The sequence below is a fragment of the Oryx dammah genome, unplaced genomic scaffold (genome assembly GCF_014754425.2).
Source record: "Oryx dammah isolate SB20612 unplaced genomic scaffold, SCBI_Odam_1.1 HiC_scaffold_4, whole genome shotgun sequence".
Lineage (NCBI taxonomy): Eukaryota > Metazoa > Chordata > Mammalia > Artiodactyla > Bovidae > Oryx > Oryx dammah.
Genome location: NW_024070188.1, coordinates 29,619,564 through 29,763,742, shown reverse-complemented (window position 1 = coordinate 29,763,742; position 144,179 = coordinate 29,619,564). Strand labels below are relative to the sequence as shown.

Here is a 144,179-nt window from a genome sequence, read left to right as displayed (position 1 = left end):
TTGTAGACCCAGATTTCTTGGTTTCTCCAAACTGCCATTTCTTCAATTCAAAGCTCTGCCTTCCACAGGGCCAGATTTTTGTTTAAACTATACAAGCAGGGATCTTTGGAAATGAAAAGCAAAACTGCTCTTTGTAGTCAGGTTAAACAGGAAACAACCTCAATGACCAATTAAAAGAGATTAAGTTAATGTATCATGAAGACGCTTGCTCCTTAAAAGGAAAACTATAACAAACCTAGACAGAGTATTAAAAAACAGAGACATCATTTGTTCACAAAAGTCCCCATAGTCAAAGCTATGGTTTTTCCAGTAGTCATGTACAAATGTAAGAGTTAGACCATAAGGAAGACTGAATGCTGAAGAACTGATGCTTTTGAACTGTGGTGCAGAAGACTCTTGAGAGTCCCTTGAACAGCAAGGAGACCCAACCAGTCCATCCAAAAGGAAATCAACCCTGAATATCCACTGGAAGGACTGATGCTGAAGCTGAACCTTCAATACTCTGGCCACCTGGTGCGAAGAGCTGACTCATTTCCCTGATGCTGGGAAAGATTGACAGCAAAAGGAGAAGGGGGCAACAGAGGATAAGATGGTTGGATAGCATCACCTACTCAATGGACATGAATCTGAGCAAACTCTGGGAGATAGTGAAGGACAGAGGAGCCTGCATGCTATAGTCCATGGGGTCACAAAATGTTGGCCATGACTTAGTAATTGAACAACAGTCACATGTCCACACTATAGAATATACAACATAATCATCAAAAAGGATGCCACTGAAGGCCATGACATGAAAAAACACAAGTTACAAAAGAATATGCAGAATAGAATCTTATTTTGAAAAACAACAATTTGCAAATATTGAATACATCACTACGGTAATAGTGATGATCACTTGGTGATAGGATTATGAGTAATTTCTATCTTCTTAATCTTTCTTTTTTATATTTTCTATAAAGGAAGATTTACTTTTGTGGTAATAAAAAGTTAATGTGAATTTGTTGATTAGTGATAATTTTTCTTATCACATCTGCAAGCATATTTGCTTATAATTGTCATAAATCTTAAATCTCAACTCTTTTTCATTAATGAAAAAATAATTAACCCTTTGCCTGGTGGTTGTAGACTACCTTCCGCCACGGCCTCAGCCAGTGCTTTAAGCTTGAAGACTGCTCCTCAACTCATTCAGGTTATCCTCCTGTCCCCACTCAGCTTCATCATCACCTCGTTATCTTTGAGCCCGTGCTCAGCATCTTTGCATCGTGCTCAGCACAACTAACACAAAATCAGGGACAGACTCCCTATCCTTCCATACCTAAGAGCTTCCACAGTCCATGGGGTCCTTTTAGACCTGATAATATGTAGTCTTGTTTTAGTAAAGCCAAATTTTAAAGATAAAAGAGTTGAGGAGGGGGAAAGGTGATTAAATGAAGTTAAAATCACTCCCATTCAAGGAAAAAGTGACTCATTCCAATTCTCCTGGGCCTAAAACATAGTTCCTTTCAGATGGGGCCTCTGACTCTGTGGCTCTGGGCCTGTGGCCTTGGCTGATGTTCAGGGATTGACTTAGTGGAAATATTTGTCTCAGGACCTGGCAGTTTTGATGGTAACAAGTCTGGCGACCCTCATCCCAAGGGCAGTGTCTGGTAACAGAGTTGGTACAGTGACGGTGTGTGCTGACGGCCAGCAGCGCTGCGGGGGACAGCAGCCAGGGCTTTTTTCTTTGGTCACTAGTTTGTAGATTGTAAGCTGCCAGGGAAGGAGGCTTGCTCTCCACTAAATCCCCAACATGTGTCTGGTCTGTAGTAGGAAATCAACAAATAATTTAAGCTTAATGAATAAAAGAAATTAGAGGTTAAAAAAAGTGACCTAATTTTAATCAATATTAGTACAGTCCTTTACACCCAATTCCTTCCTTTCCCCCACCCCAAAAAGGATTGATTTTGGATATCTGCCATCAGAAAAAAAAAATCTTAATTTGTTAAAATTGAACGGATGACTTCCATTTCCTATCTCCCGCCTCCTCTATGCTCTGAAAATGCTGTCTGCTTGGGATAACTACTGCTTTGAACCATGTTTGTTTGAAACTGATGAATTTTTATTCAGAATTCACACAGGTTCTCTCCAACACTTTTGGCTATTTTCTAGTTTTCCTTTTACCTCCTAAAATATTTTCCCTAAGTTAAATATGAGAAACCAGTGTTGGAGTGCTGAGAAACTCCTAGAATTGGAGAAAGCAAGCCTCAGTGAAATCTGTATATATACTCCAAAAAGACAGAAAAAGAGACTTCAAATAAAATAGAGTGTATGCAGTATTCTCTTCTTTTTTTTTTACCTGAATAGCCAAAGCAACCTTGAGAAAGAAAAGCAGAGCTGGAAGAATCAGTCTCCTTGATTTCAGATTATACTCAAAGCTACAGTAATCAAAACCGTATGGTAATGGCATGAAAACAGAAACATAGATCAATGGAACAGGATAGACATTTCCAAAATAAACACACACATCTATGGTCAATTAATCTATAACAAGGGAAGCAAGACTATACAATGGAGAAAAGACAGTCTCTTCAATAAGTGGTACTGGGAAAACTGAATAGCTACATGTAAAAGAAGGAAATTAGAACATTCTCTAACACAATATACAAAAATAAATTCAAAAAGGTTTAAAGACCTAAACATAAGACTGGATACTATAAAACTCCTAGAGGAAAGTATAGGCAGAATACTCTTTGATATAAATCACAGCAATATCTTTTTGGATCCATCTCCTAGATAGAGTAATGGAGGTAAAAAATAAAAATAAACAAATGATCTAATTAAACTTAAAATCTTTTGCATAGCAAAGGAAACTATGTAAAAAATGAAAAGATAGCCTACAGAATGGGAGAAAATGTTTGCAAATGATGCATCTGACAAGGGATTAATTTCCAAAATATACAAACAGCTCATACAGCTCAATATCCATAAATAAATAAATAACCCAATCAAAAACTAGAAAAAAGATGAAAATAGACATTTCTCCAAAGAATACATACAGATGGCCAGAGGCATATGAAAAGGTGCTCAACATCGCTAATAATTAGATTAATCCAAATCCAAACTACAATGAGGTGTCACCTCCCTCCAGTCACAATGGCTATCATCAAAAAGTCTTCAAATAACAAATGCTGGAGAGGGTGTGAAGAAAAAGGAACCCTCCTACACTATTGGTGGGAATGTTAATTGGTACAGCCACTATGAAAACAATATGAAAGTTCTTTAAAAAACTAAAAGTAGAGTTACTAATACCATTTTATCCTGCAATCCCGCTCCTGGGCATATATCCAGGGAAAATCCTAATTGGAAAAGACACACACACTCCAATATTCATTGCAGCAATATTTACAATAGCCAAGACATGCAAGCAACCTAACTGTCCATCGACAGATGAATGGATAAAGAAGATGTGGTGTACACACACACACAATGGAATATTACTCAGCCAAATAGGAAGAAATAATGGCATTTGCAGGAATATGGATGGACCTAGAGATTATCATACTAAGTGAAGTACGCCAGACAGGGAAAGACTAATATCCTATGATATGACTAATATGCAGAATCTTAAAAAAAAAAAAAGATACAAATGAACTCACAAAACATAAATAGACCCACAGACATAGAAAACAAATTTATGGTTACCAAAGAGAAAAAGGCAGGAGGAAGGATAAATCAGGAGTTTGAGATTAACACGTGCACATTACTATATATAAAATAGATAAATCACCCAAGCTAGGCTTCAGCAATACTGGAAGTTCAGTGAACCGTGAACTTCCAGATGTTCAAGCTGGTTTTAGAAAAGGCAGAGGAACCAGAGATCAAATTGCCAACATCTGTTGGATCATCAAAGAAGCAAGAGAGTTCCAGAAAAACACCTATTTCTGCTTTATTGACTATGCCAAAGCCTTTGACTGTGTGGATCATAATAAACTGTGGAAAATTCTGAAAGAGATGGGAATACCAGACCACCTGACCTGCCTCTTGAGAAACCTGTATGCAGGTCAGGAAGCAACAGTTAGAACTGGACATGGAACAACAGACTGATTTCAAATAGGAAAAGGAGTACGTCAAGGCTGTATATCGTCACCCTGCTTATTTAACTTATATGCAGAATACATCATGAGAAACACTGGGCTGAAGGAAGGACAAGCTGGAATCAAGACTGCCAGGAGAAATATCACTAACCTCAGATATGCAGATGACACCACCCTTATGACAGAAAGAGAAGAACTAGAGAGCCTCTTGATGAAAGTGAAAGAGGAGAATGAAAAAGTTGGCTTAAAGCTCAACACTCAGAAAACTAAGATCTTGACATCTGGTCCCATCACTTCATGGCAAATAGATGAGGAAACAGTAGCAGACTTTATTTTTTGGGGCTCCAAAATCACTGCAGATGGTGCTTGCAGCCATGAAATTAAAAGATGCTTGCTCCTTGGAAGGAAAGTTATGACCAACTTAGATAGCATATTAAAAAGCAGAGACATTACTTTGCCAACAAAGGTCCATCTAGTCCAGGCTATGGTTTTTCCAGTGGTCATGTATGGATGTGAGAGTTGGACTATAAAGAAAGATGAGCACTGAAGAATTGATGCTTTTGAACTGTGGTGTTGGAGAAGACTCTTGAGAGTTCCTTGGACTGCAAGGAGATCCAACCAGTCCATCCTAAAGGAGATTAGTTCTGGGTGTTCATTGGAAGGACTGATGTTGAAGCTGAAACTCCAATACTTTGGCCACGTGATGTACAGAGCTGCCTCATTTGAAAAGACCCTGATGCTGGGAAAGATTGAGGGCAGGAGGAGAAGGGGACGGCAGAGGATGATGAGATGGTTGGATGGCATCACCGACTCGATGGACATGAGTTTGGGTGGACTCCAGGAGTAGGTGATGGACAGGGAGGCCTGGCATGCTGCGGTTCATGGAGTCGCAAAGAGTCAGATACGACTGAGCGACTGGACTGAACTGAACTGAACTGAAACCACAAGGACCTATATATAACAAGGACCTATTATATAACACAGGGAACTGTACTCAATATTTTATAATAAACTATAAGGAAAAAGAATCTGTAAAAGAATTTATACACACACACACACATAACTCAATCACTGTGCTATATATGTGAAACTAGCATAACATTGTAAATCAACTATACTTCAATTAAAAAAAAACAGGAATGTATTCAATTTAGCTGATAACAGTTACTGCTTCTACACTCAATTTCTATACGAAGGGGTGTGTGTGTGTGTAAAGTAGGAAGGACATAGCAGGGGGCCCAGCTAAGAGAAACTACATTTTAAAAATGTTGATTAGAGAATAGCCTGTTGTGGGTTGCCTGCAGTTTCAGTTTCTGGAATAAAGTCATTGATCATCTGAAGTTCCATCTCCCTTTACTTTAGGGAAGATCTCCAAGATGGGACCTTTAGTCACCAAAGGGCAAGAATACAAACATTGTCCTTGAAACAGAACTTGAATGAGATGATGCAGCCTAAACTTTTTCACTGTCTTTAGATTTAAAAACAGCTGGTTGGTGAATAAGAAGCAACTAGTTGATGAATTCTCTATAAGGATAACCAGCTTTACCATGAGCCATGTCTTTGACAAGCCCACTTTTGTTAGAAGCTGAACCCAGAAAACTGAATCTGGGGCAAATAAGGAAGAGAGAAGTAAAGTTATATTAACAGAAAAGAAAGAAAAAAAAAAAACCACCTCAGATTGGCTTTAAAATAAAGAGCATTCATTCACAGGGAGTCCAGTGAGTTTTCACTGAAGGTGACCCAACTCAGTGATATAACCAAAAGTGAAAGCTCAGTCGTGTCCAACTCTTTGCGACCCCAAGGACTGTAAAGTCCACGGAATTCTGTAGGCCAGAATACTGGAGTGGGTAGCATTTCCCTTCTCCAGGTTTCTTCCCAATCCAGGAATGGAACCCAGGTCTCCCACATTGCAGGCAGATTCTTTACCAGCTGAGCCACAAGGGAAGCCCAATACAACCTAAGAGCTGGTGTGAATCATCCCATGCCTGGCTTTCAGCACACTCACAATACGGCTTCCACTTGTTTCCAGGCTACATATTTCCCCATTCACATTCAACACAAGAGAGAGAGCCTCTCAAGGTACCTCCCACAGAGGAGCTAAGAAGTTTCTTTCCTAGAGTTTCATGCCAGAATCCCTCTCATCTTGTTGGCTGGAACTGGTCCATGCCCATCCCTGAACCAATGACAGCCACTAGTATATGCTGATTGGCTTAAGTCCACCTTTGGAGAAGGTGGGGGATGGATTCTGCTTTCTCCTAGGCACAGTAGCTGCCTGGGGAGGGCAGCTGTACAACTGAATAATTGCAATGTTCTGCAATGTGTGCTAAAGGACCATAACTAGCAAGAAGCGACTGAGTAGTAGCAGGTAGGGAGGCGGAGAGGTAGGAGAAGAGAAGAGCAGGGGCAGGGGTGAAGAGACAGTAGGATGCTGTACGCCGTGCATGTGGCCCTCAGCCCTACAGCACTCTCAGACTCGATCTCCAAGAAAGACCACAGAAATTGTGACGTGCTTGATGTGGTTGAAGTTCTGGTAGAAACCGGTGATGAGGCTGAGTTTTGTATCCTCGGTTGATGCAGGTGAAACCAAGAGAGCACATGAGAAGCCAGGGGCCAATACCAAAGGGATTTAGCAACTATTAAGCCTGGAGAAGTAGTTAACTGTTAAGCCAAAGTGGTGGGACACCCTGGATGTGAAAATCCTGAATTTAAGGGACAGAAAGGCAATCAGCTGGCAAAAGCGTTAGATCCGTGTAGGTTAGGTGTATAACTAGCCGTATTGCATCCTTTAGTAAAGAGGAGGGATTTTCTGGAGGGGAAGTGTTGCCTGGAATTGCAACTCGCCAGATGAGATATTCAAGATTGAAAAGCTCACAATCTGAGGAAAGTGTTGAGAACTATTAGGATTACCTTAGCCTGGCTGTGCAGTTTGCCCCTCAGCTGTGTCTGTCTGTTGTGGAATGGGAGATAAAAGCCAGGACTTGGCTGCAGGTAATGGATGGGAGGATGGGATCTTCTCTAGAACCGCATGGGGGCTGAAGGCAAGCCTCGGGAAAACAGCCAGGTGAGAACTCAGGGATACTGTGGGGATGCAGGAGCTACTGGCTTTTCGCAGTGACAGGACATGGCAGCACCATCAGGGAATGGTCCTTTACTGACCTTCCAGTGACTGAAACCAGGAACAACCCTGAACTAGTACAAAACCCAGAGAGTCTGGGGGATTCTCGAGTGAGGGATGCCCATCTTCTCCCGGTTTGTGGGAGTTACATTCATATGAACACTAAAAGAGATGGGAATAGCAAAAACTAAAATGAAAATAAATTTTAACAAGAAACATGTAACTTTCATGTGATGCTCAGTGGCTTAGAGCAAGAATTCTGGCTTGACCACATCTGTACTCTTAGCAAGAAACTCAACCGCTCTGTGCTTTATTTAATTTCGCTCATCTTAAAAGGGGAGATAGAACTTCTGTTGTGAAGATTAAATGAGTTAGAACTGATATAAAGTCAAGATGTTAGAACAGTGCCTAGAAAGAAGGAGTGAATGAATAGCTATAGTACGGAAAAGGAATCCAAATGACACAAACACACTCGAGAAACAGGAGGAAAAGGAGATAAAAGCAACAAAATTGTAGAATCTGCAAAGCAGTTGGGCCAGTGGACAAGAGGAAACTGATCTGGTGGACTCCTAAAATCTGAACGTTTATTCTGAAGTTAGGGATCCCACGAAGCATGCACTTCACACCATGAAAGCCTCTGAAACTAGAGACTTTGGGAATCTCCAAAAGTGGAAGTGAGGGGGGACTAAGTGTTAGGGAAAGACGCCAGGACACCAAAAGAGCGTCTAACAGGCTTTTTAATGGCGAAGCGCTCCCGGGCGGGGTTCCCGGACCCAAACGAGGCAGGTCGAGGAAGTCCGCGCCCAGACCGTGTTGGGGGTGGTTTTTATAAGTTTGTTGCGACGGATGGTCAGGCTAGATGGACGGGGGTTCGGATAGGTCCCCAGGCCGAGGCGTCGCGGGCTGAAAGGTCCTTCTACTTGGCTGGGGTGGGGCAGCTTTAGATGGAAAAGTGTGTTGTCATTGGTCCCCGGGATCTGGGAGGCGCCTTCCGTTAGGGACTTCCCCGCCGGCAGGATGGAGAGGAAGGGCGGCCCATCATGGCCCCCGGGGTCCAGCCTTACACTAAGAACAAGAAGACCAGACCCGCTTCCCACTCCCGTGCTGCTGGTGATGGCCCCTCAACACAACCCAGCTGAGGGCGGAGATGCTGTACCCAAAACCAGATCCAGAAAAACATATCCTTAACAGTGGGACCCGCAGAGCCCACCCTACTCAGCCATCAGACTGTTTGCAGTGAGACTTAGACCCCCAGGCAGGACATCATAGGGAGAAAAGATCTACACACCTGGACAGGTAGGGTTCACGTGAAAGGCCCAGCAAGATCCCCGACCAGTGACAAGGCTGCCCATACACAGAAAGCTTCCAGTCACATTTTAAGGACCACTAGGGAACTCCCTCGGAGAAGGTAATGGCACCCCACTCCAGTACTCTTGCCTGGAAAATCCCACGGACTGAAGAGCCTGATGGGCTGCGGTCCATGGGGTCACTAAGAGTTGGACACGACTGAGCGTCTTCACTTTCACTTTTCACTTTCCTGCATTGGAGAAGGAAATGGCAACCCACTCCAGTGTTCTTGCCTGGAGAATCCCAGGGATGGCGGAGCCTCGTGGGCTGCCGTCTCTGGGGATGCACAGAGTTGGACACGACTGAAGCAACTTAGCAGCAGCAGCAGCAGCAGGGAACTCCCTGGCGGTCCACTGGTTCAGACTCCACACTTCCACTGCAGAGGGTATGGGTTTGATCTGTGGTCTGGGAACTAAGATCCCACATGCTATGTGGTGTGGCCAAAATAAATAAGAACTTCACTAAATTTGAGTCTCTAGCATAAAAGGCAGAGACCAAAACCAACAAATAAAAAGAAATGATATCTGGAGAAAACAGGCAAAATTCAAGGAGGGAAAAAAAATTTTTTTTAAACTACCATTAATGTCCTGGATGATATAATATAGCATGCTGCACCACTAACATAAGAATGGGTTGTTATTTTTTTAAAAAAGACATTAAAAGGATAAAAGAAGATCTTTGGAATTAAAAATATGAGAGTAGAAATGGAAAATAGAAAGATCAAAGGATATTGTCAAGATAAGAGAGAAAGAAACGAAGAAATTAGGGGCAGTGTAGGAGAAACATGGCAGGCTGATGCCCCTTGAGGGGTCCGCAGAAGTGAGATACATGCCCTTCCTGGCCTCACCCTCCTGCAAGTTTATTATAGCCAGGTTTTGGTTGTATTTAGATGTCTTTTGGGGGAAACAAGGGTTTTGGAGCTTTCTAGACCATTTTGCTGACATGAATAATCTTAAGTAAAGTTTGATTGCAGCAATTTTTTCCCCTGCTTTAAGATGTATATTAGAAGCAGAGAATAAATTTCCTAAGACAGATTTATACATTTTAAGAAACCACTCTGTTTTGGAAAAGTATGTCAATTGAAATATTGTTGCTCTCTCATTTGAAAATACTTTAGCAGGAGAAGTACTCTAAAGACACACAGATGGATCTGGAGCTGGCATAGGAATGAATTCTGTAGGTCAGAGGGCCCTGTCACCTTATTCTCAGTTTTATCCCTCACCTACCCAAAGGCCACATCATCAACATCTTAACTGATAAAACTGCACTTTAGGTACCACTTTGGGTAAAGTCCAATTTTCAGATGCTAAACTTCTAAGCATCATGAGAAACACTGGGCTGGATGAAGCACAAGCTAGAATCAAGATTACCAGGAGAAATATCAATAACCTCAGATACTCAGATGACACCACCCTTATGGCCAAAAGTGAAGAGGAACTAAAGAGCCTCTTGATGAAAGTGAAAGAGGAGAGTGAAAAAGTTGACTTAAAGCTCAACATACAGAGAACTAAGATCATGGCATCTGGTCCCATTACTTAATGGCAAATAGATAGAGAAACAGTGGAAACAGTGTCAGACTTTATTTTTGGGGGCTCCAAAATCACTGCAGATGGTGACTGCAGCCATGAAATTAAAAGACACTTACTCCTTAGCAGGGAAGTTATGACCAACCTAGACAGCATATTAAAAAGCAGAGACATTACTTTACCAACAAAGGTCCGTCTAGTCAAGGCATGGTTTTTCCAGTAGTCATGTATGGATGTGAGAGTTGGACTATAAATAAAGCTGAGCACTGAAGAATTGATGCTTTTGAACTGTGGTGCTGGAGAAGACTCTTGAGAGTCCCTTGGACTGCAAGGAGATCCAACTAGTCCATCCTAAAGGAGATCAGTCCTGGATGTTCTTTGGAAGGACTGATGTTGAAGCTGAACCTCCAATACTTTGGCCACGTGATGCACAGAGCTGACTCATTTGAAAAGACCCTGATGCTGGGAAATATTGAAGGTGGAAGGAGAAGGGGACGACAGAGAATGAGATGATTGGATAGCATTACTGACTAATGGACATAAGTTTGGGTGAACTCTGGGAGTTGATGATGGACAGGGAGGCCTGGCGTGCTGCGGTTCACGGGGTCACAAAGAGTCGGACATGACTGAGCGACTGAACTGAAGTGAACTGAACTGAAACGTCTAACTATATCACAAGACCTAGGGACTTCCCACCCAGGACTTCCCAACAACAGGGGGCACCCTCACTGGCTCTGGACCTCCCAAGCACCACCCTGGCCACAGCATACATCATCCATCTCTTTAGTCAGGGATGGGAGGAACTCCTTCCCCCCAGAAATGCTAATCAGGAATACACATCTCAGGGTTTACTCAAAAATCTGCCTGAAGTTAGCCATTTCTTTATATGTCTGCCTTGCTAAACCCTGGATGTTTGGGGAGTTGCTGGGATACAAACACCACAGTCTTCCCCACAATATCACATACTCTTTCATTTTCAGCGGGGATATGATCAGGGCCATGAATTTGTGGGGCACCACACTTCTCAGAGCCATCACTCCTACAGTGATATATGTCCAATCTCTCAAGTGTTCTTTGTCCCACCATACATCGCGATTTATATATTCAAATGCTGTTCTGGAGCTTATCCTGGGTTCTTGACTCCCAGTCTCGATTTCCCTCCCCACCCACCTTCTTCAGAGAGCCTGAGAATATCCATACATGTCTCACATGTCCAGTAGGTACTATCAGTGCTGGCAGATCATTTGGGGATAAATTTGTGATAGATACTTAGAAAACCAAGAAAAAAAAATTTTTTTAATAGAGAAAGAGAATTATTAAGTCAGAGAAAGACAAAGAAAATGTAACTGTAGTACATTACATGATTCAATTCAAATGATATATAGTTTTTCAAAACTATTAAGTATTGTTTTCACTAAATATTATGCCATAACTTTACTGGGAGGATGGAAAGAGGAAAAGGGGGGATGAGGTCTTCAAGCTAAACCTTCATCTTCAGATAAAAGAGATCAACAGACTGTATCTAAAATAAAAAAATAATCAAGAAAGGGCATTATATGCAGTTTAATTAGAAATTTAGGCAAATATCAGAAACAACAGCTGAAAATACTGTTGTCACTAGAGAGTAGGGACAGGAAACAATTATTCTTTAAGTAAATTTTACAGAACTGTTTGCCTTTTCAATTTCTTTCTCAATAGATACATATATATATATATAAGTTTAACTGTAAAAAACATTAAGTAAAAAATTTTAAGCATGCCCATTAAAATAGAAAAAAGATCACTGATCTTCTACCTCTGAGAGTGGAGGAACTTATAAATACTAGGAGCATGATTTTTTTCACCTAAGAAGAGTTGGCATTTTTAAAAAATATGTAATGAAATCCAACCATAAAATAAATTTTTTTAAGATTTTAAAGTAAATCTAATCAATCACACTGGGTGTTTTTACACATAATAAAAAATTTTTGTGTTATTACAGATTCTTTAGGAGAATACCAACCATTGCTCTCTAGCTGGACACTGGAATTTTTTTCTTGGAGAGATCCAGTGAGCAATGTAGTGCCTAGAACAGTGCCTGTCACATAGTGGGCACTCCATAAATGTTTGTTAAATGATGAATAAGTGAATAAGAGATACTAATTCATTAAACACTTGTGAACATCTAGTTTTCTAGATTCAGAGTTCAGTGACTCTAACCCTATCTCTGAGTGAGAAGAATAGAGTTCCTTGAAAGCAGAGACAGTGTTGGATCTATTTTGGGGTCCTGATCTGGAATAACTGATGTTACCCATTCTGTGTCTAGTACACCCCTATTTTTACAGGGATTTTATACTAAATAGGCACTTTTGAGCTGTCTGGTATATCAGGTGCTCAAAGATTCCTAATTTTGGAATGCCCTTCCCCTAACTTATGATAAGTGAAATGACCGGAAATGTTTACTCCTTCATCCACTCAACAGGATGCAATGAGTGCCTTCTGTGTGCCAGGCACCATTCTCGGCTCAGACCAACATCTCTAGCCTCTTGAGGCCCATAGATTATAGAGAAGTGTGTTAATTGCCAAATATTTGGGAATTTTCCAGATATCTTACTGTTACTGATTGCTAGCTTAATTCTAGTATACTTTACAAACATACTTTGTGAGATTCCCTTGATTTTTTTTAACCTGCCCACCTGCCCTCCATCCCATTGGCCCAGCAAAGGTGCCATGCACACTCTGTAGGCAGTACCACTGCTCCTGCCCATAAGCCAAAACTCCAGGAACCAAGAAGAGGTTTCCATTTTTAAAAGCCTGTTAAGGTTTTCTTTATGAGCCACTGTATGGTCTACCTTGGTGAATATTTTGTTGGAAATAAATGTGTTGGGAAAAAAATGTGTTTTCTGCTCTTTCTGAGTATTTTATAAACATCAATTAGGTCAATATTGATATTATTCAGATCTTCTTTGTCTACTGTTTTCTGTCTACTTTTTCTATCAGTCCTTGAAGTCTCCATCTATAATTGTTGAAGTCTCTTTCTCCATTTTTTTTTTCTTTCTCCTTTCAGTTACAGTAGTCTTCTCCTCATGTCTTTTTAAGTACTGCCTTAGATACAAACATATTTAGGATTGCTATGTCTTCTTAGAGGATTGATCCCTTTATCATTATGTAACATCACTATTTATCCCTGATAATATACCTTATATTAAAGTCTAATTTTTCAGCTATTAATATAATATAGCTATTCCAGCTTTCTTTAGTGTTTGCATATTTATTTTTCATCCTTTACTCACAATGTATCTATGTTTTTATATTTAAAATGAGACAATGTAAAGTGGTCTAATATAGCAATTGAAATACAAGAAGGAGAAGAGAGAGAATGAGGCAGAAGAAATACTGGAAGAACTCATGACTGAGAATTTTTCAAAATTCATAGCAGACACCAAACCACAAATCCAAAAAGCTCAGAAACATCAGGCAGAAAACAAAAACATCATACCTAGATATATCATTTTCAAACTGCTGAAAATACAAGATGAAGGAAATGTTGAAGACAGTCAGAGGGGGGAAAAAAGGTATATTACATTCCCTGGGGAAGGCTGCTGCTGCTGCTGCCGCTGCTAAGTCACTTCAGTCGTGTCTGACTCTGTGAGACCCCATAGATGGCAGCCCACGAGGCTTCCCCGTCCCTGGGATTCTCCAGGCAAGAACACTGGATTGGGTTGCCATTTCCTTCTCCAATGCATGAAAGTGAAAATGAAAGTGAAGTCGTGAAGTCATGTCTGACTCTTAGTGACCCCATGGACTGCAGCCTACCAAGCTCCTCCATCCATGGGATTTTCCAGGGAAGAGTACTGGAGTGGGGTGCCATTGCCTTCTCCGTGGGGAAGGCTAGAGACTCTCAAAGAGTAGTCAGAAACATCATTCCAGTACCTCTTTAGAAGATCATCAATCCAAAATTTTAAAAAGGAAAAAAAGAGAATTGACTTCACCAAACCTGGAGCATCTGTTTTTCAGCAATCTTAACAATTTTAATAACATGCTTTTGAGCATAAGACATTAGAGAAGTGCCTTATTCAAAATAATCCAGAAGAACAACTCCCTACACACCATACACTTCTTTTACCAGTTTCTTCATCCACCTGCCTGCTCTGCCCACCAACCCTGCAGGTGACTTCTGAGCTGTTTCCCCACAAGCCCTACAGAGGAGCACTGGAGAAGAGCAGGACCCCTGTAGGCACACTCAACTTCAGGGAAGGAGGCTCAACATATTGCCAGGTGGGAGTGACCCACCCAAATTTCTGGAAACAGGCTGGAAGGGGCCGGACGGGGATTGAGCACACCTGCTCTCGCGAGAACTAGAGAGCTCACTGGTGAAGAGGCTGGGAGGTACGGCAACAGGGCTGCTGGTGATGTTGATCAGTTTCAGCACCTGCGATCTGGTTTCCACACCCCTGGGAGAGGGCTTCCCTCATAGCTCAGTTGGTAAAGAATCCACCTGCAATACAGGAGACTCCAGTTTGATTCCTGGGTCGGGAAGATCCGCTGGAGAAGGGATAGGTGACCCACTCCAGTATTCTTGGGCTTCTCTTGTAGCTCAGCTGGTAAAGAATCTACCTGCAATGCGGGAAACCTGGCGTTGATCCCTGGGTTGGGAAGATCCTCTGGAGCAGGGCATGGCAACCCACTCTAGTATTCTGGCCTGGAGAATTCCATGGACTGTATAGACCATGGGGTCGCAAAGAGCCAGACACGACTGAGTGACTTTCAGTTTCACTTTCACCCCTGGGAGAGAGAAACCAAAGCAACAGAAAAAAAGAAAAACTGTAATAATGGCAAACTGAGTAGAAGACACAATCAAGAGCACAGTATCAGAATAAGACAAGTATATGTTTGCTAAAGAAAAGCTAGATGTAAGATGGTAGACCGGGGTCTCCTGCACTGCAGGTGGATAAGATGGTAGACAAGAAAATTAAAAGATAAAATGTATACCATGACACAGAACAATTAAGTGATGGGATACAGGTGTGAATGTGTGTCAGGAGGAGAAAAAAGAAATGAAGACAGGAAGAAAGCATATGTTGTTCATGGGAAGGTGAGTGGGCACCCTGGGGCAAAGCTAACTCACAAAAGCATGGGGGTACATGTTGAAGGAGGGGGCCAAAGAGGGAAAGCAAGGAAAAGGGCAGCAGTGCCCATGTGCACAAGTGATTCAATTAGTCTTCTACCCAAAATCTCTTTTCACCTAAAATACATGAAGGAAAATTATTAATGTGCTCACCATGGATCAAGAAACTGATGATTCAAATGATTTGTAGGCACTAATTAGCAGCCATAGCTTCCAACATCTTTAAAAGTGTATAAAAGGGTGTTAAGGGCTCTCTGCTGGATCAAGGCTTCCTCACTTTGCCAAATAACTTTATTTTTAAGAACAGAGTCCAATTCGTTTTCCGAACTACCTCCAAAGCCCCCAATGGCACTGGCCATCACAGAATGGGGACTTCCTCCCTGAAGCCATTCTCCATCCCATTTGTTCACGTGTCAAACTTTGCACCTTCAATACATTAATATTTTAGGGAAATTGAAAATTAATATCCCCAACATAGTGAGACAACGGATCTCACTTTGGCAAAAAGGACCATTCAAAATTAGGCCTGGAGGCAGGGGGTTGTCAAAAATCTTTCCAAATATGGCAGGACGTGATGGCCCTAACTACCAAGTTAGCATTGGTGGGGCCTGGAGACTCTCCCAGGGGGACCAGTAATGCTGGGAGACCGCATGTGCTATTAGCCTGATTTCACTCTGAACTTAGCAGCTACTGGACAGGTAATAGTTCTCTGGAAACTACAGAGTGATTGACTGGATTCTTTTTGTCTCCATAAATCACTGGAGGAACTGGGATTCTCTCACTTACCTGAAAGATTTCCTGTTACTAATTAGAATATTAAAATCTTACAGAACAATAAGTTGACCAAAGTCTGAGTTTGAAACTCTACAGTGACTATACTCAGAAAGAATTAGGCACAGCATTGTTTTGAGTCTTCAGATTTCAATTGTATGTGACAGAACACAGCACTGCATTAGAGTTCTATCATCCAAGTAAGAACACACAGTCCAGGGAGGCAAGGTTTTATGAGACCCAAATTATGATAAACATTTACTACACATTATTAAATTTTCACCTCAAATCCTCCAAATGCCTGCCCTTGTTTTTCTTTCCTGGACCAATTCCCAGTTCCCCAGTGAACTTGGGTGTCACGTATGAAGGACAAATCCATGGAGGATGCTCTGCTCAGGGTCCTGTTTTCACCTGCAGTGAGAGAAGACAAGTGGGCTTCTGCCCTGGGGAAGACAAGAACCCCCTCCCTGGGGCGAGCATCTCCACCACATAAAGGCTCATTTGTGGAGAGGAAAGCACCTCTCCTGTCAGGAGCTCAGCCGATTTCTCCGACCAGGTTTAAGCATCTGATGGGAACAGTGGGCTCTCCCAGGAAGCCAGCACTTCCTGGGTTTTGGGAGCTTCCTGACCATAGCTCCAACCTGGCAGCCAAAATGCTGGCTATGAAGGTCCAGATGGGATGTCCTTCCCCCAGAGTCATCTTTCAGGTACCAATGAATTGCACTTTCATTCATCAGGGTTTTCTTGGTGTTATGGGTTGAATTGGGGCCTCCTTGGTGGTTCAGATGGTAAAGAATCTGCCCACAGCAGGAGACCCAGGTTTGATCCCTGGGTTGGGAAGATCTCCTGAAGAAGGAAATGGCTACTCACTACAGTATTCTTGCCTAGAGAATTCCATGGACAGAGGAGCCTGATGGGCTACAGCCCATGTGGTCACAAAGAGTTGGACACGACTGAGTGACTAACACACACACACACACACAGGTTGAACCATGTCCCTCACAACAAAATATATTGAAATCCTAACCCCTACTTCCTCAGAACATGACCTTATTTGAGATAGGGTCTTTACAGAGGTATCAGGGTAAAGTGACATCATTAGTTCAGTTCAGTTCAGTCACTCAGTTCTGTCTGATTCTTTACAAGCCCATGGACTGCAGCACGTCAGGCCTCCCTGTCCATCACCAACTCCCGGAGTTTACTCAAACTCATGTCCATTGAGTCGATGATGTCATCCAACCATCTCATCCTCTGTCATCCCCTTCTCTTCCCACCTTCAATCTTTCCCAGCATCAGGATCTTTTCAAATGAGTTAGTTCTTCCCATCACGTGGCCAAAGTATTGGAGTTTCAGCATCAGTCCTTCCAGTGAATATTCAGGACTGATTTCCATTAGGATTGACTGATTGAATCTCCTTGCAGTCCAAGGGACTCTCAAGAGTCTTCTCCAACACCACAGTTCAAAAGCATCAATTCTTCGGTGCTCAGCTTTCTTTAAGTCCAACTCTCACATCCATACATGACTACTGGAAAAACCATAGCCTTGACTAGACAGACCTTTGTTGATAATGTCTCTGCTGTCTAGTTTGGTCATAGCTTTTCTGCCAAGGAGCAAGTGTCTTTTAATTTCATGGCTGCAATCACCACCTGCAGTGATTCTAGAGGCCAAAAAAATAAAGTCTTGTACTGTTTCCATTGTTTCCCCATCTATTTGCCATGAAGTGATGGGATCAGATGCCATGATCTTCGTTTTCTGAATGTTGAGTTTTAAGCCAACTTTTTCACTCTCCTCTTTCACTTTCATCAAGAGACTTTTTAGTTCTTCTTCACTTTCTGCCACAAGGGTGGTGTTATCTGCATATCTGAGGTTATTGATATTTCTCCCAGCAATCTTGATTCCAGCTTGTGCTTCATCCAATCCAGCATTTCTCATGATGTACTCTGCATATAAGTTAAATAAGCACGGTGACAATATACAGCCTTGACGTACTCCTTTCTCTCTTTGAAACCAGTCTCTTGTTCCATGTCCATTTCTAACTGTTGCTTCTTGACCTGCAAACAGATTTCTCAGAAGGCAGGTCAGGTGGTCTGGTATTCCCATCTCTTAAAAATTTTCCAGAGTTTGTTGATATCCACAGAGTCAAAGGCTTTGGCATAGTCAATAAAGCAGAAGTAGATGTTTTTCTGGAACTCTCTTGCTTTTTCAATGATCCAACGGATGTTGGCAATTTGATCTCTGGTTCCTCTGCCTTTTCTCAATCCAGCTTGAACATCTGGAAGTTAACAGTTCATGTACTATTGAAACCTGGCTTGGAGAATTTTGAGCATTACTTGGTTAGCATGTGAGATGAATGCAATTGTGCGGTAGTTTGAGCATTCTTTGACATTGCCTTTCTTTGGGATTGGAATGAAAACTGACCTTTTCCACTCCTATGGCCACTACTGAGTTTTCCAAATTTGCTGGCATATTGAGTGCAGCACTTTCATAGCATCGTCTTTTAGGATTTGAAATAGCTCAGCTGGAATTCCATCACCTCCACTAGCTTTGTCCGTAGTGATGCTTCCTAAGGCCCACTTGACTTCATATTCCAGGATGTCTGGCTCTAGGTGAGTGATCACACCATCGTGGTTATCTGGGTCATGAAGATCTTTTTTGTATAGTTCTTCTGTGTATTCTTGCCACCTCTTTTTAATATCTTCTGCTTCTGTTAGATCCATACCATTTCTGTCCTTTATTCTGTCCATCATTGCATGAAAAGTTCCTTTGGTTTCTCTAATTTTCTTGAAGAGATCTCTAGTTTTTTCCATTCTATTGTTTTCCTCTATTTTTTTGCATTGATCACTGAGGAAGGCTTTCTTATCTCTCCTTGCTATTTCTGGAACTCTGCATTCAAATGGGTATATCTTTCCTTTTTTCCTTTGCCTTTCACTTCTCTTCTTTTCATAGCTATTTGTAAGGTCTCCTCAGACCACCATTGCCTTTTTGCATTTCTTTTTCTTAGGGATGGTCTTAATCACTGCCTCCAGTACAATGTCATGAACCTCCGACCATAGTTCTTCAGGCACTCTGTCTATCAGGTCTAATCCCTTGAATCTATTTGTCACTTCTGCTGTATAATCGTAAGGGATTTGATTTAGGTCATACCTGAATGGTCAAGTGGTTTTCCCTACTTTCTTCCATTTAAGTCTGAATTTGGCAATAAGGAGTCCATGATCTGAGCCACAGTCAGCTCCCAGTCTTGTTTTTGCTTACTATATAGAGCTTCTCTTTATTTGGCTGCAAAGAATATAATCCATCTGATTTTGGTATTGACCATCTGGTGATGTCTATGTGCAGAGTCTTCTCCTGCGTTGTTGGAAAAGGGTGTTTGCTATGACCAATGCATTCTCTTGGCAAAACTCTATTAACCTCTGTCCTGCTTCATTCTGTACTCTCAAGGCCAAATTTGCCTGTTACTCCAGGTGTTTCTTGACTTCCTACTTTTGCATTCCAGTCCTGTGGCCTGGACATCTCTTTTGCTTGTTAGTTCTAGAAGATCTTTTAGTTCTTCATAGAACTGTTCAACTTCAGCTTCTTCAGCATTACTGGTTGGGGCATAGACTTGGATTACTGTGATATTGAATAGTTTGCCTTGGAAATGAACAGAGATCATTCTGTCGCTTTTGAGATTCCATCCAAGTATTGCATTTCAGACTCTTTTGTTAACTGTGATGGCTACTCCATTTCTTCTAAGGGATTCTTGCCCACAGTAGTAAATATAATGGTCATCTGAGTTAAATTCACCCATTCCAGTCCATTTTAGTTTGCTGATTCCTAGAATGTCGACATTCACTCTTGTCACGTCTTGTTTGACCACTTCCAATTTGCCTTGATTCATGGACCTAATATTCCAGGTTCCTATGCAATATTGCTCTTTACAGCATTGGACTTTACTTCCATCAACGGTCACATCCACAACTAGGTTTGTTTTTGCTTTGGCTCCATCTTTTCATTCTTTCTGGAGTTATTTTTCCACTGATCTCCAGTAGCATATTGGGCACCTACTGACCTGGGGATTTCATCTTTCAGTGTCCTATCTTTCTGCCTTTTCATACTGTTCATGGGGTTCTCAAGGCAAGAATACTGAAGTGGTTTGCCATTCCCTTCTCCCATGATGTCATTAGGGTGGGTTCTAATTCAATATGAACTGATATCCCTACAAAAAGAAGAACTTTGGACACAGACAGATGTGTATAGAGGGGAGACAGTGTAAAGAGACACCAGGGAAAAACACCATCTACAAGCCAAGGACAGACCCTGGAGTGATCCTTTCCTCACAGTTCTCAGAAGGAACCAACTTTGCTACAGCTTGATTTCAAAAATCTAGCCTTCAGAACAGAGACAATACATTTCTGTTGTTGAAGCCACCCAGTTTGTGGTAATTTGTTAGAGCAACCCTGGGAAACTAATACATTTGACTTCCTCAATAAAGGACAGAAATGGTATGGAACTAACAGAAGCAGAAGATATTAAGAAGAGGTGGCAAGAATACACAGAAGAACTGTACAAAAAAGGTCTTCATGACCCGGATAATCACAATGGTGTGATCACTCATCTAGAGACAGACATCCTGGAATGTGAAGTCAAGTGGGCCTTAGAAACTATCACTATGAACAAAGCTAGTGGAGGTGATGGCATTCCAGTTGGGCTGTTTCAAATCCTGAAAGATGATGCTATGAAAGTGCTGCACTCAATATGCCAGCAAATCTGGAAAACTCAGCAGTGGCCACAGGACTGGAAAAGGTCAGTTTTCATTCCAATCCCAAAGAAAGGCAATGCCAAAGAATGCTCAAACTACCACACAGTTGCACTCATCTCACATGCTAGTAGAGTAATGCTCAAAATTCTCCAAGCCAGGCTTCAGCAATAAGTGAACCGTGAACTTCCAGATGTTCAAGCTGGTTTTAGAAAAGGCAGAGGAACCAGAGTTCAAACTGCCAACATCCGCTGGATCATGGAAAAAGCAAGAGAGTTCCAGAAAACATCTATTTCTGCTTTACTGACTATGCCAATGCCTTTGACTGTGTGGATCATAATAAACTGTGGAAAATTCTGAAAGAGATGGGAATACCAGACCACCTGACCTGCCTCTTGAGAAACCTTTATGCAGGTCAGGAAGCAACAGTTAGAACTGGACATGGAACAACAGACTGGTTCCAAATAGGAAAAGGAGTTCATCAAGGCTGTATATTGTCACCCTGCTTATTTAACTTATATGCAGAGTACATCATGAGAAACACTGGACTGGAAGAAACAAAAGCTGGAATCAAGATTGCCGGGAGAAATATCAATAACCTCAGATATGCAGATGACACCACCCTTATGGCAGAAAGCGAAGAGGAACTAGAGAGCCTCTTGATGAAAGTGAAAGAGGAGAGTGAAAAAGTTGGCTTAAAGCTCAACATTCAGAAAATGAAGATCATGGCATCTGGTCCCATCACTTCATGGGAAATAGATGGGGAAACAGTGGAAACAGTGTCAGACTTTATCTCTGGGGGCTCCAAAATCACTGCAGATGGTGACTGCAGCCATGAAATTAAAAGATGCTTACTCCTTGGAAGAAAAGTTATGATCAACCTAGATAGCATATTCAAAGGCAGAGACATTACTTTGCCAACTAAGGTCTGTCTAGTCAAAGCTATGGTTTTTCCAGTGGTCATGTATGGATGTGAGAGTTGGACTGTGAAGAAGGCTGAGTGCTGAAGAATTGATGCGTTTGAACTGTAGTGTTGGAGAAGACTCTTGAGAGTCCCTTGGACTGCAAGGAGATCCAACCAGTCCATTCTGAAGGAGATCAGCCCTGGGATTTCTTTGGAAGGAATGATGCTAAAGCTGAAACTCCAGTACTTTGGCCACCTCATGCGAAGAGTTGACTCATTGGAAAAGACTCTGATGCTGGGAGGGATTGGGGGCAGGAGGAGAAGGGGATGACAGAGGATGAGATAGCTGGATGGCATCACCGACTCGATGGACGAGTCTGAGTGAACTCCAGGAGTTGGTGATGGACAGGGAGGCCTGGCATGCTGCGATTCATGGGGTCACAAAGAGTTGGACGTGACTGAGCGACTGAACTGAACTGAACCTCCCAGGCTAAGCAGGTCAGGACCAAGGAGAGCATATCTAGATCTGAGTCAATCCTATTTTGGATGGGATTTCATAGTGGAGTGAGGAAATAAGCTCAACAAGGGCCAAGCAGTGTTATTAGGAATTTTATAAGGGATCAGGTCCCTCATAGGGGATTGAGTCTTTTGACCCAAAATCGAAATGTAACAGACACACAGACTGTTGGTGTGTGTGTGTGTGTCCTATAGGATAGTGGTTGTAAAATGGTTATCCAGAAGTGAAGTCTCCAGGAGGCTTCCACTGGGCTTTGTACAGGGTGGTGTACAGGTGGCATCATGAATTCCATATATCTGCCCCACCCAACAGTCCTACTCAGCCTGGTCTCCAGTCAGAAAGTAAATCTCTCTGCCAAACTTACAAAGCACAAATTTGCCTGTTAAAATAAGTTTACTTTGGCTGCCTGATGCAAAGAGCTGACTCACTGGAAAAGATCTTGATGCTGGGAAAGATTGAGGGCAAGAGGGGAAGGGGACGACAGAGGATGAGATGGTTGGATAGCATCACTGACTCAATGGACATGAGTTTAAACAAACTCAGGGAGATAGTGAAGAACAGGGAAGCCTGGTGCACTGCAGTTCATGGGGTTCCAGAGTCAGACACCACTTACCAACTGAACAACAACAATATAAAAACATTAAGCTTCTCGAAAGGAAAGCTTCCATAGACATAAAGAGCAGCAGCTTTAGCTGAATTCCATGATCTAAGTGATTGGTTGTTTCTTTTTAAAATCTGTTAAGAAAGCTGATGGCTTGAGAGAAAAGTCACAGACAAAACTGTACTTGAGTTTACCGGAAACAAAACAGAGAGAAATTGTATTTAAAAAAAAAACTATCCAGGTTTTTACAAGTGGAATTTAAAATATATAGATAAGAAGACATTCAAAAGAACAGAAATGAGTGAGTGCTGGGAGCTTCACACATTCTTCCATTCATCTACACCTTTCCCTTCTTCTCTTTACATAAATTCATTGTTGGCTAGTTACCAGAAAAAATATAGGACATTCAGTCAAATTCAAATTTCAGAGAAACAAGAAACACACACACATACACACATATACATTTAGTACACCAACTGTATATTCCGGATACATGTATATTTATTAATAATGTTTATACATATTATGTATTTAGCATATTTTCTTAAACATAGTATAAAAATATATAGTTAAATACATTTCAGTATAAGTGTGTACCAACTACTGCATGAGCCACACATCCTAAAAAAATAATCTGTTGTCTATGAGAAATTCAAATTTACCTGGCATTCTTTTGCGTGCGTGCTAAGTCTGGCAACCCTGTTGCTGGACCCAGAGCCAGGCCCTTGACAGCTCGGAAGGAATGTATTTATCCGGGGGGTGCCTGTATTTTCTCCCTGCTCTAGCAAGAGACCCCCAAATTCACTGGGTCACTCCTCCGAGGCAAGAGGCAATGACCGTAGGAAGCTGTCGGCCCTCGGGGTAGGGGTCAGGGGCTGGGTCCTGGGGACAGCGGGGAGCGGGGCGGACTCTCTAGGGCAGGGCGCCAGCCCTAACCATCCGAGAGACCAACAATCAAAGGACAGGACTCCCTTTTGCCTCCAGAGGTCCGAGGAGGAGTGGGAAGGGGGTTCGTGGTCGGGACTCCGGGCCGCCCGGACCTCGGGAGTGCCGGGGACCTGCCCTGCGGCCGTGAGGCGTCGGCGGGGCTGCGGGAGCGCAGCGGCGTTCCCGCCACAGAGGTTCGGGCCGCAGGGTCCGGGCCGCAGGGTCCAGGAAGGGGTCCCGGATGTCCCGGCTCCTCCTCGGCCTCCTCGCGCCCCCTGGCGGCCGCAGCTGGACACGCGGCACGCACTGAGTCAGTTCCCGCCTGAATCTGAACACCTGCACTGAACACCTGCATTGAAGGGGGAGAGTCCTGGGGGAGGCAGTGCTTCACGGACAGGGCAGAAGAAAGTGACCCTTTCAACCGAAGGCACCTCTTTCAGGGTCTTCAGAGACAAGGGAATAACTGAGCTCCTGGTCAAAAGTTGCCCAGGAACAACCTCACTATTTCTGAGAGCACTTTTGCCCATGACTTCTGCAGGTATTAGCTTAATGCTCTGCTAGCCCCACCACTTAGAATAACTTGCATTAAATGGGATGAAGAGTCCATCTTTTCAAACACAAGACTTGCCAAAGTGTAAGAAAAATGTAAGTGGATATCTTGCTTACTCAGAATTAATAATATCCTCAGGCTCTTGCTGCAAACTCAAAAAGATCAAGGTCTCAGGCCTTGTTTTACCTGATTCACACAATGAGTCCATCCTCTCCACTTCCCACAATGCTGTGTGCACGTTCTCTAGGTGGACAGGAAAGTCAGGAGGCAGACGTTCTAGTGAAAATTGAAAGCAAGGAGTCCTAGCAGCCGACTGACTGTCTCCCTCCTTCTCCACCCCAAGCAAGTTAATTGACAAATACTGTCAAAGTCTTCACAGTGAGTGGTAATTTTATGTGTCAGTTTGCCTGGGCCAAAGGACTCTCATTATTTCAAACACAGGTCTGGATGTTGCTGTAAAGGTAGTTTTAAAATGAGATTACCAGTTTGATCAATAGACTCTGAGTAAGGTAGATTATCCTCCATAATGTGAGTGGGTCTCATCCAATCTGTTGAAGAGATCAAAAGGGAAAAGATTGACTTCCCCCCAGGAAGTGGGATTTCTGCCTCCAAGCTGCCTTTGGACTCAAGACTGCATCAACCCTTCCCTGGTCTCCAAGGCTGCCAGCAGCCACCCTAGAGATTTGGGGCCTGCCCGGCCTGTACAGAGGATGAGATGGCTGGATGGCATCACTGACCAATGGACATGAGTTTGAGTAAACTCTGGGAGCTGATGATGGACAGGGAGGCCTGGAGTGCTACAGTCCATGGGATCGCAGAGTCGGACATAACTGAGCGACTGAACTGAACTGACTGAACTGAGCCTGTTTGAACCAATTCCTTAAAATGCCTGTCTGTCTCTCTGTCTCTCAGACACATAGATATAGAGATGTCTATAACTGGCTGGCACCCGGCTCAGTCCAGACTCAGTCCAGCTCATCCCTCTTGCCTACTGCAGAACCTGGCTTCAGCAATTCCCCTCCCTTGTCTTGTAAGTTTTTCCTCTCTAGTAGATGATTTCCTTCTGCATAAAATACACTGTTATTTCATTTCTCTTCCAGCCACTACTCTCTGGTCTTTTCCACAAGACCCCCTTTGGTCTTTTTGTAGCAATATTCCTCTAAAGAGTTACTTGCACTCTTTCTCCAGTTTTCTCCTCCCATTCTCTGTTTGCCTTTTTTATCATGAAATACAACACATATACAAAAAAGGGTGGGGGGTGCAAGGTAAAAACCGAACCATACTGCTTAATGATTTATTTGAAACAAATACCTTTGCTAAAATAGCACAGAAGCCTTCCTCAGGCCCTCTCCCACTTCCCTGTCTGCCCCTAAAGGTAGCCACCATCCTGACTTTTATGACCAACACTTGCTTGATTTATTTTGTTGTTTTGCCTTGTAGGCATGCATCCCTCAACACTGTAGTTTTACCTGGTTTTTGAACTTTAACAGTAGGATAATAAAAAAAATGGATTCTGATCCTGGCCTCTTTCATGCAATATCATGTTAGTAAATTCACCCATGTTGACAAATGTGACTGCATTTCATTTATTTTCATTACTTTATAAAACCCCATTGCACTAGTTATCTATTTCTGTGTAAAAAATTACCCCAAGATTTAGTGGGCAGAAACTAGCATTAATGATATGACCTACCTCCTGAAAGTCAGGGATCATTTATGGCTTAGCTGGGTATTCTGGCTTTGGGTGTCTCGTGTAGCTGCAGTTAAGCCGTTGCCTGAGATTATAATCACTGAAGACTTAGACTGAGTTGGAAGATCCTCTTCCACTTTCACTAACATGGCTGTTGACAAGAGTGTTGCCACAGGGGCCTCTCCACAGGGCTGCTTCATGACATAGATTCCCCAGAGCAAACAGTCCAAAAGGAAAAAAAAAAAAATGTGATTGAAGGAGCTCCCAAGATGGAAGCTTCAATGTTTTGTGTAACCTAATCTCAGAAGTGACACATTGCTGCTGTAAGCTGTTGATCACACAGATCATCCTTGTCTAGTGTGGGAGGGGACCACCAAGGGTGTGAGCACCAGGAGGCAGGCATCACTGGGGGTCATCTTGGAGGCTGCCCACCTCAACCTTTGTATAAACATAGAAAACTTGATTTATCCATTCTATTATCAATCAATATTTAGGTTACTTCTAGTTTGGGACTGTTATGAATAGGGCTTCTGTGAACATTCTTATACATGCCTACTGGTGCATATATACATGCATTTCTGCTGGATAAATTCCTAAAGGTGTAATTTCTAAGTCACTGTCTATGCATGTCAAGTTTAGTGTGTGTGGCGGGGGGGATCGGGGTGTGCTCAGTCATTCAGTTGTGTCCCACTCTTTCCGACCCTATGGACCCTATGGAGCCTGCCAGGCGCCTCTATCCATGGGGTTTCCCAGGCAAGAATACCAGAGTGGGTTGCCATTTCCTCTTCCAGGGGATCTTCACCATTCAGGGACTGAACCAGAGTCTCCTGAGTCTCCTGAATTGGTAGGTGGATTCTTTATCACTGAGCCACCTGAGAAACCCCATCAAGTTTAATAACAAATGGCACACTGTTTTATACAGTAATCTACAAAGTTATAAGCCTATCGGGAGTAGATGAGATTTCCAGTTGTCCTCAGTATCACTTGGCATTGTCAATCTCTTCAACTTCTGCCATTCTCATGAGTTTGTAGTGATATCTCACTGCAGTTTTCATTTGCATTCCCTGATGGCTAAAGGGTTTGATCAGCTTTTTGTGTGTCTTTTTGGACCTTAGGATACAGTGTTTTGTGAACTGTAGTAGATATGGAGACGTGGTACTCAGCTCCTCCTTCCAGGAAGGACTTACTGCCCAGCGGCAGGCAGTGTGGTCCCCAGACAGCCTCCAACCAGCACCTTCTTCAGGGTCAGCCTCAACAGCAGAGAAACACCTTGTCCAAGGTCATGCTCTTCCTGGAACGCTCTGCTCCGGCTGAGCAAGGCGCAACTGCATCAGCCTGACACGGGACACAGGACACATCGATGAGCAACCTCCGCTGGATTAGCCTGGGCTTTGCTGAGTCTGCCTCGAAGTTCAGCTCCTTTCTCCTCCCAGATCTGCTTCTTCTCCCTTTGGTTCACAATAAGCATCTTGATTCTTACAAACATCTCATACCACAAACTCCTTCTCATGGTCTGCTTCTGAAAAACCCAGTCTGTGACACAAAGTGTCTTTTTAAGGCTATTGCCCATTTTCCTAATGAGTTATCTGCCTTTTTTCCTTACCAGTTTTGTCAGCATGTTTTATTTAATATGGATACAAGTCCTTTGTGAAATACATGTGTGGCAAATATCTCTCCCACTATAGGGCTTGCTGTTTCATTTCTTTATTGTGTTTTTGAACAGAAGTCCTTTATTTGGATATAATTCAGTTTCTCAATTTTCTTTCCTTTTTAGACATGCTCATTGTATGCTACCCTAAGGTCATGAATAAATTCTCCTATATTTCAAAAACATTCGTTGTTTTGTCTTTCAATTTTAGACTTACATGCAACCTGGAATTAATTATTGTATAAAGCATGAGACAGAAGCCTTACATCTTTTTTTTTAACCAAATGGATTTCCTATTGTCCCAGCACCATATTTTGAAAATGCCTTCCTTTCCCCCATTGTCTGCAGTGCCAAACTGTCACATATATTAAATGTGTGAGTCTATCTGCACGTGTGGGATTGTTTCTGGATTCCCACTCTGAGTCATTGGCCTCTTTGTCTGCTCTGGTCCCAATACTGCAGTTATAATTCCCATTTGGAATTTCAAGCCTGCTTGGAGTAGGGTTTTTGTCTCCAATTGTTCCACTGAAATGGCTCTTATAGAGATCAACACCTTCTACCTTCAAAATATGCACATCCCAAATCCAAACACTGCACCCCACCTCCACATGGCTGCCAGCCCATAGAAGCCCCAACTTGGACAAAAGGAGAGCTATGCAGGCATAGAGGCTTCCCTGGTGGCTCAGACTGTAAAGAATCTGCCTGCAATGCAGGAGACCCAGGTTCAATCCCTGCTCAGGAAGATCCCCTGGAGAAGGGAATGGCAACCCATGCCAGTATTCTTGCCCGAAGAATCCCATGGACAGAGGTGTAGGGCTACAGTCAATAAGGTCGTAAAGAGTTGGACCTCACTGAGCAACTAACACTTCCTTTCCTTCATACAGGCATACCTGGTTTTATTGTGCTTTTTTTCTTTTTTATAAATTGAAAGTTTTTGACAACTCTGTTTCAAGAAAGTCTATCAAGCCCATTTTTCTACAGAATTTGCCTACTTCATGTCTTTGTGTCACAATTTGGTAATTCTCACAATATTTCAAGCTTTTTCTCTATATTTGTTGTGAAGATTTGTAAGCGTAATCTTTGATATTACTACTGCAAAAAGATTGACTTGCTGAAGTCTCAATGATGGTGCTTTAGCAATAAAGTATTTTTAATTAAGGTGCATATGTTTTTTTAGACATAATGCTATTGCACACTGTTATAGTATCATGCAAATATAAGTTTTATATGCACTGGGAAACCGAAAAAAGAACCTTGTGACTCACTTTATTGCGATACCTGCTTTGCTGCAGTGGTCTGGAACGAGGCTGCAGTCTCTGAGGTCTGTCTTTATATTACCCATTGCCTCATAACACATGTTAAAATTCCAGGGAGAATTCTTCAGTAACCTTCTAATTGGTCGTCTTACTTCAACCCCTCTCTCCTTCGTTTGTTCTTTTTTTTAAAACACAATAGCCAGAGGAATCCTTTGAAGACATAAGCCAGATCCTGTCATTCCTCTGTTCAAAACCCAGTAGTGGCTCTTCCTTCACTCAGAGCAGAAACCACAGTCTTTAAACAACCTTCAGGGCCTTTCCTGCTGCGCCCTTGGCCTTCCATGTCTCTGAGCTCATCTGCTGCTGTTCTCCCCTGACTCTGCTCCAGCCACTTTGATGTCCTGTTTGCTGCTCCCCACGCTTGCCAGCTGCTTCTGGCTTACAGCCTGTGTGTCAGCTTCGTCCTCTGACTAGAACACTCTTCACCCAAACATCTACACGGTTAACTTCTTCACCCCTTGGCCCAAATGTCAGCTTTGAGATGAGACCCATCTTGACCACAAAAATCAAAACCTGTTTTCCATCTGCCCGCTTTGCTTTTCTCTACTTTCTTTTTCCCACCACTCTTTTCACCATCAATGTGTGCGTGCATGCTCAGTCATGTCCAACTCTTTGAGACCCCATGGACTGTAGCCCGCCAGGCTCCTCTGTCCATGGGGATTCTCCAGGCAAGAATACTGGAGTGGGTTGCCATGCCCTTCTCCAGAGGATCTTCCCGACCCAGGGATTGAATGGGAGTCTCCTGCATTGGCCGCAGATTCTTTACCACTGAGCCACCTGGGAAGCCCCATCACCTTCAGTGATACTATATAAATGATCTATCGATTATGTTTATTGTCCATTCTTTCTCCTCTTCTAGAACGTCTCCAGGGATCTTTGTCTGCTTTTTTTTCCCGTGTTGCTCTCTTTGCATCCCAAGCACCCAGAACTGTAAAGCACAGTCTACTGTTTGCGCATCCTCTGCCCCTCCCCTCTACTTCCGGTGCCTGCACCTGCAGCCCGTGGAGGAGTCCAGGCAGTGATGCGCTTCCGCTCTCGCCCTGCTATTGGAAGCAGCAGTGCAAGTTGAGACATGGGGATTGTTCAGCGTAGCCCCTGTGGGGCAAGGTGCCTGGGTCCCAGCTCCAGGTCTGTCACCAGCTGTGACAGGTCACGTCTCTTATCTTCGTTTCCATGTCTCTCCCTCAGGTCAGTCCCTGCCCTCTGTGGGCACAGATGGGAGTGTGACTTACTGCGAATCAGAGCTGGGGACAGGGAGCCTGCCAGGGCCTCAGCACATACACTCGAGCTCTCATTAACTCCCCACTGTAATGCCGATGGAGGTAGCGCCAAGACTAAAATCCGTGGATTTTGCTTCCATACCTATACCCCGGGCTCTTTTATTAGGCTGTGGAGGGGGTTGAGGGAGGGGAGGTGTGGGCAGGCACTTGGTTCAATCAGATTCTAAGTACCTAGTACTAAATGCAAAGAAAACTTTACAAATTATACCAAGGGAGATGATTTTTTCTCGTTCTAAATATTATTCTTTCAACACACCGAAACAGTCACAATTCTACTCAAAATTCAAACCTAAGCTCATCTGAAACGTGCTGCTCCTGAGGTGTCATTCCTGACACTCAAAGCGATATCCTGTCATTAAGTCGGAAGACGAAAGATGTGGGGGCTCAGTGTATAAAGAAATAAAGCTGTGAGTCATAACACTAGTTTCATCTCCAATTCTCAAGAGCTCCCTGCGAAAAATCGCATTAATCCTTCTAAGTTCCCTGATAATAGACCCAGATCAGCACTTGGTGAGTGGGGTGGGTAGATGGAGCAGGATCTTCTCCTCGGGATGATGAAGGAACTGCGGAGTTCTGAACAGGGACTTGGTGGTGGGGAGGGCTGCAACTCCGACACTTGGAAGGGAGGCCCTGCTTCCCTTCAACTGGGGGCACCTCTCTCGGTGTTCCTCTTTCTCTCTCTCACTCATATATGTGCTGTCATGTCAAAAAGAGGAACTGTAGGCTCCTGGAAAAATTTGAAAAGGTGATGTACAGCATCGTCGGCAACTGGAGTTGCAAGAAAAGTGGCAGAGAATCAAGAAATTTAAAAGCTGGAGACACTGTGGATGCAATTATAGACTAATTCCACAAAGATATAGATGTGGATTAATTCTTAAAAACGAGAGAGGCTATAGTTACCCCTGTAATATTACTGTCTCCTTGGAAGTCCTCAGTGCACTTTAAATAAAAATGATTTTTTTTAAAAGTCACTCATTGAATTTTAGTCACAGGCTTAAGTTTTCATTGAAATAATCAGCAAATATGACTATCCTCTCAATTTATTTGCATCATCTCTAAATACTTTTCACAGGAAAAAAATAAATATTCTTTCAAAGGATGATCAGATGCCAGCACAACTGTTCAGAAGAATATTTCAGAGGTCCCTCGATTATTTCAGTCAAAGATGTTCCAAAGACTTCTTGGACTTGGGTAGCATCTTAGGAAAAAGGAATGGCAGCTATTCTACAAGGATCCAGACTCACTTGGAGGCACACTTTCAGTTTGTTGGGAAGAGTGTGATTTAGGAGAGAAGGTGGATGGGTGTTGGCGAAGGACACATTTTGGGTTGAGGTTTTGGGGAAAGGCACAGAGGCAATTATCAAAAGATTTTATGGTTACAATATATAACAACTATAGTGTTCATTTTTAGACACCCATTTTTCCACTGTCACACTGCTTTGGATTCAATTTGGAAAATTCTGGACCTTTTTTTAGTTGGCACACATGTTAAGTAAACTGTCTTCAACTGTAACAGAATTATCTTTGACAATAAAACATTTATAAGAGGTTTATTGTCAAGGAGGACGGTCTCACTGGTCCTGCTGCTGCTGCTAAGTCACTTCAGTCGTGTCCAACTCTGTGTGACCCCATAGACGGCAGCCCACCAGGCTCCCCCGTCTCTGGGATTCTCCAGGCAAGAACACTGGAGTGGGTTGCCATTTCCTTCTCCAATGCATGAAAGTAAAAAGTGAAAGTGAAGTCATTCAGTCGTGTTCGAGTCTTCATGACCCCATGGACTGCAACCCACCAGGCTCCTCCATCCATGGGATTTTCCAGGCAAGAGTACTGGAGTGGGGTGCCATCCACTCCTCCAGGGAATCTTCCCGACCCAGGGATCAAACCCGTCTCTTGTGTCTCCTTTATTGCAGGCGGATTCTTTACCTGTTGAACCACCGGGGAAGCTCATGTCTTTGTAAATAGAGATACTATATATTTTGAATTCCAACTTTTGAGGCAATTTTCTATAAGCTATCTCATGTTTCTGCAAATCCTGTGAGCAGAGGCACACTGCTTTTGTTCCAAACTATCCTTTTATATTTGCATAAGGAACAGCCTGGGAAGAAAGAGTACCTCCCTCTTGGGCAGCTATGCTTGCATACACTTTAGAGAGGTTTCTTGAGCTCAAAATTCCTCAGCATATGCATGCAGCATCCACCTGGGTTGCTCCACATCGGCCTCATGGAACTTGGGGGACAGAGGAGTAACTAGGCAACAGGATGCTGTCTGTGATGCCTCTGACTTGGGGGTCTCCTATCTTCTGCCAGCATCCATGACCCTGCACAGGGTGTTAGCTTGCAGAGTCAGACCCTTTCATGGTTTTTGACGCTTACCATCCAAAAACTAATTTTGTACAATAAAAGGATTTCTTTGTCCTACCCGACTTCCCACTTCTCTCAGGCAAACAATCTGATACAATTCTAGCACAATTAATAAATGTGGATTGTCTTCTGGAGTTTGCTGCAAAGGGGCTCAATGGATCAAGCCAGAAAACCAAGAAGTTTAATATATTAAAAGACATATATAAGAAAGAAAACACTAAGGAGGAAGGAGGTAAGCCTAGAAGGTGATGATAGAAATAAATTACACAGCATGTCTTTAATTTTGGTTGTCTTACAAACTAAACCACTCTTTTGCTAAAGAAAATTATAGCCCATTGCCCTCTACCGGAACCAAGCCAGAAACGACAGGAAAGTGGTTTAAAGTTCTTTCTGAAATTTGCTGATATCCTTTGTGGTATCCAGGGGTTTCCCAGGTGGCTCAGGGTACAGAATCCTCCAGCCAATGCAGGAGACATGTGTTTGATCCCTGGGTCAGGAAGATCCCCTGAAGAAGGAAAAGGCAACCCTTTCCAGTATTCTCACCTGGAAAAACCCATGGACAGAGGAGCCTGGCGGGTTACAGACCATGGGGTCTCAAAGACGAGGACACGATTTGGCAACTTAACAACAAAGTGGTATCCACTGCAGCAGTTATGCAGATTTTAAAATATAAACTTCAGGTGTTCACGAAGGTAAAAGGTACACAGCTCCCTTTGCATACCAAGCCTGACAGGTTAGTGCGAGACCATCTAGTGCTGAAGAGTGGACAGCCCTTCTCACTCACCTGCCATCTGTAGCAGCCACTGAGTGCAGGGACCACTACCAGAGCTGCAGACTTTGCTGGAAGTCCCTGAAGCCGTACCTAGCACTTCTGCCCTCACCTGTCCCACGTTCATTCTGTGGACAACAGCTGCCTAGAACCCTCTGCTCATCTATTAACCCTGTCACCATACTTGCTCAGTTCCACCTCAGAAAATAACCACTTTGCTACACAGTGAATGCTGGCCCTTCAACTCTAGCAAAGGAGCATCATCTCGGGAACTCAAATGTTAAGTACTAAAACCCCAAACCTTCATTTCTGCTTAAATGGCACTATACCAACACTTTAAACAGCACTACAGCAACACTTTAAGGTAGCGTATCCAGATATTTGATCAAGCATTGAAATCAGAAAAAAATGTCTAATACGCCAATAAATGTATTTATTTATAAATTATAGAAGTGTACAATTGTACAATATATTATGTACATTATAAAACACACAAAAATAGAAATTTAAAAGGTTGAGATTAAATACAAACAACCACTTTAACATTTTCCCAATAGACTGATTACTGCATACTCCTGGGAGGTACACATCCCCACCTAAAACCACAGCCCTAAAGCATGCCAATGATTGCTAGATTTGAATTTTTAGCTAGTTACAGAGAAATGTACAAGATCACAGCTTTTTTAAGTTTTGCAAAATAGCCTGAGCATCAAGTTTAAATGTGAAGATGCTTGATGCTAACTTTTTAAGACATAATTGGAGTAATCACTGCACAGCTAGTAAAATGTCACATTATAGCTCACTGATAGCTGTCTCAGTTATCATAGAGCAGATTAAACTGGGGATTCTGTAAAACTTAATATTTGGGGAGGAAAAGATTTAAAGAAACATTCAAAACGAATAAATAGCTAGCACCTAAAAAAAAAAAAAAAAAAAAAAAACCTCCTCTGCCTACAGTGTAAAAACAAATGAAAAAATGCATTCCAAACAATGACCATTAGAATGCAAACGGATTAAAATAGATTGCCATACATTTATTTGCCTGCATTTAATACCTCTGAGCCGTAAGAACACAAACTCTTTTTTTTAAATAGCCCCAGTGTCTGATCAGACCTGGACATAATGAAATTCAGTAAACAGGTGATGAACAATGAACAACTCTTTGAAAAATACGTGAGATGTGGAATTACATTTGGAATTACAATTGTTGCTAAAGACCACTCCAGTATTTGTCTTTGCTTGGCTGAAGTAAATGACTGGATAAATGTTGTGGTCAAGAATAACATGCTCAGAGCCTCTTTACATTCCTTCACACCCTTGCTCCCCTTTCCCACATCAGTCCGTTGGTGTCCGCCTGCTCTGCTTCTACCCAGGACTTGAGCTTCCCCCATCGCGGGGGAGCCCTACAGCCAGACAGGCTCATCCTTCTCCAGCACGCAGTGCAAGCTGGGATAAAGAGAACACAGTTATGTTCTACACAGAAAACCTTATTCCATGTACTCCTTAATTTAAAAAAAATTCACAAAAAAATTTTTTTGTTAAAGGATATGAACACCTGACTTTGAGACTGAGATATGCACATAGGGCTTCAATCAAGTTGTGCAACAAAAATTTATAACTGAAAGACTTTCACTGATGGTCTCCTCTGGAGGAGTACCTTTTAATAGGTACTTCACCAATTCAAAAAGATAAAAATACTACACAATTTAAGTGGCTTAATTTCATTTAAAAAAAAAAAAAACCTTTCACTTTACATACACACACTGATGGTTTTCATCTATATGTTTATCTGTTCTGTTGACAAAATGTTAGTGTTTCTTGATGGGACCAAACTGAAACTACACTTAATGAAAGTTCCATTTAATCAAATGCACACAAGGGTAAATTAGCTAGTGTATCTCAAGAGAAGGAAAGAAGGGATGCAGAGTTCAGAGACATGCTGGAGAGAATGATAAAATGAAAGCTCAGTCATTTCACTGTGGCAATATGGAAAGAGCTTACTTAAAGTACTCATTAGAGGAAAACGTGTTATTGGCTGTGAAGTACAGATATATCACACAAATGGCAAAGCAACACAGACCAGTCGGATTTCCTAATGAGGTAATGCTGTTTTTTTAAGCATTGTGGTGAGTTACTAGGTTGTGAAATCGTCCTCTAGTCTTAAAAAATGAGAAAGCCAGTTGTTTGAATAACTTATAAAACCTCTTTAAGACAAAACAGCCACTAGAATAAGTACTTTTCTTGAAAAGCACCTTTCAAGAAAACCAGGACTGTGTAGTGACACTTTGTTTCATTTGCTCATTTTCACAGCGCCTACGTTTTCTCTCACCTCTCCTTTCCCTGGATGCTACTGGCTGGCTCACTCCCTTCCACCTCACTTAGATGACCAGCAGCTTCCCAGCAAAACCTCACCTGAAAATTAAACCTACCCTCTACCTACAAAATGAAACAAATCCTCACAAACAAATCAGTGGTACTCCTGCTTGCCAAGGAAGGGTCTCATTAACACCTTTAAAACAAAAACAGACGATGGAGGCTCCAGAGAAAAAAATCTGCTTTGACCATATTATAGGAAATACTACATCCTAAATTTAGAACAACAAAAAAAATTCATGCTTTGGTAAATTTCAAATTTTATTTCCAACTAGTGCAGTAACAAAATACCAGTGGTAGTTCTGCATGGGAAGTGGCAACCTTTTAAATAAACAAGGCCACAAATTAGTATTCTGACAGCACTTGGATCTATGGAGATTTTGATAGGGGAGGATTATTACCATCAGTACTATAATATAAACTTATGTTTCCTCCATATTTAGTAACAAAAATATTCATTTTACTTCAATAATTCATCATGTACACATGTCTACCCTTTGTAAGCATGATCCTTGCAGGGTGTACTGTGTGAGAGTGTGAGGGGGAAGTTCCCCCCGATCACAGGTTTTTCTATAGTATACACAAATAGCAGTCACTTAAGCAGTCATGGACAGTATTACTAAATTTTTAGTTGAAAAATAAAAGAATGAGTTCTCCTATATATCCCTTTCTGGGAGTAAAAAGACACACACCATTACAAACATAAAATGAGTCAAACTTCTATTTTATTGACAGGAGTCCAAAATGAATACAAAAAAATGCCTCCTTTGCATGTTATATTTTACCTTAAAAGGCTTCTGATAAGAGTCAGGTAGATTAAAAGCTAAGAATGTATTTCAGCTTTTATAGTGACCTTTTTTTAAAAAGGTTTAGTAACACAAGTCACCAACATCAGAGAACGTATGGTCCCATAATCATTTTTAGATCTACAGCTTATAAAAAGAATTAGATCCTGCATTGATCTGCTAAAATAGAGGCTTAAAAATGTTTTAAGCCATTAAAAGCCGTTTTTATAATCTATCTGGTAACTCTGGGCAATTAAGAAAAGGAAAATCCCAAAACGTAGCCCTCTAGATTATGTGGAATGTGACAGAATGCCAACTTATGACCAAGATAGGCAAAAATAAAATATTTAAAGCTATGAATGGAGCTGTTATAAATAGTTTTATATCACTGCAAAATGTCCGTAAATGAATAATAGAGCTTATTAAGACATTAAAACTTGAGCAGATGTTACTTAAAACATTTGTGGTGTTTATCACACATACTTTAATGTTAAAACTAAAGCTAAACAAAGAAAGGTCACTCATTTATAGATTGTTTTTCATGTACCTTTACTTTTACTGGGACCATAGATGATCAGGTAATACATAGCCCACACTTCTGGACAGTTATAACAAAGGGTTTATTATCATTTGCAGATGAAATAAATGCACCACCCCATACCTGAAAGGCTTTCACAAACCTTAAGCATCTTTCAGACTGCACCAAGGCACCACCAATGCCTTGGTAACACACCAATTTCTAGCAACACTTCCCTCAACATCAGTTCTGCACTGCTTTTGGTTTATTATACACTTCCGAAACAGCTAAAATTTGCAAATATGTGCAAATGTTGTGGTCCATGCTTAGTCATCATCTTCCTCCTCTTCTTCCTCTTCCTCAAAGCTGTCTTCAAAGCCCTCGCTGTCCTCCTGGTCTTCGTCCCCCTCTATTGCTGTATCCCACTGTGGGTGATTTTCTGGCACAGGCTTAGCCTCATGAACTTCCAACTAGAAAAAAGAATTAAATGCAGACATTAGAAATCTGGGGAGGAATTATGTAAGAAATATCTGGCAAAGAAAAGATTATCTTTGACAGCAACACTTGTAAAGAAAAGATTACATCTTTTAACTCTAAATTTAACACATTTAAGAACAGATAATCATCCACAAAATAAAAACATGAATCTAGTAACATGTTAGTATAGTTAAGTTTCTAGTGTAGTTTAATAGAATGATTTTACAGGAGCTATATACTATTCATTCTGCAGTATGAAAGATGAATAATTCTGACTCTTGAGCAGGAACACTGTTCTTAATAAGTCTTCCATGGATGGGAAAAAAGTTCAAGTGTGACTTCCAAAGAGGTATTTGCAGCCTCCAGACTACTCATGAAGTTAACATCCTATAGCCAATGGAAAGAAATACAGTGCCCTCATGGGGAAAAAAAGCCACACCTTTGTTGGCTCCTTTCAGTTGAGTCCCAGAACACAGTGCACAATCTCTCTAACACAACAGCATGCCTTATATGAAAAGCTCAAGAGACTTCCCTGGTGGCTAAGATGGTAAAGCCTCTGCCTACAACGTGGGAGACCCGGGTTTGATCCCTGGGTTGGGAAGATCCCCTAGAGAAGGAAATGGCAACCCACTCCAGTACTTCTGCCTGGAAAATCCCATAGACACAGTCCACACAGGATCGCAAAGAAACGGACATGACTAAGGAGCTTCCCTACTTTCACACATGAAATGGTAACATTGATGACAATGTGCTTCAGATGATACTCACACAAGTGTATACTCTAAAATGCAATACATGTGCCTTTCTAAAGAAAACAGAAACCATCTGGTGAGGCCCTATAAAGGTATGGCATATTGTCAGTTCAGTTCAGTTCTGTCGCTCAGCTGTGTCCGACTCTGTGACCTATCACGCTGCTAAGTTATACTCAAGGTTCTAAATCATCATACTCCTTTAACACAAGTTTATTATTGAGAGCAGTCCATCAAGTGTATTATATTAAACTATGAGAGGACCTCTTTCCCTGGTATTCTACATTTCAAAACTAGAACTGCTTCCCCAAGATGTAATACACTTATTCAAATAGACAACCTTATTTTTTTAAGTTCCCTTTATTACCTCAAAAATGTATAGAAAATTTTTTTGCATGGTTTGATTCACTCTTTTTCTCTGTATATCTCTCTTCTTCCTTCTTTCTCAGGTATTTGAAAATTTCTCAAAAAGGAGGAAGTGGTAACTTTCATTTTCCACACAAGTATAATAATGCAAATCCATACCCATCATAGATTAAAAAAAAATTCATTTTCAAAAAAACTTTATTATAAGAGTATAGTTGATTGACAGGGTGTATAGCAAAAAGAATCAGTTATACATATATGTAAATCCACTGTTTTTTTTTTTTTTTTAAAGATTCTTTTCCCATATGGGCATTATAGAGTACTGAGTAAAGTTCCCTATGCTATACAGCATGTTCTTATTAGCTATCTATTTTATATACATAGTAGTATGCATATGATCAATCCCAATCTCCCAATTTATCCCTGCCCCCTCACTTTTATCACCCCAGTAACCATAAGTCTGTTTTCTACATCTGTGACTCTACTTCTGTTTTGTAAATAAGTTCATTTGTATTTTTAGTGTGCACATATAAACAATATCATATAATATTTGTTTTTCTATGTCTGACTTACTTCATTCAGTATGACAATTTCTAGGGAACACCACATTTACAGCACAGTCACTATTCTTACCTTCAGTGGTTTAATCTGATCCAAACCCATATAGGAGTCTGATCTCAGAAACACTGTATATTGATAATTTCCAGGCTTGCCTGGTGCAGGAAACTTCAGTTCTACCTAGAAGATAAATCAGAACTTAAAACCTGTATTTTAAAGAGTGGAAGAAACAATAGCTCCCTCCTAACATATTTAGACCAGAGAGTATTTAATAGCCAGTGCTTACTCAGAAGACAGAAGAGGTCCTAACACATGTTACAAAAGTTCTAATGACAACAAATATATTTACATATATGACAGTTGTGTCATATATATACTATGTAAAAAGGAAATAAAAATAAGCAGAATTGATGGGGGTAATTTCTATCTCCAGAATTCAAGAAAACATATTTAAAGCAACCAAGTTCTATCTTGATAACTTAAAGAAATGAAGAAGGGTATAAAAGTAAAATAAATGCAATGTTGAACTAAAACAGACTTCACCAAACAGGAATAGTTCTTGCCAAATTTTCTTATTTCTAGAACAAATGTTGAGAGAACAGAAAATACATTCATCATACATATATATATATATATATATATGTCTCTGCCCTCAGTCACAGGCACAGAACTTCTCAAATCCCTGTAATTCCAAAGTGACAAGAGCACATAAGGAGCATCTTCTTTTCTAAAATTTGGTCTTTGGATCTGGTTCCTGACACTGAGCTGACAAATCCTTTGGAATTTCCTAGATGATAAGAATAAGTTCTCTTCTAATGAGGCAACTCTTGGTCTCCTAGATGAGGACCAGTCACCAGAAAGCCCAAGCCATGAGTAGAAGCCTGGAACTTTTAGTCCCACCCCCTACTTTCTGGAGAGAGGATGAAAACTGAGTTAATGATCAATTATGCCTATGTGATAAAGCCTCCATAAAAATACCAAAATAAGGGGTTCAGGGAGCTTTCAAACTGGTGAACACACAGAAGTGCTGGGAGAGCGGATTGCTCAGAGCAGGGAAGCTCGACATCCCTTCCCATATACCTTGCCCCATGTATCTCTTTCATCTGGATATTCATCTACTTCATCATACTATTTTCATAATAAACTGGTAAATATGTTACCCTGAGTTCTTTGAGTCATTCTGGCAAATTACTGAACCCAAGGAGGGGATCATGGGAGCCATGATTTACAGCCAGTTGATCAGAAGTACAGGTGACAAGCTGGGACTTGCAATTGGCATCTAAAGATGGGCAGCAGGGCAACAGCAGTCTTCTGGGACTGAACCTTAATTTGAGCTGTCTGGGGAAATAGTGTCAGCACTGGGTTAAACCACAGGACACTCAGCTGGTGTCACAGAGAAAAAGAGGTCAAAACCATGGATGAATGGTCTATGGGGGCATGATAATATGCCTGCAACATTCTTCTGAATCTCACAAACTGAGAGGTAATGAACATACTACACTGGACCATTCTTTCTCCCTATGGAGAAATAGACATTAAACAACACCTACCAGAATTACAATGCACAGAGCCTCTAATTCATTAATTCTACCTCCATCCTATAGATGTGTTTGAATGATATGAGGTTATTCATTGCAGCAAAAGACAAGAAACACCTTGTAAGTCCTCTAAAGAGCTGAGCACTGAATAAATAAACTTCCACACTAAAGAATATCATGCAGCTGTAAAAACAGACAATGAAGCTTTTTTCTATATTAATATGGTACAAATTCTAAGTTTTATCACTGAGAAAAAGGCAAGGTGCAGAACATGATGTATGCTACTTTTTGTGCAAAACTGGGGAGACTATACCTATGTATATGCTTGTACTTTACTACAATATCACATGAAGAATAAATAAAAATTTGGTGATATTGATGGTTTCCAGGAAGTGGAATGGGTGACTGAGAGACAGGAATACAAGAAGTTTCAGTGTGTGCACTTCTGTATATCTTCTGAAACACTAACTAGGCAAATGTATAATCCATTCAAAAATGGGTAAAATTTAAATTTTAAAAAATGTTAAAATTACTCTGTGAAAGAGATAGCCATAAGTTGGCACTATCACTAAGTGTCAAACAACAATAAACTACTTTAAACATTTACTACTTGGTTAGAAGGTAGGAAAAAACTTTTGGGATTTAAAAATCATCATTACAGAACTCTCTTGAAATTCAAAAGCTTTGCTCTTGTCCACCACGTCCAGGTAGACAGAACCATCTTTCTAAAAAACTAACGTAAAGAAACCAAGAAGAAAAACAAGGAAATCCAAGGGCAAAATATGTTCATCACAATGCTATTTAAGTGATGTCACTGACAGTGGACAATGCAAATAAAAAATTCCACTTTAACAAATGAATCACTAGTACTTACATTTGTTTTTAACACAAAAGCACTAATTCAATGAGGATACAAACCATAATTTCTGAGCACTAATCCAAAAAGGATAAAACTCATAAAGGTTTGTAGAACATAACTAAATTCTGGAGATATGGTAAGGCAAATATTCTTAAGACAGCAACAGTGAAAACTCCCCAAAATAAGCTGAGAACAAGGTTTTAAAAGACCACCAAGCTGTCTACCTAAATTTAATATTATATCAATTTCCAATGAGCTCCCTCCAAAAGCTGTCAGAGAACAGTTACAAAATGTGTTTTCAATAAAATGCAATAAGCCATATATGATAAATGGATTCCTATACTATTTTCTATACCTAAATAACGTTGTTGGATACTTACCTCTTCCGTATCTTTTAGTGTACACACATGATATGGCATAGATATTAATGTCTGTTCCTTCCTATCTGCGATATAAAGCCACCACCATTCTTGCTTTTCCTGCAAAGAAAAAAAGAGAAGAGTATAAATAGCCATAAAGAATTACAGAAATACAGTTTCACCTTATCTCATTTTAGGGGTATGGTTACTCCTTGGTACCTGAGGGGGGCTGATTTCAGACAAGTTCCCCTTTCACCCCTACAATGCAGATACCAAAATCCATGAATGCTCGAATCTCTTACATATATTGGTGCAGTACTTGCATATAACCTATGCACATACTCCTGTACACCTTATCTAGCCTCTAGATTAGATTACTTATAATATCTAATACAGTGTAATTGCTATGCCAATACCCAGAAAATTCAAGTTTGCCTTTTTGGACTGTCTGGAATCCACCCCTCAACATTTTCAATCCACAGGTGATCAAATCCCACAGATACAGAGGGCCAACTGTATTGCCCTTTAGCTACTGCTATATCCCCAGCACAGACACCATGGTTGGTACAAAATACAATAAACATTTACTGAATGAATAAATTTTTCTTAGAGCCACTCTCCAACAAAAGAATTTTGTATATAATTTTGGGGTTTCAAATAGCCCCTTAAACCCTACTGATGAACCTCTGTATTTTAAAAACTCCTGATTAACCTTAAATGATAAAAGATATGTTAAAAAAGCAAAACAGTATAAGCTATCACGAATTCATCTAGCAAATAATTTTAGTAATCTTACCTAGTAATAAGCAAAAGACAGAAAGTAGGAGTGGAAGGGACTTGGGTAACAGTATCAGAAATCAATACATTAAAACATGTTACTTTCATGACAGCATCTGAGATTCTAACAATCTATTTGTACCATTTACGGTACATGATTTCAATAAGCTCAGCATTTCGGTTGTACTACATAAAAGATTAGGAACAGAAAAAGGGCTGGGTAAAGAAATTGCCACCAGAGTGCACAATGATAGCAGGAAACACTGACAGGAGACAAAAATCTATTTAAAAAAAAAAAAAAAAAATTTGAAGACCAGTCTGGGAGCACCAAACTTCAGTGTGGTCAGCAACCACCAGTGCATCACAGCACAGATCAGTAACTTTTTATTCATTCACTTCACATCCACCGTTTAAGAATGGGATAGGGAAGATACCTTTCTAAAATGGCTTTTAAAAAGTTCTGGAGCTAGAAATAACATAAATTGTAGGATACGCCAATTAACCAAAGCAACACTAGAGTCTCAATTATCCAAGAAAAGTTTTAAAAAAATAACTTTTTATTGAAAATAGTTTCATAGGAAAAATGTCTATATCTTTAAGCCAAAATCACTTGTGCTTTCTATTTTATTTCAATCTTAAGACATTAAAATACAGTTTATTATCTTCCTAATAATGGTACACTAAGCTCAACTAAAAGCTTTGTTTAAATGCCTTAAACTCCAAGGCAATGCAACATTAATAAACAGGATAACAAATCATAAGTGGATGACTAACTCGACTTCTGCTTAATCCAAGGGTTAGGACTACTACAACAAAAGGTAGAGGTGTATACATATGTCTTTCTACGTGTGTTTTGCACACACAAAATGGGCAGAAACATAACAGACTCAAAGTGCAGTACTGTTGTACTCACAGGAGAACAGGATCCACAAGTCTGTTACATAAAATGTCGTGGTCTAGTTGGCCCGCCACGTTTGGAGATACAGAACCCACAGATTTACAGGGCCAAAGAGTCTGCTGTAACTACTCAACTCTGCCATTGTGTTACAGAAAGAATGTGTGGCTCTGTTCCAATAAAACTTCATTTACAATAATACTTCATTTATAAAACAAGCTGGGAGGCAGATTTGTCTGCAGGCAGTGGTCTGCCAATGTCTATTTCAAAGTCATCCAGACCTAATTACTTCACTTCTTGAAACCTCACCTTTTTTCTCTGTTAAGTGATGAATGCCTACCTCAAGTTGTGTTGTGAAGATAAACTGAGATAATACCAAAAAATACCTGTTAAAATGTCTAGGACACAGAGTCCAATAAAATTACAGTTATATCAATATAACCACTCTGGAAAACAGTATGGAAGAGCCTCAAAAAATGAAAACTAGAGCAGCGCCCGCAGCTCCGGCTCAGGTCCGCCTCGCTCCGTGGCGGCCATCAGACCCCTGGGCTCAGGCTCGAGGGGCTGGGAGCTGCGCGTTCCGCTCGGGCACAGCGACACCGCCCTCCCCGCGCGCTCCTCCCCGAGGAGCCGAGTCCGCGCCCGGCCCGCCCGCCCGGCGCTGCCCCGGCCCTCTCGGCCCGCGTGAGGCCGCCCGCGCCCGGCCCCGCCGCCGCCGCCGCCATGGGCTGTCTCGGAAACAGCAAGACCGAGGACCAGCGCAACGAGGAGAAGGCGCAGCGCGAGGCCAACAAGAAGATCGAGAAACAGCTGCAGAAGGACAAGCAGGTCTACCGGGCCACGCACCGTCTGCTGCTGCTGGGTGCTGGAGAATCTGGTAAAAGCACCATTGTGAAGCAAATGAGGATCCTGCATGTTAATGGGTTTAATGGAGAGGGCGGCGAAGAGGACCCGCAGGCTGCAAGGAGCAACAGCGATGGACTATATAACCCCTAGATGATGGCTTCAATTTCTCATCTTCCCGGCTATGTCCTATCACACTTTGCATGCTGGATTTGCCCGTCTTAGGAACTTCTAATAAGAATACTATTCTGTTGTGGGGGGGGGTGGGGGGATGGGGCCCCAACTCCTAACCTCTAAAGATAACTGAAAAAAAAAAAAAAAAACAACAAAAAAAGTAATCCCTAATTGACAAATATGTAGTGTATCAACCACCCAAAGCATCTACATAAACAGTGATTGACAGCTTACTGTACCAAAAGTTGGCATTTGAGAGCTATGACCCCTCTCTATTGAACCACACCTCCTGTATACTTCCTAGATGCTATGCTAGATCCCTGACTGAACCCTACTAATACCTACTAACCGCCTGCTCTTCTATCTGTGACTCTGTTCTACAAGTTAAAACTTAAGTATTAACAAATGTGATAAATAAAAATTCTCTGCATGTCTCAGCAAAAAAAAAAAAAAAAAAAATGAAAACTACAACTACTGTATGATTCAGCAATTTTACTTCTAGCAATTTACCCCAAGAAAAAAAAAAAAGACACTAATTTGAAAAGATATGTGCACATCAATTCATTGCACCATTATTTACAATATTCAAAATATGCAAGCAACTGAAGTGTCCACTGATGGATGAATAGACAAAGAAGGTACATATAAACAACGGAATATTACTCAAGCCATAAGAAATCAAAATCTTGACATCAGAAACAACATGGATGGACCTAGAGGATATCATGCTAAGCGAAGTCAGAGAATACAAAATACCATGATCTCGCTTATTTGTAGAATCTAAAAAACGAAACAAAATAAGATGAAAACAGGCTCATAGACACAGAGAACAAATATGTGAGAGGGGTGGAAGTGGCGGGGGAAATAATGAAGGAGATTTGGAAGAGATATTAATAAATAAGTCATGTGATATAATGTACAGCATAAGGAAGATGATCAATAATATTATAGTAACTCTGTATGGGAACAGACGGTTACCAGACTTACTGCGGTGATCATCTCATAATGTGTGCAAATATCAAACTACTAGATGGTACACCTAAATCTAACACAATGTATGTCAACTATATTTCAATAACAAAGTTATGATTATTAATGAGGTAAACATTTCTATATTTAAGCAGTCTGACATTTCATTTTCAGAAACATCATTACTAGAACATACATGTTCAAGAATGTGCATTTATTCTTTATCTCTACTTAGAGAATGCCTCTCACTGCCCCAAATCTATTTGATTAAAATGAGATTCATTCAAGAAAAATAAACATTAAGAAGCTAGTGATTATCCAAAAGTCTGCAAGCAATAAATGCTGGAGAGGGTGTGGAGAAAAGGGAACCCTCTTACACTGTTGGTGGGATTGCAAACTAGTTACAGCCACTATGGAGAACAGTGTGGAGATTCCTTAAAAAATTGCAAATAGAACTGCCGTATGACCCAGCAATCCCACTGCTGGGCATACACACCGAGGAAACCAGAATAGAAAGAGACATGTGTACCCCAATGTTCATCGCAGCACTGTTTATAATAGCCAGGACATGGAAACAACCTAGATGTCCATCAGCAGATGAATGGATAAGAAAGCTGTGGTACATATACACAATGGAGTATTACTCAGCCATTAAAAAGAATACATTTGAATCAGTTCTAATGAGATAGATGAAACTGGAGCCAATTATACCCAGTGAAGTAAGCCAGAAAGAAAAACACCAATACAGTATACGGACACATATATATGGAATTTAGAAAGATGGTAATGATGACCCTGTATGTGAGACAGCAAAAGAGACACAGATATGTAGAGCGGACTTTTGGACTCTGTGGGAGAGGGAGAGGGTGGGATGATCTGGGAGAATGGCATTGAAACATGTATACTATCATGTAGGAAATGAATTGCCAGTCTATGTTCGATGCAGGATACACAATGCTTGGGGCTGGTGCACAGGGATGATCCAGAGAGATGATATGGGGTGGGAGGGGGTTCATGTTTGGGAACTCATGTACACCCGTGGTGGATTCATGTCAATGTATGGCAAAACCAATACAGTATTGTAAAGTAAAATAAAGTAAAAATAAAAATTTAATAAAAAAAATAAGTAAAAATAAATAAATTTAAAAAAGAAGCTAGTGATTGCCAACCTATGGCACTGCACCCAGATTCTCTTGATGCACATGGTTAAAGTAGAAAAGAGTCTCTACCATGAGTTATTTGCATTTTAAACAAAACTGGTTTTTTGTTGCATGGGATTCCCAACCATTCTTGTTAAATATATGAGTTTTAATAACATTTAAGTCAATTATTAACATAAAACTTTAAGTAATGTAAGTGGTTAGTATGGTGTGTAGGTAGGTAAATGAGAAGGTAGACAGGTAGAAGTTAGGAAAATCCCAAATAAAGTCTATCTGATAAACGGCACTTTGAGATGTTTTACCATGCAGATAAAATTACAAGAAGGCACTTTTCACTGCTAAAATGTTGTAAGGGAGTAAATGAATGCTTTGCTTGTTAACTAAGCATGGTCTAAAATGAAGCTGTCTATTATAAGGGTACAAATTATGCAGCTTACAACATCCCATGGTACTTTTAAAACCAATCAATGAATGAAATTTATTCGCTTGATTTCAGGAGCCCTGGTGTTGGCAGACTATACTGCAATGGGCGAAATGCCCCTAACAGATGGGCTATAGCTCAGGACGTGCCAGAAGATCAGGATGCACAGTAAGATGGAATCCTGGGCTGACTGCTCTCCAAGTCAAAAAACAAAAGTCTGTGCATAGCCACTCATTTATTAGGAGAGCCAAATTACCAGTAATAGGAACTTGCCTTCAGCAGCCCCCAGCAACTATAGATTGACATTCTAGAGCAGAAAGCATATTTATACATGAAATCACCCACCAAACGTAAGTGGTGAGCAGAAGGTTCTGAGGCAAAGCTGTGAAGCAGTCTGTGGAACAGTTTCCCTGAACTAAGAGGCAATAGTCCTTGACCTCTAGCCACAGAGAATTATCTGCAAAAGCAGTATGTCAAGATCTCAAATTGATCTCAAATTCATCTGAAAGACAAACAGCCTATTAAAGAGATCAAAAGCTGAACAGGCCACAAGCACAAGGGAACAAAGAACATCGCAATGATCAGTCTGGAGCTTGGGGATCAGCTCTTACTAAACTTAGTGGGTCCCTCAGGCCTGGGCTTGCCTTCTTCCCATGGATCAGGGCAATTATCAGAACAAGTCTAGTGTCTCCGCATGGCCAGTATAGGACCCTCAGAAAAAAATCCATGAGCAGAATTTAAGAACATTTTCATCCTATTCAAAACATGGCAGAAGTATGAGACTCACAAAAGCCACACAAAGTCACAGGCAAAATATGCATTTGTCTGATTAAGACTGCCTGGACTGCAAATGAGAAATCATCAGTAAGTACAACCCTCAGTAATCCGGGCACAGAGGAGACAAAAGCCCAGGACAACAACAAGGTACTTAAAAAGTTCACAATCCTCCTTCTAAACAACTCATTTACTCAAAGTAATGCATATTGAAATATATGCTTCAAAAATGTGACATATAGAGAATACACATTTAGCGCATCTGAGTCAGTATACGCTACAGAGAGGATAAGAGTCAATTCACGCTACAGAAAAGATAAAGAGCAACTAAAAAATATCTGACTAGAAGAAGGAAAACACTAGGCTGTGGAAACTCACCTCAGGAAAGTAAAGACTATAGACAGGATGTGTTATCTTTGATTTGGTTTCCAGTAGTGCTCTCTCCTTTCGCTGAATACTTTGTTGTAATTCTTGCCATTCCTAGTAAAGTGAAAATTAGAAATAATGGAAATCACGCATGTTTTCGATCATTTTGAAGGGTGTCTATCTTCTTCCAGATGGCGTTCCTGACAATGCTAAATACTAGAGTTCAGTCCCACAAATCTGATCACTTCCCTGCTCAAAACGTACAATGCTTCTTTTCATAAAGCAAATCTAACCTGTCTAGCAAGAACTACATTGCCAATCATGCCCTGACCTGAGCCAGTCTCTCCAGTCTCCTGTCACTGCTTTCCTCTCTTCACTTTTTATTCTCGTCATTTCAAACTGCTAGACCTCCCTGACCTCACCAGCTACGTCACTCTTAAACCTTGTTTGGATTTTTGCTTTCTTTTTTCTCTACCTGGCAAATTCCTACTCATTATTTTTTCAGGAGTACCTGGAGCCTAAAGTACAAGTTCCTGGGTCCCACAGACCATCCTCTCAGAGCTGAGTTGATCACTCTTTTCCTTGTGCCATCACTGCCCCTTGCACAATGTGCACAGTCTCTTTCGTACTATCATATTTATTCACTAGGCTGCCTTCCCCTTCAGGCTACTATCGTTCAAGAGCAGAAATTGTTTCACATTTGGCTTTCTATTCCTATTAATATTTACTATTTGTATAATTATTTGTCAACTGAATGAATGCATTTTTGGTCATTTGAAGAAATAAGTTTATCAAAACCCCAAAGTCACCTCTACTAACCCTAATATAATCAGAAAGAAATATGTCAACTTTCTGTCAAAGCAAGGATGCTGTGTTTAGTCGCTCAGTTGTGTTCAACTTTTCTGTGACCCCATGGACTGCAGCCTGCCAGGCTCCTGTCCATGGGATTCTCCAAGCAGGAATACTGGAATGGGTTGCCATGCCCTTCTGCAGGGGATCTTCCTAACCCAGGGATCTGCTGTGTCTCCTGCACTGTAGACGGATTCCTACCCACTGAGCCATAATCAGAAAGAAATATGTCAACTCCTTCTCAAAGAAAGGGAGGGGTGATTATTTCTTTGATAGGTTTTAATTTCATGGCAACCAACTTAATTCTCAAAGTACGAAAACACTCAAGGGCTAGCAACTGCTAAAAACAGACATCCGTATTTTTCTCCCATGCCAAAGACAAGTACTTTATCTCCTTATATTTTTATCCTTTGCCCTTTCTCCCCTCCCTTTTTTTTTTTTTTTGGCCTCTGCTTTTGCTTCAGAGGCTATTCAGGGAATCTCTTTACAATTCCTAAACCACAGAAGTTACTTTTAGACCAATGGCCCAGTCAAGAACACCACAAACACTAGAAAAAAAAGAATTGGCTGATCAAGTTACAGTTCATCTGCAGTGAGCATCTATGGGCCATTATTTGTTCACCAAATATTCTTTTCTGCAGCTTTCTCATAAGTCGTGTGCAACTTCATGCCACGCCATCAGATTTTTTTTTATTCCCTATACCCTCACCTGGAGAAGGCAATGGCAACCCACTCTAGTACTCTTGCCTGGAAAATCCCATGGATGGAGGAGCCTGGTAGGCTGCAGTCCATGGGGTTGCTAAGAGTCAGGCACGACTGAGTGACTTCATTTTCACTTTTCACTTTCATGCATTGGAGAAGGAAATGGCAATACACTCCAGTATTCTTGCCTGGAGAATCCCAGGGACAGAGGAGCCTAGTGGGCTGCCTTCTATGGGGTTGCACAGAGTTGGACACGACTGAAGTGACTTAGCAGCATACCCTCACCATCTTAATCCCTCAGTGACTTCCCCTTTTCCTAAATGTCTTATACATCTCTTGAAACAAGGTGGCATTCTGTAAATATTAGCTTTTCCCTTAACCAACCTCTTGACATTAGAGCCCACAGCAATGTTTGTTTACCCTAAATACTGCCTGGAACTTTTGAGAACCTCTTCCAAGTAGCTACTACCTATTTCATAACCCACCTTTCCTTCCTCATATTTCCAGAGTCATCTCCAACACAAAAAATTGCCTTAGGAGAACAAGCTGAGTTCACCTCAGACCCAGGTCTTACTCTATCTAATATAAGATTTAAGAAAATTAGGATTTCCAGTCCCCTTAAAACAAGCAAAGAAAGCAAGCAAGCAAAAGAAAAACAACAACAAAAACCAAAACTATCATCAGAGGTATAATTCCAGTTATTTAAACCTATGCCTTACTGCTTCATCATCCTTGTTTTGTTTTTCATCTTGCTCTCTATCAGAGTCTCTGTCACTACCATCATCTTTTTCACTCTGAGAGTCTCTATTGGTTTCTTCTTCCTCAGAGTCACTGCCTTTGTCAGAAATTTCTTCTTCATCTTCCTTTACTGTAGCTTCCTAAAAGGAAAAAGCAACCACAAAAATTCTGAATGTTTCAGTGAATATATCCTGAGTCCCTGAAACTAATCTATGGTCATTATAATTAAACTGGCTCAAGACTAAAATTTCAATATTGACATAGAATTAAAAAAAATTTTTATGAACATTCTTATATATAAATATGTGGGAGTCGGGCTGAAGAGGTTTAATGTTTGACTTATTTGCTTATTTGTCAGTTATTTTATTCATTCTTCATAGCTCATAAAACAAAAAAAAATTTATTTCTATTTGCAAAATATACTATGACAATGGCTAAGCTAATTCATTTTTCAAAAACATCAATTATATAATATTTTATACACTACAGTGAGAAGTTTATAGAAAAGTACTACTTTGGGAATTTAATGTTATCTTCAATAACTACTAGTATAATGCAGAAAGTAAAGTCAATGTCCCATACAAAATACTTAGTCTATTTCAAGAAGCAAGAAAAAGAACAGCAAATTAAATGCAAAGAAATCAGAAGTAAATAATACAGATCAGAAATCAATTAAAGAGAAAGCAGATATAAAAAAAGGAAACCCAAACAAGACTAAATGTTGGTTCTTTAAAAAGATTGATAAAATTCATAAATTAGGCAAGACTGATAAAGGAATAGAAACAATAAAATTACCAACATTAGGAATAAAAGATACATAACTACAGATCAAAAGACACCAAAAATAAGGATATTATGAAACATCAAAAATAAGGATATTATGAATAACCTTGTCAATAAATTTGACAAGTTAGAGGAAACAGACAAAGGCCTTGAAAAACACAATTTACTAAAACTGATGAGAAAAAAAGTAGACTATGTTAAAGAAATAGACTCTATAACTCAATTCTTTTTCAAACTCCAAGCCCAGATGGCTTCTCTATGTAATTCTTCCAAATAAGAAACAAATCCAATCTTATACACCCTTCCAGGAAAAAAGAGAGAGTAATCTCTAACTAATGAGGTCAGCATAAATGTAACCGAAAACCAGGCAAGAATATTACAAGAAGAATGACAAACTAATATTCTCTCCTAAAAATAGATACAGGAATCCTAAACAAAGTATCATCAAACCCAGATAAATAGTTTAAACATCATACTCAGTGGTGAAATAAGGTATGCTTTTTCCATGAGACCAATAAGACAAGGTGACTGCCATCTTAACTTCAAATCAACTACTGCAAGTTCTGGCTGGTAACAGTAAGGCAAAAGGGATGAAATAGCATAAATATTAAAGTAAAGCTGTTTCCATACCCAGATGGCATGATTGTGTATGTAAAAAATCTTTTTTTAATATCTGCAAATTGTTAAAATTATTGTCAATTCATCAAGAATCCTTGATACATACACCATCAATAAACACTGAAGAATGAACTTTTTAAAATGTTGTTTGCAACAGAACTAGAAAGCATCAAATACACAGGAGTAAATCTAATGAAAGGTGTGTCATTCTCTGCCAAGAGAAATCACAAAACACTGCCGAGAAAAATTAAGAGAGATAATAAAGATAAAGCATAATTATGAATAAAAACAATCTATTGTTAACCTGTGAATTCTCCCCATATTGCACCAAAAATTAAACACAATACCAGTATAAGTGCCAGCAGCTTTTTCAGGGGTGGAAATTGTCAAAATTATTCTAAAATTTTAGCTGAAAATGCAAGGGACCTAAAGTGGTCAATAAAATTTTGAAGAAGTAAAATAAGAGTTTGAGGACTTACATTATTCCTTTTTAAGACTTCAAGCCACAATAATTCAGACAGTGTGGCACTGGCACAAGAGACAAATAATCAGTGGGAGAAGAGCCCACAAAGAGATTTCCACATATACAGTTAAGGTAACTGATCTTACAACAAATTATGACTGCAATCAGAGAGCTGTCCAACAAATGGTGCTAAAATAAATGGCCCATAATCCCAATCTCACACTATTCACAAAAATTAAAGATGCATCATAGAGCTAAATATAACAAGTAAATTACTGTAGTAATACCTATAGAAGGAAACAAAGTATCTAACTTCCTTGTGTTCTTGGGATAGGCAGATGTCTTAAATAGGACACAAAAGCACTTAACCATAAAGACTGATGAAACAGACTTAGAGAATCATCTAAAACTCCATTAAGAGTTAAAAGAAACACTTATTCACAATACATAAAAGAATCCTAAGAGCTGTCTGAAGACAAATAATCCAAAAATAAATGAGGATATCCAAATGGCCAGTAGGCATGTGAAAAGCTGTTTGATACTATTAGTCATAAGGTAAATACAAAAACGACCACACACAGAAATACCAACTACAGATCTATTACAGTGGCTAAAATAAAAAAGACTGGTAAAACCAAGTACTGGTGAGAATGTAGAACAACTGGATTCATATTTTGCTGGTAGGAGCATAATAAGGTACAACTTTAGAAAATGTGCTCTTTCAGCAAATTAGACATACACCTATTTTATGACCCAGCAATTTTACTAATAGGCACATATCAAAGAAAAATGGATGTCCACAAAATGACATGTATCAAATCATAACACCTTTATTCGTAATAGGCAAAAACTAGAAAAACCTGTATGTCCACCAATCACAGGACAGACGAATTTTAGTATATTCATATAATGGAATCTCTCTCTCTCTCTCTCTCCCCCTCACACACACACACACACACACACACACACACTTGCTGCTACACATAATACAGAATGTCAAAGACAATGTTGAATGAAAGCCACCAAATGACTCTGCTTACACGCATTTTAAGAATAGGCAAAACTAATTCATGGTAATAACAGCATAGTGGGGAAGGGAGAGGGGGTGGATGGAGGGGTCACTGACTGAGAAGGGTACCAGGGAGCCTTCTAGGGTGCTGGTGGGTTTTGTATCTTGATCTGGGTATCATGGGTACATACATTTATAAAACTTCAGGAGCTATACATATAAGATTTAAACATTTTAGTGTACTTCAGACCTCAACAAAGATGGTAATAATGATAGTCTTTACGTAAGATAGTAAACTTACACTCCCAACGACTCCGTTAGCCTGTTTTTGTTTCTGTTGCTTTGGTTGAGATAAGGGCACAGGTGTAGGCTTTTTTTTCAAAGGTTTCTTTTTTTTTGATTTAGTAGTTTTCTTGGGTCCTTTACTCTTCTGTTGCCATCCTCCTTTTGTCTTGTTCTTGTTAGTATCACCCTGCTATAAATCACAACACACATACACACTCAGACGCTGCAGCAATAGTTTCATTTGGGAGTCATAGTAAATTTTAGATGGAAATGGCTAAACTGATAAAATGTTTTAGTAAAGTGAATTATTCTCCCACAGCAAGATAAATCAATCAGAGGACTAAACAAAACAGTTCTTTTACCAGAAAAGATAGGTAAACTCAAGTTTTTACCCCATCTTCTGCTGGCTGTTCCTCTGCAGCACAGATGGACTGCTCCTTTTCAAATACTTCCTAGAGTAGAGGGAGTAAGAAAAATAAAAACTTTGTTCAACTTATATTTAACCTTCATATAGAACAATCTTTCAATAAACATTATCAGTAAGTTTATTTATTTTTGGCTGTGCTGGGTTTCGTTGCTGTGCAGGCTTTCCTCTGACTGCGGAGAACAGTGGTTACTCTCCAGCTGCAGTGTGCAGCCTTCTTACTGCAGTGGCTTCTCTTGCTGCAGAGCACAGGCTTTAGAGAGTACAGGCTTCAGCAGTTGTGCCACGTGGGCTCATTAGTCGTGGCTACCCAGCTCTAGAACATAGGCTCAATAATTGTGGAACACAGAATTAGGTGCTTCACAGAATGTAGATCTTCCTGGATCTGGCATCAAACCCGTCTCCTGCACTGGCAGGTGGGTTCTTTACCACTGAGCCATCAGGGAAGCCTTATCAGTAAGTTTATTAACTGCTGACAATTACAGGAGGTGGAAACAAACACATGGCTAGACAGGAGGCTTTTAGCAATTACTAAATGATGTATGTGTGCAAATTTGGCCATCATTAAAGGACACCTTAGAAGTTACCTTCTGAAATATCTCATATCTGTCTTGAATATATTTTGAAAAGTACATTCTATTTAAATTTATAAATGCAATGTCTTAAAATATGTAAAATTTCTATAAAGTCAGTCATTTCATAATTTAAATTTTTACTTTTATTCTAACAGTAATCAGACATCACTATTTTAAAGTTATGAAAATCTGAATACCTTATATTACTCTAACATCAAAACTTTATGAGACCAATATTAGTTTATTTATGATTGTATGTGATATTGCTAATGTAACTGATGTAACTTAGATATAAATAAGTGGAACACCAAGAAAATCTATATATCCGAGACATACCCACCCACCCAATAATCCATTCTAAATCAGTACAGACACTATAAATTTAGAATTTGAATCCAGTAAGAATTCAACGTGACTCTATATAGAACATGATAAATGGGTTGTTCCTTAAACTCCCCAGAATTATTAAAGCTAACAAGTGAAAACAATGATAACTACTGGGCTCTAAACTGTTGGCCTAATGCAGGGGCGTGCAAACTATGGCCCATTTTTGCTTTTTAAACAAAGTTTTATTAGAATACAACCATGCCCATTTGTGAGTTCAGCCATTGCTACAGAGACTGTATGGCCTGTAAAAATCAAAAATATTAACATTTACTGACTGAACCTTTAGAGAAAAAGTTTGTCATCACCTAGCCTAATTCTATCATCTCTGCTTCATTTCTTCATTTGTTAGTTGAATTCTAATAATTATATTGAAATACAGTTGATACTAGAAGATAAATACTTGATTCTTCCCCTTTCTCCAGGCCACGTCTGCTTTTTCGTCTACCAATTACCTGAGAAATGTCAACAGCCCAAGGACAACTTTGTGCTCATTTCTTGGGCTGGGAATTCCAAAGCACATAGGCAGTGTCAAAACCTAACCCTGGCCACCAGCTTAGAGCAGCCTCATCTCCCAGGAGGCACCTCTCATCCAGAGTCCATTATACATACAAATGCTTCCCTTACCACCTGCTACCATAAAGTCAGTATCTTTGTTTTGATATGTCCTACTGTGAATCACAGAATGGCTATCCACTCCAGTATTCTTACCTGGAGAATTTCATGGACAGAGGAGCCTGGCAAGCTTTAGTCCATGGGGTCCCAAAGAGTCCAACACACTGAGCAACTAACACAATAACAACTACAAAATATGCTTTTTCTACCAGAGGTTTTAGACATGGGTTTTAAATGCACCATATTTCCTGAAGATGCCCATAGACCTCAGAGTAGAATAGGCTAAAATCTACCACTGGTTCAATAAAATTGAGCTTTATAGTTTAGTAAACTATATAGTTTAGTTTAGTATACTATATAGTTTAGTAAAAATTAGTTACAACTATACTTGCAACTTGGGAGGTGTGCTTAGCTTGGGAGGTAATATAAATATGTAACAGAAACTGAGAAAAACAAGATGCAGGAAACATACATATGATGAGATTTAATGAAAAGGAATGAGAAAAGTACCAGCATACATATATATGCATATACATATATGCACTAAAAGGTCCAGATAGTAAACATGAGCATGGAGAAAGATACAAAATGATTTACACAAGACAGTTCTGGTCACCTGGGTCTGATAAGGTGGCTTTCTAAGGAAGCAGGGGTGAAATAAGGGATCCATGTTATCAATATCATTTTAATTCTGTGGGTATTCATGCATCAGGCTATCTAAAGGGATGAGCTTCAAAACTGATGATCTCAGAGTGGTAGAATTTTAGGTGATTTTAATTTCTTCCCATACTTTTCTGCATTCCCTAAATTTGTTTCCCAGACAGCATAAATTTTTTACATACTTACTAAAAGAGCTATTTTACTATAGTTTTTAAAATAAAAAATAAAAGGGAGTAAATTCTCTCAAGAACTGATTAAAAAGGAGTAGGTAATGAAATTCTCAACAATAATTAATATCTGTATAACATATTATAGTTTAAGAAAGATACCCAGATTACATTATAATACGTTATAGGGAATTAACAAATCATAACTTTTGTGTGTGAAAACAAATGAGAAAATCTAAAATTAAAATTTCAAAACGGCTAACAGAATCTGCAAAATTAGATTTGCAAAACTATATAATTTTGACTTTGAACATGTATAACTTAAAATGAGAAAATAAACATAAATATCTTAAAACTCTCAGATATATAAACTCTCAAAGCATAAAAATACAGACTACTTACTGCCATTGTTTGCCTTGTCAATTTAACCAAAACTGTAACTAAGGATCCTACTGTGATGTTGTTGCTATCTTCATCATCCAATACTGTAAGACAAAAAAATAAATAAATAAAAATCAAGCTCTATGTCAAGGCAAACAGCAAAACTTTACTTATCCAAATCAATCTGAGACTTTAGTATTTCAAAAGTATAGAATTTTAAGGCTACTAAATAAAAAATAATTTACTATCTACTCTATATAAATTTCTCCAGAAGATGTCTTCAACAATGTACTCATTTAATCCTTAAAATAGCTCTATGAAGCATTATTATTATTTATTTAAAGAGACTGAGGTTAAGGAATAAAGTAAAATGCCCAAGGCCACAAAATGGCTATGCTGGCACTGCCAAGTTTCAAGTCCAGATCTTTTAAAATACAGTATATTGTGAGGATTACCATAGTTTTCTCTCACAGTGATATAAGAGGGTTCTGTCACTCTATTAAATTGTATAAACTTAATACTCACAAGATTTTACCTGTATAATCAAATGCCTGCAAACTAGTGTTCTAAGCAATGTTAAAAATACTTATTTTTTAAGGCAAGAACTTCAAAATAGTTTATATGAAAAAAGCACCTTAAAGATGTTTTCTGCAATGTTTTTTCATTGTTTACTTTTTAAAAATACATTTGCTACACACATCCCCAAAAGTCTTAATAATAAAATGTACTTAACTACAAGCCCTTTAAAAACAGGAATGATTCCTAACACATCCTTGTATTCTCGGTCCCACAAGAATTTTCTAACAACAGCAACTTAGTAAATGCCGAAGCTCAGAATAATGTCACAATGAAGGAATGGAGCAGAATAATCTCTAATTCTGTCACCATTCTAAAATATTATATTCAGTTGTAAAATGGGACTCATAAGACAATTATATGGTAGAAAAATAATCTCTCTTTTTCCACTCCAAGCAGATATAAAGACAAAAGTCAAGAAAAATACATAAAATGTGGCACAGAGCGTGGTGATTTTCAAAGCTTAATATGTATAAATAAGTTAGGTTTTTTAAAAATTAATTTTAGAACTAAGCAGCTATTTTATACTAACAATAGACATATTTCAAATATCTTCCATTACATTTGGAAATCTCTTCCATTCTTTGAAAAGTTAAGATGTTCCTTAAAGTTGACCTATAGAACAAAAGCATTCTCAAACCAAAACTACTAACTCTATGACATCTTCCATCACAGCAAATCTGACAGGTAAACTATAATTCTACAAAGTCTAATTAAAAGTTATGAAGTGTTTTGAGAACCTTGAGCCAAATAAACCAGAGCCAGTCCATCAACAGGGAAACAACAGGAAACCTCTCACTTACCCTGTGACTTTATGTCCATAGTCACATATGGGAAACTTCCAAGGACAGCCATAACCTCTTCATATTTTTCATCTTCAAGGAAATGCAACAGATTGTGACGATCTGATTCTTTTAAACTCACCAAATCCTGGATAGTTTTAATTTTGAACTAAATTTAAAAGGAGACAGGAAATAAATCCTAAACCCATGAAACTCTTCATAAAAAGAAAATTACTAATATGTTTGCTAAAACAAAATCCAAAAGCTTTTAAAAAATGTTAAAATTATATACATTTCAAAGCAGAAAAGACAACTTTAGTGCATTTCACAGCCTTTTTCTCCAAGGAAATTTAAATTTAAGAATTTTTTATTACAAAGTTAATACACAGTTATTTTTTAAATTAGAAAAAACTAAAGTTGGAGGAAAAAAATAGTAACATTCATATAGACTCTTGACCCCAAGCAGGAACTACTGTCATTTAATTTGTTCAGTTTGCAGACCTCTATTTTTAATTTTAATGATAAAAACCTTTTAAGAATACGAATTTATTTCCAAGTATATAGCTGTATTACTCTTTAGGTTTTACTATTCTTTTAGTTTTTTTTTGAGAAGAAACTAAAAGACGCTTGCTCCTTGGAAGAAAAGCTATGACCAACTTAGACAGCATATTAAAAAGCAGAGACATTACTTCGCCAACAAAGGTCAGTCTAGTCAAAGCTGTGGTTTTTCCAATAGTCATGTATGATATGAAAGTTGGACCATAAAGAAAGCTGAGTGCCAAAGAATTGATGCTTTTGAACTGTGGTGTTGGAAAAGACTCTTGAGAGTCCCCTGAACTGCAAGGAGATCAAACCAGTCAATCCTAAAGGAAATCAGTCCTGACTATTTGGAAGGACTGATGCTGAAGCTGAAGCTCCAATACTTTGGCCACCTGATGCAAAGAACTGACTCACTGGAAAAGACCCTGATGCTGGGAAAGATTGAAGGCATGAGAAGGTGACGACAGAGGATGAGATGATTGGATGGCATCACCAACTCGATGGCCATGAGTTTGAGCAAGCTCCAGGAGTTGGTGATGGACAGGGAAGCCTGGCGTGCTGCAGTCCATGGGGTCGCCAAGAGTCGGACAGAGTGACTGAACTGAACTGAGGCATTATTCTCATTCTTGTTACTTTCTAAATGTAGCTGTTACTGCAGTAATACCAATCCTGGTTAAAGGAATACCAAGGAGAAGGGTTTTAATTTCTGAGTATTTGCTGCCAGTTATTAATTTTTACTTTCACAGACAGGGATTAGATCATGAGGCATGTGAAATGCCTGCTTTTGAATGATGAAGTTTTCAATTATGACTTTAAATGTGATCAAATTTAAAAGAGCAACACACTTACTTGAGAGAAGAGTGCTCTGATACAAATTTCTAATATACATTTATTAGTTCTACCTTACTACTATCAAGTCCAATGTCTATCTTCTGTCCTCTAATATATACAAAGTGATGTTTAAAATTATAATTTCATTCCATTTTTTCCTATATTTCCTCAAGTTTTTCATTTATACACATTTTTTGCTATGCCTTAAGATTCATTCTCGTAATCTATATACAGACTATAATTTCTAAATAAAAATTATCTTTATATGATCTACTTATTGAATATATTAATTGAATGCTTATATTGAATGCTTAATTTTTTTGCATACTCAATAAACTAATGCTCAAGCTTTAAGCCATTAATGAAATAAAAGTATACAGTGCATGTTTACACAGTACATATATTTTTTGGCAGCATAAAGAACAAAGTGTTAACTGCTAAAATTTTGACCCCCTCCCAAAGTAGTAAGATCATTTCAGTAGTATTAATAAAATGTTATAAAATAGCTACCTATTCAAGAAAGTGTTAACAGAATCACTTGAGGCATAGTTCTAGAATGCTTGAAACATTTTAAATCTAAGATGTTCATATAACCACTTCTAGAAAAATTTTCATTCATGTTACCTTTAAGTGACATGACAAACTGCTTAAAACTAATATTAAAGTGGCAAATTACCTTTTTATGATTAGAAACTCTTCTAAGATTGTCTTCTTCAATGTGAGGGAGCTGCAGAAGGGGAGACTTAAACTGCTGAAGGCCTTGCACAGCCATCTGGGAAAGCTTCATGCAGTTTTCAAGGGATGCCAAAGTTGGAGCACGAAACTCCCTTTCTTAGAAAGAACAGGAGGAAAAGCAAAAACAGGGCTGGACTATTTATATGTTCAGAGTACACAATTCATAACAAACACAAATCCATGTGAACATCCTTAACACCTCAAATTTTATGATCACAGTGTTGACTTTCCTTTAAAAGTTACTGGATAAGACACACAAAATATACAAACTTGGTCAAATGTACATTAACCAGCAACAACCATCGATTTTAATAGAAAAATTCTTTGCACCACTTCCAAAACCAGTAAATCGTAAGACATTTTTGGTATTAAGAACATACTGATGTCATGCCACAAAATGACATCATCCATAACAACAAAATACAACCACTCCCTCCTTTTTTAAGGGTCACTTTCCATTACAGACCATAAACTCCCTTGTTCTTTCTTCCCTTCGTGCAAACAACACTACATGTCGGACGAATCATCATTACAGCACTTAAAGAATTATTTCAAACTCATTGTTAACCTAATTCTAAAAATATTCAGAGGAAGAAAAGTATATTTTAAATCTTTGCAAACAATAAAAAAATAAACAATAAAACAATGAAAAAACTGAATTAAAAAACATAAGTTGTAGTACTTTACATGATAGAAAATACAGGAAAAATAAGAAAAACCAAAAGCAAAACTGGGAAAAGCTGTAAGTTTTCTGTCTGAAAACTTACAGACAGAAATATATTAGGTTCCCACAAATCTTAAAAGTATAATCTGTCCTATATGCTTGCGAGAAAAAGTACAACATAATTATGCTTCCTCCTCACCTTCACGGCTCCTGGCCATTATTATTAGTTGGCAGATTACATTAACCATTTCTTGAAGTAGGGCAGGGCATTTTTTCAGCATAAATTGCTGATCTGCAAAACAATAAAACACTTGAAACAAATCATTCTTCTTTTATACTAAAACATTTTTATTACGTGTAGTCCAAGACAAAAGCTAAATTTAAGTTGTCCAACAAATTTTTCATATTACCTCAGAATTTTATAGGCTGAACACAACTGTTTCTCCTCGGCAGCATCATGTCAAAAAACCAATCAGAAAACCCTAGCTCAGATGAGATGTTTTAAAGGCAAACTTTTAATATTATGGTTTTTGGCTTTATAAATTACTATCTTTTTTTCTGGTAACAGTCTTAAACTCAATCATAATCTAATTGAAGAACTTCAAAAATTTTCTTCTTGTGCATCTAAGTTTCTATAATTATGGATAAGTCCAAAGACTAAGACTGAGAATGAATGTCAACTAAATGAAGAAAGAGGATAGGAGGAGGGGAGAGAGATTCTTTCACTTATACTGCAATAATAGTTAACTATGAGATCATTCAGTGGGGTTGATAAACTAAAAAAAATTTGTTTCCTGTTCCTTACATAATTGGTAAAAATGGAGGTGGCTTCATATCTGTACAGAACATCAGGGACAGAATTACTAGTTACTTTGCAACTTCAATAAACAATGCCTAAATAGTGTACCTTAATTCCATCATACTGTAGCCTATGGTACTGTCATTAATCACTGAGCATCAACTGACCTTGTTTTCAAAGGCGTTTGATTGCATTATTGGCTTAAAGCAGAGGGAGGGTGGGTTGGTTCATTCAGAAAGAAAATTTATTCAGTAAAGATAGTAACTTTCTTTTAAAACTTTCAGTTGAAATAATGCAAGTGAAAAGAGATGACACTCAAATTCACAACATTCCTGGAGACACCACAGTCCTAATCTACTGCCTTTTTAAAAGTAGAATAGATGGCTTCAAGAAGCTTTAAGTAAAGATTAAACAGACATGACTATGGGGAGAAGGCAGTGGCACCCCACTCCAGTACTCTTGCCTGGAAAATCCCATGGATGGAGGAGCCTGGTAGGCTGCAGTCCATGGGGTTCCTAGGAGTCGGACACAACTGAGCGACTTCACTTTCATTTTACACTTTCATGCCTTGGAGAAGGAAATGGCAACCCACTCCAGTGTTCTTGCCTGGAGAATCCCAGGGATGGGGGAGCCTGGTGGGCTGCCGTCTGTGGGGTCGCACAGAGTCGGACGCGACTGAAGCGACGCAGCAGCAGCAGCTGGAGTATGATGGTGCTACTAGTGGTGCTAAGATATCTGTTGTGAAATCCATTTTTTCTCCCCGCAGAAAGTTTCAAAATTCTTTTTTTAAAAAAAGTCATCAGGATGACCCAGAGAGATGATATGGGGAGGGTGGTGGGAGGGGGGTTCAGGATTGGGAACTCATGTACACCCGTGGTGGATTCATGTCAATGTATGGCAAAACCAATAGAAAAAAAAAGTCATCAGGAATTACTGAATAATCTGCAATTAACTAGACATTGTTCATAGAGTAGTCTCTTACCTTGAAATACAACATTTTAACATTTGCCAAATCATTTGACTTACTAAGACCTTCAAAGTATTTGTGAAAGTAATTATGTATGTAGCATATAGATTTGTTTTTAAAAGGTCCTTGAGTAATTATCTGATTGAGCAAAAAAGAACAGTGACAAAAACACTGCACCATGAGGCCTAATTAAATCTACTGCTTTTGTACCACTAAAACCCTACAGACAGTAGAATCAAAATACCTTCTTCAAGGGTCTCAGGAATTTTCATTCTAGCAAGATGAGACAGTAAAAGAACTCTGGCCTTCAGGCTATAAGGGCAGGTAAGTGGAGGCTCATTCTTCTTTAAATTAATGCTGCCAATTTCTCTGATGAGCTAAGGAAAATAAAGTAATTATTAAAAAGTGTATACTTAATAAAGCATAAACTTTAATATTTAAATGTTTATCAAAGAATTTGGGAGACAGGCCTAACCTGAGGTATTAAAATATTATCTGTTGGTCTGCTTGTGGCATCTTTATTATACTGAGGATCAAATTCAGAGGCTCCAGCCAAAACCATGATAAGACCTAAAAAAAACAAAAGAAATACGAAGAAAAATAAATTTACTGACCCTTAATCACCTTCCCCAAACGATACCAGATTAATCCTAGAGGGAGGCAGTTTTCTAATCACACACAATGCTAAAATCAATATTAACAGGTATAAATTTCTCTCGCAACAAAAGAAACATCTCATTTTTAAAAAGTGTTTGTAATATTACCTATCACAAGTAAACAGAAATACATGTCAAATTACGGGCCCAGAAGCAACTAGGTGCGTTAAAATCACTACAAATAGCTACAAATAGCATTGGTTTCTAGATGTAATCATGTGTTCCACATAAAACTTCTTTTTTTAAACAGAATTTTTACTGGAGGATAGCTGCTTTACAATGCTGTGTTAGTTTCTATCTACTGGTTAGCCAAGTGAATTAGCTAGACGTACACATATACTCTCTCTTTTCTGGATTTCCTTCCCATTTAGGTCACCACAGAACACTGAGTAGGGTTCCCTGAGCTACAAAGCAGCAGCAAGGAATCTATGTGGCATTGCTAACTGCTTTATGAAAAAAGGGGGTTAGAAAGGGTTTCAGGTTTCTTCACGTCATGACTCCCCAATGCCATGAGTAATCTAAAATATACTATAATTTACAAAGATTTTTAATATGGAATCATGGAGGGCTTTGTGAGAATAGTGTTCCTTGAAAGACACAGGATTTGAGGTCACATATATTAGTGTTACTTTTCTTATTCTATACAAGCTCTTTAATGACTGGCACTAGAGTTATCAATCTTCACCTTATGCTAGAAAATGCATGCAATGTTCTCACAAAAATCAGGACAGTATAGGAGTTAAGTGCATAAACCCTGAAGCTTTCAAGTCCTAGCTGAATGACCTAAGACAATATTCTTCACTTCTCTATGGGCCTCAATTTCTTCATATGTGCCTGATACACATAAGCACAGTAATGTGTGTGAGTTATTACTATTACTACCCTCAAATGTTTGAATGAAAACAATGGTTCCTAAGACAGCTATATAAATGGTGCCAGTCCTAAAACCAATGATAACTAACCAAACAAAATTAAATAAAGCTAAACAAAGTTTTTCTGATAGAATTGTGTAAGCTAAGTACCACCCTCAAAAATGAAACAGAAATCAAGATCACTGGTCCAAAAACACATATTAAAACTGGTTACAAACATGAAATATTTTCATAAGGGAGAATGTTTATATATTAAGATTTCAACCCAGCACAAAGAAGAGTGTACATGTGCACAAGGGAGGGTAACATTCACTCATTCCTCAGAAATAAAAGACCTGCTCATTCTCCAGAAATATAAAATCAGCTCACACAGTCATATAATCCTGGGATTATATGATAAATCTCTTTCTCATTACCAAGAGAGTTAATAAAATTGGCAAACACAAAATATGACAAAGTCCACTCAGGTTTTGGAACAAAAATGCATCCACCCATGAAGCACAATTTTAAACTTATGTCCTTTTTTTTTTTAATGTGTAAGATTTCAATAGAGCAGTGTTTCTGAAAGGTAATATTAAGTATTCCAGGGATAAAATTTACAATGTTAGCTTTATGGGATTAAAGAAAGTATTTAGGATGTTACTTTTTATGTCATAATAAATTCTGAAATAAGCCTCTGGGAATGAAATATTTTGGCAAATTTCTTTAAACACTCCTAAGACCTCTACTTATTTTACACCATTAGCATGGTATAATGTACTGGCTTGGGAACCATACTGCTTGAGTTCTATCCTAGCTGTCACTTACTATGTATCCTTGAGCTCAGTTTCTTCATCTATAAAATGCGCTTAAAAACAGCACTTATTTATGGGAGCATACAAAGATTAAATGAGTTAATATATGACAGTGCCTCACAATACTTGGCAACAATAAATACTCAAAAAATGTTAGCTGGAATTATTACAAAATTAATCCATAAGGAGCTTTACCATAAAAATCTCTGAAGGGAAAATATATACATATACATATAGCTGAGTCAATAACAGAACTACAGATCAAGAAATATGACAAAGGGTATTAGCATCTTCCTCCAGCTTTAGCTATAATCAACTGAATATCCCTAAAACTATAAAATGGAATTTCTCCAATTGAATACATATACCAATTCCACATAAATGACTCAGAAAATAATTTACTATCACAGTGACTTAAATTTACTTACGTTTCATATCCATATTTCGAGTTTTATAAACAAAGTAGGTATAAATCTGTGTTGTGCGTATTAGAATCTGGTCTCCGCTATAGCGTATTGAGCGATACCACCAAGAGCCCTAAGACACAAAATTAAACAAGGAAAAAAACATGAAAGCCACAATAAATGTTAACTTTGATGCAGAATGTTTATGGTCAAATTTTCTAAATGTTCATAAACCAATAAAAATACCTGCTCTTTAGAACAAATACCTTTACTATATATTTCAAATGATTTATCTAGCAAGTATTTATGCTGCATGATGCCTAAATACCAGCCTAACTCATTATATATAAGATTAAAAGATTTACGTTTCAACTAGAAATTGTTTACAGACAAAACAGGAATGAAACAACCCATTGCTATAAGCAACAAGTTGGTTTCTGACACATGGCATGTCTTCAATAAATGTTTGACAAATAAGTGTAAGAGCAATTTTACAGTTGATATACTACTTTCATTCACATTATTCCATTCAATTGGACTCTAACACAACAATCCTATGAAGAAAGCAAGACAGGTTAATCGTAAGCCTCACTACAGGATTCATAGGAACCCTAAGGTCTGTAAGAACACCACCAGTCATGAAGGTAATAAACAATAAAATCATAAACATTATGGTATCTCTATATTTGGGGTCGCAAAGAGTCAGACATGACTGAGTGACTGAACTGACTGAACTGATGCAGACTTTTTTAAAAATGAGGTTGTTCTACATGTTGTATTCCTGTATGAAGCAAGAAAGTCACAGGACAATATATATAGTAAGACCACATTTTTAAAAACGTGTGTATACATTTAATGCATAGAAAAAGATATGAAAAGGAAATCAACACTTAGCAGCGATTATCTCCAACAGAGAGATGGACTTGGGGGAGGTAGTGACAGAAGACTTTCACCTTAAATTCTAAATATATCTGTATTATCTCATTTGTGTGTAACTTTTGAATCGTGAGGAGACACATTTTAACATACTAAAGTGATGTCACCTTTAGAAGACCTTAAAGAATAGTTGAATATAAAATTCTTAAAACTCAAGGATTAATGGATTATGGATTATATTCTAACACAAATTACGATCTTATAAGGAGACCCCAAACCATGCCACCCACTCTCTTCCCTAAAAAAATGTTAACAAGAGCTGGAACTTACCACAACAACTGGAAGGATAACCATGAATGCCAAGCCATATACAAGTAAAACCTTGAAGTGAAAAGGAGGAGAAAAAGACCACTCATTCCTTCATAAGGTAAATTACAACATCCATGGACACTTATTTTGATGCTTACATGGAGGCACTATTAAAAGCACATCTTATGTATTTCATTTAATCCTAACTTTCAAACTCTACGAGGAAGGTACCATTATTATTTTCCTTTTTGCAGATGGGGAATCTGCAGCATATACAGTCATCCTTCGGTATCTGAGGGGAACTGGTTTCAAAACCCCCAAGGAAACCAAAATTCAGGGATGCTCAGGTCCTTTATATAAATTGGTGGTAACAGAGTATCCAGGGATGTGAAACATGCTGACAGGGAGAGCCAACTTCAGCTGACCTTGAGTAATGTGGGGGCTGGGGGACCAACCTCCTTGCAGTCGAAAATCCACATATAACTTTAGAGCTGGCCTTCCATACAGTGGCTTTGCATTCATGGATTCAACCATGGATTGTGGACTACTGTAGTCCATGTTTATTGGGAAAAAAAATCATATATAAGTGGACCTACACAGTTCTGGTGGCTCAGTGGTAAAGAATCTGCCTGCAATGCAGGAGACCTGGGTTCGATCCCTGGGTTGGAAAGATCCCCTAGAGAAGGGAAAGGCTACCCACTCCAGTATTCTGGCCTGGAGAATTCCATGGACTGTGTAGTCCATGGGGTCGCAAAGAGTCAGATACGACTGAGTGACTCACTTTCACTTTACACAGTTCAAGCCCCTGTTGTTCAAGGGTCATCCACATCTTAGCAAGTAGTTAGTGCCTTGGAAATAAAAGGTAGAACCTGGTTTCTTTGCCTCAATATCAAACAGAACATATAATGCTGTTTGCAGGTAATTTCCATTATGATTTTTGTCCTACTACTCAATCCCAAATCTGGTAGCTAACAATCTTTCTCTTCTCTAGTATTCCCTCAACATGCTTATATACAACAACTATATACCCTGGAAGAAAACATGTAAATAAATAGCCATAAAATGACACTAAATAGCCATTTTCAAAACAAATGACAGACTGTAAGGATTGTAACAAATGTTACAAATGACAGACTGGTTTTTATTGCTTTAAAGACAGCTCCTAGATAATTATTTTCAAGAAAGGAGAAGTAGGGAATTCCTAAACAACAGGTTAAGATAATTTCTGACGTTTTAAGAGTTGCAGCCTCTCATTGCTGATTGAAGTCTGATCATCCTGCTGCCCCTTAAAGGAATTTAAATTTTGAGTACTACTTAGGGATAAATGTCAACACCATAAGAAACAGTAGTTTCCTAAACTAAGGGTAGGACCCAATCTGAAACTACCTCCAAAAGAAATCACCACAATTTGAAGGTTCTAAAACTACACTGGAGTACACTCCCCCAAATAGCAATGTAATAATAAGAACCAATTCTTCTCTCCATTACGTAAAAAGTTTCCATAATACACAGTTAAATTAGAAACAGTATACTGGAATTTTCTCTATAATGTTATCTCTGTATTACCAAGATATATCTAACACATTATCATGTGTCTTATTAAGTGTACTCACCAATATTGAATTTTTCTGGTCAACGATCCAAGCTGGGAGGGCAATTCCAAAGCTTGTGGCTAAAACAGGAAGAGTATCTTGAAGAGTCTGCACTTCCAGTTTCATTTATTTATATCCCTAAATTCTACCTCCCCTGTCACTTCCAAAAAACTTTAAGATTATCTTACTATGTGTGTCTCATATACAAAGTTGATGTGATATGGTTTATATTGGAAACTTCAAATTTTTCCAAAAGAAAAAAAATCTAAGTACATGAATTCCTTCTTCTCAGAACACTTAAATCCATTTACATGTCCTGAGTTTATGTAAACACTATGAATATATGGGAAAATGTTTAGTCAGTAAAGAAAAAAAAAGATTTTTCATCCTATTTTTATCAACCACTAACTGGAAATGATAAATAATGACAGTGACTACTCTTTTCACCAAATCAAAGATCTTTCCAACTAATCTCTAGAAAAATTAAGTAAAGGAAGCTCAATTTACGTATCCATTTAACTGTGTGCAGTTGTATTTTTTCTATTCACAAACTAAGAAAATCAAAACGTTCTTTTAAATCTAACATTTTCATAATATACATAATACCTTAACCCCAGTATTTTTTTAATCATCATTTACCACACCTTGAGGCCCATCTGGATTTCCAAATTCTTCCCAATTTTTCCGGGATTCTTCATCAGTTAAACTAGCATAAAAAGAACAAAGGTGCAAAATTAGAAAACCACATCTGAAAAATAAGTACTCAACTACACAAACTCCATTAACCAACCAACTCATTTCTTAAAAGAAATAATTTCAGAGAATCAAGAAAAACCCTCTGGAATCTGAAAAAAAAATAGGGACAGGTAAGGAAGGAATTCAGCATTAACAAAAAATGCTAATTAATTAGCCCATATACAAATTCTTAGTTGGCCCAAGAGTTCTCAAGTTTAGCCAGTTCAAGACAGAAGATCAAACTTTAAAGGCTATTACATTTTCTAAGGAGGCAGGGGGAATTAGATGTGACTTTTTTCAATCTTATATACTCACTTATTTCCCAAAATTTTTTGATGGCCATGCTTTAATTTATTTTAGTAATGATATATACCTATATTTTAAATATAAACTTAATATATGATTAATAATAATCCCTCCAAAACTTGCACCACATTCTCAAAGAAAAAAATAAACACCACCTATAAAACTCCACTGCTGTGGTAAAGCTCATTTACACTGTGCTGAGATCCCAATTTTCTCCTAAGACAACTTCCGGGAAGACTAGGCAAATACTTGCTAAAGCAACAGCTTCCTAACTCAGGCAATATGAGAGACAGTGATTTTTTTTTAAATACGTAAACATAAACATAACCAATGACCTGGGCAATGGCTCAAGGCACAGGGTAAGAGTAGCTTTATTCCAGGTCCTGGCATAGACATTAAAAAAAAAATAAAAAACATTAAAAGAACTCTTTCCTTAAGAAACCTTACAAAATTGTTAAGGAGACAAGGCAGTCAAAAACATACAAAAATGACCAATAGCATAATAAGGAAGACATACTTGCAGACCTACTGGCAATAGATTATGTTTATGTTCAAACCTAATTTTAGCCAAAGATGGAAAAGCTCTATACAGTCAGCAAAAATAGACTGGAAGCTGACTGTGGCTCAGATCATGAACTCCTTATTGCAAAATTCAGACTTAAATTGAAGAATGTAGGGAAAACCACTAGACCATTCAGATATAACCTAAATCAAATCCCTTACAATTATACAGTGGAAGTGATAAATAGACTCAAGAGATTAGATCTGATAGAGTGCCTGAAGAACTATGGACGGAGGTTCGTGACATTGCCAAGGAGGCAGTGATCAAGACCATCCTCAAGAAAAAGAAATCCAAGAAGGCAAAAGTTTGTCTGAGGAGGCCTTACAAATAGCTGAAAAAAGAAGAGAAGCTAAAGGCAAAGGAGAAAAGGAAAGATATACTCATCTGAATGAAGAATTCCAAAGCATAGTAAGGAGAGATAAGAAAGCCTTCCTCAGTGATCAATGCAAAGAATTAGAGGAAAATAACAGAATGGGAAAAACTAGAGATCTCATCAAGAAAATTAGAGATATCAAGGGAACATTTCATGCAAAGATGGACATAATGAAGGACAGAAATGGCATGGACCTAACAGAAACAGAAGATATTAAGAAGAGGTGGCAAGAGTACACAGAAGAACTATATAGAAAAGATCTTCAGGACCCAGATAACCACGACGGTGTGATCACTGACCTAAAGTCAGACATCCTGGAATGCAAGGTCAAGTGAGCCTTAGGAAGCATCACTATGAACAAAGCTAGTGGAGGTGATGGAATTCCAGTTGAGCTATTTCAAATCCTAAAAGATGATCCTGTCAAAGTGCTACACTCAATATCCCAGCTAATTTTGGAAAACTCAGCAGTGGCCACCGGAGAAGACAATGGCACCCCACTCCAGTACTCTTGCCTGGAAAATCCAATGGATGGAGGAGCCTGGTAGGCTGCAGTCCATGGGGTCACTAAGAGTCGGACACGACTGAGCGACTTCACTTTCACTTTTCACTTTCATGCACTGGAGAAGGAAATGGCAACCCACTCCAGTGTTCTTGCCTGGAGAATCCCAAGGACGGGGGAGCCTGGTGGGCTGCCATCTATGGGGTCGCACAGAGTCGGACACGACTGAAGCAACTTAGCAGCAGCAGCAGCAGCAGTGGCCACAGGACTGGAAAATGTCAGTTTTCATTCCAATCCCAAAGAAAGGCAATGCCAAAGAATGTTCAAACGACTGCACAATCGCACTCATCTCACATGCTAGCAAAGTAATGTTCACATTTTTCCAAGCCAGGCTTCAACAGCATGTGAACCATGAACTTCCAGATGTTCAAGCTAGATTTAGAAAAGGCAGAGGAACCAGAGACAAAATTGCCAACATTTTGGATCATCGTGTTCCTGGTTCCAAATTGGGAAAGGAGTACGTCAAGGCTGTATACTGTCACCCTGCTTATTTAACTTATAAGCAGAGTACATCATGAGAAATGCCGGGCTGGATGAAGCACAAGCTGGAATCAAGATTGCTGGGAGAAATATCAATAACCTCAGATATGCAGATGACACCATCCTTATGGCAGAAACCAAAGAAGAATTAAAGAGCCTCTTGATGAAAGTGAAAGAGGAGAGTGAAAAAGTTGGCTTAAAACTCAACATTCAGAAAACAAAGATCATGGCCTCTGGTCCTATCACTCCATGGCAAATAGATGGGCAAACAATGGAAACAATGACAGACTTTATTTTGGGGGGCTCCAAAATCACTGCAGATTGTGACTGCAGCCATGAAATTAAAAGACACTTGTTCCTTGGAAGAAAAGCTATGCCAAACCTAGACAGCATATTAAAAAGCAGTGACATTACTTTACCAATGAAGGTCTGTCTAGTCAAAGCTATGGTTTTTCTAGTAGTCATGTATGGATGTGAGAGTTGGACTATAAAGAATGCTGAGCACCGAAGAATTGATGCTTTTAAACTGTGGTGTTGGTAAGACTCTTGAGAGTCCCTTGGACTGCAAGGAGATCCAGCCAGACAATCCTAAAGGAAATCAGTCCTGAATATTCATTAGAAGGGCTGAAGCTGAAGCTCCAATACTTTGGCCACCTGATGCGAAGAACCCACTCCTTGGAAAAGACCCTGATGCTGGGAAAGATTGCAGGCAGGAGGAGAAAAGGACGACAGAGGATTAGATGGTTGGATGGCATCACCGACGCGATGGACACGGGTTTGAGTAGGCTCTGGGAATTGGTAATGGACAAGGAAGCCTGACATGCTGCAGTCCATGGGGTCGCAGGGAGTCAGACATGACTAAGCTGAACTGAATTTTAGCCATATTTTTATTTCCCAGAGCATATGTACCTAAGATACACTGTATTTTCTATTTAATAAAGCTCCAAGTTGAGAGAAAGAATGCAGAAGTACCTTAATAAAATTGCAAAATTTTTCAATGATTTGAAAATATTTTTACACTTACGAGCACCTTGACATCTTTAGTCCTTATTCAACTATAACTTCACTTATACTACTTGACCTAAGGCCACAGTAAAATACAAGAGCCAAGGAAAGGCATTATTAGACTGCAAGTTAACAAGGAGTGATGCTAGGATTCTTTTCTGCTAAGGAAGGGCTATTTCTCAAAAACGTTTGCCTTGGTTTCCCTGTATAATTGTCCACTTCAACAAGAGCTTTAGCTACTGTTTCTTTAAATTTTCTGTCTCCTAATCAGATTCTTTTCCCCCAAATAATTATCTTGTTCCTTTCTGCCTTTCTAATGATGGCAAGAACATAAACTGTTCTGTTCTCTATTCAGTGCCCTCAGATTTGCAAAATAAAGCACAGCTCACATCAAAGAAGCATTTGATTTTTCAACCTGCACACACATCTGATTAAAATTTCATTAACTCATTCATTAAACCAATATGTGTACAACTGTTGTGTAACCAGTCTGTATAGTCAAAGGAATTATCAATTTTTTAAAAAGTCAGTTTAAGAAAGCAACTGATTTTTTGCTACTTACTAGTGCTTCAGTATAATACCACTTCTAAGACTTAAAGAACTTAGAAGCTGTGTGATTTCAGTATAATTTATATATAATAAGGTCACACACCACCACTGGTACTAACATAATTTTTTTTTTTAATTCAAAGAGAGTCAGGTTTCCTAAACATATTCCTTGACTTTGAGGGTGGGAGGTTATATCATAAACCCTATTAGGAATCATTAAATCTAATGAAATCTATGCCCCTCCTGTCCTGGAAAAAAATGCACATTTACAAATATACATAAATTCTGTATACTGTTTCGGCGACCTCAGATTATAAATCCTAATCCAGAGAATGCCTTCACTAAATTATATATGAGTCGCCTGAGTTGGCTATACACAGCTAAGTTATGCATTCATATCTAAGAATACATGCAAACATAGGTTGTAAAAATTAAAATAGTTTTAAGGATGTTAATTCATGCTGCCCATGTGTTAAAAAATAGTTTAAACACAGGTTCTACACCCAAAAGCAAAATCCCAACTGTATCCAGAGAAATGAATCAGAGAATTCATAAGTTGGCCTAACTCCTCAAAAATAACCATACCTCCTTTCCTTTAAGTAACAATTTGGCCTGAAGAAATAGGAATGACCCACTTATTTATTATAATGAGCAAATAAGGGAAGAGAAACTAGCTTAAATAACCAAGGCAAATTCTGAAAAACTTTGTAGATCAAAGTCTATAACTGCATTCCACAAGTTGCTTGAAATACGTATCTTAGGCTACTAGAGTTATACATAAGACAGCAGCTTCAATTCAATGACTCAAACCTATTATATACATATTCAGTAAAATGTACCCTTTTAACTAATCTAGTTATACTTGTACAAGTTACAATAACTCAAGAGTTCTGGGTCCTGTAATCATTTTACTTCTTCATCTGCCTGATAGACCATCAACTATTTTAGACCCTTTACATACAAAACACTCTATATCATGATCATGTAACTGAGTTTAAACCAAAGGCCATATATTATTCTTCAGTACTTTTTAGAATAGTGACCATACATAATAAAGCCAGATTTCCAGTAACCTGAGAACAAAATCATGACCTTGAAAATGTTACAATACCTGAAAACTAAGGGGGAGAAAATAACTGTACCAAAAACACTAAAATTAAAAATACTAATTAATCTTGGCTATCTGACCTCTGGAAATCTTCAGTTCTTTAATTACCTGAAGACAGCAACTAAGGCATTGTAATACTTGTGCAACAAGGGTAAATGTGTGAAGGAGACACTGAAAAAAGGGGGAAAGAACACACCAACTGAAAGACAGCAATCTGGAGAACCTCTGCTGTATAGAAAAGAAAACGTAGAGCACACCTCAGAAGCTCCTGCAAGTACTACTTTATTACAGAAGCATATTCACACAGAAAACATCCAAAGGATGGGGGTTGGGGAGGAGGGTGTAGGCAGAAAGGAGACACAGTCAATATACTTCTATTAGGCACAAAAATGCATAAGACAGTATTTACCAAACTTTTGTCATTCATATTCCACTTTCACAGCCTGCTATTATATCTGCATATTCTATTACTTATATTTTTTAAGTTAGCTTACAAAATTGTACATTACTGAGTTTTCCTCAAAAAACAGATAACATCTTGTCTGTATTTTACTCTTTAATTTAACATAAGGGTTGTGTGGGATATACCTATCCGGAAGAATCCAGCTACCTTTTTATCTCCGGCAATATTAACACCCAAGAAATAACTAAGTTTTATATCCTCTATCCTGTTTTCCAAAAATTAAACTCATCTTTTAAGTAGTTTAAATGAAACAAGCTATAATACTTGTATGCTTGTCTCATTTAAAAGAACTAGATCTAGCCTAATAAAAAGTCTAGAAATGAAAGCAAAGTGTTAGTATATCCTCTTCTCATCAGTATGCTTTGCAATAGCTCAATTAACATATCACTTACTACTTAATCAACTCACATGGCAAAAGCACTACTGTGAGTTACTTAAAATTAAGGTTTAGCTAAATTACCCCTGCAGGGTTACCAGGAAGTCCCACAGAAGACTCAACATATGAGGTCAACACTTGAAAAAAGTATATGGCAATTATTTTACTGATTACTATTTAATTCCAATAGAAAACTTAAAAATGTATAATGAGTCCTAAAATACTTACGCTGCATAAGCTTTTGCTATTCTCATGAACATAACTTCATCACCTCCTTTATCTGGATGATATTTAAGAGACAGCAAACGATACTGTTTCTTAATCTCTGCTACAGTTGCCCCCTAAAAGAAAAGGCTTTCTTTTAGTAAAAATAAGCAGACTACTGTAAAACATAATCCATCCCATTCTGAACTTAAAATATTGAACTACTCAATATTTTCAGAAAATGAAGCTTTTATCTTATGTATCTTGTCCTATAAATTTCACTTACATATTTTTAAGTAAAAATATTTACGCTGTCCAATATATTTTATTTTACTGAGCATCTAACTATATGCCATGCACATAGATGATTTGAGATTGATAATATATGAATGCCATTTAAATAAAATAAAATGACAGAGAATTTTAAATATCAAAGAATGATCAAGTTAATTAATTCTGGCTGGAAAAAAAACTCAAATCAAAGGTTAACCTCTTTTCTAAGAAATAATCTGAAGACTATCTGGTTTCATCTGTTTAACAACATTTTAATATTAAGTAACTTAGTAAGTTTACCTTAGTTGTTTCCTAATTCGATTCAATTTCTATTCATCAATTTTTCAAATTGATTTTTTTATGGCATTAAATTGTCCCCAAACCTTTAAAACTTAAAATATCTCTCTTGATGACCATGATCACCACAGTAAGAAAATTCAGATGGTATGCAAACTTTTCTTCTACAAAGCAGAAAACCAGAAGATGAATATACTCCTTACTTTGCATTATGTGAATCTCTGGATCAAGCCATCTACTGAGCAGAGACAGGAAATAAAAGAAAGCAGGATCGGGGAGAAATGCAAAGAGCACTAGGTTCAGCTTGTTTACTAGAAGTTATGGGACCCCTGACAAAACACAGCTTTTCCGGGCCTCATTTCCTCCATCAGAAGAAAATGCTAGATGATCTCTAGCATACATTTCAGTTCTAACTTGCCACAGATAAATTTAAAAGACTAATTTTCTACTTAGACCCATCAATCAAGTTCAATTAAGAAAGTCACCTAACACATCACACTGTAAAGCAACTATACTCCAATAAAAATTAATTTTTAAAAAACGTTAAAGAAAAAAAAAAAAGAAAGTCAACTAACAGATACATTCCAGGTTAATCTGAATTTCTATGACAAAGCTACCAGTTCTTTACAAGATATAAAGATTTAACATACTGCCTTAGTGTCAACTAAAACAAGGTTCTATCCAACTAACATAAATAAACCTCCTGGTTCAAACTTTGTATTAAACCAATCTTAGAAATGTCTTTTAAAAATATACTAACTTCTCATCTCCAAATATTTTTACATTTTAGCAATTACAAACCAACGCTTAATAGGATGGTAACTGACCTCTGTAGCTTCAAAAACAAATATATATATATGCATTAAAATAAAAATAGATTAGGTATCTTTTTTAACTGATCAGTGTCTGATTTCTTTAGGCACAACTCAATTTCTTTTAGGCTGTGGGCCTACAGTATTTTCAAGGGATCATTAAACTAATGTACATTATATAAAAATACTACTTACAGGATCTAAATTTAATACTTCATAAGGATTGTATTCTTGATATTCTCGGTCTGTTTTGGAAACTTTGTATGCAAGGAATAAGAACAATGCCCATCCTGCAAGAAGAACTATTTTCCTGTTGAGAAAAAAGGTAAGTGAAATGTAAGTAAATACAACTCTTTGGGTTTCCTTTAGATTCTAAAGACATTTTGGCAAGACCAAGGCATAGAATAATCTAAAGTAGTCTCACTGACTTAAATTAGTGCTATTGACTTAAATTCTGTAGTCACTGGGTTGTAAGATACAATAATGACAGTGTCTTTATGGCCCCTTTGAATTCTCTAGAATCTAGCAGTGCCTGGCATGTAATATTCTCTCAGTTCCTATTTGCAGAATTTTAAGTAAGAAGTTAATTCAACTCTCATTTACTGGACGCATTAGATTAGATCAAATATATTAATACTTACTATTCAGTTAACCATTTAATGTAAAAAGTAATTGCTCTTGACCTCACAATTACACTTTTAGTAAGGTAAACTACAAAAAATAACTGGTCAATTGTGCAAAGATAAGTAGCCTTAAGTAGTCTTATTTACCATAACAGTAAAAAGTTGGAAACAAACTTAATGTCCATTTATTGGGAACTAATTAAATCATTCATAGGAGACTAATTAAATAAACCAAGATAAAGCCACAAAATGGAACATTTTTAGCTAATAAATACAGAGACATGTGGGCTTCCCAGATGGTTCAATGTGTAAAGAATTCGCCTGCAATTCAGAAAACACTGGAGACTCAGGTTCCATCCCTGGGTTAGGAAGATCCCCTGGAAGAGGAAATGGCAAACCACTCCAGTATTCTTGCCTGAAAAATCCCATGGACAGAAGAGCCTGGCAGGCTACAGTCAAAAGGGTCACAAAGAGTCAGATGCAACAGAACACGATAGAGAGATGTGCACTACAGATTAAAAAAAAAAAAGACATAAGAGAACATATAGGTTTGGGGGGGAAATAATTTCTTTCTACTTCAGTATGTTCTATTTAATAAAAATATTTTTTAAATTGATATTACCAGTGTTGGAGAAGCTAAGGAAAAAAGGAACTCTCATACAATGTACACTCTGATGGAATATCTGGCAATAAGGTTATCAAAAGCCCTAAAGAACTATATACCTTTTAAACTATCAATCTACTCCACTTCAAGAAATTAAGAAGCAAATAAACTAAAACTAAGTTTATAAAGTATAAGGGTGGTAACAGATATAATTAATACCTGAAAATATATATAAATGTCCATCAGTAGAATAGTGAACAGACCAGTAAACAGTACATCAATAGAGAAATGCTATCTAGACACTAAAAATATCTGCTGTGGAAGATTCTCTACTTTGCAGTGTTAAAATGGAAAAACAGATTTCAAAGCTGTATGTACAATGTGATCCTATTTTTTGTAAATAAAGAAAGTTTATTATAAATAAAGATACAGAAGGTAAATCATCTTAATGGTGTTTATTTTTAAGTGATGAAATGGAATAATTTTTATTTTTTATACGTTTTGTATCACAATCTGTTATATTAGATAGGAACTGTTAAACAAAGACATAAATGAATCATAGGAATCCTAATCAAACAAACCGAAGTGATCTGTTTTCAAACACAAAAGAAAACATTTCATGCATTTAAGCTCTCTTGATAGAAACATAGCTTAAAACGTGTCTATCTGGATTGAGTTTCTCAGGCCCAATTCCAACCTACCTCTTTACTTTTATCATCCTAGTTTTTCAAACAAAATAAATCGCCACCTCCCAAAGTTCCCTAAGTTTTTCCACCATCATGCTTTTGCTCTCCTGGGTCTTTCTACCTAGAATTCCCATTCTTCATTTCTGCATATCCAAACTGTATTCATCCTTCAAGACTCAACTCAAATTATCTACCCAATCCATAACCGCTGTCAACAGGAAGATCATGATTACAGTCACAAAGCAACATAAACCATGACCCTCTTCCTCTGGCTCACTGCAAACTCCTTGAGCATGTGGACAGGATTTTATACTCAGTTCTGACTAACCTCAGAGTAACAAACACAGATGGCACTCAGACGCAAATTTCGTTCTACCTGGCCAAATCAATGTTCTAAACCTTATTAAAAGGCATAATACTGGAAGCTGCTTTCCACATGCCCAAAGACAAAGAACACCTAGAATACTTCCAGTTTTACCTTCCTATCCAGTGACAGGCTCTGGAACAAAACTACCTTAAGTCAAATCCCAGTTTTACCCCTTATTACCTAAGAGATCTTGGCAAGTTGTTTAGCTCAGTTTCCAATTTCTAGAGTGGGTCTGAGAATTAAATAAGATTAGGTATGTAAAGAAGAAAGGAAAAGATAAACCCAATTGAATGCAGAGTTCCAGAGAATAGCAAGAAGAGATAAGAAAGCCTTCTTAAGTGAACAATGCAAAAAATAGAGGAAAACAATAGAATGGGAAAGACTAAAAATTTCTTCAAGAAAATTGGAGATACCAAAGGAACATTTCATGCAAAGATGGGCACAATAAAAGACAGAAACAGCAAGGACCTAACAGAAGCAGAAGAGGTGGCAAGAATACACAGAACTGTACAAAAAAGGTCTTAATGACCTGGATAACCACGATGGTGTGGTCACTCACCTAGAGCTAGACATCCTGGAGTGTGAAGTCAAGTGGGCCTTAGGAAGCATTACTACAAACAAAGCTAGTGGAGGTGATGGAATTCCAGCTGAGCTTTTTAACATACTAAAAGATGATGCTGTGAAAGTGCTGCACTCAATATGTCAGCAAATTTGGAAAACTCAAAAAAGGCCACAGGACTGGAAAAGGTCAATTTTCCTTTCAATCCCAAAGACAGACAATGCCAAAGAATGTTCAAACTACCGCACAACTGTGCTCCGTTCACATACTAGCAAGGTAATGCTCAAAATCCTTCAAGCTAGGCTTCAATGGTATGTGAACCAAGAACTTCCAGATAGATGTACAAGCCGGATTTAGAAAAGGCAGAGGAACCAGAGATCAAACTGCCAACTTTTGCTGGATCATAGAGAAAGCAAGGGAATTGCAGAAAAACACCTGCTTATGCTTCACTAAGCTAAAAGCCTTTGACTGTCTGGATCACAACAAACTGTGGAAAACTCTTAAAGAGATGGGAATACTAGACCACCTTACTAGCCTCCTGAGAAACCTAGATACAGGCCAAGAAGCAACAGAACCAAACATGGAACAACAGACTGGTTCAAAATTAGAGTATGTAAAAAAAGGAGTATGTCAAGTCTGTATATTGTCACCCTCCTTATTTAACTTAAATGCAGAGTACACCATGTGAAATGCCGGACTGGATGAAGCACAAGTTGGAATCAAGATAGCCAGGAGAAATATCAACAACCTCAGACATGCAGATGATACCATTTAATGTCAGAAAGCAAAGAGGAATTAAAGAGCCTCTTGATGAAGGTGAAAGAGGAGAGGTGAAAACGCTGGCTTAAAATTCAACATTCAAACAACTAACATCATGGCATCTGGTTCCATCACTTTAACAGAGGGGGGAAAAGTGGAAACAGTGGCATATTTTATTTTCTTGGGCTCCAAAATCACTGCAGACAGCAACTGCAGCCATGAAATTAAAAGACGCTTGCTCCTTGGAAGGAAAGCTATCACAAACCTAGACAGCATATTAAACAGCAGAGACATCATTTTGCTGACAAAGGTCTGTATAGTCAAAGCTATGGTTTTTCCAGTAGTCATGTATGGATATGAAAGTTGGACAATAGAGAAGGCTGAGTGTTGAAGAACTGATGCTTTCAAATTGTGGTGCTAGAGAAGACTCTTGAGCATCCTTTGGACAGCAAGGAGATCAAACCAGTCAATGCTAAAGGAAATCAACCCTGAATTGGAAGGACTGCTGCTGAAGCTGAAGTTTCAATACTTTGGCTACCTGATTCAAAGAGTCGATTCATTGGAAAAGAGCCTGTTGCTGGGAAAGATTGAGGGCAGGAGGAGAAGGGGGCAACAGAGAATGAGATGGTTGGATGGCATCACTGACTCAATGGACATGAGTTTGAGCAAACTCCAGGAGATAGTGAAGGACAGGGAAGCCTGGCGTGCTGCAGTTGGTGGGGTTGCAAAGAGCCGGACCTGACTTAGGAACAACAACAAAGGTATGTAAAGCATCTAAAAGGCGCTTCACAGATGATAAACAAACAATTCATGGCAGCTCTTGGCTGTTACCCCTAACTCTTGCCCATGTCTCAGCTCTCAACTAGGACCCCTCACTTACTCAAGAATGCCTTCACTGTCTCAAGCCAGTTAAGAGCCCTCCCTCTGTTCTTTCATGGCACCCCAACCCTCCTTTACAACCCTTACTAAACTCTATTACCATTTGTTTACTCGCCAGTATTTTGTTACTCACAGTATATCAGCACCTAGTATAGTATGACACATACACAGCACACTGTAACTACTTATCGACTGAATAATGAAAATAATTTAAAATAGGAACTTGTGACTCAAAGCCAAAGTTTGCCAATACCCTCAAAATGCTAAAGAACATTTTAAATTATATTTCATTTCCATACAAACTTAGTAACTCCACATCTTGTTTTGCCAACTTTCCCAAAAGGCTACAAAGCTCAAAAAACAAAGATAAAGGAGAAACTGAAAAGCATTGAAGTAAAATTTTTAAACAGAGAAAGGGAACAAAACACCTGAAGCACACCACACCCGCGTCAGACTCCAGGTGCAGCGTCTGGCCCTCTCAGCCAAAGGGTAAGGGATGGGCAGAGGCTGACGAGAGAGCTCCCGAGCTGAGGAAGACTGCCACGACCATAAAAACCATCCTCTGACTTCCTGAGAGCCAGACCAAAGGAAGAGACATAACAGATTACATCATGCTCAGGGTCCAGTTTTTTAAAAGCATATTTGCTTTCCCTGAAAAGACAAGCATTTTCCCTACATGTGGCTTCAATAATTAGTGTCCTGTGTTTTTTCTTTAAGCATACCTTAAAAGTCATTTTGGAAGCAACTTCTAGAAATTAAAGTAATAGATAATGACTGCTTAATTTTGAAAGAATGCTTCAGGGTTAAGTACCAAAAAAGTTTTGATGGCTCCTGACCTTATTTGTATTTTTTACCAGTATTATTTAATTCTTACTTAAACATCCAATAATCTGAAGTTCAATTTAAGTAAATCTCTTTACTAATTACTGAAGAGAACATCACAAAGTTAGGTACTTTTCCCTTGAAATTGAGGTTCAGATAGCCATAATGTGTTGACCAAAGCCCAAAAGAGAAGAAACTGGAAAGCCAAATATATCTGCCTTGCTGCCTCTGAAATTTAAAGAGAGAAGCAATAGCAAAGAATACATAGCAAACATGAAACTACTCGGGTAAACACTAATTTTGTCTTTTAGTTTCACACCATTAAAGCTAAGATTTCCCTCCCTCTACAAAGGAACTAAACCAGGCAAAGTAAAATCTTGCAAAGAAAACTATTAAGTCTTAAGTCTCCTTAAGTAATACACATATGTTGAAAACGATCATCATTTAAACCAAGATTTAAAATAACTGGTTCTACTTTTACTAATTTCCTCTGCCAGGTCTTGCCCTCCTATCTACTAGATAAATATATGTAGGTAATTCACAGGGTACAGTCCTTCAGACAGAGAGGGCAATGGCAGCCCACTCCAATACTCTTGCCTGGAAAATACCATGGATGGAGGAGCCTGGTAGGCTGCAGTCCATGGGGTCGCTGAGTCGGACTCGACTGAACGACTTCACTTTCACTTTTCACTTTCATGCATTGGAGAAGGAAATGGCAACCCACTCCAGTGTTCTTGCCTAGAGAATCCCGGGGACGGGATAGCCTGGTGGGCTGCCATCTATGGGGTCACACAGAGTCGGACACGACTGAAGTGACTTAGCAGCAGCAGCAGCAGCAGCAGTCCTTCACTAATGGCAGCTCTTTCATTTCCCCTCAGTTTCATGTTACCTCTAAACTGATGACTTAGAGTGAAGATCCAAAGCCTAGGTGCTAACCAACAAAGCCTTGAAAAATCAAAGACATCTACTCTGGTTAAACATGCTATTGGCCTATTTAAGTAGATGGCCTTGCAAAAATAAAGGGTAACCAGATCCTCACTCTACCACTAGTCAAGTTTCCTCATCTTCTTAGTCTCAGTTTCGTCATTCGAGAAAAAGCAAAAACATCTACCTGAAACTTAATATAAAACTAACGAGTAACATACAAAATCCTAGTACAGCACCTGGCACACAGTATGCATCAACAAACTTCAATCACTCTGAAATGCAAACTTGACTATGTCACCTCCATGCTTTTGATAATCTTTTAAAGATTCCTCCATAGTCTTTGAGACAAAATTCAAATCCTGACACAAGATATATAAGATCTTCCTTCAAAATTTGACTCCTCTTTCTCCCCTCCTCCCTCTAGTCAGAAGTACCCTCTCTCTCTTTTGAACTTCTAAACCACTCAGTTCAGACTGTTCTCAAATTTACTAATCACCTCTTACTCCTACTAAGGTTACAATTTCTTTACAGACACAGATTTTATTCATCATCATGTGGTCAGTCGTGTCCAACTCTTTGCAACCCTATGGACTGTAGCCCACCTGGCCTCTCTGCCCATGGTATTCCCCAGGCAAGAATACTGGAGTGAGGTACCATTTCCTACTCCAGGCAATTTCCAACCAAGGATTGAACCTGGCTCCCTTGTGTCTCTTGCATTGGCAGGATTCCTCACCACAGTGCCACCTGGGAAGCCCATTCATCATTATACCCCTATTTCATATGATACCTAGCAAAGAGTAAACACAAATCATGTTTTGTTTTGCTTTTAATTGAAATCAATTACTTACTTTACTGTAGGAATAATATTTGGCTGGGGCTTTAATAACCGTAAACGGTACCACATACATCTTCCATATACTTTTCTGATATTCTTTAATCGATTTTGCTCTGTCAAAAAACAAAAAGAAAAATAAGGGGATAAGTTAAACCATTTTCACAGTGAAGGCAAAATCAGAGTTAAAACCATACTACCTTCATTATCATGCTAATACTTCACTGGAACATGAAAGTACTCTCTGTGCTCTGCTGTGCTTAGTTGCTCAGTCTTGTCCGACTCTTTGCAACCCCATGGACTGCAGCCCTCCAAGCTCCTTTGTCCATGGGGATTCTCCAGGCAAGAATACTGAGTGGGTTGCCATGCCCTCCTCAAAGTACTCTCTACTTAACGTTTTAAGAAAAATTCACAAGATAGTTTCAATTTTCTACCACTTAGAACAAGTGATCTATCTGGAAAATTTTATTCAACTACTAGGCAATCATTTTTCATATAACTTTTAGTTGAAAAACTTAAAACCTGACTTAAACCCAAAATATTTAATTACATAGTAGTTTCTAAGAAAATTCTCTCCTCCTTCCCCTTTTGCTATAGAAAGTAACGAAAAGTGCAAAATAGTTGAAACACACACTTTATTAAGGAAGCCAAGCAGGAATGATACTCTTCAAACATAAAAATAATTAAGTTAAATGAGAAAAGTCACACAAACTCAGAAGAAATTAAAACAGATTTAAAAGTTGTAACAAAAGGCATTATTCCAGCCCCCAGGAAAAATCTGCAATTCAATTTTAAAAGGAATTAAGCCAAAGACAACATACCATATACTGTTTTACTAAGCTTACCACAATCACTTGGTTTAAATAAGTCTCCCAAGTTTAAAAAAGTTGTAGATTAAGTTTTAAAATAAAAATCTACCTTTTCATGAAGATGGCATACAAAAAGCAAAGAAAGAAGCCCATGTCACACCAAAGCCAAAAACGAAAGCTTGGAAGGCCAGGAAGGCAGTGCTAAAAGGCACCCACAGCCACAGAAAGAGGGATCACACTACCCACCTTCTGGGTGGCCCACGACACTCCGAAGGCAGCCCAATTACCCTTGGAAGAGCAATAAGCCTAATCATTATGTCATCATCAAGTTCCCCCTGAGCAGGGAGTTGGTCATGAAGATGACAGAAGACAGCAACACACTTGTGTTCATGAAGGATATCAAAGACGAAGTATCACATCTACGAAGAAGCTCTACAACACTGATATGGCCCAGGTCCACACCCTGATTAGGGCGGATGGAGGTAAAGTATATGCTCAACAGGCTCCTCACTACAATGCTTTGGATGTTGCCAACAAAACTGAGATCATTAGCTGTTTAATATCAAATAAAACATTTTTCATAATATATAAAAAAAACGACGAGACTTCCCTAGTGGTCCAGTAGTTAAGACTGCACTTCCACTGTTGGGTGCGCAGGTCTGAACTCTGGTCAGAGACCTAACATCCCCAAAGGCCACGTGGCATGGCAAGAAAAATAAAAAAACACCTACAAAACCAAAGTCCTTAAACGAGACACCAGATAAGTAAATAAAAGAACTCTGCATATAATAGAATGCTCCAAAGCTGTCATCTAACAAGTCCGCCTACGCTGTTACCACCATGCTTTGAGGAAAGAATCCCCATGAGAGCACTATGTGGCAAGAGTTACCAGATCAGGTAACAGGAAGAGGGATTCAGGAAGGGGGAGGAGTAGTAGCAGAAGGGAGAGTGGTAATATGTAAGGAGACTTATCAAGTAAGTTAATATAGTAAGGACAACTGGAGTCAGTTTTTCATGTCAGAGAAGTGAGTTACATGTATGACTAGAAAACATGAAATGACCTCTGTGGTATTAAGACTGGAACTGAAGATATCAGTATGAACCAACTAATATCTTTTAATACAGAAATACAGATGTAGACCTATACACATACATACATACATCTTTCCTAACTCGACTAAGTGAGCCTAGGAACAATGACATCTCAGTAGCAGTGAACACACCTAGCACCCAGATCTTGATTTCCAAATAGCACTCTCCACTAACAGGAACCGGAGATCCAAGTTATCTCCCCACAAAATATTACAAAAGGAAGAGAACGATTTTACAGTGGGCAAGTGATATGCTGAATAACTGCTCCCCCTGAAGATGTCTACCACATCCTAGTTCCCAGATCCAGTGAATGTATTATCTCACATGGCAAATAGAGGACTTCACAGATGTGACTCAATTAAACATTTGAGATGGGAAGATTATTCTGTATTATTTGAGTGGTCCCAATATAATCACAGAGGTCCCAATATAATCACAGAGGTCCCAATAAGGAAGCAGGAGGGTCAAAGAGAAGATGATGTGACTACGGGAGCAGAGGTTGGAGTGACATCCTTTGAAGATTGAAGAAGGGGCCACAAGCCAAAGAATACAGGCTGTCTCCAAAAGTTGGAAAAGTTAAGATTCTATTCTAAATCCTCCAGAAAGAACCTGCCCTGCCAACACCATGACAACCCAAGTAAAACCTGCCTAGCAAGTCTGGCCTTCAGAACTATAAAAGAATAAATTTGTATCATTTTAAGCCACTGAGGTTATGGTTTGTTACAGCAACAATCGGAAACTAATACAAAAAATCTGATGGGCACCATCTTAATCAGGTGATCAGTAAACATCAGCCGCAATGAGACAAATGCAATTATATGCCATCTGATAGAACGCAAAGAGGAGAACACATATTAGTTTTGCGAAATTCTTCTCTAAGATATATAACCTGAATCTAATCGTGAGAAAACATCAGACAACAGAACTTTGGGTCCATTCTACAAAATAATTGGCCTAAGATCTTAAGTCATGGAAAAACTGAAGAACTGTTCCAACCTGAAGGACATGAAAGAAACATGTCAACTAAATGTGATGTGTGATTTTAAAACAAATCATCTGAAAAGGACATCACTGAGACAAGTGACAAAACTTGAATAGGTCTGAAAATTATTTGGTAATAATGTTAATTTCCTGATTTTCACAGTTAAATTATAGACACTTTTGAAAACACCACTGGAGATTTTAAAATCTGTATTTCATTAAATTAAGCCTCCATAGTCTCCCATTTTAAGCATAAAACCAAGGAAACATGTTACAAGAACATGCTGAAGTCTCTTTAATAACCAGATGGCCTGATCTATTCAAAGGAATGATATTCTCCCAATGTTTCTGTCCAAGAGAAAGTACACATGGTTTTCAGCCCCCAAAGTCTTGCACAATGTGTCCATGAACCTTGTCTTCTTACTCTCAATCCAAAATTCACATCCTAACCTTTTAGGAGGATATTTAATCAATAAGTAGTATGGGGTTTGGCTGACACAATAACACAGTGGCATCCAGCACAGCTAAATATTCATAGTACACATTGCAAAATTCTATACGACCTCAAGTCAAAGTAACTATCAAAAGTAAAATCTTTCCACAAGGAGGGTTGGCTTGGGAGTTTGAGACCAGCAGATGCAAACTATTAAATATAGAATGGATAAACAACAAGGTCCTATTGTAATAGCACAGGGCACTGTATTCGATACCCTGTAACCATAATGGAAAAGGAAAAAAAGTGAAGTCCTTCGAGATGGTTTCTTTTAAAGACACTTAGAATAAAAAGAAATTCATTTATAAGCTTCTAGTTTATAGAATTACTAGTTTCACGGCCAGGAAAAACTACCTAAGTAATATCATTAACTTATACTTTTTAAAATTATTCACATTTATAGAAAAGGGAAATTACAAGGCCACAAATAATTCCATGATTTAGAAAACAACAGAGCAACATATGATGATTGCTCTCAGCAATCATAAAGTCTGTATGTTCACAGGAATAGTCCAGGTTTGGGATAGGTTATTATGATTGTGATTCATAAGCTATACAATGCCTTCACTAAAACAGTCACATCCATCTGTCCTGCAGAATGCCAGATGTGATCTTCAAATCTGTGTGCCTGCTTATTACAAAAGAATTTAAAATCATGTACCTTCTTATAGAGTTCTAATTTGGCATCTAAAATTTTCATTGTACGTTTGAAGAGGTGCCAAAGATGTCATTTCCAACATAAGTTGACATTTTAAAATAAAAGTTTTGTCGCTTTTAGATGTACCAATGAAATCTGAAAACCACAGCAATTTCATACCCACCATCATCCATTTACAGAAATTCATGAACAAGCTCTTTATCCTACTGCCCCCACATAATTTTATCCTAATTGTAATATATTTTTATCCTAGTAAGTCATTTCTTATACTACTGACACATCCTTCTTAAAATTAATGGTTTTATTCCCTATGACTATTTTTCCCAAATTTTTATATTGAAACTTTTCAAGCCTTCAGAAAAGTTGAAAGAATCTTACAATGAACAATACCCTTCACCTAAATTCACCAACTATTAATATTTTCCAACTCTTGGCTTTCTCTAGTTCCTTCTTTCCGTCTCTCTCCCCCATTTTTTAAGAGTAAACTGAAGACATCACGACACTTCACCTCTAAATGCTTTGGCACACACGGCCAAAGCACATTAGGAAAGTTTACCACATCCAGAAGTGTTTTTTTACATGTTAAAATTTCTGACACTACTTTTATCCGTATGTGTGTGCACGTCTGTGTGTGCTATCAAGGCAACAGAAATATTATAAATTGATAAATCACTAAAACTAAAATATATATTATGCTTTCACTTATAAGCAACTTGTAAATATCCCATGAGACTTCCCTGGTGGATCAGTGTCAAAGAACTCGCCTGCCAATGCAGGAGTCACGGGTTCAGATCCCTGGAGAAGGAAGATCCCCTGGAGAAGGAAGATCCCCTGGAGAAGGAAATGGCAACCCACTCCAGTGTTCTCGCTTGGGAAATCCCATGGACAGAGGAGTCTGGCAGCCTACAGTTCATAGGGTCCCAAAGAATCGGACGTGACTTAGCAACTAATCAACAACAATATGTATGATTATATTTCAAAACAAAACAAAAACCTGAGGTTTCAGAGAGGTTAAGTAACTTACCTGAAGTTACAGATGGTTACCAAAGGAACTGCAAATAACAACTAAAGAATACAGACAGGACTTATGCCCAGGTTTAAATTCATAGTCCTGTGCACTTAATCATTTTAACTGTCTTTCCTAATCAAAGAATAGTTAGATTGCCTTGACAATTCTTAAAAGCAGCTAAAATATACTGTGTCCCTATTCTCATTAAGTTAACCAGAACCGATTATATTTCCTAAACAGAAAATGTCAAAAAATTTAAGAACAAGGAGTAGCTAAAAACAACCAATGAGGTGATCCTCTAGTAAAAAGTCTGGTGAAACAGAAGTTTACAGACCAAAAAAAGTACTACAAAGAAAATAACTGCAAGGACTTCAGTATTAAAGAGTGTGGGACAAGGCAAGGTAGCACATAAATTAGAGGCAGGGGAGGATGGTAAACCAGTTCTTTTTTTTTAGTTCAATTTGCTACAGAAGTGTCAAGATTCAAAGGAAAAACAAACATCCATCCCTCCTATCTGTAGGACACAGGCATTTTTATAAGCCATTTGTCTCTAAACCAGAAGATAATACTAAGGAAAGATGGGAGGTTTCAATTGCAGAAATGATTCAGTTACATTTCTTAAACTGGACTAGAGGTGCAAGATAGTGGAGAAATCTAAACAAACTATAGTATGCTCCAAGTGTGTCTCTGAGAAGGATGCTATGTCTCCTTAGCATGCCCCAAGATGCTACCAAAGGGTGCTCTCTGCCCTGCCATGTCATTAGCCAACAACACAGTCACCCTGTTAGCTGCTTTACTCTTCATCCAATCCTCTATTAGCACTCTATTTTCTTTTCACCTTTATCTAAAGTGATAATCCATAGCCCAAGTCAAAGGTTACTTCTAAGACAAACCAAGAGAAAAAGAAATAGAGAAACTCAAATACTGTTAAAGATATAATAGCTTAAAAAATAAAAAAGCAACTTAAAACACAAGGATGTACATCCCACTGGAATCTTAAACACTACATACCCCAAAGTAAAAACAATTCACTGAGCTGAAAGGGCCCATAGACATAAGAGGTACTGAGAATGTCTTCCTCAAGATCATAGCCAATCTGGCCATATATTCTTTAAATAAGCTTTCAGACATTAATATAAATCCATATAGTAAATTCAGCATATACATAAGAGCAGAAGGAAGAAAACATTCACCATTCCAACACCCAGATAATAATCACTAATAACATTTTAATATGTTTCCTTTGTAGTCTTCTTTAGGAGAACATCTGGGAAGCAGGAAGAAAGGAAAGTTGGCAAGGTGAATGGTACATACTCAGGAAAGATTTCTGTGAACAAGGAAATTCCAGCAACTAATTTCTAGGGACAATATGCTTCCCTCAATTGAAGGGCTGTGGGGCTGCCTCAATCAAGACTCTCAAGGACCCTCAAAACCCTCTTTTCGGCAGGAAACATGACATCTACTACTATTCCCAGTGCAGCAGATGCCCAAGGGAGAGTTTCTCAGACAGCAGAACAAATAGGACATACAAAAGCTAATTTAAGGAAAGCACTGTATAATGTACCAATGTCCAAATGGAGACACACAGACACATAAAGCTAAAGTTTTAATTTTTCAATTTCTAAATATCTCCATGTTTAGAAACTTGTAAACAATATTTAATGACTACTAATAACCAAATGAATTAAGACATCATAATATACCTACCATCCTATATAATCAGACATATAAATTGTTTCTAATTTTGTGGTATTATGGGCATACAGGGTGTTTTTTGAGATGCAATTTCCAAAGTGAGGGTTGGGAAAGTCTCCATACCTCCAATGAGCAATTCTTGGAACACCAGTTAGGTGTCCAAGAATTCAACTCAACTCTGACACTATCTACCCAGACAGTAGGGTTGAGGGTTCAGTCCCCCAAGACTGTACAGCCAAGCCCGCCTACTTTAGATGCCAGTCATTAGCCCAGATAATAGACTGGGGGTTCCAACAACCTCTTCCTTTGGTTTAATTTGCTAAAGCAGCTCACAGAACACAGAGAAACATTTTACTTAACTGTATTACCAGTTTATTATAAAAGGATACAACTCATGAACAGACAAACAGAAGAGATGCATAGAGCAGGGTTTGGAGAAAGGGCGAGGAGCTTATACATAAATGTATATAAGAAGTACATATTTGGTCATTCAGATGACCAAAATACATTTAAGCCACAATATCACAGTATCTTTCTCTAGTCCTGTATTTAGAGCTATATCCTTAGAACACTGTCCTAGAGGTAGAATTACTAAATTTAAAGTTTTTAACATTTATATAGCTCTCTTCCAAAAAAAGAAGTAGGACTACACATTTTTTTTCAGCAGTTTGCATGAATAGCACCACCATTCTTCAGCAGCCAGTAATAAAGTCAATTTTTATTAATCTGCACTCAACTCCTGGAAGCAGACACTGTTTTCTTATACATAATCACCCCTCCCCTTTCCAGCTGCCAAGAATATAACAGGCACTATATAAATATTTGTAAAGAATGTACAGGATTCCTTTATCTAGAAAACATTATTAAATGTCCTTTATTAAGTACATATTGGTAAGTACCTACTGTGTGCCCAGATCTTTCTGGACACTGAGGACACATCAAAAAACAATATAAAAGTCCCAGCTCTCACAGACCATACATTCCAGTTCAGGAGACAGCAGTAAAAAATTTAAATAAACTTTATAGTATATTAGAAGATGATAAGTGCTGTGAAGAGAAATAAAACAGAAAAAGGGAAGAGCTTTTTTGCAGGCAGAAAGAAACTTAACAATTTTAAATAAGGTGCTCAAAGAAGGCAACACTGAGAAGATGGCATTTGAGCAAGGCCATAACAGAGATGAGGAAGATCACAACAGGCTATCTAGAGAAAAAGCATTCCAGGCACAGGAAGCAATAACCATAAAGGTTCAACAGAAGCATGCCTCACGTGCCCTAAGAACGGCGGAGCAGCTGGTCTGACTGGAATGGAAGGAGCAAGAGAGAAAGGAACAAGAAATGAAGTCCAAAAGTTCATGAAGGATTTCATAGACCACTCTATGACTTTACTTTCTATTGAGATTGAGATGGGAGAGCTTTAAAGGGTTCTGAGTCCAAGAGTGACATGAGCCAGCTTCAGTTAAAAAAGGATCACTGTGCTACTATTTCAAGAACAGACTGCAAGGAGCAAGGGTGGAAACAAGGAGACCAGTTTGGAGGCTAACAATAATCCAGGCTATAAAACAGGACAGTGATGGTAGCAAAGCAATTAGAAATGGTCAGACTAGATGTAATTTGAAAGTAGAGCCAACAGGACACACTAACATCCGGAAGTGGCACATAAGACAGAGATAAGCCAAGAGAAACTCCAAGACTGCTGGCCAGAACAGTTGAAGAAACAGTTGTGATTAACTGAAATGGGAAAGACTACAGGTCAGGAAGGTTGGGAGAATGGACAGAAATCATATTGGTTTTTTGCATAGTACAATCTCTATTAGATACACAAATAGAAATGTGGAGAGTTCAAGAAGAGTTCTAGACTGGAAATGTAAGTCTGGGAAATGTAATTTTTATGAGTCACATAGATGATACCTAAAGTCATGAGACTGGATGAGATCACCAAAGGAAGAAGTACAAATGGAAAAGAAGTTAAGGTATCAGCCTAGAGGTATTCTAATACTGAGGTCCTCACCGGTAAACTATGCTCAGTAAATCATCCCATGAAAAAACAGATACTACCCTCACATCTACAGCCAAGTGATTCTTGAAAAGACTGTTCATTCAGTGAAAAATGAACAGTCTCTTCAATAAATACTGCTTGGACAACTGGATTTCCACCCGTAGGAATATACTCAAAAGAACTGAAAGAACTCACAGATCTATATACAATGTTCACTGCAGCATTACTCACAACAAAGAACAGAAATAACCCAAGTGTTCATCAATAGATGAGTGAGTTAAAATGTGGGTATATCCATACAACAGAATATTGTTCAGCCATAAAAAGAAATATGTTCTGATATATGCTACAACATGGATGAATCTAGAAAAATTATGCTAAATGAAATAAGCCAAACATGAAAAGGCAAATCCACTTATATGAAATATCTAGAATAGGCAAATTTATATAGTTTTGTCTATATATATGGAGTTTACCAGAGGCCAAAGGAAAGGGACAATAAGAAGCTATTCCTCAACAGGCAGAGTTTATTTAAGGTGATGAAAAATTTTGGAAACTGGTGATGGTTGTGCTGCATTGTGAACCTAATCAATGCTACTGAACTGTACACTTAAAACAGTAAAACTACAAATTTTCTCTTTTGTTTTGTGACCCCATGGACTGTAGCCCGCCAGGTTCCTCTGTCCATGGGATTTCCCAGGCAAATATGCTGAAGTAGGTTGCCATTTCCTTCTCCAGGGGTTCTTCCTAGTGCAGGGATCCAAACACGCATCTTTTGCACTGGCAGAAGGGTTCTTTACCACTGAGCCACCAGGGAAATCCGTCATCCTTTAACAGTCCAGTCAAAATCAACCTAACTCTAAAGAGACTTTCCTCATCTCTAGATACTGACAACTACCACCAATTAGATGCAAATACTTTATCCTAGAGAAGGAAATGGCAACCCACTCCAGTATTCTTGCCTGGAAAATCCCATGGACGGAGAAGCCTGGTGGGCTATAGTCCATGGGGTCGCAGAGTCAGACACGACTGAGCGACTTGGCTTTGGCTTACTTTATCCAGCTAACTTCCAAAGCACTTATTTTCACTTTTCTTACGTTTTCTTTGTTGTGTTTTGGATATATTAATAATAATTTGTATTTGTCTAATTCTAATTCTCCCACCCCATCCGGGTTATAAACTTTAACAAAAGACTATATTTATACTGCATGCCTCTTTGCACTGTCAGCTGTTTTTATATAGGTAAACAGTGAGTGCTCAATCAGTAACTACTAGATTTAACTAAACAGGCAAAAATCTATAGCAAAAAACATCTGGAATACACATGAGAAAATTCCTTCATCCATACTAACACAAATGTAATTCCAAACTGTAAGGAACACCTTATGTTACCAGACCCAACTTTGGGTTCACCTACCTACCACAGCAAAGCCAATTTACTGATGCTAATTGTCGTGAAGGACACTACAGTGTTTATTTACTGTGGATGCCAAGCAAGGAGTAGGGGCAGCTCATGCTCAAAAGACCCAAACTCCACAACCCACACTCCAAGGGTTTTTAAAGGCAACCTCTGGGGGTTTGGGGTTGCAGGATACACAACTTTCTTCTGATTGGCTGGTAGTGAGGTAGAGTGGTTTCAGGAATCTCAACTATCAACCTCACCTCAAGGATTCGTGTCTTAGTTCCTAAAGAACAACTCCAAGAGATCCTTCAGACTGTTCTGTATATTCCTTGAGGATGAACTAACACTCTTTTTACCCATGAACTACTGTCATTCCTTTTCTTGTTTCATTTCTTTTCCTTTGTTTCTGCATTCACTCACTTCCCTACTTAAGTAACTACCTATGCCTGCTCTTTGGATCTCAAGGAAGGCCCAGGAGACTGAAGTCTTTTTCTACAAACAAGAAATGGGGAACACCAAGGGGCTTTTGTACCTGGGAGGGCCCTGCAGGGTCCTGCTTGGTTTCAATCCCCCATTTCTTTGATACTCTTCACTCTTGAAAAGAATAGGTGCAGGACAAGGAAGGGAATAGTTTTGGATAGAGGTTAATCATAAACTCTGCAGAGGAACTCAGGCTCTAGGGAGACTTAGTTTCACTTATTAAGAAAATGAACAATAATGCCTTTCAAACAAACAATGCGATGGTGAGATGGTGTAAATATATTTATTATCAATAAAGTCTGGTAAAAGGAAACTTTTTTTCAAAGAAGTCTAAGTACAATACGGATACATTTGTTGTTGTTGTTGCTTAGTTGCTGAGTGGTGTCCATCTCTTTTGCAACCCCATGGACTGTAGCCCGCCAGGCCTCTCTGTCCATCAGATTTTCCAGGCAAGAATACTGGAGTGGGTGACCATTTCCTTTTCCAAGGAATCTTCCCCATGCAGAGACTGAGCCTGCATCTCCTGCACTGGCAGGCAGATTTTTTTTACCACTGAGCCACCCGGGAAGCCTGGATACATTTGTTTGGACTTCTTAATTTCTGAACAAAAAGTATAATTAAGGGAATGAACATCTGAAAGTTTTATTTGATACGAAAATAAACCTATCTTTGTCTTTCAGGTTCTCCAAGATCAAGCAAGAATGCAAGATGACCTTTAAATAAAAACAATTTATGTAATGCATTTACTAATCCCAATGTTTATCACCATATTTATAAAACCTAAATTTGTACTGCCAAGTTTTCAGCTGGTTTCCTCTACTGTGTGGAACTTAAATGTGTCTATGCTCATGTCTGGTACCCTTTCTGTCTGGACAGAACAGAGACAATGACTTGATTTTAAAATGAGTCAAACTTTTCACATCTCTAATACCCCTTTCAAAATATAAAATTTTAGGAAGACTGTATGTTCTAAGCGGAATACGAACATTCATAAAATATACTCCCTTGCACACAGCGCTTTCCACTTCTCATTTTAATACTTATTATAATGTGTTATACTAATTACAGAGGGAGTACAAGGTAGTGGCTAGCAAGAGAAGCTTTGGCATAAGATGAATTTGGGTCCAACAACCAATCTCCCACTTAGCAGCAATATGGCTTTAAGCGAGTTGGTTAGCTCTTCTTTGGCTCTATTTTCTCATTAATAAAATTGGGATAACACTTGAGTCTAACTCAAAGTGATACAGTGAGTGCATTCAGCACTTCCCATCCTGAGGCTAGTAAACATTCAATGAACAGCTGCAGCACCTGACATGAGGATTACAATCATCTGTCTCAGACTAGAAGGGGATGTGGGATCTCCCCCATAAGAAAAGGGACTACATCTAAAGTCATCTCAAAGGAGATGCCCACACCAAACTATTTTACCTGTTTTGGGATGACAGAATTACAAGCAATTTTTGTTCTGTCCCTTTGATCTTTTCTGCATTGAGTATATATAACTTATTAAGAAAAAAGCTATAAGCCCTTAAAAACCTGACCTATCACCTAGAAGCAGCATCTAGCACAAAGTCTTACATACTCTATGTGTGTTGTGTGCTCAGTCACTCTAGTCGGGTCCCACTCTGCAACCCTACAGACTGTAGCCCGCCAGGCTCCTCTATCCATGGGATTTTCCTGGCAAGAATACTGGAGCAGGGTGCCATTTCCTCCTCCAGGGGATCTTCCTAACCCATGGATCAAACCCAGGTCTCCTGCAATGCAGGTGGATCCTTTACCACTGAGCTACCAGGGAAGCCCATTATGCTCTATAAATAACTTGCAAAATGAACAAATTTCTACAGTGCATTTAGTTTTAAAGCAAACATGTTTATATGCATTTATTTCTTTGCTTCTCATCATCACTTCTTGGTAGGTAGGGCAGTTTATTATTACTACGCCTAGAAAATGAGGATGAGAGTTCAGAAACAACTAATCAGGGACTAGGCTGGAACTTAAACCCAAAACCTCTAACTTCAAATTCCGAGTTTTTCACTTTACTACTAAGCACTGAAAGCGAACTCTTACATTCCCAAGTCAGAGAGCTAAATCACTTGCACATATCTGAAAGGCAAGGAACAAAGAATAAAGAAATGCAACTTTTAAAAAAAGTTTCATTAATCCTTTCAAATAATCTGAGTACATGAATGTACCAAATCAAATTGTTCCAGAAAGTCCAAGTAACCAGCAAAAACAGCAGGCCCTAACAGCCCCAATATATGCCAGACACTGTTCTAAACACTTTACATATACCTATTTTATTAATTTAATTCTATGGAACATAACTACTGTCTCTATTTCACAAATGAGTACACTAAAACACAGAGAAGTTAAATCACTTGCCTCAGATTAACACAGTAATTGGCAGACCCAGGTTTCAAAACTGGTTTTGAAAAGCAGTCAAAAAAAACCCCCCAAATTTGGGAAAAAGTAATGATACATTTTATCTCAATTCAAATGATCTATAAAAGTTACTTTAACAAAAATATTCTGCTTTCAATTACGTTATTTTATAGCACTGTTTTACTCTAAGGGCTTCTTAGCTTGGTAAAACCAAAAGGTTAAGACATTAGAGACATTTTTGTTTTTATCAAAGTGCCCATATCAAAAGAAATATGTCACCTCCCAAAATGAAAATTCTAACTAAAGACGACTACCTACCTTAGCAACTCAACCTAGCTACAATTTACAACCTTTTAAAAAAATCAATACACAGCACTCACTCCAGACCAATAAAATCAGAGTACCTGGTGATGGGTCTAAGTGTTTTTAGACATGTTCCCCCGAATGATTCTAACAAGGAGTCAGGGCTAAGAACCACTATTCTAAGGAAATCCAAACCCTCCATATTATTATTTCAAACAGAACCTTTTTCATAATGGTCAGAAAAAGTATTTAGTCATCTTATTCAGCCAATTTGCAGACAACCAAGAGAGTAAGATAAACAGGACCCTTCAACTACTAAAAGGGGTATTAATTGTAAGTGCACTTAGCCCAACAGATTAGACAAAAGTCAAGGCAAAATGGGGCTGTCCATGTGGCTCAGCAGTGAAGAATCCATCCACCAATGCAGGAGACACAGGTTCAATCCCTAGGTCAGGAAGATCCCCTGGAGAAGGAAATGGCAACTCATTCCAGTATTCTTGCCTGTGAAATCCCATGGACAGAGGAGTCTGCCAGGCTACAGTCAATGGGGGTAGCAAAAGAGTCAGAAGCAACTCTAGGGACTAAACAACAACAGAAAAGGGATTCCAGTAATAATGTTAACAGAGTTACTTCAATTAACATCTCAAATATGCCAATGCAAAAACCAAGCTACTTCTATTTTTCAAATCCAAGATTTGCAAACCTGAAATGGCGCCATGCTTTCTTGATGGACTCATAGGCCCAACAATTCCAAAAAAGCAACACTGAAACAACCGTCAACCTGAAAACTGAAAGCCACCCAAAGTGTTATCTTTTAAAAAAATACTAAACAAAGATTAAACTCAACTTTAAGGTTGTATAACTGCTGGCAAAGAAAATCTTTTTATGCTTTCACGTAGAAGATACCCCTGATACGTCAAGACTGCCATAAGAACTCTGAAATTCAAAATCATCATATGCCTACATATGTTTGCAGGAAAATAATTTGGTGACTTGTACTGATAGAGGGCTATTTATAATCTTTATTCATCTCACTTAAAAAGTAGTCATATTCTGCTGTTGGAATAATTTGCTTGATTATTAGTGCTGTTGGAATAATTTGCTTGATTATTAGTGATGTTTTAGACCCTTAATGGCTTGTTAGGGCAGGTATTATCTTTCTAAAATCTGAAAAATTCTGTGGTATATCTGTCCTCAAGCATTTTGAATAAAGGGTGTGGGTCTGTAGTAGTAATTTTGAATAATACAACATATTTTAATATTTGAACTTATTTGATTTTCCTGTGAAACAGTAAGCAGCCAAAAGCACTGAATCAGTCTTAAAGCTTAATGAGATCTGGGTTGATTCAATGCTTCACTGGGTAACAATGTTCCCAAAGTAGAGTATATCACCTGGACAACGTAGACCCCCAACACACCCAATTTGAGACAGTCTATTTATTCAAGTTACCAGAGCTCTTGAGAAACAGAAAACCTTCCCTAAATGTTCATACTCAAAACCTGTTACTGTTAACGCACCATAAGCAACCTCCATAAACAACCTATTAAGGCCTTGCAGTTCTATCAGTCTTAAGACTATCACCTGCCATATGTCCTAACAAGAGTGCAACAAATGGAATCCAAACATTACCTAAACATAAAATGCCTTGACAAGAATCTATTTAATTATGTGTTCTAAACCGATGTCGTTCAAAGTGAAAAAATTTAGAACTGAAAGAAAATGGACCAACCACCTCACAACCGATCTACCTACAAGACTTAATCCTTCCTTCATACTTGCGCTTTTTCCGCCATAAACAGGAAACTTCGAAGAGAAGGAAATAGAGAAATGCCTAATTCTTGCTAAGGAGAATAACATCATTGCTTCCAACCCCCACAGTGTGAGTGAACAAATGAAAAGGCAACGAGGGAAAGACACGAAGAGGTGGGGGGCGGTTGGGGAGCTCAGCTGGAGTCCTATACATGCCACCCAACTCAGATGGTGCCCTAAACATCTGTAACGACAGCTGCAACAAGGAAACGGGGGTGTCGGGGAAAGAGGACCGTGGTTGGCGGCTCAGAGTGGAGCCTGCACGCTTGTCTTCTTCCTTTGCCAACTCCTCTCTCACCTTCCAATTCCCATCCTCGCGATCCCATCCTGCTCCCTCCATAAAGAAAAATACCAATAAAACCCGAGACAGAGAAGACAAAGGGGCAGAACAATAGGGGAGAGGGTGCATAGCAAACTCCTGAGGAGGACAATGAGGGGGTGGGAGGAGCCCAGAGAGATACCCAGGGAAACACCACCGAGCCCGGGCCCCGCGGGCGGCGGGCGCCTGGACGCGAGGCCCGGCCGCGCGGGCGGTATCACCCCGAGCGCGGCGGGCTGGGCTGGGCCGGAGCGGCGCGGCCCGGAGGGGCCGGCAGGGCCTGCGCGGGTCCACGGGCAGCTGCCGGCGGGACTCACCGGCATTCTGATCTCGGGGCCAGAGGTAGTATGTGGCCGGAATCACGATGAGCCCCACGAAGGAGGTGAGGAAGTAGAAGAAGGTGTTCCCGCTGTCATCGTACTGGAACTGCTGCCCCGCCATGGCACCCCCTCCTCCGCCTCCCTCTTCTCACCGCCGCCGCCACGACCCCGCTCTGCAATCCAGCTCCCAGCTCCCGGCCCCGTGTGGCGTAGCTCCTACGCCGCCGCCGCCGCCGCCTCTCCTCCCCACCCCCACGCTACTCTCAGGGACGCGCCGCCGCCACTGCCGCTGCCGTCTCCAGCTCTCGCGAGAAGAGAGAGCTCCCGCCCCGCTCGGTTTTTCTCTCCCCTGCCCCTCGCTTCGCCCCCACTAGCTCGCTGAAGGAGACGTGGCGCGCGCAGCCGAAGATCTCTGCGAGGTCCCGCCCTTAGCCCTGCCCGCTTAGCCTCAGCTCCGCCCCTCGAGCTCTGGTAGACCCTCCTTTAAGGCCCCGCGTCTACCCCTAAAAGTTTCTCTTCCCCCCACCAGTTCCGTTTCCTGGCCCAGGGTCCCACTCCAGGTCATGAAGGTCTGTTTATTGGGTCCGAGCCGAGGCTTCCCGGCTGAGCAGTGGGCTCGGGCGGTTCACCTGCGTTCGAGCGGGGTCGCACCCATTCGAAGCAGAGCTGAGTCTTCCTTGCCTCCCCTGTCTTCCATCCCTACGTCACCCTGTCCTGCACTCTCTCTTTTCTATTTCCCTGGTTTGATAAGAATGTTTCTGTAAGTTCCGGATCGGCTCCTCCACAGTTTGGAAATTAGGGTCTCTCAGGATAGGGCGGCGTGGGGACAAAGCGCGAGCTGCGAGGAGGGACGGTGAGGGGTTTGTTAGGGGCCTTTTGCAAAGCGATGTTAGCTCTTAAAAGACCGCAATCTACGTTGCGCCCATTTTGCAGATGGAGATTTCCCACGCTGGTAGAGATGGTGACCGACCTATCCTAGAGCTAAAATATTCATAACATTTTCTTCGACACACGTGGTAGGCAAAGACCTTTATTGCTTTAAATGATGGTCGGCGAATTCCTTGGAATAAATCAAAGCATGCCCACTCTCCAGATAAAGGAAAATGAGGCTCAGAGAGATTGCCTACAGTCAAGCACAGTAAGAGAAGGGGTTCAAACTCAGATCAGGCTGACGCCACAAAGCCAGAGCCCCGTGACTACCAACTCGTCGCCGACCCTCGCATTTCCGTGAGAGCAACTGGCACTCCAGCGCAGAGCGTGGGCAGGAATCCGCGCTAGGAGGGACCGATGCGGGAGCAGACGCCCTCTGCAGCCTCTTTGTTCGCTGGCTGTGAGATCCCAGAAGCTGGTGTCAGCCAAACTGGGAGCCGAGACTGCTGGTGCCCTGATCTGCGAACGAGCCTGTTTTTCCGGGGCAGTCCTGACGGGGGCCTATCCCAACATCTCCATCGCCCCTCAGGGGACCAAAAAGGAAAGGCCCACCTGACTCACCTCACAGAGCTTTTGTGAAGATTAAAGGCAGTTATAGTAAAAATTGGAAAACAATGTGATAAATATTACGCTGTATTTTAAAAACTAACTGTAAGGTTATATAGTCTATTTACTAGGTTCCTTTCAATATACCTTCCATTGTTAGAAGAGAAGTCTGGTCACGTATCATCTTCTATTTCATGTCCTCAAAGATAGTATTTATCATAATCAGGGACGACTTCCTTCATAACAGACTATATGCACATGCATTCTCTCTTCCCTTTTAAATGTCCTACCTACCCATTTTGAAATGAAATTTCAAAAAATCAGTTCTCTGTATTCCCATCCTCACTTTTTTCTGTATAAAGTTTTCGAAGACTGTATTTAAGGGGAAGAAGAACAGAAGTGAGGGGAAGAGGATTGGACTATGAAGTCAGCATAGCACTGCGATAACCGAATGCTGATATGCCCAAAGCAATTTGCCTTGTTTCAGAAACAAATTTGTCATAAAATTGGCTCAACTGCAGTGGGTAAGATCCTGAAGTTCCTCTTGTTTCTCTTGAATTTGTAATTAAGTTTTCCCAGGTTTTAATACCGCTGAAATGGTTGTTTTTTATTACTCTGATTATAGGTTTTACTCAGCATTTGTATAAAGATAATACATCAGTTTTATAACCTTGTGTCAATATAAATTATTCATGATAGATATTCCTCTTCTGATGTTTTTTCTGCAGGAGTAATCTTTTCGCTGCAGCTTTGGGTTATGCATATGAATGGTTTGAACAGAAACTGAACCATGAAACAAAATTTTGAACAAATCACATTTATTTGCTAAACTCTAGGCCAATCTAAAATATGAATTTTTTTTACCAAATTAAAAGATTAAAGATTTGAAAACGTATCTTCTATTTTCAAAGGTATAAATTCACTTTGTCTTAGAACTTAATGTTATTCATCATAGATGAACTCAGGTCACCCAAATATTCTCCAAGGCAAATCTGAATCATACCTTTAATTAATCACAATTTTCTGACTTTAATTTTTTAATTGTTTTTAAACAATTGTTTCTTTCAAGATATCTTTTAAATGAAATATAAAATAGTGAATATGGTTGAACTAGAGCTACAAATACATTTTCTTTAGTTTACAGGATATGTTAAAAGACATTTTTAAAGTTTTCTCTATATGTAAATTTATTCTGTAAATGAGAATTTTCACCAATTGATTTTAATTGCTAGGTAGATATTTCCTCTCAAATGTAAAAAGCCTGGCTGTTCTTTAGTTCCTCCTAATAACTTGCTTTTTCCTTAGAGTGAATCTTTCACTCATTCATGCTGTTGACTTACATTTATACATACCAAATACATTTGTGTAGCCGTAGTCAACATGATTTAATTTTCTGCGTAATGTAATTAGCCTCAAAGAGACTGGAAGGAACCAAATTAATAAGATACATGCAATTATTTCCAGTCTTTTCCCCCTTCCACACTCCAGGATAACCTTCACTATCAAAGCTTAGCAAATCTTCTTTAACATTATACCTCATTACTTGGTTTCAGTGTCAGGATTCCCATTAACAGCTGAATCTCCTCTAATATAAATTGAAGGATATTATTTGGTCTCAAAGAGGTGAAAAGTTATCCCCATCATGATGACAACAATAACATCATCAAAGTAACATTTGTACAACACTTTAAAAAAAATATTTATTTGTTTGGCTGTTCTGGTCTTAGTGGCAGCAGTGGGATCTTTGATCTTCATTGCAGCATGAGGGATCTTTAGTTGCCACCTGTAGGATCTAGTTCCCTAACCAGGGATAGAACCTGGGCCCCCTGCAATGGGAGCACAGAATCTTAGTCACAGGACCACCGGGTATATCTGTGTACAACACATTATTTACAAAAAGCTTCCTCAATATTATTCCAGTTGAAATTTGAAAGCATGACCCACATGTTGGAACTTTGACGAGGTAAAAGGTACTAACCCATTGCAATCCTTTAATTTCATAGCTTCCTAAGGCCCTTAGGGCGCAATGAAACCTCAGTCTTACACTTGGAGAGAATGTGAAGGGAAGTATGGGTTGAAAAGACATTAGAATGGGTTATGCTCCACTCTTTATTGACTATGCCAAAGCCTTTGACTGTATGGATCACAATAAACTGTGGAAAATTCTTTAAAAGATGGGAATACCAGACCACCTGACCTGCCTCCTGAGAAATCTGTATGCAGGTCAAGAAGCAACAGTTCAAACTGGACATGGAACAACAGACTGGTTCTAAATCAGGAAAGGAGTACGTCAAGGCTGTATATTGTCACCCTTCTTATTTAACTTGTAAGCAGAGTACATCATGAGAAATGCTGGACTGGATGAAGCACAAGCTGGAATCAAGATTGCCAGGAAAAATATCAATAACCTCAGATATGCAGATGATACCATCCTTATGGCAGAAAGTGAAAAAGAACTAAAGAGCCTCTTGATGAAAGTGAAAGAGGAGAGTGAAAAAGCTGGCTTAAAACTCAACATTCAAAAAACTAAGATCATGGCATCTAGTCCCATCACTTCATGGCAAATAGATGGGGAAACAGTGAGACACTTTATTTTTGGGGGCTCCAAAATCACTGTAGATGGTAACTGCAACACTTGCTCCTTGGAAGAAAAGTTATGACCAACATAGACAGCATATTAAAAAGCAGAAACATTACTTTGCCAACAAAGGTCCATCTAGGCAAGGCTATGGTTTTTCCAGTAGTCATGTATGGATATGAGAGTTGGACTATAAAGAAAGCTGAGTGCCAAAGAATTGATGCTTTTGAACTGTGGTGTTGGAGAAGACTCTTGAGAGTCCCTTGAACTGCAAGGAGATCCAACCAGTCCATGCTAAAAGAAATCAGTCCTGAGCATTCATTGGAAGGACTGATGCTGAAGCTGAAGCTCCAAAACTTTGGCCACCTGATGGGAAGAATTGACTTCTTGGAAAAGACCCTGATGCTGAGAAAGACTGAAGGCAAGAGGAGAAGGGGACGACAGAGCATGAGATGGTTGGATGGCATCACCGACTCAGTGGACATGAGTCTGAGTAAACTCTGGGAGTGGGTGATGGACAGGGAGGCCTGGAGTGTTGCAGTCCATGGGGTGGCAAAGAGTCAGACACAACTGAGCAACTGAACTGAACTGAACTGAACTGAAGCAGCACTCTGAAAGCATGAAAACAATGTTAAGAAAGAAATTAAAGGCTGTGGTTTTCTTTAGTGTTGGGAGCAAGTTTGCATTTTGGCTCCTCTCTTTGCATGAGTTTGTTGGACTTGTCAATATTGTTCTTATTCTATCCCTACTTTTATGATTACAAAGCTGATAATTTATTGCACTAAAGCCAGTTGTCAATGATGTATCAACAAACTTAGAGTATTCCTTTATGAATTAATTGTATGCATTACCAACATATCTAAATTGCTTAATGAAAAAAAAAAAAAAGGATTGACATCTCACAGTAAGCCTTAAAATAGCACTTAATGAAATCTCCCACTCAGATTGAAATATAATTTGGAAGAGTGGCCAGAAATAAACAGGAGAGATCACTTCAGGCAATTTCAAGGTTGTATATTTGCATAAGAAGAATAATTCTCTGTAGAGACTAGAACCTAAAAGGAAACATTAATCACCTTGTTGAAAAGCAAATATTTGTGGGTCCTGAAGTTTATAAAATTGGAAAGCCTTAATTAAGAAAAATATGTAAAATTATTATTATAAATATGCTAAGTCTCTTCAGTCATGTTCGATTCTTCACTACCCTATGCTCTGTAACCTTCCAGGCTTCTCTGTCCTTGGGATTCTCCAGGCAAGATTACTGGAGTGGGTTGCTATTTCCTCCTCCAGGGGATCTCCCTTACACAGGGATCAAACCTGCATCACTTTCATCTCCTGCATTGGTTCTTTACCACTAGCTCAGAAAGTTCGTATTTATTCTGGACTTTGATGGTGATGATATGTCAAGGTAGGTTCATTACTTGTAACAAATGTACTGCTCTAGTGAAGAATGTTGAAAATGGAGGAGGCTTTGCATGACACCATAGGGGTGGAGTTGGGGGGGAGAGTAAGTAATACACGAGAAATCTTTGTACCTTCCACTCTGTTTTGCTGTGAACCTAAATCTGCTCTAAAAAATAAAGTCTACTAAAAATAGCTATTATTTGTAATAGTTATAATTGCTATAGGTTTGTGTTCTACAAATGAAGTCTGATAAATTCTATTTTTGCATGATTTTCACCAGGATTTTTAAAAATATGGCTCATTTTCAATTGTATAAGCTACATATTGTATATATTTCTACTAAAAGAGAAACTGTGGAAAATTCTTAAGAGATGGGAATACCAGACCACCTTACCTGCCTCCTGAGAAATCTGTATGCAGGTTAGGAAGCAACAGTTAGAACTGGACATGGAACAACAGACTGGTTCCAAATAGGAAAAGGAGTACCTCAAGGTTGTATACTCTCACCCTGCCTATTTAACTTATATGCAGAGTACATCATGCGAAATGCCAGGCTGGATGAAGCACAAGCTGAAATCAAGATGCAGTGAGAAATATCAATAACCTCAAATATGTGGATAACACCACCCTAATGGCATAAAGCAAAGAGAAACTAAAGAGCCTCTTGATAAAAGTGAAAGAGGAGAGTGAAAAAGTGAGCTTAAAACTCAACATTCAAAAAAGGAAGATCATGGCATCTGGTCCCATCACTTTATGGCAAATAGATAGGGAAACAATGGAAACAGTGACAGATTTTATTTTCTTGGGTTCCAAAATCACTGCAGATGGTGACTGCAGCCATGAAATTAAAAGACCCTTGCTCCTTGGAAGAAAAGCTATGACCAACCTAGACAGCCTATTAAAAAGCAGAGACATTACATTGCCAACAAAGGTCCATCTAGTCAAAGCTGGGAGCCTGGTAGGCTGCAGTCCATGGGGTCACTAGGAGTCAGACACGACTGAGCAACTTCACTTTCACTCTTCACTTTCATGCGTTGGAGAAGGAAATGGCAACCCAGTCCAGTGTTCTTGCCTGGAGAATCCCTGGGATGGGGGATTCTGGTGGGCTGCCGTCTCTGGGGTCGCACAGAGTCAGACACGACTGAAGTGACTTAGCAGCAGCAGCAGCAGCACCATGTATGGATGTGAGAGTTGGACCATAAGGAAAGCTGCACGCCAAAGAATTGATGCTTTTGAACTGTGGTGCTGGAGAAGACTCTTGAATGTACCTTGGACTGCAAGGAGATCAAACCGGTCAATCCTAAAGGAAATCAGTCCTGACCATTCATTGGAAGGACTGATATTGAAGCTGAAGCTCCAATACTTTGGCCACCTGATGCAAAGATCTGACTCCTTGGAAAAGACTCTGATGCTGGGAAAGGTTGAGGGCAGGAGGAGAAGGGGGTGACAGAGGATGAGATGGATGGATGGCATCACCAACTCAATGGACATGAGTTTGAGCAAGCTCCAGGAGTTGGTGATGGACAGGGAAGCCTGGCGTGCTGCAGTTCATGGGGTCACAAAGAGTTGGACACAACTGAGTGACTGAACTGAACTGAACTGAAGAGATTTTTCCTTTTTGACAAGGCTCCAATGACAACCAAATCCTCTGCGTACAATTTGAAAATCTCATGAATGGAAGAATTTTCCACAGAGTGGTCTCTGTCTCTGAACATTTCAAACAATATTTCTCCTCCATTACCTACATACTTCAGGTACCAGGCCAAATGGAATATATTCATATCGTGAATCAAGATGTATCACTCTTTCATGTTGCAATGCTAAGTAAGTTTGCCCCAGGGTTGGAGGTGGAAGAAGTATTCCTGGAAGTGCTAATAGCTATACACAGAAGTGACTGTAAACTACATGAAAACATCACCCAGTGATATCATTCAGTCATTCAACATTTAACATTCATTGAATGGCTGATTTGGGTTGCTGTATGGCAAACTACTGCAACACTGTAAAGCAATTTTTCCCCAATTAAAAATAAATTTTAAAAAATTCATTGAGCTCACATATACTATTAGCCAATGTGGGGAGCACAGGAATGTTGTGTTTTTTTTAAACATTTGGTGGGGGCTTCACTGGGCCTTCGTTGCTCTGTGTGTGGGCTTCTTTAGTTGGAGCCAGCAAGGACTACTCTCTAGCAGCTAGGTGAGACAGGGTCTCTCACCTCTGGAAACTTGTCTACAGTCTAATGAGAAGGACATACTTTTCCAATAAGTAACAAAAACCAGAGAAAGGAATTGATAAATGCTTTAAGAAATATACACATAAAATTATTTCTGAGTTCATAGTAAAGAGTTCTTTCTTTTGGCAGAGAGAATCAGAAGGCTTCAAAGAAGAGGTGGCAATTGAACTAGGCCTTGAAACTGAAATAGGAATTGAAGGAAAAAATCCAGATAGAATCAGTTCAGAGAACACTTGGAGAGTCCCATGAAGTCCAGTCAGTCTGTGAATGGGAATCACAGAGATGGGAAAATACTTTTAAGTCCAGGTTACAGGCAACATGTTAGCAATATTACCATTTAATGAGCTTTGTTAAAGGACTTCATAAGTGGGAGACATTGCAATCTGCATTGGATACCTTAAAAAAGAGAGAGGAAAATAAATGATTCTAACTAACATAGTTTAAGTATGGGCCTACAGAATACAAGAGGGTGAACTGTCACCATTTCTATTATTTTTTATTTCTTCCTTTACCCACCATATAGTTTTCACTCTTCAATATCAATAGTTATGTCCCCTAAAAGACTTTGACATACCTCTCTCTGCTGGCTCCTATATTTCACATCCTGTTCACTCCCTACTTTCAGTTCTGCTTCCCCACCCCTGTCCTGCCTCACATCTGTTCTCTACACAGCAGCTGGGGATCTTTTTCTTCTTTTAACTTTCTATTTTGAAATAATGATAGATTCACAAGAAGCTACAAAAATAGTAGAGACAAGATAGTCTCCTCCAGGGGTAACATCTTCTATAACTAATAGTACAATATCAAAATCAAAAACTTGTCTTTGGCATAATCTATAGGTGTTATTCAGATTTCACATTTTACATACAAACATGCTCGTGTGTGTATGTATGTGTGTGTGATTTTTTCTAAAGCCTATAATCTGATGTAACTTTGTTCAAAATCGCCCAAAGTCTTCCTGCTGCTGCTGATGCTGCTAAGTCGCTTCAGTTGTGTCCGACTCTGTGTGACCCCGTAGACGGCAGCCCACCAGACTCCCCTGTCCCTGGGATTCTCCAGGCAAGAACAGTGGAGTGGGTTGCCATTTCCTTCTCCAATGCTACCTCAGAGTAAAAGCTGAGGACTTGGGTCCGCAGAGGTCATGAGTCACCTACCCAAGCCCCCACCTCTCTGACTCCATTGCTATCACTGCCCCTTCCTTATTTCACTCCAGTCACACTGGCCTTGTTACTCTCCAGACCTTTACACATTTTCTTCACCCAGTTCTCCCAGGGGAGCCCTTCCCCTCTTCCTTCAGATCTCTGGTCAAATATTGCTTCTTCAGATAGGCCTTTCCCGATCTCTTTCATTTTCTCTCTCATTTACTTTTACTTTTCTTCAGAGATTTTGTCACCAGATGATATATTCTATATTAGTCTATTTATAAAGGTTATTCCTTCATTAGAATGTAAACTCTACAAAATTAAAATCGTGTTTTCTTTGCTTTTATACTCTAGGTACCTGGAAAATAATGTCTGGCATATGGAAGGTGCACATTAAATTATTTGTTTGTTGCATGAATGAATATACAATTTATACTGTCATATTGAAATTTTTGATGCACCATTTTTAACTGTTTTTAAACCTGTCACATTCTATGTTCTAGTCTTTTGGTGCTAGGTAAGTTCATGTTAATTGTTATAGTCTCAGAAACTGGACTTTCTGTTTAAACTTGAAAAATCTGGTCAAAAAATCTCCCATTTAAAACAGATCTCGTTGACTCTTTCTTCCCTTTTCTTCCTTCCCTTGTTTCTCCTTCATTTTCCTGATACACACTATTAAATATCAGAAGACATAATAATGAGAAATAGGGATTTCTTATGGGATTTTTGCATTTGCATAGAGAAGTTTAGGGTTTATGTTTGTCCAGTTGGTGGAGCCCAGGCCACATCCAGCCCCCTGGTTTTAAGAGAAGCTGGAAAAGGGAATATTTAGTGTTTTTATCTTCTATGGTAAGATAAAATTTCTGCCTCATAAGCTGGAAGATCCCAAACTATGGAAAGGGTGGACATGTCTCTAAGAATGTCATTGGCCCATGATAACTGGGCAGTTATATGGTGAGATCCTCTAGCCGTTACTTCATGTGCTACAACTGGTATCTTGCTGAGATCTTTAGTTGAAAAGGAGAATATTAGATGTTTGACTTTTTTGAGTTGCTGAGGTTGTTACAATCCCACCCACAGTGGCGATGGGCTGAGTAACTTCAGAAGCAAGTGAAAGCGACATGGCAACCCAAATCAGTCAGGGCAGGCAGCTGAACTGGGGACCTGCTTTGCTGCGGGGCTGCAGAGGGGTGAGCGGTTGTGGCCACTGTGGGGTCCCTAGCTCTTATGGCTCACTTAGGTTAGCACAGACTCAGAGTAGCCATCCTAGAGCTGACTGATAGCCAGTGAGGATGCTTCAGCATCAGCAAGCATTTCTAGCTCACCAGAAGCTTGGTGTGTGCCATCCCTGCCAATGTTAACTAATCAGATCAAGGGAGGGAAACTGACCTACAGGCTGACTAGATGCAACCGTCATTTAATCTTTGATTCACTGGGCAGGTTGGCAAGAGACTCTAAGTACTGAATAAAAGAATAAACTCGCCCTGCTGGTTCAATAGTTGCTTTGCATTTTGGATAGTGAGGCAATGGCCAAATGTATCTGACAATAGAACTCTAACCCCTTACAACAAGTAATCCACAAAGCCAAAACACAGTGTCTTCAGCAACTGGCCCAGAACTTCAGGAATAGCTTCCCAATGTTTTGCGCCCCATTTGCAAATCAGAATCAAAAAGTCAAATATGCTACCTTACTAGGAGGATACCCCACTCCTAGCCAGCCTGCCTTCAGCTTCTCCATCAGAGCACACTGAAGCCTTTCCGTTTTTTTCACTCTAAAGCTTCCCCACTATCCTGCCTGGCTTTGAGTCTCTCCCAAACTCAAGTGATGCTGGCAGAATCTCTTGCTGTTTAGCAAGGTCTGAATAAATAACCACTGTTCGTTCTCATTTGGATTATCTTCATTTATTTCCACATTATGTAAATACTAAATGAATTGCTTTTAATAGTTGTTAGGTATCCATAGTATGACATACATAGTATTAATAGTAGTCTAGCATAGGCATTTTAATAATTTGCTGGGTGCCTTCATCTCATCTCACTGAAACCCAGACACTCAGGAAAAAACAACCAACCGACCAACCTAAGAAATCAAACTTGCTGCTTGAATCTGAGACAGGAGAACAGAAATAAAAAGCATTTTTAAAACCTGAGGAATGTTCTCCCCTAGCAAGGATTACTGATTTGATCCTTAAAATCAACTCTTTTGTGTGCCTGTTTACAGATCTTTTCCTGTTGCTATGGATGAGAAGAACTACCAAACCTTGTGCCATGTACAGCCAGGCTTTTCACATTGTTTTTGACCATTATTTATAGCAAGAGGTTTATTTTACGTTATGGCTCAATAGAACTGTCATAAAAGAATACTTAACCCTCATCATGTGCAGTGTGGTATGATATTTTTCTATTGTACCCTATACATCTATTCATAGTAAATATATAAGTAGTAATTTATTTATGTGTTAAATGCTTTATTGAAGAAACACAACTACAATCTGGAAGATTCTGAAGATCCATTTGTTAGTCACTCTGTCATGTCCAATTCTGTGCAACCCCATGCACTGTAGCCCGCCAGGCTCCTCTGACCATGGGATTCTCCAGGCAGGAATACTGGAGTGGGTTGCCATGCCCTCCTCCAGGGGATCTTCCCAACCCAGGGATCGAATCTGGGTCTCCTGCATTACAAGCAGATTTTTTACCATTTGAGCCACCTGGGAAGCCCCATGCTGCTGCTGCTGCTGCTGCTAAGTCGCTTCAGTCGTGTCTGACTCTGTGCGACCCCATAGACGGCAGCCCACCAGGTTCCCCCATCCCTGGGATTCTCCAGGCAAGAACACTGGTATGGGTTGCCATTTCCTTCTCCAATGCATGAAAGTGAAAAGTGAAAGTGAAGTCGCTCAGTCGTGTCTGACTTTTCGAAACCCCATGGACTGCAGCCTACCAGGCTCCTCTGTCCATGGGGTTTTCCAGGCAAGAATACTAGAGTGGGGTGCCATTGCCTTCTCCAGGGAAGCCCCATAGAAAAACTCAATCATAGAATACAAATAAGGTCTCCTTCAACAGTAAGTATATTCTTCAACATTGTTTTATCAGGTGGGGAGCTTCTCATTTAATTCTCTGGCACAGTAGTTCTCAAATTTCAATTGCAGGAGAATCACTTAGAAAGCTCATTAAAATGCAGATTGCTGGGCCCCACCCCCAGAGTTTCTGAATCAGGCAGTAAAGGGCAGTCTGAAAATCTGAAAATTTGCATTTCTCACAAATTCCCAGGTGAGGCTGATACTGCTAGTCTGGAAGCCACACTGTTTTAGAGAATCATTTTTGTAAATCATCATCTTTTTGTACAATGAATAATCACTTCCTAATTTGTCTGTCATATGTCAGATTTATTGCAACAAAATATGTTCTGCTAGTTGGATGTCTGACTGTAATTTGTGTCTGAGCAGGAGGTCAAAAGCCAGGAATAAGGGACACAGTCTGCTTGCTGGCTCCTTCCTCCAGCTCTCTAGTGTTCCTTTTCAGAATCATTTAACCACTCATTCACTTACTTAAATATGGCTCAGATGATAAAGAATCTGCCTGCAATGAGAGAAACCCAGGTTTGATGCCTGGGTTGGGAAGATCCCCTGGAGAAGGGAATGGCTCCCACTCCAGTATTCTTGCCTGGAGAATTCCATGAACAGAGGAGCCTGGCAGGCTACTGTCCATGGGGTCACAAAGAATTGGTCAGACATTCCCTTGGGGAATCTTAATAAATTGAAAGTCCTAAATCAGTAAGTCCAGGGTGTGACCTTTGAGTCCACATTTCTAACAAGTCCCAGATGATGCTTATGCTGCTGCTGCTGCTGCTAAGTCGTTTCAGTTGTGTCTGACTCTGTGCGACCCCATAGACGGCAGCCCACCAGGCTCCCCTGTCCCTGGGATTCTCCAGGCAAGAACACTGGAGTGGGTTGCATTTCCTTCTCAACGCGTGAAAGTGAAAAGTGAAAGTGAAGTCGCTCAGTCGTGTCTGAGTCTTAGCAACCCTATGGACCACAGCCTACCAGGCTCCTCTATCTATGGGATTTTCCAGGCAAGAGGACTGGAGTGGGGTGCTATTGCCTTCTTCGGATGCTTATGCTGCTGCTGCTGCTGCTGCTGCTAAATCGCTTCAGTCGTGTCCGACTCTGTGCAACCCCATAGATGGCAGCCCACCAGGCTCCCCCATCCCTGGGATTCTCCAGGCAAGAACACTGGAGTGGGTTGCCATTTCCTTCTCCATGCTTATGCTACTAGACCTCAAACTACGCTTTGAGTAGCAAAGCTATAGATCGTCCCCCAAATCTAGTGTCAATAAATATAAGCAGCAGAAGTACATACAGCTATACCAAATAAGCTAAGATAGAAGGGATAGGTGACTGAGGCTCTCATGTAGGCAGGACACAATAAAGTTTACTAAACATCATAAAAAATATTATTTGAGGAAACACAGGTGGAAACAATTGCAGACCAAATCTGATGAGACAGAATTGAGATAGTCAAAGTTCAACTGAAAAAGATAGCTAGAGTGTAGACGGAGAAAAGCAGGGGAGAATAGAAGGTAAGAGCTTGGGCTTCCAAATTAGCTTAAAATTTAAATCCTGGCTCTACCACTTACTATCTATGTGACCTTAGGGAAATGGCTTAATTTCATTTGTGAAATGGAAAGAACTTTGTGTGTGTGTGTGCTTAGTAAATGAAAGTTGCCCAAAGCAATGCCTGGCAACAGTAGGTCTTCAATAAATTGTTGTTGTGGGCGTGTGTGCTCAGTCATGTTGTACTCTGTGTGACCCTGCAGACCATACCCGCCAGGCTCCTCTGTCCATGGGATTCTCCAGGCAAGAATACTGGAGTGGGTTGCCATGCCCTTCTCCAGGGGATCTTCTCAACTGAGGGATCAAACCTGTGTCTCCTGCTTTCCAGGCAGATTTTTTTACCGCTGAGCCACCAGGGAAGCCAAATCGTTGCTACAACTCTATAAACGTAGCCCAAGTGTGTAGGATTTCACCAGATTTAGGTTCACTCATCCGACCTTTTTTTTTTCTGGAGTTTAGCTAATTCCTTCTGATCCCTAGCATCTAAATTCAAGTATATTTAATCACTTTGAAGAGTGATTTTCAAATGCTGTGTAGTCACCTGAAGACATCCATCTTTCTCCTAGTGACTGCACTCTAACTCTGTCTTAAGAGCTAATGATCTGGTCTCAATGGCAACCCACTCCAGTACTCTTGCCTGGAGAATCCCATGGAGGGAGGAGCCTGGTAGGCTACAGTCCATGGGGTCGCAAAGAGTCAGACACAACTGAGCGACTTTACTTACTTACTTACTTACTCATTCTATTAAGAGGATGAATGTGTCTTCCCTGCGTTGAGGAATCTGAAGCCTGGATGGCTCTTCCCTAATTCCTGGAGTGGGTAAGAGAAAGTCTATCAGTGTCCAGGAATTAGAGAATAGGGGAAAAATGGGGAGGAGCAGGAAGATATCTATGGAGTGACTGGCATTGAAAATACAGAAGGGATAATTCAAAGATTTATTTATGAGCACTAAAATGCTTTTAATTCTAATAATTAATGTACTTATAAATACACTTGGCAAGAAAAATACTTACAGTATTTAGCATCCTAAGAGATAAAACACAAAACTTTAAAAATGTGGGTACTATTTCTGAAAATACTAACTTTGTGACCTTGGCCAAGTCACTTTACTTTGCACTTCACAATTGTGTGTGTTTGTTTTTGTATACAGAATGATCTAGTATTACACACCTTATCTCTCTCACTGGAATACTATGGAGGTCAAGTCAGATTACATTAAAATAGTTTAATTAGTTTCATTTGCATAGTACTTTATCATCCACAAAGCACTTCTGCATATATTATTCTATTTACATGAAAGAGCTTTGAAAATTTATAAACTGTTATAAAAGGACAATACTTGGGTTTAAATACCAGCTCCATCTCTCTCTCTACTTCAATTTTCTTATCAGTAAAAAAATGGGGATAATAGCAGTTTCTACTTCATAGGTGGTGTGTTAGTTGCTCACTTGTATCCAACTCTTTGCAACCCTGTGGGGTGCAGCCCACCAGGCTCCTCTGTCCATGGGATTTTCCAGGCAAGAATACTGGGGTAGGTTGCCCTTTCCTTTTCCTTCATAGGTGGTGGACAGGATTAAAATTGCACCACCTTGAAAAGAAGCCCTGCACCAGTAGCAGTCACTCCTCATTCTCCCTCGTCTCCTTCCAGCCTGTGGCAACCACTAATTTACTTTCTGTCTGTGTGAATTTGCCTATTCTGAATCTTCCATATAAATAAAATCATGTGCCATGTGGTCTTTTGTGACTGGCTTCTTTCAGTTTGCATAGAATGTTTCCAAGTTTCACCCATGCTTAGCCTATACCAGCACTTTATTCATTTTTACAGCTGAATAAAATTCTGGTATATGGACATTCCACATTTTATTTATCCAATCAGTTGATTGACAGTTGGGTTGTTTCTACCATTTGGCTGAATAATACTGCTATTAGCAGTCATGTATAGGTTTTTCTGTGGTTGCATGTTTTCAATTCACCTGAGTACATACCTAGGAGTGGAATTGTTAGATCACATAGTAATTCTATATTTAACATTTTGAAGAACTGCCAAACTGTTTTCCAAAGTGTCTGCCCATTTACAGTTCTGTAATGGAGAACTGGAGACAGAACGTGGTCCACTGGAGAAGGGAATGGCAAGCCACTTCAGTATTCTTGCCTTGAGAACCCCATGAACAGTATGAAAAGGCAAAATGATAGGATACCAAAAGAGGAACTCCCCAGTCATTAGGTGCCCAATATGCTACTGGAGATCAGTGGAGAAGTAACTCCAGAAAGAATGAAGAGATGGAGCCAAAGCAAAAACAATACCCAGTTGTGCATGTGACTGGTGATAGAAGCAAGATCCGATGCTGTAAAGAGCAATATTGCATAGGAACCTGGAATGTCAGGTCCATGAATCAAGGCAAATTGGAAGTGGTCAAACAAGAGATGGCAAGGGTGAACGTCGACATTCTAGGAATCAGCGAACTAAAATGGACTGGAATGGGTGAATTTAACTCAGATGACCATTATATCTACTACTGCGGGCAGGAATCCCTCAGAAGAAATGGAGTAGCCATCATTGTCAACAAAAGGGTCTGAAATGCAGTACTTGGATACAATCTCAAAAACAACAGAATGATCTCTGTTCGTCTCCAAGGCAAACCATTCAATATCTCAGTTATCCAAGTCTATGCCCCAACCAGTAATGCTGAAGAAACTGAAGTTGAACGGTTTTATGAAGACCTACAAGACCTTTTAGAACTAGCACCCAAAAAAGATATCCTTTTCATTATAGGGGACTGGAATGCAAAAGTAGGAAGTCAAGAAACACCTGGAGTAACAGGCAAATTTGGCCTTGGAATGCGGAATGAAGCAGGGCAAAGACTAATAGAGTTTTGCCAAGAAAACGCACTGGTCATAGCAAACACCCTCTTCCAACAACACAAGAGAAGACTCTACACATGGACATCACCAGATGGTCAACACCGAAATAAGATTGATTATATTCTATGCAGCCAAAGATGGAGAAGCTGTATACAGTCAACAAAAATAAGACCAGGAGCTGACTGTGGCTCAGATCATGAACTCCTTATTCCCAAATTCAGACTCAAATTGAAGAAAGTAGGGAAAACCGCTAGACCATTCAGGTATGACCTAAATCAAATCCCTTATGATTATACAGTGGAAGTGAGAAATAGATTTAAGGGCCTAGATCTGATAGATAAAGTGCCTGATGAACTATGGAATGAAGTTCGTGACATTGTACAGGAGACAGGGATCAAGATCACCCCCATGGAAAAGAAATGCAAAAAAGCGAAATGGGTGTCTGGGGAGGCCAGACAAATAGCTGTGAAAAGAAGAGAGGCAAAAAGCAAAGGAGAAAAGGAAAGATATACGCATCTGAATGCAGAGTTCCAAAGAATAGCAAGAAGAGATAAGAAAGCCTTCTTCAGCGATCAATGCAAAGAAATAGAGGAAAACAACAGAATGGGAAAGACTAGAGATCTCTTTAAGAAAATTAGAGATACCAAGGGAACACTTCATGCAAAGATGGGCTCAATCAAGGACAGAAATGGTATGGACCTAACAGAAGCAAAAGATATTACCAAGAGGTGGCAAGAATCCATGGAAGAACTGTACAAAAAAGATCTTCACGACCCAGATAATCATGATGGTGTGATCACTAATCTAGAGTCAGACATCTTGGAAAGTGAAGTCAGGTGGGCCTTAGAAAGCATCACTACGAACAAAGCTAGTGGAGGTGATGGAATTCAAGTTGAGCTGTTTCAAATCCTGAAAGATGATGCTATGAAAGTGCTGCACTCAATATGCCAGCAAATCCGGAAAACTCAGCAGTGGCCACAGGACTGGAAAAGGTCAGTTTTCATTCCAATCCCAAAGAAAGGCAATGCCAAAGAATGCTCAAACTACCACACAGTTGCGCTCATCTCACATGCTAGTAGAGTAATGCTCAAAATTCTCCAAGCCAGGCTTCAGCAATACGTGAACCGTGAACTCCCTGATGTTCAAGCTGGTTTTAGAAAAGGCAGAGGAACCAGAGATCAAATTGCCAACATCCACTGGATCATGAAAAAAGCAAGAGAGTTCCAGGAAAACATCTATTTCTGCTTTACTGACTATGCCAAAGCTTTTGACTGTGTGGATCACAATAAACTGTGGAAAATTCTTCAAGAGATGGGAATACCAGACCACCTGACCTGCCTCTTGAGAAATCTGTATGCAGGTCAAAAGCAACAGTTAGAACTGGACATGGAACAACAGACTGATTACAAATAGGAAAAGGAGTTCATCAAGGCTGTATATTGTCACCCTGCTTATTTAACTTATATGCAGAGTACCTCATGAGAAACACTGGACTGGAAGAAACAAAAGCTGGAATCAAGATTGCCGGGAGAAATATCAATAACCTCAGATATGCAGATGACACCACTCTTATGGCAGAAAGCGAAGAGGAACTAAAAAGCCTCTTGATGAAAGTGAAAGAGGAGAGTGAAAAAGTTGGCTTAAAGCTCAACATTCAGAAAACAAAGATCATGGCATCCAGTCCCATCACTTCATGGGAAATAGATGGGGAAACAGTGGAAACAGTGTCAGACTTTATTTTGGGGGGCTCCAAAATCACTGCGGATGGTGGCACTCAGATTCACGTCCATTAAGTCAGTGATGCCATCCAGCCATCTCATCCTCTGTCGTCCCCTTCTCCTCCTGCCCCCAATCCTTCCCAGCATCAAAGTCTTTGATGAGTCAAAGAGATGGGAATACCAGACCACCTGATGATGGTACGGTTTCTGGCTGCTCATTTTTAAAAGGATTATTTGGGTCGTACTGGTCATAAATATTTGTTAAAATCTACTTAACCTTTAGTCCCTAGACCCATGGGGTTTCAGGTATTCAGAAATCCCACCAAAATAATACACAAACTAAAGGGTAATGTGCATTTTCTGGGGGTATGTTTCATTGTTTTCCTTAGACACTCAAAGATGCATCAGGAAACAGCTCTCTGGAAACTTTGAAAGGAGTATAGCTGAGGTGCCCACACTGGTGGTATGACATGCCTATAGTGGTTCTCTTTGTCACCAGACATCCATTACTGGGAATTTGCCATATTCCTGACACTGTTAGCTCCCACATTAAATAGAAACTAATAATAGTAATGCTAAAAACAATATCTGGGACTTACTAAGAATCTAATTAATAAGTTAAACTTTACTTAAATAAAGTAATAAAGTTTAACTTATTACTATATGTCAAGTCTTACAATGACCCTATGTTTAGAAATTATTTTTAGTTTATAAAAATGATGAAGGATCAGAAATATGACATTGCTCAAGTTTGTACAGCTAATTATGAGGCTGAAATTCAAATGCAGGCCTATTCAGATTCCATTCCTGTATAATGCAGACAGTAAATCAAAATTCCTGCCTTTGATGACTTCCATGAGGGAAGACTGAACTGGCTCCCTCGGCTGGAAGGAGACCTCTGTTCAGTTCAGTTCAGTTCAGTTCAGTTCAGTCGCTCAGTCGTGTCCGACTCTTTGCGACCCCGTGAAGGATCCCCAAAGAGAAGGAGAAAACATCTGAACAAAATCTTTAAGGGCAATACAGACCTGGCTAGGCAAAGGAGATGGAGGCAGTGATGGAATTCCATGTAAGAGAGCAGCACTTGCCATGACACAGAACATGAGAAAGAGACTGAATTTAAGTCATACTGACTACATCCCAGCAATACCTGGCAAAAATAACTTGCTAGCTCTTGGGGCAATAGGACAAAGATCAATCATCTCTGGCCTTAAAGAGAAGAAATTTCAAAAGTGGATCGAAATAGATAAACCAGACTTCACTAAAGTTATAAACCTTTGTGTTTCAAAGGACACCATAAAAAAAGTGAAAAGACAACACACAGAATGGGAGAAAATATTTGTTAGTCCTATATGTAAAATGGGACTTGTACCAAAATGGGACTTGTACCAGAGTAGATAAAGAACTTTTATAACTTAACAATAAGACAACTCCATTTTAAAAAGGGGAAAAGATTTGGATACATTTGTCTCTAAAGACGACATACAGATGGCATATAAGCATATGACAAGATGATTGACATCATTGGTCATTAGTTCAGTTCAGTTCAGTCACTCAGTCGTGTCTGACTCTTTGTGACCCCATGGATGGCAGCATGCCAGGCTTCTCTGTCCATAACCAACTCCTGGAGTTTACTCAGACTCATGTCCATTGAGTTGGTGACGCCATCCAACCATCTCATCCCCTGTCATCCCCTTCTCCTCCTGCCTTCACTCTTTCCCAGCATCAGGTCATTTCCAATGAGTTACTTCTTCCCATCAGGTGGCCAGAGTATTGGAGTTTCAGCTTCAACATCAGTCCTTCCAATGAATATTCAGGATTGATTTCCTTTAGGATGGACTGGTTGGATCTCCTTGCCGTCCAAGGGACTTTCAAGAGTCTTCTCCAACACCATATTTCAAAAGCATCAGTTCTTCAGCACTCAGCTTTCTTTGTAGTTCAACTCTCATATCCATACATGACTACTGGAAAAACCATAGCCTTGCCTAGATGGACCTTTGTTGTCAAAGTAATGTCTCTGCTTTTCAATATGTTGTCTAGTTTCAACCTATGACCTAGGTTGGTCATAACTTTTCTTCCAAGGAGTAAGTGTCTTTTAATTTCATGGCTACAGTCACCATCTGCAGTGATTTTGGAGCCCAAGAAATCAAAGTCTGTCACTGTTTCCATTGTTTCCCCATCTATTTCCCATGAAGTGATGGGACCAGATGCCATGATCTTAGTTTTCTGAATGCTGAGCTTTAAGCCAACCTTTTCACTCTCCTCTTTTACTTTCATCAAGAGGTTCTTTAGTTCTTCTTTGCTTTCTGCCATAAAGGTGATATCATCTGCATATTTGAGGTTATTGATATTTCTCCTGGTAATCTTGATTCCAGCTTGTGCTTCATCCAGCCCATTTCTCATGATGTACTCTCACTGAGGACATGCAAATCAAAAGCATAATCATTTTATGCCCACTAGGATGACTAAAGCAAAAAAAGATGATAATAAATGTGAAGAAATTGTAACCATTACACATTGCTGTGGGATTGTTTCCCGTCCACATTCATACTGCTTGCCCCACAACAGACCAATAAATTGAGAGATAAGGTGTTTGGGCAAGGAATACTCATCTTATTTGGAAAGCCAGGAGGCTGAGAAGATTGTGGATTAGTATCCTCAAAACCCATCTCACTGGAGTTAGAATTCAGACTTCTTTTATTCTAAAAGGGGAGGAGGTGTGTGGCTGGTTGTTGCAAACTTGTTAGTGCTGGCCAGACTCCAGAGGGAAATGTGATGATCCTTTGTTCTTGCATATGTCCATGTAGGTCTGCTAACAAAGTTTCTGAAAACCTCCAACAAGATACATGTTCTCTGTTCCACAACTTTTTATCTCTATATGAATGAAAAGTGTTATACCTTTAAAGGCCTGGGAGGCAGAGCCTTGAGAATGGGCTATGATGTATATTTCAGGCTATAGGCAACATTCCTTTACAGAAATGCAGGGCCAGAATGACCAGGCACAGGCAACAGAGCACAAGGGTTAGAGCTAAAGGACTAGATCCAGTATGGAGTCACGTTTGTTTTTCTCCATTCAGTTCAGTTCAGTTCAGTTGCTCAGTCGTGTCCGACTCTTTGCGACCCCATGAATCACAGCACACCAGGCCTCCCTGTTCATCACCATCTCCCGGAGTTCGCTCAGACTCATGTCCATTGAGTCCGTGATGCCATCCAGCCATCTCATCCTCGGTCATCCCTTACTCCTCCTGCCCCCAATCCTTCCCAGCATCAAAGTCTTTTCCAATGAGTCAAATCTTCGCATGAGGTAGCCAAAGTACTGAAGTTTCAGCTTTAGCATCATTCCTTCCAAAGAAATCCCAGGACTGTTCTCCTTTAGAATAGACTGGTTGGATCTCTTTGCAGTCCAAGGGACTCTCAAGAGTCTTCTCCAACACCACAGTTCAAAACCATCAATTCTTCGGCGCTCAGCCTTCTTCACAGTCCAACTCTCACATCCATACACGACCACAGGAAAAACCATAGCCTTGACTAGACGGACCTTAGTCGGCAAAGTAATGTCTCTGCTTTTGAATATGTTATCTAGGTTGATCATAACTTTTCTTCCAAGGAGTAAGCGTCTTTTAATTTCATGGCTGCAATCACCATCTGCAGTGATTTTGGAGCCCCCCAAAATAAAGTCTGACACTGTTTCCACTGTTTCCCCATCTATTTCCCATGAAGTGATGGGACTGGATGCCATGATCTTCGTTTTCTGAATGTTGAGCTTTAAGCCAACTTTTTCACTCTCCTCTTTCACTTTCATCAAGAGGCTTTTTAGTTCCTCTTCGCTTTCTGCCATAAGAGTGGTGTCATCTGCATATCTGAGGTTATTTATATTTCTCCCGGCAATCTTGATTCCAGCTTGTGTTTCTTCCAGTCCAGTGTTTCTCATGAGGTACTCTGCATATAAGTTAAATAAGCAGGGTGACAATATACAGCCTTTTCTTATTTGTAATCAGTCTGTTGTTCCATGTCCAGTTCTAACTGTTGCTTCCTGACCTGCATACAGGCTTCTCAAGAGGCAGGTCAGGTGGTCTGGTATTCCCATCTCTTGAAGAATTTTCCACAGTTTATTGTGATCCACACAGTCAAAAGCTTTGGCATAGTCAGTAAAGCAGAAATAGATGTTTTCCTGGAACTCTCTTGCTTTTTTCATGATCCAGCAGATGTTGGCAATTTGATCTCTGGTTCCTCTGCCTTTTCTAAAACCAGCTTGAACATCAGGGAGTTCACGGTTCACGTATTGCTGAAGCCTGGCTTGGAGAATTTTGAGCGTTACTCTACTAGCATGTGAGATGAGTGCAACTGTGTGGTAGTTTGAGCATTCTTTGGCATTGCCTTTCTTTGGGATTGGAATGAAAACTGACCTTTTCCAGTCCTGTGGCCACTGCTGAGTTTTCCGGATTTGCTGGCATATTGAGTGCAGCACTTTCATAGCATCATCTTTCAGGATTTGAGATAGCTCCACTGGAATTCCATCACCTCCACTAGCTTTGTTCGTAGTGATGCTTTCTAAGGCCCACTTGACTTCACATTCCAGGATGTCTGGCTCTAGATGAGTGATCACACCATCGCAATTATCCAGGTCGTGAAGATCTTTTCTGTACAGTTCTTCCGTGTATTCTTGCCACCTCTTTTTACTATCTTCTGCTTCTTTTAGGTCCATACCATTTCTGTCCTTTATCGAGCCCATCTTTGCATGAAATGTTCTCTTGGTATCTCTCATTTTCTTGAAGAGATCTCTAGTCTTTCCCATTCTGTTCTTACATGTACACAAAAACCTGAATGTGAATGTTTGGAGTAGATTTATTCATAACTTGTCAAAACTTGAAAGCAACCAAGATTCAATAGATGAATGGATAAATAAACTGTTCCACATCAACACAATGGATTATTATCTAATGCTAGAAAAGAGCTATCAAGCCATGAAAACACAAGGAGCAAATTCAGTTGCATATTACTAAGTGAAAGATGCCAATCTGGAAGGGCTACCTGCTGTATGATTCCAACTAAGTGACATTCTGGAAAAGGCAAAACTATTGAGTAAAAAGATCCAGTGTTTGCCAGGGGTTAGGGAGGGATGAACAGATGGAACACAGGGGGTTTTTAAGGCAGTGAAATGATTCTGTATGATTCTACAATGGTGGATAAGGATACAGTTATCATATGTTTGTCAAAATCCATAGATAGTACAATGAAAAGTGAGCCCTAATGTAAACTATTTATCACTTCAGAAGATAAAGATGTGTCAATATAAGTCCATTGATTGTAATAATTGTACCACTCTGGTGCCAGATGTTGATAGTGGGGGAAGCTGTACATGTGTAGGGGCAGGGAGTACGTGGGAATTCTGCATTCTCCACTCAGTTTTGCTGAGAACCTAAAACTGCTCTAAACAATAAAGTCTTTTTTTCTTTCTTTCTTTTAAAGCCACTGGCCCTACAGAGTGAGTAGCTGTGAGTAGCAACCATCTTCCCAGGAAACAACTACACTACATGATTCCTGAGAGGCGTGTCCTCTGGAACCTTCACACAACTCTCTGGTATCACTGTGGGCATTAAAAATACCCTTCTCATTGGGGTTTTGTTGCTGCTGCTAAGTCGCTCGCTTGAGTTGTGTCCGACTCTGTGCGACCCCATAGACGGGAGCCCACCAGGCTCCTCTGTCCCCAGGATTCTCCAGGCAAGAGTACTGGAGTGGGTTGCCATTTCCTTCTCCATTGGGGTTTTGAGAACTACTCAAATCAAGTAATAACCAGGTTGTTGCAGTTTTCCTGGGAATTTTTATTTTCTAGTATAGAGGACCACCAGCAGATGGCAATCAAAGAATACAAAACCTGAGTCTATTCAAGATTTTTGATAAATAGGTTGAAGAATGATAAATAAGATGAGAAATTTAAAGATAAGTATACCAATGCTTTCCACCTTTTGAATACCGATTCTCCATGGAGCCACAGTTTCTTCTGCTCCAAATAAACAAGTCTTTTTCCACCAGGAACTGAAATAAATGTTTAGCCTCAAAAGAAGCACCAGGGGCAAATTCCTAGATTTTTTTAGTTAATTAAGTGGGAACTCTATAAGAAAGTGAATTAGAAGAGTTTGTTGTTTTTATTAGGCATTGTATTTACTGTAGACTTTCTGCTTACATTGTAAGCCAGGGTAAATGTCCGCTGGTATGTAAAAATGAACGTTTGTGTAAATGATTTCCCAGTGATGAAAAATATACAGCTGTAGTAGATCAGAACTGCAAAATCACAAGAAGGAAGGAATCTGCTCAAAACAATCCAGTGTATGCATGGGAATGGGAGTGAGGAAGGTTGGTAAGGGTGTTCTTAGCAAACTTAGGATTTTACAACTGGTTTTACAAAAATAGGAATTTCTTCTTTTGCTTCTGGAGATGTTCTACTAAGTAGATACTTCATTAAATCTTGCATTCTCAATTATGTGCCTATTAAGCATAAAATACTTTGTTCTTGTTGGTAAATTCTGGTATTTATGCTTTCCTTTTGCTAAAATCACTATGAGTCCACAGAGAGTTACAGTACAGTAGAACCTACAGAATATGAATATTGCTAATTTGTCTATTGAGACAAAATTTCAGTTTATAGTTTACAGTTCAAGCATATTTGATGGCATAACAGAATCTCTTTATACATGGCATGTGGATCATTATAGAAAATGATGAATCTTTTTGTTTATTGACAATATCTTTATGAAAAAGAGCCTCATAAAGCACTTGAAAAAAATTAGACCTGGAGAGTATGGGAAATATTCCATGTTTAAGAGAAGCAATGAACAACAAATAATATTCTAGGGACTCCTACTACATGTTGCTGCTGCTGCTGCTGCTGCTAAGTCGCTTCAGTCGTGTCTGACTCTGCGCGACCCCATAGACGAGAGCCTACCAGGCTCCACCATCCCTGGGATTCTCCAGGCAAGAACACTGGAGTGGGTTGCCATTTCCTTATCCAATGCATGAAAGTGAAAAGTGAAAGTGAAGTCACTCAGTCGTGTCTGACTCTGCAGACCCCATGGACTGCAGCCTACCGGGCTCCTCCATCCATGGGATTTTCCAGGCAAGAGTACTGGAATGGGGTGCCATTGCCTTCTCCACTACTACATGTTAGGCAATATTATCTCAAGACAGATAAATTATTCAGCCACATATTTACAGATGAGGGAACTAGTGTTCAGAGAGACTCATAACTGCCAAAGTTATGTAGCTAGTAAGTAGCCGAGCTGACATTTGAACCCAGGCCTGTAGATGTAAGCACATCCCTACATTGTAATTGTTCGTTTTATTCTAACAGATGATCCCAGGTGGCCCTAGTGGTAAAGAATCTGCCTGCCAATGCAGGAGACGCAAGAGATGTGGTTTGATCCCTGGATCAGGAAGACCCCCTGGAGGAGAGCATGGCAACCCACTCCAGAGTTCTTGCCTGGAGAATCCCCATGGACAGAGGAGCTTGGTGGGCTGCAGTCCATGGGGTCTCAAAGAATCAGACACAACTGAAGTAACTGTTGTTGATGTTAAACATTTGAAACCTAGCTATTTCAGAAGTTTAACCAAATCACCTGGGTAAGTTGTTAAAGAATCATAGTTCCAGATCATTCCCATAGAAATTCTAATTCAGAAGATGGCAGTTGGGGCCCAGGAATCTGAGTTTTTAACGCTCAGTAGCTTCCCACAGTGATTCTGCTGCAGGTAATCTTCTGACCCCAAACACTTTAAGGAAACACAGACCCAATTCAGTGGACTGACTTTTCGTGAGCAAAGAACCCTCTGAGGACCTTGTGAAAGCTCTGGACCATTTTTTAAGAAAAAGGTACAGTTTACATTCAAAACTGTACATACAACTTCAGGGGGTTCATAGACACTATGAAGAAATGGACACTTGGTCTCCTACATGTCTCAGTTAAAAGTGGCCTAATAAGAAGTCCCTTCCATCTTTCCACCAAAAGATGTCACTCTTCAGCCTCAAAAAGCCATTCCAAAAGATGCTGGTGTTTTTATATTTTTTCCTTTCTTCTCAACTGCTAGAGGTGAGGAGAAGAGTTTCCTAGGAAAATGAGTTTACCCGTTGTAAACAGAGCAGACTCTGGTGCAGTGCTTCAAAAAAGTAGGTTGAAACAAATGATAATGTTATCTCCCATCACAATGAATCTGATATGGAAATTAAGGTGTTGGGATTAAAACGAACAATGGAGACCACAGATGAATATGAGCACAACCAGAATGAAGGATCCTGTTTACTTTCCCCAAAGCTCCTTCTCTAACTTCTTTTCAGTCTCTAGGTTTTCTCTTAGGTCTCCACTTTAAAATCAACCTTTGCATCATTAAGTAAGTAAAAACTTATGCAGCTTATCTTTTGAAATTTTTTTGAGGGAGGGCACACCACATGACATGCAAGATCTTCCCCAGACCAGTGATCAAACCTGAGCCCCCTGCAGCGGAAGCATGGGGTGTCTTAACCACTGGAGCACGAGGGAAGTCCTCCAAGATATATTGAAACATGTATATAAATGATATTAACACAGAGTCCTCAAACATTTACCATTAATAGATTCTGGATTATGCAAAGTAGGAAAGGCATTAGGAGAAAATGTAATTTTCTGTGTAGACCTGGGGTCTTGATAAACATAGGCCAGAAGTAAGAAAGGAAGTGTCTGCAAACATCCTGATGTGTATGTAAATGTCATATGTTTATTATCTTTTGGAGGGAAAGAGTCCATGGCTTTCATCAAGTTCTTAAAGAAATCTTTAACTAAAATTTTAAAATTAATCATTTATAGGAGGAGTCTTTTCTCACTCGACCTAGACAAGCAAACAGGGTGACAGAGCCATATGATGTGGGCTTGGTGAGCGTCTTCTTCATAGATAAAGCGATAGGCCACATTGTACAATATATGTTGTATGACACAGCATTGTCAGAGCACATGTCCTGATTTTGGTGCCCTTCTGGGGCATTCTACCAGAAGGTCTATTCTTCCAGAAACATGTCTTCCTTGTATGAGAATGCAAGCATGAATTTTGGATCAGAAAGACTTTTATCAGAGACAACACAGATTATACATAGCTCTCTGACTCCGAATGTCCTTGTAAGTCAAGAAAAGTCAACCTAACCCAGCCAGTTATTAGGAGGCAAACATGAGACTGCGTGTGTAAAGCTCCTAGCACAGTGTCTGGCACAGAATGGGCACTCAGAAATGTTTGTTTTTGTCCCTTGTACAACACAAAGATTTCCCCCATGACAGGGATCCTGAGCACAGACTACCTGCTGCTCAGCTAGGACTGCATCATCAGCCTGAAGGAAATTAGGTTTCCTTTGGGAGTTCCCACCTTCCAGTCTCCCCTTCATGATTACTGCAAAGATAAACAAGGACCTCAGGCACAGAACATGCGTAAGTCATGAAGGATGAAAAGACATTGCTGAACCCTAATAGCGCAGACAATATCAAAAATAAGTTAGGGGAAGCCACATGGCATGGGATGCTAATGATATACATGTAAGCACAAATATTCTACATACATGTAGACAGACAAGTTATAATAGAAAGGGTAAAGTCATGTGGAGCTGACTGTTTGGGAAACTATCATGAAGAAAATGTTTATTGAGCAATATTTTTAAACTGGGGAAAGATAATAGGGAAAAAGAAGAGGAGGGGAAAGCTAAGAAAGAAGGAGAGAGTGCCATAGGGGTGGGCTTAGGAGGTAGGTGGACGTGGAGCAGACTTGCGGCCACAGGAGAAGCCATGCTTTAAGGGCCTGTGAAAAGATGACAGCAGCTATATGTGGGGGAAGGGAGGCAGCTAATTGGTAGAGATCCTTGAAACCCATGATTAGGAGTTTTAATTTAATTCAAGAGGCAATTGGAGCTATTGTAGGTTTCTAAGAAGGGGAGTGATATGATCAAAATGATGCTTGAGGACAATGATTCTGCTGCTGTGAGCATGGTGGATTAGATGAAGGAGACCCTCAGACTGGGAGGCTGATCTGAGGCTATTTTGGGAATGCAGGGTTACAGGGGCATGGCCTAGAGCAGGGCTCTGGAAGGAGCAGAACTGAAATATATTATGGAGGGTAAACTTTCTTTTGTTCTTTTTAGAAGCCAGTACTGGGTTAGGTGATGTGCTACTACGGGGAAACCGGCACAGAGGCTGGGATGGAGAGAGACAATTAGGCGATTGTAATATGGTGAGATAAGTGCCGTGACTATAGAATCAGAAATATATAAGAGTACATACAGGAGCAGCACTTAAGAGAGTCATGGGGAGGGATGCAGGTGGTCAGGAAAGCCTTTCCTGAGGAAGCGGTGTTTAACCTGACAATTTAATCAAGGATCAGAAATTGACTGAAAAAATTACTGGGGGAAATGTTCTAGGCAGGAAGTCTTAAGATGAAAGGGTAGGAGCAGAGCCTTGAGGGAAAGGAAAGAATGGTTTCTAGAAAGGCTCAAAGAAGCAAGAAGGGTGGGACCAGACCAGGAAGGGCCTGGAGTTTGTAGTGTGAACTGTGGACTTCATCATTAGGGCAATGAAAGGCCGGGAGAGAGGTATGGTTCATTTCTCATTTTAGAAAAATCTCTCTGGTCATTATGGGAGAAAAAGATTGGTGATTAGGATAGGATACTTGCCATAAACTAGGAAGAGATGACTGGGAAATAGAGCTGCTGCTGCTGCTGCTAAGTCACTTCAGTCGTGTCCGACTCCGTGCAACCCCATAGACGGCAGCCCACCAGGCTCCCCCATCCCTGGGATTCTCCAGGCAAGAACACTGGAGGGGGTTGCCATTTCCTTCTCCAATGCGTGAAAGTGAAAAGTGAAAGGGAAGTCGCTCAGTCGTGTCCGACTCTTAGCGACCCCATGGACTATAGCCTACCATGCTCCTCCGTCCATGGGACTTTCCAGACAAGAGTACTGGGGTGGGGTGCCATTGCCTTCTCCGGGGAAATAGAGCTGGAGACATGTAAATATTTCAACTACAGAATTTATGGGATGAAAAAGCGATTTGGAGGAAAAGAGTATTATTAGCAGGGATGTCATTAGCCCAGTGACGGGAGGTCATTGTCTTGGGTCAAACAACAAACATGTAGAAGCAACAATATTATAATCCAAGTCTCCGGTTCTTTTTAAAATGAGATCTTTCATATCTATCCTCATCATGCTTATGTTTTCCTTTATATTGTCAAATATAAGGGACTTCCCTGGTGGTCCAGTGGTTAGGACTCTGTGGTTCCATTGCAAGGGACCCAGGTTTGATCCGTGGTCATGGAACTAAGATCCCACAAGCCACAACAAGGTCAAAAAACCAAACAAAAGCATTGTCAAATATACCTATATGGTTTACAACAGATGTTTTAAGTTCTTTGTCTGCTAATTCCATTACCTCTGTCATTTTTGAATGTCTCTACTATTGATTTTTCTCTTGGGTGTCAGTCATGTTTTTTTTTTTGCTTCTTTGTATGGCTGATAATTTTTAGCAAATGACAGACAATGTGCATTTTACTTTGTTGGACATTAGATTTTGTTGTATTGTTAAAGGGTTTTGGACTTTGTTCTGACATTTAGCCAAGTTATTTGAGCTTGATCCTTTCAATGTTTTCTTTTAAACATTTTTAGGACAGATCTAGAGTAGCCTTTAGGACTTCTGCTTTCAGCCATGATGGAGTAAGGGGAACTGGATTTACTCTCCCACCAGAAACAATAAGGAACTAGACTAAATGTATGAAACATTGGTCATCAGGCAACGAAGGACAGTGATCCTTGAGAGGTAGGAAACAAATGGGATAACTCCTATGATTGCCCCAGCTTTCTGCCTTGAAAGGTTCCCAGGGCACAGAACTCTCTAGAGCTCTCTTTCTGTTTACCTCCCTCCACTCTGATACTGTCCAACACAAATTCCCCAAACTCTGATCTCTTTTAACTTGGCAAGGTTATTAGGTTGCTTAGATTCCTTCTTCTTCATTCTTTGTTTCTTTCCCTTCTTTCAGGGATTACAATTCATGACCCATTGTCTCGTGTCTGGAAACTGTTTCAAATATTTTGCCTGAAAAAAAAAAACAAACAACCTTGGTATTCTAGTTGTTTATGGTTGAAGGGAAATTCCTGCAGTATTTAATCCTTCATAGTCTAAAGCAAAAGTCTTTCGAGTTAATTTTAACTCTTCCAAATGTCACTGTGCTCACTCACTGTCTTTGGAATTCACACTTGACCAAGTAAAACTCAACTGCAGACCAGATTACAGGGGAAATTGGTGGTGGGGGGGGCAGGGTGTTTACCTAAAGCAGAGCCAGAATGAATGAGGGGCAGAAGGAAAACAGAGAAAGAAGTCAGAATGATGTCCAGGTTTCTGACTTGGGTATTGAGGAGACAGTGATGCTATTAAAATAGCATGAATAGAATTTGTGCATGTTGACATTGAAATATTTATAGAAGACATTTAAATCTTGGGAGAAGAGATCTGGCCTGGGCTGGAAAAATAGATTCCAGTGTTTTCATTGTACAGGTGTACAAGCTTGGTAACAAATATTATTAGAAAGAGAAATATAAAGGAATATAAAAAAAAGTAGGTCAAGGGTAGGATCTTGAGTAACGACTACATTTTGGAGGATAACAGATAAAGAAAGAGATGTACAAAAAAAAAAGACACTGAGAAAGCTTTGGGAGAATTGGAAGAAAACCTGGAGGAAGAAAGAATGATCTGCTCTGTGAATGAATCAAAGATGCTGCTGAAAATGAACTGTTTGCCTTAGCAGTTATAAGTTCAGTGGTCTTTGCAAGAGCAATGTCAGTTAGGTGGTCTGGAATGAAGCCAGGCTGGGGCAGGTTTAGAAGTGAAAAGACACAGAGCAAGTGAAGACAATGAATGGAGGTGACTCAGAAAACTGGATGAGAAGTGAAGGAGGTAGAGACAGTCACAGCTGTAGGAGATCAAGGACCTTGAAAGAATAATTTTTTTTTCTTTTTAATTAAAGAAAACTAGAGTTGTTCATGGCATCAGGGGAAGGACCCAGTAGAAAGGAGAAGTCTGGAACTGGAGAGAAAGAAGATGCATGGAAGAAGTCCTGCCAGAGGAACCCTGTGACGACTGCTTTTCTGTACAGTGAAACAATAATTTACAAGGAAAGTAATTATGGACATTCTCTCTTCTCTCCTCTTCCTTCCCCTTTATGAAAGCTTTTTCCTGCTCTCCAAAAAAATGCATAATTTATATACTCTGTAAGTTTGATTGTCACACATTAGTTTTCCCTAAGGCGGTACGGCTTCTTTTTTTGACTGCAAGACCCAACGTACCCATTGTGTCCCTCCGAGATGGTTGGCTAGAGCATGGCATAGGCATCCAATTATCTGTTGTGAGTCAAGGAGTGTTTGGGGTCCTATTCAAACAGAATATATTCTGCCAAGAAAAGTCTCATGGGCACAGTCATTCAGTGACTATTCCCTGGGCACTGCACACCGCTGGGGTCAAGGCGGGTCATCCCTGCCTTTGAGCAGTCTACTATCCAGCTGTGGAGGAGACAGGTACACACAAGGGACACTAAACGGGTGATGCTAACCGTGTGTGCTGAGTGTGCGCAGTGTGGATGTGCTGGAGAGAGGGCAATCTCTGGTGGAGATTTCCAACAGTTTGGGTGGCTTGGGAAAGGCTCCTCAAAGAAGCAGGGCCTGAACTGGCCCCTGGAGAAGGGCTCTCACTGCTGGAACATCACATGGACAAGTGCACAAAGGTTGTATTGTGTTGCATGTTGAATGTGGCGCATTTAAAGGGCAGTCACACATCCTGTCTGGCCATGGCTGAGGGTCCAGAAGTGGGAACAAGTAACTCTGGAAATGTGGTCAGACCATTTCTCAAGATAGGGGCAGAAGGCAAGGCTGACTCCAATTATTAAAACACCTATACTCCTAATTCTCCTCAAAGTTGCTCCAGCACCGCACAGCCGCCACACCCAGACATCCTGGAATGCTAAGTCAAGTGGACCTTAGGAAGCATCACTATGAACAAAGCTAGTGGAGGTGATAGCATTCCAGTTGAGCTGTTTCAAATCCTGAAAGATGATGCTGTGAAAGTGCTGCACTCAATATGCCAGCAAATCTGGAAAACTCAGCAGTGGCCACAGGACTGGAAAAGGTCAGTTTTCATTCCAATCCCAAAGAAAGGCAATGCCAAAGAATGCTCAAACTACCGCATAATTGCACTCATCTCACACGCTAGTAGAGTAATGCTCAAAATTCTCCAAGCCAGGCTTCAACAGTGTGTGAACCGTGAACTTCCAGGTGTTCAATCTGGATTTAGAAAAGGCAGAGGAACCAGAGATCAAATTGCCAACATCCGTCGGATCATCGTAAAAGCAAGAGAGTTCCAGAAAAACATTGGCTTCTGCTTTACTGATGACACCAAAGCCTTTGACTGTATGGATCACAACAAACTGTGGAAAATTCTTCAAGAGATGGGAATACCAGACCACCTGACCTGCCTCTTGAGAATCTGTATGCAGGTCAGGAAGCAATGGTTAGAACTGAACATGGAACAACAGACTGGTTCCAAATAGGGAAAGGAGTAATCAAGGCTGTATATTGTCACCCTGCTTATTTAACTTACATCCAGAGTACCTCATGAGAAACACTGGGCTGAATGAAGCACAAGCTGGAACCAAGATTGCCGGGAGAAATATCAATAACCTCAGATATGCAGATGATACCACCCTTATGGCAGAAACCAAAGAAGAACTAAAGAGCCTCTTGGTGAAAGTGAAAGAGGAGAGTGAAAAAGTTGGCTTAAAGCTCAACATTCAGAAAACGAAGATCATGGCATCTGGTCCCATCACTTCATGGGAAATAGATGGGGAAACAGTGGAAACAGTGACAGACTTTATTTTGGGGGGCTCCAAAATCACTGCAGATGGTGATTGCAGCCATGAAATTAAAAGATGCTTACTCCTTGGAAGAAAAGTTATGACCAACCTAGACAGTATATTAAAAGGCAGAGACATTACTTTGCCAACAAAGGTCCGTCTAGTCAAAGCTATGGTTTTTCCAATGGTCATGTATGGATGTGAGAGTTGGACTATAAAGAAAGCTGAGCACCAAAGAATTGATGCTTTTGAATTGTGGTGTTGGAGAAGACTCTTGAGAGTCCCTTGGACTGCAAGGAGATCCAACCAGTCCATCCTAAAGGAAATCAGTCCTGACCATTCATTGGAAGGACTGATGCTGAAGCTGAAACTCCAGTGCTTTGACCACCTGATGTGAATAACTGACTCCTTGGAAAAGACCCTGATGCTGGGAAAGATTGAGGGTAGGAGGAGAAGGGGACGACAGAGGATGAGATGGTTGGATGGCGTCACCAACTCAATGGACACAAGTTTGTGTGAACTCCAGGAGTTGATGATGGACAGGGAGGCCAGGTATGCTGCAGTCCATGGGGTCGGAAAGAGTCAGACAAGACTGAGTGACTAAACTGAACTGAACTGATACTCCTAATTGACACCAATAACAACTAAAAACAATATGTTGGATAAACACTGTCTGCTGCTGCTGCTGCTAAGTTGCTTCAGTCTTGTCCGACTCTGTGCAGCCCCATGGACTGCAGCCTACCAGGCTTCTCTGTTCATGGGATTTTCCAGGCAAGAGTACTGGAGTGGGTTGCCATTGCCTTCTCCAAAGCACTGTCTAGCACCTAATGGAAAGAAATTTCTAAGTGATGTTTTACAAAATTATCTCTGTTTGCCCAAGAAGGGAAGAATTAGGCTTTTAAAGTGAAATCTTTTAAAAATGGGTACTTTGGAAACTTCCTTTTTGTTTCAAACTGCTGCTGTGGAAATGAAGAAATTGGGGAGATTGATGGAAATGCTCTATGTCTTGATTGTGGTGGTATTTATATAAGTGTAAATATTTGTCAAAACCCATCAAATGGCACACTTAAAATGGGTGTGTTTTATTGGATGCAAAGCATACTTCTCAAAAAGTTTACTTTTAAAAAGCAATTTGCATAAAAATTAGCGATTCCAAAATAAGTAAACAAACAAATAACTGCCCCTGAAATTCCTTTCTTTCAGCTGATCAATACCATCTTGGAAACAGTTTAGAACTTCTTGAGTATAAGCAGGAAAAGAAAAAAGATTCTGAGTTACTAAGATGACTGGAAACAAAAATTTCCAATGAATTATTATGATTATTAGCCAGCCAGCATGGGTTTACATAATTAATGATCCCAGAGGTTTTTATGACTTTCATTTTTCTTTTGCCTTTAAACACGCTCTTCAATAAGCCAATCATGGGAATGCGCTGCAGGTGGTGAGAGGCATAAATTGCTGGGTGTAATTACCTCCCTTAGACATCGCGTTAGGGCACAGATACACTTAAACTGGTGTTTTTAGAATCTCTCTTTTCCAGCCTATAGTGTATATGTTTGCTGTGTTATTTAAGTATATCCAATTGTACTATAGAAGAAAGAAAAACCCATAGGTGGATAAAACCCATAATAAGGATTCAGCATAGATAGAAAGTAAATGAGTAAGTTTATGAAAAAGAAAACTCAGGATCTAATAAGTATGCATGAGTGAGTAAATAGCCTATGAAACATAGAATTCATAAGATGTGCTAAGTATTAGGGAGTAATTGGTAACTTGTAAAATATGTTATATATTTTAAAAAGAACATAAAGACATGCATTCTGGCTTATACTATCTCTAGGCTGGTAGATATGTCATCCCTAAAGTGGTGACTTTTCAGTCACCTCAGTATCATACTTTATGGCCCCATGTGTGCTCTGCCCCAGAAATGCAGATGGAATTCATAGCTTCAGTAAACTGATTGGCATGCTTTGACTCTGTGCTTGTGTACTTGCCCTGTGTCTTTCCGATAAAGCAAGCATGGGGTAGCTCTAGGGTAGCTCATCTTACTACTAACCCCCGCTACCTTGTCCAGACTCAACTCGGGTACTCCTAACTACAACACAAGCAGAGAAGAGTGAGCTTCCTTCCATGCTGCTTGCCCCAGTCCTTAGGATGGAGCAACCCATCCCATCCATGTCCCCCCACTTCCCATTCTGTGTTTTAAATAGATTCAGTAAATGATGTTATTCTGGAAATTTAATTTGGTCCATGAATCTTTCTATTCCATGACCTGTAAGAAAGCTTCTCTGAGTCTGAACTTGGAGGCTGTCATTCCTTACCACACAACCTGACTTGGTGGATAGTTAAAGCAGTCTTAAATTCATTTGATATTTTATTTTATTTTGGCTATGCCATGCAGCTTACAGGATCTTAGTCCCTCTACCAGGGATTGAACCTGGATTCTGGCAATGAAAGAGCTGAATCCTAACCACTGCACCTCCATGAAATTCCCTCATTTGAAATTTTAAAACATATTCAAGAATGCAAATAAAATTTTATTCCTGAGTTTCCAAGCCAAGTCAGTGTTTATCCAATCAAATCCTTTTGTCACATGCCCTGTGAGGTAGCATGAGTGCTTATGCGGTTACAAAGAAAGGGGACCCAAAAAACCCAAAACATTTCTGTGGAGGGAAAGGAGAGGAGGAAGAGGGATTTAAAGGAAGAAGCACACCCCTCCTGGCATGCTCCTTTCAGCCCCAAGGCCTTCCTGACACTGTTCCCTCTGCCTTTGGGATGTGGGGGGCTTTCCCAGGCCCGGTTTCCACTGGGTTCACTGCCTCACTTCCATCAGTGCCTACTCAGTAGCCTTCCTACAGAAGCCTTTCCTGACCAAGCCAGGATAGTGCTGGGCTTCTTCCCCTCGCTCCAGATGCCCCACCCACTTATTTTCTTTTCCTCGTAGCACTTATCACCATCTGACATACGATATATTAATACTCACTTGTTTATGTATTTTTTGTGTCCGCCACTAGAATGTCAGCTCTACAAGTGCAGGATTTTGGAGTGTTTTTCTTCACAGCTGAGTTCCCAGCCCCAACACAGTGCATAGCACACAGTTTGAGCTCCTCTGTAAACATTTGGGGGATGAATGAATGACTGAATGAAGAACTGTGGAAGGATTTTAAACAGAGGAATCTCGTGTCCGTATTTATATCTTAGCAAGATCCCTCTGAAGGTGGCTGAGACTGAAGCAGGAAGACAGACAAGAAGTATTCAAGGTCCTGCCAGAGAGGACTAGAATCTAAACATGGTTAAAAAAAAAAAAGAGACCAGAAGAACGTTTAGAGACTGAGTGAGATTAGAGCTACAAGAGGAATTTCTATCTGATCTAGCACATATCTAACCGGTATTGGCTATAGACAAGGGATCTTGGGAGAGAGAATGAGGATGTAGATGGAAATGATTCTGCCCTGAGGGGGTTAGAATCAGGTGAGTCATGGGCACAGGGGAGGTTTGGTGCAAATGCTGGGAGAATGGAAGAGGGAAATACTTGATTTCCATCAGTGAGGGGAGTTAGAGAAGATGTTGTGGAGGAGGAAGCCTTTAAGCTGGTTCTTGAAAATTGGGTAGAATTTTGAAGGCAAAGACTGGAAAGGGGAGTAAGATGATAGATTTTCCCTTTCACCATCTCTACCACCACTTACATAACTTAAAAGAATTTTTTTTTTAATTTTATATTGGAGTATAGCCGATTAACAATAATATGATAGATCCAGGTGGACAGCAAAGGGATTCAGCCATTCATATACATGTACCATCCTCCACTAGACACCCCTCCTATCCAGGCTGCCCACATAACATTGAGCAGAGTTCCCTGTGCTATACAGTCGGACCTTCTGGGTTATCCATTTTCACTTACACAGCCTTTGATGCAGTTGCTAATGACTTGAGAAACAGTTCTGTCTATATCACAAAGTAAATTTTTTCAAAAGAGGGTGTGGGGGACTTTCCTGGTCGTCCAGGGGCTAAGGCTCTGTGCTCCCAATGCAGGGGGCCCAGGTTCAGTCCCTGATCAGGGAACTAGATCCCACATGCTGCAACTTAGATCCAAGGCAGCCAAATAAATAAATAAATAAATTTGGGGGGGTGGGAAAGAGGGTGTGGAACACAGAAAAGCAGAAAGGAAGAGTCAGGATAATTTACTATCTGGATAATCTGGAGAAGAAGTGAACCATACCAATAAGACTTTAAGCAAACAGGGACAAAATCACTCCCTTGTTCAGATGGCGTCACAAAGGGAACAAGAACAGAAACCATCCAAGCGAGTGACTCTGCTGACTCCTGGACTTGGACCTGGGAATTTTCTGTCTCTGTGGTATTGTTTTACAGGCCAGTGAAGATCCTGGGTAAGCAGGATTCCTACATAAAGGCTAGCAGTCATGCTGGCTTGCAGAGCTTGCCTACATTTTTAATAAAACTGTCAGATTAAGCAATGCCTGGCTGCAGTATATTATTAATACAAATTCTTAACTGTCAATTAGTTAACTGACTAGTAAAAAGAACCTGGTTTATAAGATTGCTGCTAATGAATATAATACTTTGTTCTCAGGCAAAACATCTGCTTTGGATATGTAATTAGAAGAAGGGCGCCCTCCCTCCCTCCCCATAGGGAAAACACGTGCAGCTTTATTCAAAGGAGCTTATTATACCTGTAAGGGGTCAAAGTCTGTGGATCTGTGGCTTATGGTATTATGACAGATTACAAAATTACTCCATTATGCTATTCGATCTGTTTCCAAGCACCTAGCAGGGAGCGAGCTCGGCACTGGATGCTCAGAAACAAGATTCCCATTGGTTTTCCTCCTAAGGCCTTATGATGAGTCAGCTGTTGTTGACACCACCTGACAGCTCACATGTCAGAGCCTTTCTGTCTGACTTCTGCCTCTGTTGCTGCCAAGTTCTCCTCTGAGAGTCAGCCTGTGCCTCAGGCCGCCACCAGCTCCCAAGAAGAGCTTGAGTGGATTGGAAACCCACGGGTAGCCCCATCATTTGTGCTAATGAAAGGGGAAAGGAAGCTGAACACTTAAACCCCATGTGTCCTTTGTCTCTGACTCTCCCTCTCTCGGGCCCTTCCCCATCCCCCCCGCCCCCACCCCTGCCACCGCCTCTGTTTCTTTTCCATTATTTCTCTAGTTCCTCATCCCACTCCTCCCCCCAGTGCATATGCCTTCTTAAAAAACATATTTAGAGAAGAGAGCGACTAGTTCCAAAAGCTTTTGTTTTAAAGTCAGTTGTCAGGTGTACCTACAAACCCATTTCAAACTCAAGTGGTTGAAAGATATTTGGTATTTGCCTGATACTCCAAAGAAGTGGTTTTAAGGAAAATCAATCTTATTTCCTCAGCACAGTAATAATTACTCTTAAAAGTTTTTCTCCCTCATAGCTACTTTTCCAGCAGAGCTGTGCCATGGGCTGGACAGCATGTGCAGGAAGGGAGGGGGGCATGTCTTCATTCCTGCCAACTACGCCCTCCCTGCCTGGTTGCTGTGACTGTCCAAACAGCCCAGAGTTTATGAAGGGGAAATTGATTGGGGGATGTGACCTGTCAAATCATAATATTTATAAGGCTTAATGAGCTGGAAAAAACCCACAATTTTCAAGTAGTAACATCTGAAAGAAAAAAAAAATGAAAACCATATCCACAGGAGCTGACAGGAATGGAATCGCTCTCCTGAGATGGAGAAAAAGTTTGGCTCCAGTGGAAAACCAGGACTTAGTCTTGCCTTTCCTTGGGGAAGTCACACCCCTTGGAAGACCAGCCGCTTGCCATCAATGAATACTTTTTTGGTGACTGTTAGGAACTGAAAATGCCTTTGCTAAGGTGCGTGAGGGAAACCTGAACAGACCTAGGGGATAAATGGTATCACCCAGAAGGGCTCTGGCAGTTACAAAGTGGGAGCAGAAGCTGAGCCAATTAAGGCTCTTCCATCAGTCATATCTATAATTGAGAGTTTAGTGTTGTTTCTGCCCTGTGTCCTTCAGGTATCCTTAGAGCCCTTGGATTATTTAACGGTTCTGTTAGTACAGTGTGCCATTGGACTGCGCCCTCTTTGTAAAGGAGACTGCCTGGGTCTACAAGGCTTTTACCTGGTGTCTATAAGATGTTCTCTAACATATGTAGAGAAAGGAAGTTAGGAAGAGAGCCATTGTTGGTGAAAAATGGAGAAATTGGGTCCTGGAATATTTGAAACAAGAGCCTGTGGTGTAGCACAAGGAACATGGGCTCTGGCGCTAGAAACACCTGGATTTGATTCATGGCTGTCACTTACTAGACGTGTAACCTTGAACTAGTTACTGAATTTTCCCAAGTCTCAGCATCATCATGTGTAAAAATGAGTTTAATATAATTGAAACTACCTTGAGGGAAAAACAATGTAAAAAAGGCCCAGGATCTAGCACATAACAAGAGCTGAGTAATGGGCAGTTTTTTTTTTTTCTTAATTCAAAATTGGTTTTGAAACAGTGGGCAATTTCGTGGAGTCCAAAGAATCTTAGGCTTCAAAGGTGAAGGATTCAGGAAATATTTCATATCTCATATGGTAGAACACTCCTGAGACTACCTCATGTACTAATGAAAATCCTGTGGTCTAGGCAATTTCCAAAAGATAAAACTCCTTATGTCTTCAACCCATTAGAGTACAAGATGCTGCAGGAAAGGGAGGGAGACTTCCTTACCTATGTGGAGCCTCACAATACTGTTTGGACATTCCCTTATTGAGAAATTTAAACTGATATGTGATGGGAAACATTACAAGAGACAGAGTGCAGCCCAAGTTTAGGAAAAGTTCCAGTTAGAAGCAACTGCCTTGGGCCAATGAGTCTATGTGTTTTCCTGCCCACATCGATGTTCTTGGAGATTTCACTCCTGGCAGGCAATTCTGAATCCAGTTAACATCATAGTTGCACAGCTCACCACTACTTGAACAATAATACACAATCCTCCATCTCGTTTTAGTTGTTAGTTCATATATTCAACATGTTAATCAAGCATCTACACTGTGCCACGTGATATCTGAAATGCTGGCAATATGGAGGTGAATAAGACAAGTAAATTCTTACATAACTTACCTTCTGGGGGGAGAGGAGAGGCACAGACAGTTAAAGAAAACTTAGTGATTTCCCACAGGTCTATGAAGGAAAGGGCTCCCCTTATGGCTTAGATGGTAAAGAATCCACCTGCAATGCAGGAGACCCAGGTTTGATCCCTGGGTCGGGAAGATCCCCTGGAGAAGGAAATGGCTACCCACCCCAGTATTCTTGCCTAGAGAATTCCATGGACAGAGGGGCCTGGCGGGCTACAGATCATGGGGTCACAAGGAGTCAGACACACTGAGTGACTAACACTTTCATTTTCTATGAGGGAAATGGATTAGATGATAGGCTGGGGACTGAGTGAATACAGGTGGTGCCTGCTTCAGGTAAAGTGCCTCAGAAAGGCTTCCCTGGGGATGAGGAGCCACTCTAGAAAGGGAGAGCATTCTCGGTCATGGTAACATGTGAGGATGGGCTGGGCCTGGAAGCGGGGAGCAGCTCATGGAATTTGAAGAACAGAATGAAAAACAGCCGGGCTGGAGCGCGGTGAACAAGGGGAGCGTGGTCAGCAATGAGCCGGGTGAGACAGGAGGGGTCCGTTCACGATGATAATGCAGGCTAACCAAAGTGAGAGGTCTGGGCTAACTGCAAGCTTCTCTCATAGATCATTTGGTGAAAGCTTTCCATTTGTGTACACTGGCTCTTCTGCAGGGTACAAAGGGGGCAGTCTGGATCTCTACAAACCCCATTATACTATGAGCCTTTTAAATCATTCTTTGTCTACCACTATGAGCCATAGATCCTAATGAATTGGGACATTTTTATTAAGGGTAGTCTATCTGATATTTCATTTTTGTTTCAACTTTAATTTTTTATAGTACACCTGAATAGAGAGACACTTGAATGAGTACCTTTCAAACAGCTGAGAATCTAAAAGTAGGAAAGTAGTCAACAAAATTTGTGAAAAGAAAGTAAAGAAACAAGTAAGGCATATGAGAGAGTTCTAAGCCTCTTGCATTAGTCTAAGGCTAAAGGTCCCTGTGGCTCCATAGAGTGTGATTAGGACATTATCAGAGTTTCGAATTTAAGCACCACTGGCAACTATCTAGTGAACTGGAAAAACAAATCGGAGCTCTCATAATAAACTTCTACTTAAAGAAAATAGTTTTATTTTCTAATTTAATTTAAATCAAATTTAATTTTTCTTAAAAGAAAAATAAACTTTTTCCTGCCAACACAGGAGCCTTCTTACTATTGTCTTAGAGAAAGAAGCAAGGCAACGGTACACAGTAGAAAGAATTAGGGGTTATCAATCAAAAATTGGTCTCCAACTGCTGTGGGAAAATCATTTCAACTTGCTGAGCCTCAGTTTTCCCCTCAGGGGTTATTAAACCAGACACTAGAGAATCTCTTGAGTTCCCCTCAGTTCTAAGAGCTGTGATCCTAGAGAACGAGGAGATGTTTCTGAGGAAGGATGAAGAAAATATAATGAAAGATGAGGGAAGCAAGAAGGAACAGAATGTAAGAAAAACAAAGGTAGTTTTCCTTCCTCACTTGACAAATTGACCCTAAAGTCCAAAAGGTTAAAAGGGATCTCTACTTTGCCTGGGCTTCTCCAATAACCTTAATTCAAAAGTTTCCCCCTTTCTTAATTTATCCAGAATTGTCTCTTCAGCCCTTTGCAATGCACTGCATCGAGGATTTCAACAACATGAGGAAAAAGCCCTGACAATACTTCGATAGGTGAGCCTTAGAAACGTTTCCCGGTTCTAGCTCGTCATGTTTTACTGTCTAAACTCATCATGATTCAGTTCAGGTCAAGTTCTCCTTTGAAATATATCTGTTGACCTTTTCTTTAGTGTCCAGAGATCAAACCTAGAGAAAGAATTTTCTCATTGAGTATGCCAGATAGAATTCCCAACCTCCTGTCTTCAGCAGTGACTTAGAAAATACTGTCACTCAGATTCACTCCTTTCTTCAATATACCAGGCCCTGAGCTCATCTGAGAGTTGGCAGGTGAGTAAACAGCAATTACATTTCAAGACCAGGGGGTGGTACAGTGCGCTGAGAGGCTCAAAGGAGGGTATTGCCAACCAGCTGTGAGGGAGGCATGGGCTAGGATGGTGCAGGAGAAAGGGAGTGAAGTAGACAGACTTAAGATACATTGGAGGAAAAACAGACAAGAAATGGCAATGGACTGCATAAGGAAAATAAGGAAAGGCTGTGGTTTTAATTTAAGCAACTGCATGGGCATTGGTACTCGTTTACCAAGATGGGATACCATCTCAGTTTTGGATGTGTTATCTGATAAACCATAACTCCTAAATTTAGCTATAATTCCTCCAAGAGGTATATGATTTTAAAAAAGAAAGCTCTCAAGAATCAAAAAGAGTGAAGCTAGTGAGGTAAATGGGGGTGGGGCGGGGGGGGGTAGTTGCATTGTTTGTTGTTGGTTTGGTTTTATGTGGGGGATTTTTTTAAAATTCAGATATTATTGACATATTATATTATCTTTTAGGTGTATGATAGAATTATTTGAAATTTATATATATTGCAAAATGATCACCACACATCTATTTAACATCTGTCACCATACGTAGTTATGCTTTTTTCTCGTGATAAGCACTTCTGAGATCTATTTTCTTAGCAAGTTTCAAATATGCAATACAGTATTATTAACTATAGTCACTCTGCTGTACATTACACCCCCAGGACTCTGGAGTTTGGAGGTGAATTTCCCCTGAGTTGCTCCTGACTACATCTTGACCTAAAAAGCTGGATAAAATCTCTGACCTGAAGTGGTCTGTGAAAGTGACCACTGTTCCCCTCCCAGAGCAGCACTCATTACCCGTCCCTAAGGCCAACACCCATGGAGGGCAGGGCGGTGGCACAGGAAACAGCTGAAGCTTCCAAAAAGCTGCCAGTCTCTGTGTCTGGAAAAGGAGAAGTGGGGGTAGGTAGAATTTCATAATCACAGAGAGCAAGGAAGAGAAAGAAACCATTGTCTGCCTGAAGCCAGGTTTCCTGATCTGATTACCAGAAACCTCACTCTTCTCCAAATATCCAAGGCCAGGGGTTTGCTCCAAACCCATCCTGAGAAGCACCTTTAAAAAAAATCACAGTCATCAGTTCAAAAGAATTTGTAGCTAAAAATGTTCTTCATAAAAAAAAAATTGTCTCTACATAGGTGAGTATCTACCATTTGCTTAGCATTTAAAAGTTTTAAGTTACACCAGTCCTGAAGAAGCTTTTAACTGGTCTCTACTTGTTTTACTGAAATTAGAATATGCAGCCACAAAGTAAATTTGGTTATGGTTATATTACCTATAAGATAGCTTAATTTAGAGGGAAATCACCATGCTTTTTTAGCCAACTTTGTTTTTCATGTAAAATTAAAACAGCCAAAGAGACAAAAACCATTTTATTTAAAAAAGATTTACAATTTTAAATAAAATATAATTGCTAAGACTAAGTTCCAGTCCCCCTGCTCTTTAATAGTTCATAACACCTGGTTTTCTCACGCAGGACCTGCTTGGTTCCTGACCTGGGCACTAACCTACCTCATTAGCTTTGTCATTAGATCAAGAGCTCTGTGAGCTCAGGCCCCTGTCTGTCTGGGTCCCTGCAGGAGCCCCAGGACCTGGTACACTGCCTGCCTTGCCTTACTTAGGAGGACAGAAATATGTCTTCAATGACTGAGTGAGTGGACACAATCCAGTGCCAGGGCTTGAGGATAAACTGAATCTGGCTGGATTATTTCTGCAGTGACTGGAAGGAGATAGAATTTAACGAGTAGATGTGAATGAGAGCAGGGGATGGGAGCCAACACCAGAGGCGTATCAAATGTTTTTTGTTTCATGTCATCTCACCACCCCTACCCCTTCCCGGGGGATTTTTAATAGGCCAAAAATAAGAGATAAGAGCAAAGTTCAGGCAGAGGACATCAGGAACTTCCCAGGAAATCAGGTGTGAAGAGGGTAAAGAACAGAGCAAGGGTCTCAGATGTTGTTGTTCTTGGTGGTGCTGGGCACACGTTACACAGGCCAGTTCTCCTGCTAAAGTCGAGATTTGGTCCCCATAGAAACTTTCTTGAAACCAGACTCTTCCTGCCATAGCTTAAAAATTTCAAAACAATTTGACAAAAAAATCTTTACAGCGAGCTATACTGTAGTTGGGGGCTTCCCTAGTGGCTCAGACGGTAAAGAGTCTGCCTACAACACAGGGGACTGGGGTTCAATTCCTGGGTAGGGAAGATCCCCTGGAGAAGGGAATGGCAACCCACTCCAGTATCCTTGCCTGGAAAATTCCATGGACAGAGGAGTCTGATGAGTTACCCTCCATGGGGCTGCAAAATCACATGATTAAGTGATTAACACCCACACACACACGCTGTAGTTAGGGGAACCTCAGCTCAAGATAGCATTCCCCAAAGTATCCTCTTTGGTTTTTGTTAATAACTTCAATGGTTATAGAAATTATAGAGCTTTGTAGAAGGAAAAATAATGAGGAGTAAAACAAATGTTAAGCAGTAACTTTCTTGCAGAAATTCTCAGAGCCTTTATTATGTTAATGTACATATTAAATTAAATCCCAGAGAGAGGGAGTAGCATCTCTGAAGACTATAATTCTGCAGACCCGTTTTTAGGGGGATGAGTAATTCTACTTTCCTCTTAAGCACTCTTTACTAAAAGAAATTCCCCATGTACATCACCATTTTTCAGAGGGCTTCATTTTCTTTTTTTGGTGGCATGGCAAAAGCCCAAGTGAAAATATAAGGACCAGAAATATATGTTTTTTCAGCAAGAAAGAAATATTCTCTCCTTAATTTGGGGGTTTTTGCCTACTGAAGCCAGAACTGGAATTATTACTTTATATAAATATAAAAGTCCTTAAGTGATCATCACAAACAGAAAAATAGGACAAAATTGCTTTGTGAAAGAACAGAGTTAGAAAAACAATTTACCAAAATATAATTTTAAAAATACTTTAAAAATTAAACTTAACCATAAAAACAGATATATAATGTGGATTTATCACCAT

The 144,179-nt window shown here is 39.8% G+C and overlaps 2 protein-coding genes across 2 annotated transcripts; one reads left to right on the top strand and one right to left on the bottom strand.

Annotated features, from left to right (window-relative positions):
- Positions 1-33,647: 33,647 nt before the first annotated feature.
- Positions 33,648-99,437, bottom strand: SEC63 (SEC63 homolog, protein translocation regulator). Its single transcript, XM_040238561.1, has 21 exons — positions 99,153-99,437; positions 83,423-83,522; positions 76,544-76,658; positions 74,991-75,103; positions 68,891-68,952; positions 68,268-68,326; positions 66,676-66,726; positions 65,494-65,602; positions 63,219-63,313; positions 62,988-63,120; positions 61,177-61,269; positions 60,255-60,409; positions 58,229-58,376; positions 56,871-56,953; positions 54,036-54,095; positions 53,660-53,833; positions 50,467-50,625; positions 48,209-48,310; positions 41,839-41,937; positions 39,137-39,241; positions 33,648-37,381 (listed from the first exon to the last, which is right to left on the bottom strand). Exons 1-21 carry the CDS (start codon positions 99,274-99,276, stop codon positions 37,238-37,240), a joined length of 2,283 nt encoding a protein of 760 aa, XP_040094495.1. The 5' UTR covers positions 99,277-99,437; the 3' UTR covers positions 33,648-37,237.
- On the top strand, positions 43,979-44,965 carry LOC120862548 (guanine nucleotide-binding protein G(s) subunit alpha-like). The gene has a single exon (XM_040238577.1). It carries the CDS (start codon positions 44,213-44,215, stop codon positions 44,483-44,485), a length of 273 nt encoding a protein of 90 aa, XP_040094511.1. The 5' UTR covers positions 43,979-44,212; the 3' UTR covers positions 44,486-44,965.
- Positions 99,438-144,179: the final 44,742 nt, after the last annotated feature.

What these genes read in the sequence shown, in the direction of transcription:
- LOC120862548 (XM_040238577.1), top strand. Translation starts at nt 44,213, where the DNA reads ATGGGCTGTCTCGGAAACAGCAAGACCGAGGACCAGCGCAACGAGGAG.
- SEC63 (XM_040238561.1), bottom strand. Translation starts at nt 99,276, where the DNA reads ATGGCGGGGCAGCAGTTCCAGTACGATGACAGCGGGAACACCTTCTTC. An exon ending in ACCAGAAAAATTCAATATTG is followed by an intron (nt 66,727 to 68,267) that starts GTGAGTACACTT and finishes TTTCACTTCAAG; the next exon opens with GTTTTACTTGTATATGGCTT. An exon ending in CACTAAAAGATACGGAAGAG is followed by an intron (nt 39,242 to 41,838) that starts GTAAGTATCCAA and finishes TTTATCTTCTAG; the next exon opens with GTAGAACTGAAGTTTCCTGC.